Raw genomic sequence first — 144,179 nt, forward strand, 5'->3', positions numbered from 1 at the left:
TACAATTTGCAGTTCCTCAGTAATATTTCCAAGTGCTATAGCTGTCTGATTGGTAACAGCTTCTACAACCCTTAATCGTCTCAATTTCCTACTATTTAATGCAGCACCTACAAAAGAGAACAAACCTAGATTAAAATCGACATATTGTTGTAGACTAGTGTCTGTTTGGTCTATCTCATCAGTACTTATTGTCCTCTTGTATCTGTTTTTAGTAATATCATTAAACAGTTTAAAATCTCGATGATATGATGCAGGTGCCAGAAACACAGGAGGTAATGGAAAAGATACATAACATATACCCGACCATCCAACTGGTAGTCGATAATATCCATAATTGCCGCACACAAAATAGGTCCTGTGTGAAGCTACAAAAGAACTAACATTTACACCTTCAATATCTAAAATCATAATACAATCACTTATTCTAACTGGAATTCGTCCAATACTTTGTACACATAAATCTGCTTTAGTCTTTGTAACAGTAATCATAAATTGTTCATTTTCTGCAGAGTCTCTTGTGTTGGTGAAGACATATGGCGTGGAAATATGGTCCGGTCAGTATTCCTCCCATTCCCATTTAGTTCCATTAGCTTGGGGATACCCATCTTTGTCTTAATGCAAACAAAAGCGTATACCAGGCTTGGCAAGAACTATTATGTGAGAAAGGAAGAGGAATAAAAGGTGTTCCTCCTTTCTTTTGATGCGCAGGTATCATTCCACATACCCAACAGTTGGTAGTGTTTGTGGCATTATGAGTATGATGCACAGCTTGTAATTGTTTTTAACTGTGTGTTACGTGCTACTTGCTTTTTTAAATTGTGTAATATTTTGCTCTGCTCAAAGTACGTGGTGTGTGGAGATCGCGCACTTCATCCTTTGCTGCTCCAGGATATAGGCGCTCACTCACTAACCTTGTTCTTTCTCAGCCCGACCCATGATCCTAGCGCAGCCGACTAAGTGTTGACGCCGGATCGGAGAGGGGTAAGCCGCCATCTTGGGGGGGACATTGAGGGTGCGGACTAGCTGTTTTCCATCTTCCCGCCCTCCTCACGCCCTATAAAATGTGCATCGGCCCTCGCCCGCGCAGCGGGCGGGCGCACCGAAGGCGTGCCAAAGGCAGGCCCGTCTGCACCCGTCCGCGGCCGACCGGGGCTAGGGGCTCGAATCCCTGCCAGTTTCCTTCCAAAAAAACATTACAGTTCCCAGGAGCTCTTAGCTCTATGTCCTCCAACACGTAACAGATGCCTACACAGCATGAGCCTCGAGAACAATGATAAAAAATGTGCACACTGCCCCTTCGCCGTAAATCGTCTACTTAGGACGAGGTGCAGGGGACAGATACTTAATCTAGCCCACATCAATTGTCGCTCGCTAGGGAAGCATAAAACGGAAGTTCATGATTATTTGTTGGATGGACAGGTGGATGTCCTTTTTCTCACGGAGACATGGCTTAACGCCACCTCGGCGCCAGAAGTGCTGAGTGCCCTCCCGTCAGGATATGGCATTAACAGAATAGATAGGAAAAAGGGGAGAGGGGGAGGGATAGCCATAATCCATAAACATGAGCTGGCCTGTACCCTGGAGGAGGCGGATATTTCGGATAGTGAGACTGGGTTCTTCTCTATCTCGGCATCCCATGTTCACGCCCTCAAGGGATTTCTGACCTACCGCCCCCCTGGGCCAGGAGCTCGGTTTGCGGCACAGCTAGTAGAAAGTCTTATACAACCAGCTTTGAAATATGAGAGGCTCCTCCTCTTAGGGGATCTGAATCTCCACTTTGACGACCTCTCGAAGGCGGAAGCACAGGAAATCAGACAGGAATTAGCGGGTATACAACTGCAACTGAAATCTGAACTGCCCACCCATTGCCAAGGCCACCTCCTCGATCCGATCTTTGCTAACTGGGAAGCACTGACCGTAGCACCTCCCACTCCAGTGGTCTGGTTGGATCATTTCTTAGTTGCATTTAGAGCAGCAGTTCCTGAAACCATGGTACAGAAAGGGACTAGTACCGGAATTAGACGCAGGAAATGGGCAAAGTTTTCAACGGAAGCATTCAATAAGGCAATAGAACAGGGAGGCCCCTCTGGGGGTGTGGGAATTGAGTTAGCCTGTGAGGCACTAGACACGCGTATCCTAGAAGCGCTAGACTGCACAGCGGCATGGACGCAGAATACACCCCTGAGAAAATCCAAATCAGCCCCATGGTTCAACGTTGAACTGCGGGAAAAGAAAGCATAGATATAAAAGGGGCCTGAGAGAATACCACGCTCTCATCCGGAAAGCCCGCAAAGCCTACTACTGCACCAGAATTGAAGGTGCGGATAACTCCATGAAGGAGCTGTTTCTAGTATATAAGAAACTGTCAGATCTCGCCAGGACAGCAGCCCCCATGAGTGGATCAGTTAAATCATGCAATCAGGTAGCAGAGTTCTTTGCTAGTAAGGTAGACAGGATCTACTCCGCCTTTCCAGATTCAGCCAGGATGGGTGATGGCAAGACTTAAACCCCCATTATCCAAGACAAGAACTGCCTTACTGCATTTGTGGTACCCTCTCGAGAAGCTTTATGCCAGATTGTAGGAAGCATTACATCTGGCTCCCCCAGAGACCCAGCACCCCCCAAAATACCTCATGGCAGTATAGAAACTCTTGAGCCCTACATCGGACATTTACTTGAACTCTCCTTCAACTCAGGACATGTACCTAAAACCTGGAAGAAAGCTGTGGTCCTTCCTCTGAGGAAGAAGCCCAATATTAGTATGGAGAAATTAGAAAATCTACGTCCCATCTCGCTGCTCCCATATTTCGCTAAGATCGCGCCCTACTACTCTCTACTGAAATCTTACGCAAATATGCGGACGAAGGTCAAACAGCGACTTTGATCTTGCTCGATCTCAGTGCCGCATTCGACAGTGTAGCTCATCACACTCTGCTACAGGTTCTGAAAAAGGGAGGAGTGGTGGGCAATGCATGGAAATGGTTGGAGTCATTCTTAACTGACCGTAGCTTCCAGGTAGCACAGGGGCCTTTTCGGTCTAAGGAATTAAGTCTCAAACAGGGAGTACCACAGGGGTCCAGCCTCAGCCCCACACTATTTAATCTATACGTGGTACCAGTGGCAGGTATCACAGACAGATTTGGGGTTGAGGTAGTGTCGTATGCTGACGACACTCAACTGATCGTGACCTTGTCACAACCCAAGGAACAATGTGCCGCCAATTTTTCTGCATGTATGCAGGAGCTTGCCACATGGATGGCTGACAACTGTCTCCAATTAAATGGTTACAAGACGGAGGTACTGATTGTGGGCAGAACCCCTTCAGTCTGGACCTCGGCTTGGTGGCCGGATAGGGTGGGTGTACTTCCCACTCCCAGCAACCCAGTGAAGAACTTAGGATCTGGATAGACAATAAAATATCGTTGGAACACCAGACCAAACAGGTGGCGGGCACTTGTTTTGGAATGCTACGGGTCCTCAGGAAAACACTGGATCTCGTGCCTCTGCCGCTCAGACAAACCCTGACTGGACTATGGGAATGTCCTGTACTTGGTGGCCAGTGCAAAAATGTCTCCAGAGACTACAGCGAATAAAAAATGCGGCTGCCCGCCTGATCTTGCTGCTGCCCAGAAGAGCATCAGCAAAAACACACTCAGGACCTTGCATTGTGGACCGGTTCGGGAGGGGGTGAGATTCAAGGCCCTCTGTGTAGGTCACCGTATCCTTCAGGGAAGGGGCCCTAAATACTTACATAGTTTTCTTAGTCGGTATGAGCCTACCAGACAGTTAAGGTCAAAGAGGACGGGGCAAGTTCATGTCCCTAGGTTCAACAGAGTGAGAATGGGAGGACGCTCTTTCAGGGTCCTGACTGCTACGGAGTGGAACAAACTGCCACAGAGGCTACGTCTTGAAACGTCAGAGTCCATCTTCAGGAGAGAACTTAAAACCACTCTGTTCCCCAAAGACTAAGTCAGTTCAGAGGAAACTTGTATCTCACCGGCACCGACCCAGGAGAGTGTTCAGGAGGGAGCAGCGCGGGGATGCACTACTCAGTGCAACCAGGCGCTTTATAAGCTGTATAAATAAATAAACGTAACATCTGAACAAAAGTGTTATTAAGATAAGATTGACGATGCTTCTGCTCATGATAAGGAAGGGTGAAATAGTGGTGATCCTCCGGGACTGGAGTAGTAGCAATAAAAAGCTCGCGAGCAGGGGCCATCTTCTCGATAGACCAAATGATTGCTGCCATAATCATCAACACAGCAACAAACCCTATAGCACCGATGATCATTTTCTTATTCATCTTAGCAGCAATGAAAATCAATTATTTCCAGAAACTAAAAAAACCCACAGTTGGAGCTCTTATCCCGTGGGCAGCCTCTGATTTCTTCACCGAAGATCAAGACGGGTATCACTACACTACGCAGGCCTGATCCCCCCCCCTTGTCATATCGGCATTCCGTTACCGCTAACCCAGGGCGTCAACCTGTCTTTTTCAAAACTGCAGATTCTTTTCTTGGTCTCAAGTCGTATCGCGATGCTCCAGGAATTGTTTGGTCCGGGAAGAACTCCACAGATTCGTCAGGTGATACAGCTTGGCCTTTTTCCATAGTTAGGATCTCTGGATGATCGGTCAGCACAGCAGGTTCCACCAAGGCAGGCAATACTTTCTTGCAGTGGGTGCTATGCACCCAATTTTTTTGGTTTGTCACTCGAACTGCTGTTCTCGTGGCCAAGAGCACTTGCTCTGGCCCTCGCCACCTCGGTTCCAGGCTGCTCGATCTTTCAAACGACTTAACCATTACATGGTCGCCAGGTCGAAGTTCATGGCCTTCACCTGTAGATCTGTCAGGAAGTGCTTCTCAAACCTGTTGATGAATAGAAACCAAGCTATCAGTTAACTGTGCCAAATCATCAGGACACAAGGTACATCATATACAGAACTCGGTTTCGGAACTCTCCAAATATTCATTGGCTCCCCAAACACAACCTCATAGGGAGTAAGACCTGTTCGAGAATGTGGTACTGATCTAATGGACAACAATGCCAGTGGCAGCGCATCTGGCCAAGTCAAAGATGTGGAAGCCTGGATTTTCGCTATTTTCAGCTTCAGAGTAGCGTTATACCTTTCTGCCAATCCTGCTGATTGTGGGTGGAACACCGCATGGAACTTCTGTTTAATCCCTAATCCTTTCAGGACATATTTAATAACTTCCCCAACAAAATGAGGTCCGTTATCATTCCATAAATGTTTGCAAACTCCAAATCTCCTTCAACAACACCTTTGCTGTAGTAATAGCAGTATTGTCCTTTGTGGGGTACGCCTCAATCCATTTACTAAAGGCACAGACCACCACCAAGACATACTTTAAGTTATTGCAACACTCAAACTGAATATAATCCATTTGCAAAACTTCAAAAGGTGCGATTGGTGTAGCAAACCCTCCTGCAGGAGTTTGTGTCTCTTTTCCAGGATTATATTGTAAACAGATTAAACAAGACTGTTCTACCTTCTTAGCTGTGCTAACAATTTCTGGATGCTCCCAAACTTGCGTAAGCAATTTTGTTATTGCTGAAGCTCCAACATGTGCTAGCCCATGTGCCATCTGAACCATAGGTTTTACAAAGGCTGTAGGCAGTTTCCACCTATTCATCTGCTTATTCCGCCAACAACCCTCAACATCCAACTCTCCTTCTTCAGACCACTGTTCATGTTCTTTTACAGAAGCAGATTTCTATATCTCTAGTACTTCTTGTCTAGCATCATGCCAACGTTCACCTTGTGACTTCACTACATACATGGAAGTAGTGCTTCGCTGCATCGCAGTCTCACGTGCTACGTGGTCTGCAAAGGCATTACCTTGTCCAACTTTATCAGTCACTTTCTTGTGTGCACTACACTTCACAATAGCTATTTTCTTTGGGTATGTCAGTGCAGTCAAAAGATTATGCACTAGTGCATTATTTGCATCCCGTGGGATGTAATAAAGCCTCTTTCCTTCCAGAACAGGCCAAAATCATGCGCCACTCCAAAAGCATAGCGGCTATCTGTGAATATGTTCACACATAAGTCAGTACTAAGCTCACATGCTCATGTCAAAGCTATCAATTCAGCTGCTTGAGCCGATTTCTGTGGTATGCGAGCAGTCTCCACTATCGTGTGAATCGTAGTAATTGCATATGCAGCCGAAGTTGTACCATCTGGCAATTTCAAACAAGACCCATCAACCCACAATTCCCCGTCTACATCTGGAAGGGGCGTATCCTGCAAATCAATGCGACCCTTTGTCTGTTCTTCAGTGAGGAATATACAATCATGTGTTTCTTGTGACTGAGGCTGAGTCACCGGATACGGCAACAAAGTAGCTGGGTTTAGGGTTGCGCATCTCTTCAATGTAATGTGAGGAGCCAGCAATGTCAATTCATATCCTGTCAGGCGAGCGCTAGTTAAGTGCTGCGTCTTTGTTCGATTTAAACGGCCATCAACCGCATGGGATACCAGCACCAACAGCTTATGTGACAAAACTATCCCTTCACTCTAACGTATTGACACAGCTGTTGCCGCAACTGAACGAAAAGACCCAGGCAACGCTCGGGCAACAGGATCAAGTACTGCTGAAAAATATGCACAGGGACGTTGCTTATCGCCATGTGTCTGGACTAAAACTGACAATGCACATCCATCTTTCTCATCCATATAGAGTGTAAATGGCTTCGTATAATCTGGAGTACCTAACACTGGTGCTGAACAAGGCTTGTCGTAACTGCCGAAAAGCAGTCTCACATTCATCTGTCCATGGAAGGTGTATTGGAGTATCTTTTGTCAAAAGTTCTAGCAAAGGTTTATCAATGTATGAAAACCCCAATATCCATTGCCTATAAAAAGAAGTAAGACCAAGAAATGCACGCACCTCTTTCTGTGTAGAAGGTCATGGTGTGTCCATCATTGCTTGTATGCGATCTGATGTTAGTGCACGTCCCTTTTTAGACAAAAGGTGACCTAAATAGGTTACCTTTGGTCTACAATATTGCAGTTTCTTTCGTGATTCTTTATGATGGTGTGAAGCAAGAAAAGAAAGCAAGGACAAAGTGCATTTTTCACATTGTTCAGGGGTATCGGCTGACAACAAGATGTCATCGACATATTATATGAGAGCCACACTTTCAGGCAAAACAAAAGAATCAAGTTGTCTTTTCAATGCTTGGCTGTAAATACTTGAACTCTCAGTATAGCCTTGAGGAACTCTGCAAAATCTATACGATTGATTATTCAAAGTGAAACCGAACAAATATCGGCTATCAGGATGAATAGGGATCGAATAGAAAGCTTTCTTCAAGTCTATCACAGAGAACGTGGTTGCAGTCGGGGGAACCAAAGTAAGAAGTGTCGTAATGTCAGAAACCACAGGATACTGCGGTACTACAATCTTGTTTACCTCTCTCAGGTCTATGATAAACCTAAAGACCCTAGTGTCAGGATCTTTTTTCAGAATAGGAAGAATCGGGCTGTTACAAACATTAAATAGAACTTCCTCAACAACCCCAACTTGAATGAGATCATGTACAATTCGTATGAGTGCTTCTTCACCCTCCTGTGAAATTCTATATTGAGGCAACCGTGGCAACACAGCTCCCTCCTTGACACTGATATGTACCGGTGGGATTACCATTTGACCCACATCAGTATCTGAGGTAGCCCACAAAGTTTTAGGAAGTGAAGACAATGCAATATCCTCTTTAACAAGACAAGCTCTTTCAATCCCAGGATGATTATCATTCAGAATAACACGCACTCCTTCAGGAGAACATCGTATTGTAGCCCTGAAATGCTTAAGCATATCGAGACCCACAATATTGTCTGGTGTGTTTGGGGAAAGCAAAAACGGACATGGAGCACTGAAATTATCAACATGGAATGCAAGTGGTTGTGACAATGGGCTAAGGGAAGGTGTTCCATCGAACCCTATTGATGTAATAGTTATGCCAGACATGGGAGCTCTAGGAACCAATTGTTTAGACAAGGCGCTACGAGTAGCTCCTGTATCAACCAGAAACTGATCAGTAGAACCCAAAACATGTGCTGTAACATAGGGACCCGTCTGATCTACTGGAACTTCAACTGATACCTTACCCCATCCTAGGCAATCCTATGCATAAGCAGAATCGTGAAAATCAGTCTACACATAATCAGACATCTGGTATTGGTTTCGTCTATCAAAAGTGTTGAACCCATCCTGCGCTCGCACATTAGTATCAAACCTAGCGCGATCGTTCGTATTTCCCCTAGGCCCTGAATGTCCTGAGCGATTTCTCATTTGTCCCCGACCTCGTGAATACTGTTCGGAACGTAATACTGGACAGTCGGCCGCCCAATGCCCAAATTTCTTACAATACGCACATTGATTAATAGACAAATTCGAACGAGTGTAAGAAGAACTATAAGATCCACGTCCGCCTCTATCATAATCTCTAGAAGGCAGACCATAAGCTTGAGCGAACATAACCTTTGTTTTTAATTCCTTAGACTTCTTGTCCTCATTACCCTTTGCTTCTAATTCCTGACGTTCATAATATTGAGCCATAGTCAAAATAGATACTGGAGAAGATGTAGTTCAAGATCTTTCACTGGCTTTTAAATGGTTAGCTATCCCTGGTAACAGATTCGTAACATATTTATCAACAAAGAGATGTCTGCCCGTATCATCTGTCAATGACTGACCACTAAACTCATGAAATGCTTCCTCAAAGGGTGTAAAGAAATCAGAAACCGATTCATCTAACTTTTGCTTACATGACTCTAGAACGGTCCAATCTATCTTTTTAGGGGGAATAATCGTTTTTAACTTAACTAATATAGCTGCGGGAAGATCTAATATCAACTGACATGGCTTTTGAACAGGCTCCCTTTCCTCATCCATTTACTCTAAATCTTTCCATTCCACGCCAAAAGCTACACGATCATTAACTTTACAAACGGTCCTCCACATATCCGGCGGTAATATCAATCCGACAAATGAATCAATATCACACAAGGTCATAGTACAAGAGCTAATGGCTCCCTCAACTTCCTCATAGAAAGCTACTGGATTTTTCCGCGGGTCAGGTAATGCTGCTTTAAGTGCCATCACATCTGCCCTATTCCAGGGAGTATACACCCAATTATAGATAAAATAACCTTTAGCATCAATAGAACTTTTATCATCACCCGCTCCTTTAGAAGGAACATACAAAGGCGCGGCTTCACACATAGGTTTCGCATGAACTATCATTGTCTTATCTGTTCTGAAGATAGAAGCTTGCGACCCTCCGGTCTGAGATCTCCGTGAAGTTGCATCTGCAGTCTTTTTCTCCTCTTTCAAGCGAGCCGCATCAGTTCGTAATTTAACCAAACGCCTGATCGCATCAGTCACCTGGGAGAGAACAAAAAAAGACCATCATGCATGTTTTTATAATCAGCAGCTACATCATCAGGTTCTAAGTCTGTAGAATATTTCCGAAAAAATTCAATAACTTCCGAGGCAAACGTCTCAGTAAAATATAACTGCTCCCTTTCCTGCCACCCTTTTATGCTATGTAAAAGATCGGAAGCAGGAGCAGAACTAAGACGTGCTTTACGAGCAGCTTGTCTGAGTTCGGACGAACGCTCAATGAACAGCATAGAACGGGTGTCTCGCGTCTTTTGTTGATCTGACCCGGAATCCTCATCGTCATCAGATGGAGCATACGGGACAGCATATGGAGGTAGAGGGCGATCTAGTAACAAAAAATCATCTTGCGGTTTATTAAGGACAGGATAGAGAGTTGTCGAACAGCGTATTGGCCAGATACCTGCAATCCGTGTTCTTTCTCCTCTCTCTCTTTTAGTTCTTTCACTTATTTCTTTCTCAACTCCAATGCTTTCTCATACACATTCTTCCGTTGCTCTTTCTCAATCAAAGCTTGCTCACGCTTCGCTCGTTCACTCACTTCTTTCTCCCACATACGCACACAATCAAAACATATCATGTCTAGACTTTCGCTCAAACATACATTGTTCCACATACTCAATCTTTCGCATATCAAATAACCCATGTATAGGCCAACGTAACTCGGGATCCTTGCGAGTGTATTTATTCCACAATGTGCTGTACATTATGGAAGTAAGACCGTGTTTAACATACATATCTCTATTAGGCGTCCCCTCTGGGGGAGCCGGTTGCAATTCCTCAAGTCTCAAACTGGTACCACTACAAAAGCAACACATCCTACGAAGTGCGCTAAAAACAGGCATGCCAAAAATAGTGCAGAATATGCAGTATTATAGTCAAAGTAGCACTTACGGTACTTCTAGTACGATGCACCGTTCAAATCTAAATCAGATTGGAGAAAAGTCTCCACATTACCTGCCTATATGAATTGCAACTCATATATCACATACAAAGGATACAAATCTGACTAGTCTTTCCAAACAAACATGCCACGGTAAGTGTTCCTAAAACTACCTTACCAAACAAGGGCATCCAAAACCCAGAGCAAGTGCCGAAAAAACAGCTCTTACCACTCACAGGGAGTCCAGATTCCAACTGGCAAGTTCTAAATTCGACGAAACGGTCACTGCATGGCGAATCAACAGAAGAGATCTCAGTCGAGGACCGGCGCCACCTGGATGGTCAGATCAGAAAGAAGGGAAAAACGCCTTGGTTTGCCAAGACTCGGGTCTCCGCGGCGAGATCCCAAACCTTCATCGCGACCACTCCTTCGGGCATCTGAGTCATTGATGAGCCCCACGTGTCGGGCGCCAATTTGTGATAGCAAGCCTCCGCAAGGCCCACTAGTGCAAGGGGTTTGCCCTTCTCTGCACAATGTCCTCAGACCAATAGGAAGAAGTTGGCACAGAAACTGAAATAGAAAAGATAACATTTATTACACCTCATGAGGTGGTGCTACGGTTCAGACAGTACCCTTCGGTATTGCAAGAAGTAGCACCACGAACTAAAAGAGCATGGTCCATTTATACCCATACAGGGGCTTAAAAGAAGGTGGTACAAACACAGAAGCAAGTTTTATGTACATATAAGGTAATATAGAAAGGCACAATCGATCAGTGGGAGGAGCTAACGGTTTTGGGAACTGGTAAACACATTCCTGTCTGATACTAATCACTTCACCTCTCTCTTTTTGTTGAAGTACATTTAACCGGGGACTGAGAGAGTGTCCTCGATTCTCCCTACCTCTCCCTTTGTTGATACACATGATACTAATCACTAACAGCTGTAGACCCTACTGGGCATGCGCGAAAGTGGAGGATGCTAAATATAACTCGTTGCCGGGAAGATTTCAAACGCAGTTAACAGGAAGATAGGACAAAGCACATGGTCGACACGCGGCAGCATGTAGAAATCAAAATGGCTGCCATGAATACAAAATGGAGTCCACTAAATGTCACGATAATGGATGTATGTCATTACAACGCATGCTTTCACAACGCATGCCTTTACCACTTAAGTTTTACAACGCAAGTCGTTACAACGACTTGCGTTGGGGGGTGCTGGATAGTGAGTAGTTTAATTTACTACTCCAACTCCAGGCCCCGTGGATAGTAGGGAAGGTGTTGGATAGTAAATTAAACTATTCTCTATCCTAGAGCGCCCCCCAGCGCAAGTCGTTGTAATGACTTGCGTTGTAATAGTTGCGTGGTAATGGTATGTCATTGTAATAGTTGCGTTGTAATGGTTGTTCACCACGATAATAGCTAAAACTAAGATGTCTTCTGCTAATGCTTAATCTAATCGCTGTCAATTTACAACATGATGAATTTAAAAAACAGGTTCTTACAAGATAAACTTATCAGTAAATGGGAACCCTACTGTCATCATTCAGAAAAGCATGGACTTCCTACATTCAAATTTCTGGCTTACTCAGTATTTGCAAAAAAAATAATGATGGTCTGCACTTACATAGACCCAAGCACCTCAGGGCAGGGCTTAGGAAGTTGGGCCCCTCTGGGGCGATTTTCCTTGGATACACTTCTAGAAGAGGGTCAATATGCTTCTTTCCTATTGTCCAGTCCAGGTTGAGCACAAGCACAAAGTCCACTAAGTTTAAAAAACAGCAACAGCAACTAGATCTGATTGTCATTAACCTTAAATATTGATTGTAGAAGCACAGGTATTTATTTAGCAGACAAATACCTTGAGGCAGTCCTAAAGTTACATAATGTAGTCAAAAATCTATTTTCTCTCTAACCATGGGAGGAAAAGTGAAGAAAACCAGTTTGTCTAGGAGTGTGTATAATGCAGCAGCATGTGATAGGGGTAGTTTTGAAACATCCTTGGCCTGTGTCCAGACAGCCTTTGCCAGTGTCAGCGTTACCTCCTTCTCATCCTGTGTTATGCTATAAATCCCATACATCGGTGCAGAAGGGATTCAGAAATTACTTCCCACACCATAATGAAGACTCTAGGTGTCATCCTGTTACTTGTCTTTCTCCTTGGGCTCTGTGAGGCTTCTGAAGGTGCGTACACAGGGATCAAGACTTTAGCATCTGACAGCACAATTCATTTGAGGTGGTCGAGGTTGTGTCTCTTTCTGGAGAACAACTACAGAAATACCAATAGTCTTTTATTGTGTGAGAGACGCACTACAGAGACAGTCACGTCTGTATAAAATTGATCTGGGAAATGTGTGTTTTTCTAAATTGTTGAGAAGGGTTTGAGTTGAGAGAGTGGGCCTAAATTGCAAGTGGGTGTAAATTACATCCATTCAAGTGTTTTTTCTCAGGGGCGTAAAGTCCCTATTTTACTGGGGGAGGAGTCTCTCTTCCTAAGGTCTTTGTATGTCGACTATTTGCAAGATCTCAGGGGGGGCCTCTTCACATTTTGTAGTGGTGGAACAGTAGCTAATGCTTTAATTCATGCCACGGACATATGTGTTTTATTACATAAAGCATTGAATTGGTGGAGCAATGCATAGAAGGTGTCCGACAGGGTCTCGTGGCATTCAAGAACTGAGATCACTGGTGCAGGAAATGCAATAGATTCTGCAGAAAAATAGCAGCAGAGATTGACGGGTCTTTCATGACTAGCTGTTCCACTAAACCATGTCCCTTTGCATTCTGGGAGTTGTAGTCTTAGTTTTATAAAAGAATAGGCAAGACTATAAGCCCCGTAGGTCATTGACTTGGTAAAATTGGCAAGTGTGTGGAAGGAAGTTACACCCCCTGCAGTAGGAGTATCACGTGTTCTATGCCAAAGTAGTCCAGGTAAACCAATCCTGGATTTCCAATTGGAAACCAGTGTTTTCAGATGGTTTAGTCCCACTGAAGTGTACCAAGAATACCACTCCCAGACTGGATTAGGTTGTTAAACACAAGCCCAGGACATAGATATGTGGCTTCTGATAGTGCCATGTGTAAGGTACAGTGTCAATGTTCAGGAACTGCCTGATGAGCTTGAAATGAGCACTTCATCCATAACTCTCAAAAGACTGCAAGAAACAGGTTTTAGGAAGCCAGGGCTGCAAGATGGCCTCTCTCTGCTTCAAACAGACCTGGCAAGTGTGACAATTTCCTTCATGAATATTGAGTTAACCAATGGGGCTTTATGGAGCATGTAATACACTGCATTGTGAAATTATTTGGTCTGAAAGCCATTCATTTTGGTGGGCTGTTCTGAAAAGAATCTCCCAAAATACTCTAATAATTCAGGTTCTGACACAGTACCCAGGAGCATTATTTCTCCACAGAGAATGTGTCCTACGTTATGTGGCATGTCTAATGCATTGCTCTATGTGTTTATAATGTCTGTTTAAGAGTTACGGGTCTTCTAGTTTGACAGGCATGTCCACTGATGATGTGTGCATGGCATTTTTTGGGGGCTTATGATGTTTCCTGGTGGTGCGTGCTGTTGGATACTGTAGTAGGTGGATACACCCAGTGTACCCTTCTACATGCTAGTGCATGAACTATAATGGCATGCCATGATATTGTGAACATGGTGATAGCCAACTGTTGCACACATGTGCTTTGCTGCATACAATGTGCTCTGTCTAACCTGCTTGGATGTACATTTTGCAAGTTAAACAAATTTCACCTTCAGAATATGACGCAGCCAGAGATTGGACTCACATGTTTAATCCCTAACATTTAATCTATAGTTATTGTTGCCCATTCAGTGCTGCCTCGGATGCACCGCTAGGTGTGAATGAATGGTACTATCTCTGAGTTTTATACAGTAGTTATTGTTCCATGCCCATTCACTGTCATCTCTGACGCACAGCAAGGTGTGGAGTAAGGTGATATCTCTAAGTGGGACCCTGCACTTAATGTTGCATGTCCATTCACTGTCGCCTCTGATGCATTGCTAGGTGTGGAGGAAAGTGCTATCTCTGAGTGTGACCCTGTAGTTATTGTTGAATGTCCATTCACTGTCACCTTTGACACAATGTTAGATCGCTGTAACCTTTGTTTTTTTAAGGGAATTCATGAGGGTTTTTAATTTTATTTTCTCACAATAACCACTAACCTTTGACACCGAGTGTGTGACTGAGTGCATAAGTGTCTCAGTGGGTGTACAACTGTCTGAGTGGGTTTGTAAGAGGGTATGAAAGAGTATGAGTGGGGCTGTAAGTGGGTATATGAGTGTCTGAGTTGGGCTGTGAGTGGGTGTGTGAGTCTCTTAGTAAATCTGTGAGTGGGTGAGAGAGAGTATGCATGATTATGTAAGAGGGTGCAAAAGTATCTCACTGTGTTTGTAACTGTGTGTATATGTCTGAGTTCGTATGTGAATGGGTAAAGTCGCCTTGGCTGCTGCGAGTCGTTGGGGCCAAGAACCCCTGTGTTGCCACAAGTAAATACCTCACTGCAGGATTGCTGAGAGCTCATCAAAAGCCTCACCACCTTTTTCAATCACTCTGCAAACATACCTCCTGGTGTACTACTGGTTGGGGTATGAAGTCCCCTTGGCTGCTGAGAGTCATTGGGGACCAAGAAGCCCTATTGTTACCACAAGTAAGTCCTGCACAGTGGGATTGATGAGATCTCATTCGAGGCCCCAATCCCTTTCTCACCTACTCTGCAAAGGGGCCTCCTGGCACACTGCTGGTTGGGGGATGAAGTCCCTTGACTGCTGAGGTTCATTTGGGGCCAAATCCCCTATTGTTGCAACAAGTAGGTCCCCCACAATGGGATTGCTGAGACCTCGTGGGAGGCTCTTTTCCCTTTTTCAAGCACTCTGCAAAGGGCCTCCTGGCACACTGCTGGTTGGGGGATGAAGTCCCTTGACTGCTGAGGTTCATTTGGGGCCAAAACCCCTATTGTTGTCACAAGTAAGTCCCCCACAGCAGGATTGCTGAGACCTTATTGGATGCCCTGCCCCTTTCTCAACCACTCTGCAAACGCTCCTCCTGGTGTACTACTGGTTAGGGAATTAAGTCACCTTGGCTGTTAGAGGTCGCTGTGGGCCAAGAACTGCTATTGTTGCAACAAGAAAGTCCCCCTTAGCAGGATTACTAACACCTCATTGGCAGCCCGTCCCCTTCTTAACGACAAATGTAAGTTATTGGTGAAAGAAGTACTCCTTCAACATAAATATTTAATTTCAATTGAGTCACAAATAGAATGTAATATTAGCTCATAAGTTTGTACCAAACAAAAGAAAAAGGAAAAACTTTGTTGTATTTTACAAGACAAAACAACAGAGATTATATGGTCTCATTTTTAAAGACTTATTCTGTATTTTCTTGTTTCATGTAAAGCAACAACCACAGCCTACACGTTTCATCCTGCAAACAAAGAGACTTCTTCAGTGTTGTTAAAAAACATGAGAGACAATTCTTAAGATTAACACTCAACATAAGACGACATAACAAGTAAAAACACAAAACACTAAATGATTTAAGTGACCCTAAAATTATATAATACATAGTTAAAACCAAATCTTACGAAGAAGCAATTCAACTGAGACAAATGTTAATAAAATGCAATATAGCACATGTTTCTCCAAGCTAACATTGATAATGGACAAATACCGTCTTTAGTTTATGATACATCCTATTATAATAATCCCAAAACAGCATGGAGACAAGAGTAATTATTTATAAATGAATCTATATCATTATGTGATGTCATGTACATAATCAATTTATAGCAATCTTATGTTTGTAAGCTAGAGTTTGGTTAAACTTATCTCTAAGTAGCCAACATAATTTTTCTAAACATTTTAAGGATAGGTAGGAAGTTAAACAAAAAGGAACCCTACAACAAACATCCAAAGAACAAAACCCAAACATGGAGTATGATATTTCCTCTTACCAAAATAGTATTGCATCCATGTGTGCCTTATCCAGTCAAGAGAAGTCTCATAATTTCTGTATACGTAATCCAGTTGGTATCTATATTGTTATTATGATATAGAACAACTATAGTTTATATCATTGCCTGTACATCCTCACTTCAAAGCCACCACACATTATGGGTGCTTAATTGGAGTGGAAGGCGGGTGCTCTCAAGAATCCCAAGGAAAAGAGAAAATACAGTTCTTTACAAAGTTGTTATTGGTAATTCGTTAATGAATGAGAAAGAGTTTAGTATTCCCAAAAATAAAAATATAGGGGAGTGATATCTATGATATTCAGGTGAATAAAACATGTCAACAAATATCCAGTTGTAAGAAGTAAGAAAATATATACGTCACATCATCCCAAATGTTATTTGAGCCGTACCGTATTTAGAGTTCTCATAAATGTGACAAAAACATACATTGTGTTTGATCCTCACCTATATTACCTAGCAAGGTAGCGGGTCATCTGAAATACTCTTACCTTGTCATACATCAATGCCTATGAAAATTGTTTCCCAAAACAAGGCCCCAAGTAATAGGAAATACCACTAAGTAGTGTGTCCCTAGTCAAAGATTGACAATACTAGTGCTACTCCCAAAGAGGCTTTGAATAAGCAATTTCCTAAGGTATATAACCCACAAACTAATAGTGGTCTGAAACACCCATTATTTATAAGTATAGCACATGTAATGGCACATCGCACGTTTAAGCTCTTTAGAACATACTGGCCATATACTAGAAAATCAATTACTTCACAATCTACTTGAAGGTTGAGAGATTTACTTAAATATTGTTTTCATACCTCACCCCAAGATTCGTGTGTACTCTCCAATTGTTCGAACATCAAATGGAACACTGCACTGGCAAAACAAGGTCAATTATTTCTGACTGAGTTTAAATAGTCACTTGATTTCCCTAAAGGAAGAGGCTGGGAGGGGCGTCTACTTCTGTCCATTAAAACCCCAATGGTAAAAAGGATAGAGAAATAGTTGTGAAAGCTGCAGCCATTTTGTAACGTCCCATATACATAGTTGGTGGATACATATTCTGAAAGTTATCCAATTGATCTCGTTTTTATGAAAATGTAGGAACTGTTTCAAGATGTACAGGCAGTTGTGTACAAAGAGCTTGTAATTTATTGAATCTATTCCTAATGCGCACTAAGCACATCGGACAGATCGATGACTCCAAAAAAAGTGCAGCCATCTTTTAGTATTGTGGCTATTAAGTCAAATAAGCGTATCCAAGCTCCGCCGTAGGTAATGCGATTAAGACCGGAATCTACTTCAAAGATTGTTAACGGTTTATTAATTAAACTATACCCTCATCTATACTAATGAATTGTCTTGCCGTTGAAAAGCAGATGTACGCAAGAAATGTGTAATTTAACGGGTCAACCCGTTGTGCACGTTATTCACACCAGTCAGGCGGCCATCTCAGGTAGAGCTGCGGCCATCTTTTAATGTCACTGCTCTATTCAGATATTATGAGACTTCTCTTGACTGGATAAGGCACACATTGGTGCAATACCTATTTGGTAAGATGAAATATCATACTTCATGTTGGGGATTTGCTATTCGGATGTTTATTGTAGTGTTCCTTTTTGTTTAAATTCATATCTATCCATCACGCGAAAAGAATTTTTTTGGGCTACTTAGCCATACGTTTAACCAAACTCTAGGTTAAAAACATATGATTGCTATGAGTTGATTATATACAAGACACCACGTAATAATATAGATTAATTTATAAATGATTACTCTTGCCCCCATGCTGCTCTGAGTTTATTACAATACAAAGTATAGTAAACGGAGCATAGTATTTGTGTATTATCAATATTAGACACAGGTGCTATCTTGCATTTTATTAACGTTTGTGTCAGCTGAATTGCTTCTTTGCAAAATGTAGTTTTCACTTTGTATCATATAATTTTAGGGTCACTTAAATCATTTAGTCTTTAGTGTTTTTAATTGTTATATCGGCTTATGTTGAGTGTTAATCTTAAAAATTTCAACAGCTCCAGGAAGTTCCTTTGTTTGTGGGATGACATGTGTTAGCTGTGGTTGTTGCTTTACATGAAACAAGAAAATAAAGAATAAGTCTTTCAAAATTCGATCACCTATTCTGTGTTGTTTTGTCTTGCAAAATACAACAATGTTTTTCCTTTTTCTTATTGTTGGTATGAACGTTTGAGCTCATATTACTTTCTATTTGTGACTCAATTGAAATTAAAATGTATGTTTAAGGAGTGCTTCTTCCACTAATAAATAAATTCATGCTTGTGTGGGTATCTTTTAAGACAGTTGGCCCAGGGAGTGAGCACACTTTAGAATTTTGGTTACTATACAAAGTGCGGGAATATATACCACAACCATTCTTGCTTCTTCTTGTGAACCCTTTTTCAGCCGCCATGCAAATGCATATCCTGACACACTACTAGTTAGGGTATGATGTCTTGGGGTGCGCGCATCAGTAAACTCTACTCCGCAGGCGGTTGACGGAGTATTGGCCAAACTCCACATTCCAAGTAGTGTGCGGAGTGGAAAACTCTTGGTAGGGACATGAACTATTGGTTCAACGATGCATTCGGAGGTCATCAGTCGGCCGAGCTGTCTGAACTCTTATCTAATCTCAATTTAGTCCAACAAGTTCTCACCCCCACGCATGTAGGGGGATACATTTTGGACCACATATGGACCCATAATATCTCATTTCCTACCCCAGACATCCTGCCCTGCATCTGGTCAGATCATTACCTGATACAATTCACCATCCCCTTCAATATCTGCAAAAAACCCACGACGCTAGCGGGGGGAGAATCCAGGAAGTGGAACTCCTTAAATAAACCTGACTTTATTAAAACTCTGGAGAATTCAGCCCCCTCCTTTTGTTGCGATGTCAACTCCATGGAGGGAAAAATCGCTGATTGGCTTATATCTGCAAGTAACACTCACGCCCACATAGTGAATTTTGCTCGCGCCCGCCGCTCGGAGGCACATAGATGGTTCTCCCAGGACCTGAAGCAACAAAAACTTGAACTGCGCCACTCCGAGAGGAAATGGAGATCCAGCTATTCCACCAAAGACAGGGAACTCTTTGTCACCTCCCGTAGAGAGTACAAAACTGCTATCTCTTTCACTAAAGCAGCCTATTTTTCCTCTAAATTACTCAATGCTCCCAATAATTCTAAAGTGATTTTTAAAATTGTTAACGATTTGTGCGACGACACCAGAACCACGCTGACACAGACTCCCACTCAAGAGCTCTGTATCTCTTTAAATCACTTCTTTCTCGATAAAATGTCTGCTATTAAAGCCACTCTCCCCATCACCTCTAACTGGGAACCTCCGGAAGACATTGCATGTAACCAAAGTACCCCAGATACTCTTCAACCCATCTGTACTAAAACCTTAGCAGCACTCATGACCCCTGTTAAATCAGGCTCCCCCGACGACTGCTGTCCCCCGTATGTCTCTAAAGGCATATTTACCACCCTGCCCCAGAGCGTGCTTCCTTTTCTTAATCAGTCTCTGTCCCAGGGTATGGTGCCTACTGCTTTTAAGCACGCCACGGTCGTCCCCTTCTAAAAAAGCCTGGGGCGGATCCTAGTAAACTTATCAACTACCGTCCCATTTCCCTCTTACCCTTCCTCGCTAGTCTTGGAAGCCCATGTGGCCAGCTGTGTGTCCAACTTCATTGAACGTTCGGATTACCTAGAACCAAACCAAGCTGGTTTCCGCCCATCACACTCTACGGAGGCTGTGATCCTAGCGGTAATGGACACTCTGAGGATCAACGCAGACAGGGGTGAACATCAAGCGTTGGTGCTCCTGGAATTTGTCGGCCGCGTTCGACACGATTGACCATGCCATCCTTTTAAACCGTGTCAAGCAGGCCGGCCTGCGAGGAGCTGCCTTAGAATGGGTCCAATCTTTTCTTGCAGACCGCACCCAGGCAGTCAGGCTTGGAGAATTTACTGCTCCCAAACTCCCTTCTACATGCGGGGTCCCACAGGGCTCCTCTCTGTCCCCGCTGCTTTTCAATATCTACCTCAGACCTCTTATTCACTCACTGAAAAATAGAAACATCACATTATTCAACTACTCCGACGACCTCCAGATCATCTTCTCCCTCAGCTCCCCCAACGCCGCAAGTGAGTTCCAGGCCACCTTACTCCACATTCAGCGCTGGATGGATATAAACCATTTGAAACTCAACCCAGGCAAGACAGAGCTGGTCCTGCCTGGTAATCGTAATTCTAGCTGGGCCCGCATTTTTGGCCGCCAAACTCGGCCCCCCCTCGGTCCCCTCCTCCTCCGTGAAAAGCTTGGGATCACCATTGACGCCGACCTATCGTTTCGCGGGCAGGTGGGCGCCGTGATCTCTTCCAGCGTCTATCAGCTACAGAAAATAAGGAAGATCGCTCACCTGCTTACCCACTCTGCTCTGATTCAGGTGGTAATAGCATTAATACTTTCATGGCTCGATTTCTCCCACTCCATCTATCTTGGCCTTCCTGCTGGTCTGCTAAAAAGGCTTCAAATGGTCCAAAATCAAGCTGCCAGACTGATATTCAAACTTCCTAAGCGGTCTTCAGCCAGTCCTTGCCTTGCACAACTCCATTGGCTCCCGATAGCCCACAGAGTGGCCTTCAAGACTGGTTGTCTGGCCTTCAAAGCTGTGCACGGCAACTACCCCAAATGTATCAGCAGCAGACTCACCAAATACATCCCGCGGCGCAGCCTCTGCTCAGCCCACCATCTTCTGCTTACCACTTCGTCTTTCAGACGGAAACGTCTGGGTGGCTGTAGCTTCTCCATTCTGGCGCCAAAACTCTGGAACTCTCTGCCTCTGGCACTCTGAAGCTGCAAAGACCATATCAGCTTCAGAAAATCCTTGAAAACATGGCTATTCATGCAAGCCGTTGGCTTAGTGTTCTGGCCACATCAGCCTTCTGTCCTCAGCGCCATGAAACCCAAGGGTGTACGTGCGCTTAATAAATACCTGTTAACATAACATAACATAACTCGTCAAACTCCGCTGGAACAGAAAAGTTTTCTTCCTTTATTCTACTCACTTCTAAGCTATATTTTGCCTCTTTCTGCTCGTTGCTGACCTTTATTTTACCTCTTTCTGCTTCTTTCAGACCTGTATTTTGGCTCTTGCTGCTCGTTTCTGACATTTAGTTTGCCTGTTTCTGCTCATTTCTGACCTTTATCTTGCCTCTTTCAGCTCGTTTCTGCCTTTTATTTTGCCTCGGTCTGCTTGTTTCTGACCTTTATTTGTTCTCTTTCTGCTTGTTTCTGTTCTCTATTTTACCTCCTGTCTCTCTGTGCTTGTTTCTGACCTCTATTCTGCCTCTTCTGCTCATTTCTCACCTTTCGATTTGCCTCCTTCTGCACGTTGCTGACCTTTACTGTGCCTCTTTCTGCTAATTTCTTACCTTTATTTTGCTTCTTTCTGCTCATTTCTCCCCTTCATTTAACCACTTTCTGCTTATTTCACACCTTTATTTCTGCTCAGTGCTGACATTTCTTCTGATTCTTTCTGTTCCTTTCTGACCTTTATTTAGCCTCTATCTGCTTGTTTCTCACCTCTATTCTGCCTCTTTCTGCTTGTTTCTCACTTTTATTTTATCTCTTTCTCCTCTTTCCTGACCTTTATTCTGCCTCTTTCTTGTTTTTACCCCCCGACTGAGGAGAGAGCCTCAAGGCCCCCATGTTCCCAGCGAGCTTCCTGCCTCATATGGGAGCCAGCAGTGCTCTCACACACAAGGAGCTGCTAAACGAGCAGCTCCCTGTCTGTGAGAGCAATCATTTTGTCTGTTTCCCTGGCCATTTGACAACGGGCAAGGAATCACATGAAAGCTTCCGCTTCCAACAAGCGAGAGCATTTATCAGCTCTTGATTGCTGAAAGCTGCGGCCAAGTCAGATTAAACTAGCTATATCCCGGGGGTGGGCACACTGGGATGTAGCAGGAGCTGGCCCTGGGAAATGCTGTTCCCAAAGGATAATAATGGTTGCAGGAGAGGGGCAGCACCTCCCCCTCCTTTGATCTGCATGGATTGCCCCCAGGGAGGTAATGGTCCCTTGGGCTGCATATGGCTGGGAGGGGGCCGCGCTGCCCCTCTCCCAATTAAAAAATATATATTTGGCCTGAGGGGGTCTGCAGGCCCTCCATTAGGCTAATTTTACCCCATGGAGGTGGTGGTCGCCAGGGCTTGGGGGTCCTTGCGACCCACCGTCAATCTTTTTTGGGGAGATGGTGGTCCCTGGGCCTTATAGAGCACATGGAGAGGGACCCTGGATACCCCCTCCTTTTTTATCAATGAATCACCAAGGAGGTGATGGTCCCTGGCACTCAATGAGCCTTAGGGGGGACTCATGTGGGCCCCCTCCTTTTCTAAAACAATACACCCTGGACCTGGTCCACCCGAGGGCTGTATTCTAAACTAGCAAGGGATGCAGCGCTTTCCATGCACAAGACTCACAATGACACTTTTTTTTAATACTAAGAAACCTTTTGAAAACACTCACAATCACTGGATGATGTAATCAGTGATGTCATTTGATATGTTGTCAGTGATGTCACGAGTGATGTTACTGAACATGTCATGAGTGATGTAATATGTCAAGTCTTAAGCAGTGCATTGTGGGGGAGTAAGTTATAGTTAGCTCAGGTAACTATAACTGCTGAATTACACTGGTTTTGTATGAGTGAAATTTGAGCCTAACAATAACGTCTCTCTAAGCTTTCATGTTTTCAGTGAATTTCATAGGCTTTTTAAATGATATTTCCTAACTGTGTGAGTGGTGTTATGGATTTTGGGCATTTGCATACTTAGGGTATTTAAAAGGGAGAACCATGGACTCTGCTCTTACCAAGAGATGAAAAGAAAGAAACCATTTGTCACCCCTGGTCAGATTGTGCTCTAATAGATCAACAACTAATTCACCTTCATAAAGGATTTCCGATAATTTTTCAACTTGGAATGATTGGGCAAAGGCATTTACTTTACCTCCACCAAACCCAAGAAGTTAGCATTGTTTGCCCTTTATTCAAGTGGAGCTTCAGCTGGTGCACCTTATAAGTGCTTGCTGTTAAGGATTAATTTTAATAAGTTAGCATCATGGCCAGAATGAAACCTAATTTTAGCCAAGAAGAGTCCACAGTCTACCAACTTAGAGTACTCTATACTGGTAAATTAGTAAGTGCGTTCTCGTTGGCTAAATGTCTAGTGCATGTTCTACACTACAGCAGCACAAAGGACCACAAGGCAATGTCTCCAGTAAACTTTTGTGCATGCATTTTGGCAATGTGATTGTTCCTCCTGCATCTTTCATCCACAATTCCATGACAACATGAATCCTTGTCAAGAGAAAATGAGGAGGCTACAAGGAGGTGAATCTCCACGAAACTGGGGTATTTCCTCATAGCTATATGAAGTAAGTGCCTTTTTGTTTGATGGAGATGTCCTCTTATTCATCTGCAACAAGAACGTGCCACCAAACTTTGAGCAAAGTGCTCTTGGGGGACTTTTGGTTAGAATGTGGGAAAAGGCAGGAAGGCCTTAGCATACTACTAAGGAAAACAGGGCGGGCCAAATGAGCGGAGCTTGACAATTCACATTCCTAGGTTTACAAGATCCTTAAAATCAGGGAATGCATCTGTCACCAGCTAGGGGAATAAGAAAGGCTACGTCCTTCTTATATTGCAGGTTCGATTCTGCAAATAAACATCAACCGAACGTCAGGCAAACCACAGCAGAACAACGATCAGCCCGGACCTGCGCATCAGAGAGAGCAAGGAGACGGAGCTAATCAGTGCACAGGAGAAAGCGCCAGACGTGAGTGGCAATAGGTCAGAATAGAGAAGGAGAATGAGAGCAGAGAAGAGTCCCCCAGAGAACCAAGTGAGAAGGCCAGTGATGCATTGACACCCGAAGAGACACTGCCCGGTGTTGTGAACTCTGTGGACGGAGGGAGAGAGTCTACAGCTAGCATGGAACCGGAGACCCATCTGATAAACCGGCATAGCCTCACTACCTGCCAAGCTTCAGGAGAAGCGTAGCTACGCCAGGTGTGTAAATCTTTACTCAACCGTGGAAGGAAACAAAAGGGCCATTCAAAACAAAGGGAGGTAGTGGAAAAGGAAAGATTATAATTCCCTGAAACGAGTGTCATCAAACTAAAAGACAGAAGTCTGACAACTTGAAATATAGGTTTTTTTTGGTGAGAATTATACACTTTATATTTTTTGGAGTGCTGCTATTAGACTATAATCCTAATAAAAAGGCTTCACAGAACTAACCTCACAAGAAAGAGTTGACAAAAATAAGTATACAAATAGTGCCTTAGCTGAACCTGTGTTTCTCTCGAGGGTGCCGGTAGACAGGAGCTCCCTGAACCCTAAAGAGAATGAAAAGAATACAGAATGTTACTGGAGAAAATAAAACTGCAGCAAATGGGGGGCGTGGTCAGCCAGGATGGGCGTGTGGATGTAAACCACAATGGCTCCGCTGCCACAGAAGAAATTTGCAGGGAAAGAGCCACAAACACCAGCCTTTCATCAGCACACTGAGCAGGACCAACTCCCTGTAGTAAATTAAACAAATCCTGGAGTGTTTGGTAGAACTGTTGAAGCTTTTTTGGTGTCAGGTAGGCGCGGTGTAGCATGTGGAGTTGAATGTTTATGAAGCAGTGGTTGCAGAACACTTTTTTTGTGGAACTCCAGTGCCTGCAACTATTCTTTGTCGTGGAGTGGTCTCTGGATCTCAGTCTCCCATTTCTCATAGAGTGGAGTTAGAGAGATTGAGTTCAGTGCTCGCACCGCATTATATAGCCATGTCACCAGGTGTCGGCCGGGACCCATCTGCAGGATTGCGTGTATAATTGGGTGCATGGGTGGCTCCGTATTAACTGGGTGCCACACACAGGGGTAGTCTTTTAGTAGCTGCCTCTGTTACAGGAATTGTCCCCTTGGTAGGTCTGTGTCTATTGCAGGTTCTATTAATGTCTGTAGTTGCCCATTCACATAAAGGGAGCCCTCCTCCGTAATTGAGTGTTCCGCCCACTCACACAGCGCTCTCTCTGTGTAGTGAGCATAGCCTTTGGGGAATCCTACCAGTGGTTGGATGTTTCATTTTGTATACCCATTTCAAGTATGTGCTTGCCATTGTCACCTGGAGTGGGCACACCTATTTGGTCCAGCTCCGGGCTATAGCATGCGGTGTATGGTAGGGACTTGAATTGGCCCTGCATTTGTGAGGGTTTCCCCTAATTTGGGGCCCACTATCCACTGTGACACCCATTGAAATTGGGCTGTGAGGAAGCATGCCTCGAAGGAAGAGGCACTCAGGCGTCCTTGGTCCATGGGTAGCTGCAGGTTGGCAAGGAAATTCGGCATCCCGTTCCCCCAATAAGGGTTCTGAGAACGGTATCCAGCTCCCAAAATAAGGGACGGGGGGACCACTGGGATGTTAGTAGAATAATACAGTAGTCGCTGGACCAGTATCATCTTGGCCAGTGCAATTTTTCCGATGGGGCCAAGGGGTGATCCTTCCAGAAGTTCTTGGAGGATCTGATTCTGGCCAGTGCCCTTCGGTGATTTCCTTCATACATGTCTTGCAGCGTGTGGTACAATCGTATACCTAGGTATCGTACTGCTTGGGCTTTCCATGATACATCTATGCTGCCTACTTGTATTTTCTGAGGGGGGAAGCTGTCCGAGAGGTTATATATTGTGGACTTGGCCCAGTTTACCTTTAGGCCTGCTACCGCCTCAAAGTCTCTTAGTGTTAAATATTGGGGTGAGTTCTAACATGATGTCTCAAATTTAGACGAGTATGTCATCCGAGTACAAGGAGACCGTGTGGAAAGATTCTGCAATTTGGATGCCCTAATTCTCTCCCTCCTTGCAGAAGCGGATCACAAAATGGCTCCATCACCATTGCAAAGAGCAGAGGGGAGAGCGGGCAGGCCTGGCGCATGCCTTTGAGTATCGGGAATAAAGGTGACATGTGATGCCCAAGTTTCACCCTGGAGGTCGGCTTGGAGTATATGATTTTGGTGAATGCGAGCAGGCGGGGTCCCACCCCAATCCGCTGTATGACCTGCAGGGGGTAGGGCCATAGGAGGGTGTCAAAGGCTTTTGCCTGGTCCAGGACCAGGCATCCTACATGGGGGAAGTGATTCTGAATCTGATCCTGGACATGAAACAGGTACCTTATGTTATAGGAGGTGTTTCTCCCCGGCACAAACCCTCACTTATCTGAGTGTATAAGTGTTGGGAGGATTATGGAGTATCTGTCCCCCAATATTTTCCTGTATATTTTGTAGTCTGCTGGTAACAGGGCTATGGTCGATATGATCCAATGTTATGGGGGTCTCTGTCCGGTTTAAAGACTATAACCAACTCCCACATTCATTGCGGTAGCTCACCCTTATCTAGGGCTGCTTGGAACAGCTTCACCAGTTGGGGAACCAACTGTGTGGAGAAGGTGCAGAAAAATTCTAGTGGGAGGCTGTCTAGCCCAGGAGCCTTACATGTGGCCTGTAGTGCCTGTGTGACATCCGTCGCGTTAATAGGTTCATCTAGGGTGTGTCAGTCGCTTCGTGCTATGGGAGTGAGGAATGCACGTCGAAGAATCTATTGTGTCGATCCGCGTCTACTGGGTCAGAGGCTGCATAAAGCAGCATATAGTGTTGCAGGAATATGTCTAGGATGGAGGCTTGTGAATGAACTAGGGTGCCCACTGTGCTTCGTATCACCGTGATCGGTGGAAGGGTTGTGTACTGTTTTACTAGCCACGCCAGTAGTGCACCTGCTCTGTCGGTTTTAGCTTCCACTACTTGGACCGGCGTGGCCTCCTTTTTATCTGCTGCGTGTGCTAGCGTGGCCAGTGTGCGTTTGTTTTTGCTTATGCAGCGCTCTAGGGTTTTACACACCCCTGTGATGTGCTGTATGTATGTGCCTCTGATCATGACCTTGAATACATTCCATTCCATTGCACGGGTGGTGGCTGTGTGTGTTTTTCCTCACAAAATATTCAGTATGTGCTCTGCTTGTGTTTGACTAAATTCAGGGTCGCCATGCGTTGTGATCTGACATGATCCGGCCTAGGTATTCGGACTCCCTATCTTGGTCAGTATGGGGGAACAGAGGAAGCTATCTAGGCGGACCTTGAGATCATGTGGTATCGAGTGGAATGAGTAAAGCTGTGTGTCCGTGTATTTGGAGTGCGAGGCATTTGTTAGGACCCACGGTGTGTTCCATGCTGCAAATCATTTGGCCTGTGCTACTATTGGGGAGGCTGGGTGGGGGATAGGATCTGTCTAGGAGCGTATTTCATACCCAATTGTAATCTCCTCCCAGGATCAATGGTGCTTGAGTGTGTAAGCTCAATGAGAGTGAAAGCACGTCCCAGAATTTACTATGGCCTGTATTAGGTGCATAAATGCTTCCCAGGACTACTAGCTGACCATCTAGGAGCCCCTGTAAGAGCGTAGTGACCAGAGGAGTTGATTTTTCTGGATAGTTCCTGGTAAGTGACCCCTTGTCAGATCCAGATAAAGGTTCCTTGTGCATAGACTGAGTATGTTGTGGCACAGAATATCCAGCGCTTGTGCAGTTTTTCTAACTCTCCTGCTACCAGGTGGGTTTCCTGTACTAGTGTGATCTGCTTGTTCTGTCGCTTTATGTATACATAAATTAAGTATTTCTTGCATGCAATGTGCATGCCTTGCACGTTTAGTGTTAAGATGGTGAGGTTTCCCTTATGTGCCATATGGTATTGGGGGAGTCTGGGGAGGAGTATGGTCGGGCACGGCGTCAAGTCTTAAGCCACCTCCCTTCCTTAGGCTGCCCTTGCTTTCCTTGTTCAGCTGCTGCCTCTTAATAATGTACACATAGGAATACAGTGTGGTGTTGTGGGACATCATGGGGGAAGACAACAGGGGTGGGGCACAATCTCAATACTGGGGACCTATTGCAACAAGCGATACCTCCAAACTTGCTCTTGTAAGAAGAGTACTTAAACATAGTGTGGGGATGGCGGTGCATGTCAGCGTGGTGGCTCTCCTTAGGGGCATTTGCAGGATCGTTTCACCCTAGCTGGCCTGATGAAGGAGCATTTGGTCGCTGTGCCAGCGGCGCAAGTAATTATATATACCTCAAGTTACATTATAATGCGACTTTCAGGGGTACCCTGCTTACATAGACTACTGATGCTCATTCATATCAGGGTGTCCGCAATCTGTGGTGTGACCAGTGGCGGGGTCACTGAGTCCACCCTTGAGATTGAGCCTTCACTGCCGCTTCCTCCCCTGGTGAGAAGATATGAGGGCCTCTATCCAGGTCCTTTGTGGGGTAGGAGGGTCTGAGCTCTGCTGTGGCGTGTATGGCTTTTCGTCTTTCCTGTTTAATTTGTTCTAGGTCAGTTGAGCCTATGGAATGGGTGTGCATGTCAGAGTCTTTCTTCTGCTTTGTTGTTTTGCTCAGTGCCTGCTGGTGCGTTGTGTCTTTGGGAGTCTTGCAAATTTGGGGTGTTTTTTGCAATGTTGGTCTGCCCCATCATGGCTTCTTCTGCATCCATAAAAAATGTGGTGGAACCTTCGTGCACTTTTTTGAGACGTGATGGAAACATCAGGGAGTATTGTATTCCTGTCAGCCAGAGACGACGTTGTACCTCAAGAAACGAGGTCCATTGGCGTTGCACTGCTCAGGAGTAGTCCGGGAAGAGCATTATCTGTTTGTTTTTGACGTGGATAGGGCCATCCTGTCTGGCTGCTCTAAGTACCACATCGGTCGAAGGGGGGTGCCGGGCGGGTGTCTACATGCCGGCACCTTGTGAGCTCTTTCAATGGAGAAGAATGCTGTATGCTCAATGGTCGGGGTGAATGATTTGGTCCATGTCTCCATGTATGCAATGGGGTTCGTGCCTTCAATACCCCTTACTTCTAATGGTGCCACATCTCCTGCCCAGTCTACCGCCGGATGGCTTCCACATCTTGATGCTGCTTCTGGGGCCCCTCTCTTCGGCTGCTGCCGTACGTGCCAGGCTCTGGAAGATTGTCAGTAGCGCTTGCCGGCTGCCATCTTGGGGGTCAGGCATACCTGGCCGCAGTACTCAGAGTGCTTCTCCAGTTGTCCCGCTTCCTCCACAGGTCTCTGCTGTTCAGCGGGGCAATGGCGGAAGATCTTTGCATCTCGGTGTGCATCCTCCTGAGGTATGTCCGGTTCTTGGCTGCCTCCGTTGTTTTCCGATGTGGAGGGAGGGGACTGAGTGATAGGCCGGTTCTGGTTTGTGCCTGCCCTGCTCTTGGCTGCCTTTTCTGGGCTTCCAACATTTCACCGCAGTATTTGTTCCATCAGTGCTCACCCTGGACACATCTGTGAGGTTCGACACTGGGTCACGGAGCCATCTTGTCTACAGGTCGCAACCTCTTGGGACTCGTTTTAGCTAAAACACCTGGAGTTTGCGGAATGGGGAGCCTTGTGTCAGCCTCCTGCGGTGTTCCAATACCTGTGGGCTCATATTTGGCCACCTAGGTGCAGTGTGGATTGCGAGATTCATGCTCGATATCGGAGCCTCCGCTTGGCCACACCCTCAGAAAATATCCAATATAGATGGTCATACCCCTTCGGGTTGGCCTGTGAATTTCAAAAAAGAGCACATCACATTATGGAACTAGACAAAACTATGACACTCCTGGGCCTGGAGGACATCTCGGGGGCGCCGAGAGCAAGGTGAGGGGGGCATTGATAGCTCTTCCTGGCTCTCCCAGTGGCCCCCTAAACAATCAATTAATCAATCTGTGAACTTGTAAAGCGCACTACTCACCCGTGAGGGTCTCAAGGCACTGAAGGGAGGGGGTGCTGCTACTGCTCGAAGAGCCAGGTCTTGAGGAGTCTTGTGAAGGTGAGCAGGTTTTGGGTCTGTCGCAGGTGAGTAGGGAGGGTGTTCCAGGTCTTGGCGCCGAGGAGGGAGAAGGATCTGCTGCCGGAGGTTGTTTGTTGGATGCGTGGGACGGCGGCGAGGGCGAGGCTGGGGGAGCAAAGCTGGCGGGCGGGGGTATAGAAGTTGAGTCTGTTTTTCAGGTAGGCTGGTCCGGTGTTGTGGAGTGCTTTGTGTGCATGGGTGAGGAGCTTGAAGGTGATCCTATTGTTGACGGGGAGCCAGTGCAGGTCTCTTAGGTGGGAGGTGATGTGGCTGCATCGAGGGATGTTGAGGATCAGGCGGGCGGAGGCGTTCTGGATTCGTTGCAGCCATCGTAGGTGTCTGCCCGGAATTCCTGCTTAGAGTGTGTTGCCGAAGTCCAGCCTGCTGCTGACGAGGGCTTGGGTCACTGTTCTTCTGGTTTCAGTCGGGATCCACTTGTAGATCCTGCGAAGCATGAGGAGGGTGTTGTAGCAGGAGGAGGAGATGGCGTTGACCTGCTTTGACATGGAGAGGGAGGAGTTGAGGATGAATCCTAGGTTGCGTGCGTGGTCTGTGGGTGTTGGTGCTGTTCCCAGTGTGGTCGGCCACCAGGAGTCGTCCCAGGCAGAGGGGGTGGGGCCGAGGATGAGGACTTCCGTCTTGTCCAAGTTCAGTTTCAGGCGGCTGCCCCTCATCCAATCGGCGACGGCCGTCATTCCCTCATGGAGGTTGGTTTTGGTAGTTTGCGGGTCCTTGGTGAGGGAGAGGATGAGCTAGGTGTCGTCGGCGTAGTAGTAATTAGGTCCTGAGACAGTTGATGTAGTTAAGTGGTTTATTACAAGTTAGGTAGATATGATGGTATAAACCAATAGGACCCCAACAGGAACATCCTGCAAGATGCTCAGCCCCAAGCCAACTGTCAGCCTAAGCCCACAGACTGCCAACATTCCACAGAGCATCATAGCTAGAACATCCTATAGTAAAGGGGAAAATACAAGGATACTACATTATCCTCTCCCTTTATAACGGAACACAATAAAGTTAAAGGGAAAAGCAAAGAACAGAAACATAAAACAAATACAAAGAAATCTGTAACCCAGGGATGGTATAAAATAACATCGCGAGAGGGAAAACAGAAATGCAACAGCTGATAAAGAGGAAAGAAGGAAAGTGAACAGATAGAATAAACCTCACCATCCTCCTCCTCCTCTAATAATGAACACTTTTAAAATATGTAAATTCCTGAGCTCAAATGAAACAACCAACATCTCAATAAAAAAAAACAGAGAAGAGCTCACTAAACCTCAAAAAAAGTACTTCAGACAAAGCAAGAAAAAAAAAATGCAAAACTTTGTATAAAGGACACAATAGGACTACAACCCACGTGTAATAGAAATAGAGCGATAGAATGAGATTTCTAAAGTAAACCGTCTAATAGAATTGAAACAGTGAACAAGATAAAGGGACTAAAACCCATAACTTGCACAAAAAACAAAAGACTAAGAGTGTCCCAAAAACAAGAAAAATGGGACCAAACCCAAAACCTACCAGTCAATCAAAAGACCGTGAAAGCAAATGTAACTATAAAGGGACTGTAACCCTAAACCTGTCCCAAAAACAAAGGACCAAGGGCCAGATGTAGGTAGGCTTTTACCGGGTGGTAACGGCCGAATTCGGCCGTTACCACCCGGTAAAAGCAATTTGACATGTAGGTCCCTGTAATTTACAGACTCGGTAAATTTACCGAGTATGTAAAATACCGAGTCGGTATCATTACTGATTCCGGACAATTGGTATGTAGGTGGGACTCTTCTGAGTCCCACAAGCAGTACCACATCGGTATTTTACCATCAAATACTACTTGATGGTAAAATACCGTTTCTGGTGTGCATGCACATGTGTGCATGCACACCTATGCCATAAGACAGGCAGACCTGCCCTTAGGGCAGGTATGCCTGCCACATGGCACCCGAGCCTCTTTTGGGGGTGCCAGAGGGTGTCAAAGTGACACCCCCTGCACCCTTGTGACAGTCGGTATTTTCCGATGTGGTAAATACCGACCGGTATATGCCCAATCAATCCTATGGGCTTCAAAGCCCATAGGAATGCATGGGCATTAACTGGTCGGTATTTACCACATCGGAAATTACCGACTGTTTCCGATTCGGTAATTGCACATCTGCAATTACCTACATCTCGGTATTTTTATTTTCCGACCTCTTAAATACCGAGTCGGTATGACTCGGTATTTAAGAGGTCGGTAAATAAAAATTACCTACATCTGGCCCCAAGCATGTTAAACAAGAGGTAAACAAACCAAAGACTTGAGTAATGGGACTAGAAACCCACACCGAAGTGCTTCTCTCATGAGAAGACTGTGACGTAGCCAAGAAAAACGTCACCCCTGTGTGAAGGGACACTAATGGGACTCAAACCCTAGTGTAACATACCCCTGTCATAAGGGACACTAATGGGACTCAAACCCTAGTGTAACAAGGGACACTAATGGGACTCAAACCCTAGTGTAACACTACTTAGGTGGGAATGACACCCCCTAAAAACACAGAGGTGGGACTAACACCCCCTCAAACAGGAATTTTTAAATTTCAATTTTTAAAAGATAGCGTGTTGCAGGGTAATGGGACTAAAACCCATTCCTAAGGATCACGGGACTAAAACCCGCTCCTATACTAAGTGTGTGTAAAACTACATTGAAATACAAACGCTACTAATTCGTGTCATACTAACAGGCTACAACCCAAAGCGCTACTAATTAATATCACAGCCAGTCATAAACTCAAAAAAAAATTATATAGAAACACAAACACGCCATGACCAAAACGCCAATACTTAATATCTCAGTCAGTCACACACACAATACCGCAACATAATACTTTCTCCACTATAAAATGGGCAGCAAAATATAACAAGAGTAAGTCTATGCTCCGGTGAGCGATCTCTCACCTGAGGTCTCCAAAGCCGATTGTCAATCTCAAGTGGGTTGTGGCTGTAACATATCCGACTTATTCTGTAAGTTTTCTTCTTTTATTTAGTAAGATCACTGGCAAGCAGGATATGCATTACGCCACATTCACAAGTCTTTTACTGTCTTACATTCACAAGTCTTTTACTGACCTAGTTGACAGATTAACCTTAAAAAAAAATGACGTGCCTCTCCTTGAAGTGTAAGTGTAGTTGCCATGGTGAAGATTGGAAAAGGAAATCCAGCACGGAAAATGGTGTCACGTATCCCACGTTACACCGAGTGGCTCTCCGCACAGCGCTGCTCCAAAACGTGAAGAGGAAGCATTCTGATGGCGTCACAAAGTGCCAGGAGCCAAGGTAAGCTTTGCGTGTTGCTCGCGCTCACTAACAAGATTAAAAAATGACGGTTGAAATCTTGAGCACAATGTAAGACGCAGTTAATAAAAAATAATGTTCAAGTAGGAAATGATGTTTCCATTAAAGAAAAAAAAAAAATAACGATGTTAAATAACACTTCCAAATCCTCAGTCCCGACTCATGTTCCTTCTCTTGAGACAATTAATTAGAAAGCTTTAGACACCCTTTAAGCGCTAAGTGACTAGCTGGACAGCTTAAAAGATTGATCGTTCGTTTCTCTGCCAGTTCCCAGCTGAAAATTAGCTTCTAACATGAACTCGGAATATAAACAGTGCCAAATGTAAACAGTGCTTCCGCTTGGAGTAAGCTGGGAATTAATGTCTTTTAAGGCATTTGAAACTCAAACGATGAAAGCCCAAGCGATGAATGTCAAGAACTAGCGCTGGTGAAAGTACCGGTTTAACCATGTACACGAACAATCAAAAAAATGATTAATTAAATTCTGAGTAGAAAGTGCACTACATGTTCTAATAGGCACGAATTAAATTTTTTTAAATGTCAAATTGCAAGTCGCACTGAATTTAAAGAGCCAAAACAAGAAAGAAAATAACATCATGCTTACTTCTGCTTGAAATGATGACCATATTTACAAGGAAACCACTCACAGCACATTTTGGCAAAGGCTGTCCGATGTGAAGGACACTGATGGGGTCCTTTATTCTTGATGCGCTGATGTTTCTTTAGTGGCTCCTTACTGTGAAGTTTGTATCTTTCTAGGTGTTTCTCTTGTCTTGTACTGAATGTAGTGGCTCTTGTTCCAATTGTGTTGATCAGCTTGTTGGCGCTAGTCATTTTCTCTTTAGTGAAGGAGGAATATCTTGACTTATTTCTTTTGAAGACAACTTGTGGGTAATATTCTGTTGAAAATTTGCTTCGCTGCTTTGCCCATTGCGTGGGAAGGTCACCTCGTCGCCATAAATATCGTAGTAATTAGGTCCTGAGACAGTTGATGTAGTTAAGTGGTTTATTACAAGTTAGGTAGATATGATGGTATAAACCAATAGGACCCCAACAGGAACATCCTGCAAGATGCTCAGCCCCAAGCCAACTGTCAGCCTAAGCCCACAGACTGCCAACATTCCACAGAGCATCATAGCTAGAACATTCTATAGTAAAGGGGAAAATACAAGGATACTACAGAGATGATGTTCAGGTCGTGTTGGCGGACTACTTGTGCGAGGGGGGCCATGTAAACTTTGAACAGGGTCGGGCTGAGGGATGAGCCCTGGGGTACACCGCAGATGATGTCAGTGGCTTCGGATCGGAAGGGTGGGAGGCGGACTCTCTGGGTTCTGCCAGAGAGGAAGGACGTGGTCCAGTCCGGGGCCTTCTTCTGGATTCCGGCTTCTTGGAGGCGTGTTCTTAGTGTACGGTGGCAGATTGTGTTAAAGGCGGCTGACAAGTCCAGGAGGATGAGGGCTGAGGTTTCGCCATTGTCTAGTTGGCATCGGATGTCGTCTGTGGCGGTGATGAAGGCTGTCTCAGTGCTGTGGTTTCGTCTGAATCCGGACTGGGATGGGTCTAGGATGTTGTTGTCCTCGAGGTGGCAGGTCAGCTGTGTGTTGGCGATTTTCTCGATGACCTTCGCCTGGAAGGGGAGCAGGGAGATGGGCCGGAAGTTCTTGAGGTCCTTGGGGTCCACCTTGGGCGTCTTGAGGAGGGCGTTTATTTCAGCGTACTTCCAACTTTCTGGGAATGTCTCTGCGTCAAAGGAGATGTTGATGACCTTCCGTAGTTGGGGTGCGATGGTTGCGACTGCTTTGTTGAAGACGTGGTGTAGGCAGGGGTCTGACCGGGAGCCGGAGTGGATGGGGTTCATGACCTTGTGTGTCTCATCGTTGGTGACGCAGGACTAGGAGGTCAGCTGGTTGGTGCAGGTGGCGTTCGGTATGGGGTCTGTTGTTGTCGGGCGGATAAGGTGCTGAAGCTGTCGTGGGTGTCAGTGATCTTGCGATGGAAGAAGGTGGCCAGTGAGTCGCACAGATCTTGCGAGGGCGGGATGTCGTTGGTGTTGGCGCTGGGGTTGGAAAGTTCCTTCACTATGTTGAAAAGTTCTTTGCTGTTGTGTGCGTTGTTGTCCAGGCGGGTTTTAAAGGAAGATCTCTTGGCTGTTCTGATGAGGTGGTGATGTCTGCGGATGGCATCCTTGTGGGCTGCGTGGCTGTCTGGTGTGCGGTTGCGGAGCCATTTCTTCTCCAACTTCCAGCATGTACGTTTGGAGGTCTGGAGTTCTTCGGTGAACCAGGCGGCTTTCTTGCTGGAGTGGTTGATGGAGGGTTTTTTGAGCGGGGCGAGAGTGTTGGCGCAGTCGTCGATCCACTGCCTGAAGTTACGGGCAGCGGCGTCTGGATCGGTGGGGTCGGTGGGTGGGTTTTGGGCAAGGGTGGAGGTCAGCTGGTCTTCGGTGATTTTGCTCCAGCAGCGACGAGGCAGCTGTTGGGTGCGGTGGTTCGTGGTTGGTTTCTTGTAGGTGAAGTGGATGCAACAGTTGTCGGTCCAGTGGAGTTCAGTGGTGTGGTTGAAGGTGACGTGGGAGCTTGTGGAGAAGACGGGGTCGAGCGAGTGCAGGCGGCGTGGGTGGGTTCGGTGACGAGTTGTTGGAGGCAGAGGTTGACGAAGTTGGCGATCCAGGTGGTGGAGTTGGCATCGTTGTTGTTCTCGAGGTGGAAGTTCAGGTCCCCGAGGAGGATGTAGTCCGTGGAGGCGAGTGCGTAGGTGCTGGCGAGGTCAGCGATGGAGTCGCTAAAAAGGGCCCCAGGTCCGGGAGGTCTGTAGGCGAGTGTTCCTCTGAGGGTGGTATTGGGGTCGGTGTGGATCCGGAAGTGAAGGTGTTCGGCGGAGGTAACTGAAGAAAAAAGTGGGGGAAGGGGGAACGAGGCAGATGACAAGGTGAAAGGCAAGGGCAGCAGAAACAGAACAGTACAGTAAAATTAAGAAACACAGCTAATAGGCACAACAACTGAGACACCTTACCACAGAAAACAGTACAGTAAGATATAAGTAGCGCAGCTCACAGGGGTAAGATCGGAGATACCTCGCCACTGGGCAGTGGGAGGGCACAAACTCACAGCCAGGGAGGCGCAGGCAGCGTCAGAGGCACTTGGCGCACAGGTGGAGCTGTGCGGCAGCAGGGGAGCGACCTGGCCTGCGAGCAGGGTCAGGGGTCTCTCCAGAGGTGGCGTTGAATGACCGGCAGCTGGATTCCCGCTCCCTGGTTTATTGGGTGCTCATGGTGATTGGATATACAGAGCAAACACAAGGAGATGTTATACGGAGCGCTGAAACTTTTCAGACATTCACCACCATCACAGATCTGGGTTGAATCCATCATCATTCTTAGCTCACTTCACCACCCCAGTTCAGACACAGCTAGGACCGCTTTCGGGGTAACACCCCTCTTCAGCCAGGCTAGTTTGAATCCAGTGGCAAAGTGAGCAAGGTACCCATGTCTGGTCCTACCCTACCCTCTTAGGGCAAACAAAGCAAACACAAGGAGATGATGACACTTTTCAGACACTCACCCTCAATCACAGATCTGAGTTGAATCCATCATCATTCTTTAGCTCACTTCTCCACCCAAGTTCAGACACAGCTATATGCAAATCAGTCTTGATCCTTTGCCTCATGGGAACAGTCTAGCCCAAACTGCCATGCCATGTCTTCCCTGGACCGGAAGCACGCATCCTGGGACACAATTTGGGGTCAGGAACAAGGTCAGAGGGGTTAGGGATAGCTCTCCCTGGCTCTTCCAGTGACCCCTAAACAACAGAGGAGGCGTTGAACGACCGGGCGCTGGATGTCCGCTCCCAGGTTTATTGGGTGTTCATGGCGATTGGATCTATGGGCCTGGTGGATGGGACATTAAGAGGCTTGGCGGGCAATGGCACCAAAGGAACACTGTGTAGCATAGTCGGCAACAGCTACAGGGGTGGTCTGATGACTTTCTCAACTGCATAGACAACGGACAAGGTACGGGGCGATTCCTACACTGAACATGGCCAACTAAGACACTGATCCCTGCAAAAAAGTCACAGTATTATAGCCACGGCAGCGATGGTGGACCGACTCATGCTGGTTCTTTGTACATGCTATACTACGAGATAGACTAGCAATGATGAACTGCGTAAAGCTAGAAATTATTACTTTCAGATGAACAAGTCCCAGGATACGTTTCCCTTTAGCCAGTGGGATGTGTTTAAAGCAGTCTTGGGGGGTCAGTGCATGGTGGTAAAAACAGCGCTCAATAAACAATGGAGCACTGAATGCTTGAAATTAGAAGCAGAGCTCCAGACACTGGAACAAGCACACACGATTACCCCAACCCTAGCCCTCCCGAGCAAAGTCACAGCTGTGAAGGGGAAACTAAATGCAATCTACACAAACAGAGCCAAACTGACACTTTTAAGAATCAAGCAAACATCCTACACACAAGTCAACAAGGTGGGAGCACATTTGGCATGTCAACTCAGGGTATGAAGGGAAAATTAGTACATTGGTGATATCTATCGCCCCAAAAGTGACCTGGATAAATCAGAACAGGATAAATCTGTCATCTTCGGACAGTTCTATAATTTACTATATTCTAATGAACCCACTTTCTCACTGTCTCAACTAGATTACCTTAGCAAGGTAGATCTACTGCAAATTACACCCACGCAGAATGAGCAGCTGAAAGAACCAACTAGTGAGGAAGGGGTACCGCAAGCCATAGGCTCCCTAAAACTTTTTAAATTCCCTGGTCCAGATGGGGTGACAACACATTTCTATAAAACATTTAGTGTGGAACTTGTTCCACATTTGACCTGCCTCTTTAACCGTATAGCCGAAGTTGGCAGGAATAACGACATGAGTGACGTCCTCTTCATGGTTTTTCCCAAGGCCGGAAAGGATCTGAAACTCTGTAGCTCCTCCCACCCCATAGATTTCCTCAATCTCGATGCAAAACTTTACTCTAAAATTTTTGCCTCGTGGCTCGAGGACCTGATGCCTGATTTGACCCATCCGGACAACTGAGGCTTTATCAAGGGGAAACAGACCCACAATAATGTGCGGAGACTTATAGAGGAAGTGGTCGTGCTTGGCCTGGACGCTGAGAAAGTGTTTGACCAAGTGGATTGGTAATTTTTATTCTCCACACTGGGACGGTTTGGCTTCTGCAAGAACTTCATTACCATGATCTGAGTGCCATGTTTTAGAGTATTGGTCAATGAAATGAGTGCAGAGCCATTTCGGTTGGAAAGTGTAACTAAACAGGGATGCTCACTCTCCCCCCTCCTCGCCTCCCTGAGTATTGAACCCCTTGTAGCAATGATAAGGGCCAAACCATCTGATCAAGGGGATTGATTTCGGAGCAGAGGAGCACAAGATCTCCTTATTTGCTGATGACATCCTACTACCCACGACCGATCCACAACACGCATTGGCCGCCCTTCATAGTGAACTCTGACTATTTGAAGGAGTGTTGGGTTTATGTGTAAACCTGTCTGAGTCCTTCCTATTCAACCTAACTCTTCCAGATGCAGAGATGGAGGCAATAATGCCAACAACGCCATTCCAATGGGAAAAGAAATATCTCACATATTTAGGCATCGCTCTGATGCCCAGGGCCTTGCAGTGGTTCCAGGCTACCCACCACTCTAACACAGTTTGAAAGTCAACCTAAAGAAATGGGCTCCTCTTTATCTATCATGGCGCAGCAGGATTCATGCGGTCAATATGGTGCGGCTGCCTATGTTCCTCCATCTATTCTGAAGTCTACCCATTGACCGAGAGACAGACTACCTGAGGGTACTTAAGACAACACTCAATGCATTCATCTGGTAAAACAAGAGAGCTCATCTTCCCTTCAAATTGCTCCAAAGGCCAGGTTGGAGGGAGGTGTGACCCGCCCGGATTTTAATCCCTACCCAGGCGGCCCAACTTAGGGTCATCACTGGATGGTCCCAGAGGGAGTTTGACAAGCACTGGCTCCACATGGACAGGGCAATCGCAGAGAGGATTATCTGGGACCTACTATGGAAACTAAAGGTGGACAACCCTCCTAACTCCAACCTTAGCACACCAACAGGGGCCACAGTACTAGGAATAGGAAACTGGGATACAGTACTTAGGAAAACGACAAGGAGAATACTTCTCTCTCCCTTCACCCAAATTCACTACAACCTGGTGGTCCCTCCAACAGTGCAAACCAGGACCTTTTGATGGATGGAGGTTGCCTGATACTATCACACCTCTTTCACAACACAGATATCCTCAACTTTGAACACTGCCAACGGTATTATAATCTTACAGGGGGGAATACTTTTGCTATTGACAACTGCATTGTTATGGGCATTATAACAACCAGATACATGGGAAGCAGCTATGAGGGAGCTCACCCCACTGGAGCATTTTGTGAAGGTGGCTAGGGGTACTAAAGGCACCATTGCCTTTCTGTACGATTTACTACTCCGCACAATGTTCAAGCAGCCACCTCAACATATTGCTTTTTAGGAACACACTCTGGGTCATGACATTTCAGTGGGAAACTGGAGAGCATTATGGAGAGTTATACACAGACATAACCATTCTCTAGGCCTATGGGAAGCCCATTACAAAATGTTATATGACTGGTACCTATCCGAAACTAAAAAGACACATTTTCCAAACACATCAGATTTGTGCCAGAGGGACTGCAGCCTTTTGGGTGACTTTTGCCACATCTTGTGGGACTGCCCTACCATCCGACCATTCTGGTCAGAAACTTTAACACAGATTAAAGACATTCAGGGGTATCCAGTACCAGACACACTGATGTTTGCACTGCTGGGGCTTAGAACCGACTCCCTGAAATACCAAGCAAATGCAGACAAAGGTACATTGTGACTGTGTCTGGGTGCGGCAAAGATGGCGGTGGCACCCGCCTGGAAGAAGCCGGAAACCCCAACTCTGACCCAATGGCATTCCCGACTCTGGAAAGTGGTCAAGATGGAACAAATGTGTAATATATTCAGGGACGATTTCAAAAACTTTGAGTACTCATGGGTTTTCTTTAATTAGCTATCTCTCGAAAGGACTTCCGCTCATAGCATGCCCATCAAGAAAACGGGCATTACATCTTTTCAAGTTTTAAATAGTCCCTCACAAAGAACCTGAATTAACTTCGGGGGTTCCCCGATCCTCTTGCACATAACTGTGTTAAGCAGTCACTATAGACTTCGGATATCACATTAAAGTACCTTATTTTATTCCTGTTTACCTGTTGTTTTTCTTCTGTTCGTATAAGTGGGGGGGTAAGGAGGGAGGAACAGCACTTGTTGAGGAAGATTGATGATTAATATGTATAAGAGACAATCAGAAAAGTATTTGAAAACTGTTTCTAGATATAGTGATGCTGGATGAAAGTCCTGTTGAAGAAATTCAAATAATTTTTTTTACAAAAACTGCTGCAAATTATATTACAACAATGAAATATATTTCAGATTAATAACTTAATTCAAATCCTCCAATTCGATTGCCAAGCGACACGTGGTGGAGAATGCGGGCAATTGTCTTCCATTGATACAAAATGGATGCCTTAATTCAACAATCAGTATAAAGACAGCGTAAATTGGAATGGAGCCTTGAATGCCAAATGTCTTCCGCCTTCATCCAAGGCTGATAAAGAAATATTTCAAGTTGCATTAAAGACCCAAACTGAACATCTCAATAAACTCGCCCAAAAACAGTTACAAGTCATGACAGGCCTGGTGATCAAAAGGTGACCCATAACAACTGGTCCTATAATAACCTTACAGAAATTATTACCAGGTGAAGATCTTGATTTTTTTTTTTGTTTTATCAAATTTTGAACAAACAGCCAGAGCTAGTTTCTTGACCCTTGGAATTCTGACCTATCTATTTGGCTCCTTTACTGACAGGTGAGTCCCAGGCCACCTACTAGATGGCACATACTAGAGACGAATACACCTATGAAGACATTTAAAAAGTGATATTAGATAGGGCTGGACTTAATAAAGAGGCATATGACTTAAAATTTGACAGAGAGGAGAAAGCCTAGAGATATGCTGAAAACCCTCTACTTCAAGGAAACAAACAGTTGCAGAAAAATGGTTCAACCCACAAGAAAGTAGTAAAGAGGCAATTATGGCCAAAATATGTCTAAAACAATTCTTAGAAGGATTACCACGACATACTCAGAAATGGTTACGCCAGCACCCAGCCCTTACCATTGATCAATCCGTGGATATGACTACCACTTGTTCACGGGTTCAACTACATTTGCAACCAGCAGTAGCTGAAAAGAGTACTAAGACTCCAGCTAAGTAAGGATCTCTCCTAGTGAAAGGAAACATCTAAAAACCTCCACTGTGACAAAAATAAACCATCCACACAAACCTGAACGTCAAACCACACACAGTCCACACTGTTTTGAAAATGGTGAGTGGGACCATATAGTCCACTTTTGCTTTGTGGGTGATTCTTGGTCTTCACAATGCCTTTGTGTTCAGCATGTAGAATATGAGATACTAGGCAGCTATGTATCACTAGAGGATGGTTTCTCAGTAGATTTCCCTTGCCAAAATGACAATGGGGCATATTAACAAGGGCCGGCGATAAATATTGCAAATAGCTTAGCGCTTGCATATTTATCGCCGGCTATCTCTGGAATTTATCGCTTGGTTAGCGCGTTATCAATAACGCGCATCGCGCGGCGATAAAAATTCCAGAGAGTGTGTGGATATCGCCGTTTTCCATGGTGGATAACATCAATATCCTAGATGATAGGGCCTGTGGTCTAAGCTACAGAATCCACCCCCTATGTTATGTATGCCTTAGTTAGGAATTTAACAGACGTTAAATTCCTGCATTAAGGCATACTTAACGCGATTTAAATAATCGCTACCCTTCCTTGTTAATATTGCAAAGCTGCTTTTGCGATATTTTCCCTGGTTGGTTTCACAGCCACGCCTACTTTGCATATCATTATCAATGCAAAGTTAGGCGTGGTGAAAACAGGAGCTAAGTCAGTAAAACACTTGATAGCGTGTCTTTGCTGACAAGGTGATAACATTATTGCCGCTTTTCACCCACAAACGGCCGCAAAAGCGGGGATAATTTTACAGCGCCGCCTTGTTAATATGCCCCAATATCATCAAGGAACAGAGATTGAGGTCTCATCCCCTTCACTACATACCTCACATATTCTTCAGACTCTTGGACTTCCCTCTCCTCTTGCCGGGATGCTGCTCTGTAGTACTTGGAGTGATAGTCGTCAGGGTTCTGAGACGATGGTTGGGTCTTGATGACAGAATAGCATTCTTGCAGCTGAAGGCCCCATTTCTCAATTCTCAATGGGAGTTTTGAAGCCTAGCCTTGAAAAAGCAAGATGAGTGGCTTGTGATCAGTTCGGACAATGTAGAGGTGTCCACATACAAACAAATGGAAGTGACTACATCCCCAGTGTATTGCAATGCCCTCTCTCTCAATCTGGGAGTACCTCCGGTCCATGGGAGTGAGGGCTCATCGGTCATAGGTCAGGTGCCAATTCAGCTTTTTTGATGACAAAGTAGACAGGAATCATGTCCTCGGAGAGCGTGGCTTTGGTGTTCTGAAAGGCTTTGTCTCCCACACCCAGGATGTGTTGACTTCCACATTGGCTGGGTGAGGGCCCACAGTATTTCACCATGCTTAGAAAGCTGCATACTTCTGATATACAGAATGGGGCTGGGCTACTCTTCAAGTCACATACTTTGCTGGATCCAATGATGCCCCTACAACTGAGAATTGATACCTAAAGAAGCATATTGAGTTCCACATGAACTCACATTTTTCTTTGTGCAGGGTGAGATCATTTTCTTGCAACCTCCACAGGATAGCCTGCAGCCTCATGTGACATTTGTACACAGGATTAGTGTCACTGACTTTGATCACTCCTGACAACCCTGATAGCACCTCATCTATCAAGTTCTGAAAAACCAGAGCCGCACTTGAGATCCCGAAGTTCAGGCACTTGTATTATCAGAGTCGCAGGTGTGTGGAGAACATAGTTATGTATCGTGAGTCTGGGTGGAGGCAAATCTGATGATACCCTGAGTGGAGATACAGCTTAGAAAACAACCCTGCTCCCCAGATTAAACAGGCATGTTTTTAAAATGTTTAGAGAAACTCACAAACTCTTGTTCTAGGTTATTTGTGATTTCACTAAAGATGCCAAAACTTATTACATATACCTAAAATGCACTACACTCCCAAAAAAGAGGGCAGGTGGCACACAAGATGTCCCAAAAGTGCTGAAGGCTCCCCACATCAGTACATGATCAGAACCCAGCGTGCGCCACTGGAAAATGAGGATGTTGGGTACAAAGTTCTCAATTCTCACCCTTCAAGAAGTTTGCAAAGCTTCTGCATATAATAAGATTGTAAAGGAGATGAACCTGTTTTATGTGAAATAAATGCAATGCAGAAACCTTTGGCTGGTGTGAAATAAGGATACATTAAACGTAAATCCAGAAACTCAAAATATTTACGCCAATGACGAACAACTTGAAACCAGGAACTTGTGAAGATGTTCTATTGAACGAAGCAAAGGTGCCAAAAATAACTTTGATCCTAGCTACAAATAGCTTTGGGGCAGATTTACACGGTTTCAAACGGGGATTTGGCCCGTTTGCGACCGTAAAATTGGTCAACACCATATACAAACCATATTTTGTGAGTCGCTAACATATTAGTAAAATATGGTTTTGCGACTAGCTATTAGGAAGAGCCGTGCCAAGGGCGTTCCTTCCTACTAGCGAGTCTGACTGCAATGTACTATTGTTTTGCAACCGCATTTGTGGTCGCAAAACACTTGTAGTTTACCACCTACTTCAAGTAGGTTGTAAACCATTTGCAAATGGGTTGCTAGGGGGCTACTTCCCCTTTGTGAATGGGTGTGCAAATATTTTTTAAGAGCAGCCAGTGGTCCCAGGGACCACTGCCTGCCCTTAAAAATTGAAACTGAAAAGTTAATTTTTTTTTTAAATGCATCCTGTTTTCCTTTAAGGAAAACTGGCTGCATTAAAAAAAAATGCTTTATTAAAAAAGCAGTCACAGACATGGTGGTCTGCTGACCCCAGCGGGTCACTATCCCTGTGAGTGCTAGCCATTCCCAATAATGTCACAAATTGCGCTTGCCTCAAGAAGGTCATATATCTGGCTCCTTAACTGGTGCATTGCTGTGTCTCCGTGGAGATTAAGGGGGCTAGAAGAGGTCGAGTAAAAAGTCCACTTATTTACCAACAGTAGCATCTCAATACAATGGGTTCTAAAAGGAAGAAGGCAGGCTGGGTTAGAAAAGAACTGAGGGAGAGAGTGATAAAGAGGGAAGGAAGGAAGAGAATATGAATGCAGAGGGATGGGAGCTAGAGAGAAGAGTAATAACAACAATAGGCAGAAGGAATTGGGGGGAGGCGGTAAGAGGTAAAACGGTGAGCCAAAGTAGAGAGAGGTAGAAAAGGGACAGAAAGAATAAAGAACAAGAAAATAAGGCAGAGAGGAGAGACAGAATTTTAAAGGCAAGTGGAAGGAAAAGCAAATGGAAAGGTAGGGGGGCAAGAAAATACAAAAGGAAGGATAGAAAGGGAAATAAAAGAGGTAGAAAGAGGAGAGACATTAAAAAGAAAGAAAAACATACATAGCCTGTCAGTAGAGAGGCAGCAAGAAAAGACAAATGGAGAACTTGGACACATTTAAAAGATGAAAACTTAATATCAACAAATTACTATAAGTTGGAAGAACTTTTCAAAATTTCTTACGGAGCCTGGTGGTACGCCGTTTGCCACAATCATAGGTTAGACACAGCTTTTGTTTACCTCATAACATTGGCAACAAAATGTTTGAACTTGTGGCGCCTGTTTTTTTCTTGATGTATGTGCCAAAAATTCCCCTCAGTTACGACCATCACAACAAGAAGTTCTTGAACCCCCCTGATTCCCTAGACGTTCTTAATATTCTTCATAATGAGATTTTCTTTGCATTATTTGTACTCTGTATGTTGTTTTTTATACAAGTCTGTTCCGTATTTTCTACACAAGGTATATTATGAATGTATTATCCTGAGGTTATTATTTTGTATTTTTCACAGACACCTTTATACCTATCAATAACATTTTCTTGAACTTAAAAAAGATGAAAACTGAAGGGAGTTTGAGTGGAAAAACTCAGAGAGTAGAGAAGTAAATAGATTAGGGACTGAAAAACAAAACGATTATAAGAGTACAGAGAGGGCTTGCTGAGAGATGTGCAAAAGAAATTCATAGAGGCAGGGAGGAGTGACAAAGTGGCGAGCAGCAGAACAGAAGTGGAGAGTCTGATAGAATGGAAGCTGACCAAAGACGGGAAAGGGAAGTGAGAGCAAAAAAAGAGAACCAGGGAGAAAGCAAGGCAATTAGAAGAAATGGTAGGGAAGAAGGGTCTAGTCTCACACATGAGTGGGCTAACAAAAATGGTTTAATCCTACATTTAGTTATCCATGACATTTGGTTTAACATGTGAAGAGATTGTACTTTGAATAAAAATAGCGATTCAATGCCTTAACGCATTTCAGAGCCATCGTTACCAATGCCATTGTGTCAGCGTGCTTACTTCCCCTCTTCCCTAGACCTTGCGTGTCGTCACATGTCACTAGATTGGCGACGAGGCCCGGCTGACCTGCATCTGCAATCAAATGCTGTTTCTTCTGCCTGAACCTGCTGCCGACCGCAGAGACAGTCAATGTGCCAACCAGCTGCATCCTGTCGAGAGTGCCTTTGCAGATACCTGCAGCAGAAGCCTTGTGGCTCAGCCCCTGGTATCGGCAGCAGTCACTCATGCTGCAAGAGGAGCTGTGCTCACAAGTCTCAAGTCACAGTGGAATCATTAAAATACTCTGCCTCCATGTGCGCTGTGACACAGGAAGTGAGGAAAAATTGCTGAACACAGGTTCACCAAACTGGTACTATCCGTCACGATTGTGATGCAGTAATCCACTCTGCCAAGCTCGAAATCAGGTCCATTGTCAGAACTGTGTAAGTGATTGCAAAAATTGGATAACTGCACAGAAAGATGCTTCATCCTTCGAGTGCACTGGTTCATCCTTCGAGTGCACTTGTTCATCCGTCGCGTGCACTGGATCATCCTTCGAGTGTACTGGGTTCATCCTTCGAGTGCACTGGTTCATCCTTCGAGTGCACTGGTTCATCCTCCGAGTGCACTGGTTCATCCTTTGAGTGCACTGGTGCAGCTTGGCGTGCACTGGTTGATCCTTCCAGTGCACTGGTTCATCCTTCGAGTATACTGGTTCATCCTTCTAGTGCACTGGTTCATCCTTCGAGTGCACTGGTTCATCCTCCGAGTGCACTGGTTCATCCTTTGAGTGCACTGGTGCAGCTTTGCATGCACTGGTTCATCCTTCCAGTGCACTGGTTCATCCTTAGAGTACACTGGTTCATCCTTCGAGTGCACTGGTTCATCCATCGCGTGCACTGGATCATCCTTCGAATGCACTGGGTTCATCCTTCGAGTGCACTGGTTCATCCTTCGAGTGCACTGGATCATCCTTCGAGTGCACTGGTTCATCCTTTGCGTGCACTGGTTCATCCTTCGAGTGCACTGGTTCATCCTTCGACTTCACTGGTTCATCCGTCTAGTGCACTGGTTCATCCTTCGAGTGCATTGGTTCATCCTTCGCGTGCACTGGTTCATCCTTCGCATGCACTGGATCATCCTTCGAGTGCACTGGGTTCATCCTTCGAGTGCACTGGTTCATCCGTCTAGTGCACTGGTTCATCCTTCGAGTGCATTGGTTCATCCTTCGCATGCACTGGTTCATCCTTAGCGTGCACTGGTTCATCCTTTGAGTGCACTGGTTCATCCTTTGAGTGCACTGGGTTCATCCTTCGAGTGCACTGGTTCATCCTTCTATCCTTCGAGTGCACTGGTTCATCCTTCGCGTGCACTGGTTCATCCTTTCGAGTGCACTGGTTCATCCTTCGAGTACACTGGTTCATCCGTCTAGTGCACTGGTTCATCCTTCGAGTGCATTGGTTCATCCTTCGCGTGCACTGGTTCATCCTTCGCATGCACTGGATAATCATTCGAGTGCACTGGGTTCATCCTTCGAGTGCATTGGTTCATCCTTCGCATGCACTGGTTCATCCTTAGCGTGCACTGGTTCATCCTTTGAGTGCACTGGTTCATCCTTTAAGTGCACTGGGTTCATCCTTCGAGTGCACTGGTTCATCCTTCTATCCTTCGAGTGCACTAGTTCATCCTTTGCGTGCACTGGTTCATCCTTCACGTGCACTGGTTCATCCTTTGAGTGCACTGGGTTCATCCTTCGAGTGCACTAGTTCATCCTTCGAGTGTGCTCGTTCATTTTTGTTATCCTTTGAGTGCACTGGTTCATCCATTGAGTGCACTGGTTCATCCTCTAAGTGCACTCGTTCATCCTTCTATCCTTTGAGTGCACTGGTTCATCTTCCGAGTGCACTGATTCATCCTTTTTATCCTTTGAGTGCACTGGTTCATCCTTCTAGTGCAGTGGTTCATCATTCGAGTGCGCAAGTTCATCCTTTGAGTGCACTGGTTGATCCTTCGAGTGCACTGGTTCATCCTTTGACTGCACTGGTTCATCCTTCGAGTGCACTGGTTCATCCTTCTATCCTTTGATTCCACTGGTTCATCCTTCTAGTGCACTGGGTTCATCCTTCAAGTTCACTGGTTCATCCGTCTAGTGCACTGGTTCATCCTTCGAGTGCATTGGTTCATCCTTCGCATGCACTGGTTCATCCTTAGCGTGCACTGGTTCATCCTCTGAGTGCACTGGTTCATCCTTTGAGTGCACTGGGTTCATCCTTCGAGTGCACTGGTTCATCCTTCTATCCTTCGAGTGCACTGGTTCATCCTTTGCGTGCACTGGTTCATCCTTCGCGTGCACTGGTTCATCCTTTGAGTGCACTGGGTTCATCCTTCGAGTGCACTAGTTCATCCTTCAAGTGTGCTCGTTCATTTTTGTTATCCTTTGAGTGCACTGGTTCATCCATTGAGTGCACTGGTTCATCCTCTAAGTGCACTCGTTCATCCTTCTATCCTTTGAGTGCACTGGTTCATCTTCGGAGTGCACTGATTCATCCTTTTTATCCTTTGAGTGCACTGGTTCATCCGTCTAGTGCAGTGGTTCATCATTCGAGTGCGCTAGTTCATCCTTTGAGTGCACTGGTTGATCCTTCGAGTGCACTGGTTCATCCTTTGACTGCACTGGTTCATCCTTCGAGTGCACTGGTACATCCTTCGAGTGCACTGGTTCATCCTTCTATCCTTTGATTCCACTGCTTCATCCTTCGAGTGCACTGGTTCATCCTTCTATCCTTCGATTCCACTGGTTCATCCTTCGATTGCACTGGTTCATCCTTCTATCCTTTGATTCCACTGGTTCATCCTTCGATTGCACTGGTTCATCCTTCGAGTGCACTGGTTCCTCCGTCTATCCTTTGATTGCACTGGTTCATCCTTTGAGTGCACTAGTTCATCCTTTGAGTGCACTGGTTCATCCTTTAGGTGCACTGGTTCATACTTCTGGTGCACTAAAAGCCACTATTTCTGTAGCCTGGTTTTCTAATAAGCCACTGACGTGGGCAAAAAACATACATATAAGCTATCCCAGCCATCAGTTATATTTGAAATCTTAGGCACATCCTCCTCTCAGGCCCCCAAGTGGGTAGATTGCCTTGAAATATAAATTGCAGCCAGTGATGTCACCGAGGATATAAAGAGGCCCATGCTGTTGCTATTACCTGGAGAAAGCATCTTCAAACTCTCACATGTGATGGTTGAAGCAGTGTCAGTTCACAAGGAAGAATGATACACTCCCCAACCTGGATTATGAGAGATTCCTCCAGGTTCAAGCTGAGCAGGGATTGGCTGAATCCATCATTCCATTGCACGCACTACTCTAAGCACTGGTGAGCATGAGCCCTCACCAAATAAGACAGAAGAGAGCAGGAAGCAGTTTATTAAAATCTTAAGTTAGATCTTACGAAAACGGGCAAGCCTTTGTCCAACATAACTTTTGTAGGCTCTAGAATTTTCCCACATCATGCTGCCATATATGAAGTTAGCCCTCAATTAAAGTGTGAAGGGCAAACCTGTTAACCAAATCACCAACACTGCAACAAGCCCAAACCCACTCCTGCATCAAAAGTAGAAGACTTGTAAGGCATTGTTGGATCACTTTACTCCATTTGATCGAATGTCCCGCTCAAGGGACGAAGTGTCCAGCATGAGACAAAAGTCTGCAGCTTGTCCTACTGCACCAAAGTTTCTTCAACTAAAGCAGTAAACATCTTTCTCATATGTAACATCGACCTGCGAACTGAAGACATGGGTCACAATCAAGAGGATGATGGAGCAGTGAGTGTTGTCCACACCATGGAATGAGGAACGCACCACGGTTGACCTCAGGCCCGAAGACAATCGTAAATAGGTACGCAGATAATAACCGCTTGAATTGATTCTGGCCCATCAGTAAATGTTATGACAAAAGATTACTTCAGTTCCCTCAAACCGTTAACCACACTAAAACCTACAAAACTCAAGATCTATGCCTGCGGCAACAAAATAGCTTTACCTTTGTGGCATCTTTACAACCAAACTGACTCACAATGGCCAGTTTGTAGCAAAAACAATGTACATCCCTCGAGAAGGATCAGGCACCCTGATAAGCTGCCAAACAGCAGTCTGATAAGCAAATGATTTAAACAACCCATTAACAGAAATCAACAATCTATTCCAAGACATAGGGCCAGTAGAAGACCAAACTGTAGGGCTAGCCATTTACCAAACCCTCCCACCAACGGCACTGAACCAGTGACAACTAGCATTTTACTTAAGTCCCAAAGTAGAGGTTAAATATATGAAACCTGGAAAAGTTGTCATCATTGTTGATCGGCCGATCCTGGGGATTTCATAAATCATTGCTGCAAAAAAAATCACACATCTATACATCGGCACACTAGTTTGATGAAGTGTGCAAAGGTGTAGATCTGTGCCTCCCAAATGTTGCAAATAATAGGGGACACAGTCCAACTTCAGCAACACATGACCTGCTTTTCATAGTAAATGGGACTCGTTGGCTTCTTAAAGTCAATTTAAATTCTGGTTATCACCAGCTCCTTGGGGATCAATGTTCCAGACACATCATAATTGGTCTTACTCACCGTGGTCTTTACTGTATCAAAAGACTGCACCTCAGCAAATCCAGCACAGCCACATTAATACAGAACACAATTAGAGAATCACTGACTGGACTTAACATACAACATTAATGTCAGTGATGACATTATGGTACGTGCCAAAACACTACAAGAAGATTACACTTATCTCATGTTTGTTTTTCAGAGACTAAATTAATGTGGGCTCACACTGAACTAAAAGAAATGTGAAGTCCTAAAGTAGAACATCAATGTATATGTCTACTAGTGTTCAGCAGATGGAGTTGCCCATGACCTGGTGAAAGTGCAAACTATCAAGTTAGCGAGCACCCCCTCCCATCTGAGGTTAGAAGCTTTCCTGGTGTGGTAGCATTCTGTGGAAGGTTCCTGACAGAAACTAACAAAGTCACCAGCATCAGGACCTGGAGTGGAACTCAGCAAGCAGCATTCCAAAACATAAAGGATGAGGATGCTCTATCAAGTGAGACAACTCTCAAGTATGTTAACCCATCCATAGATATAGGGTTATCAGTCAACTGCAATTCAAGGAGTGCGGTCTGGGAGGCACTTCTATGGAGCGTTTCCACCAGCCATCTGTGCAACCTGTCTAAACTCCGATTGAACACAGTTATTCCTTTATTGAAAGGAGGAGATTGTGATACACTAGTGGTGTTACCACTTCCATCGGTATCTTAATGGACATTCTTTTAGTGTCAACGTAGACTACAAGTCGCTAATTCCCCTGTTCCGTGGGTTATTCTCTCAACCACCATCTCAAAATGGATTCTTGTGTTTCAAGAATATTCTAGTTCTGTAATCAACCAACTGGGACTCAGAACCCCATAGACTACTTGTTGAGACATCCTTGGCCAGTAACAATACATGAGATGAAAGATGCTGCAGAAATGAACGAATATGTCAGTCAAGTGTCTCACATGTCAATATTGATTAAAGATTTCCAAGTCACTAACAAGATGATTGTTTGCAGTTTGCCATCCATGCAACTAAAAGGGAACTGGAGACTTCCAGTATCTGGCCTATAAACCTGAAAGCCAGAAGCACACAGCAGACTCACTTGTCCCACGTAAAACATAAGCTATCTGTTTTGTCCTATGACTGTCTTTTGTAAGGCATGTACCTCCACATTCCCTGATCCAGTGAATTGTGAAAAGCAAGAGCAAAGAAGTCTGGTTTCCGAGCTTAGACTAAATTGTAGAGAACACAGTGGGGCTTTTGCCTTCATTGTCAAACATCGAGGGGCAGATTTATGTTGGGAATGCGCCACGTTTGCGTCACGCAACTGCTGCGTAAACGTGGCGCATCCCTACGACCCATTTACAACGTGACGCATCTAGGCAGATGCGTCACGTTGTAAAGCCCTGCGCCACTTGTGGGCGTTCCGGCGCAGGGTGGGCGTTCCGGGGCAGGTGCGCCTCGCAAAAGTGGCTGAGTGAAATCTACAAGATTTCACTCAGTCACTTTCAGGCCAATGCTGCGTCAAAACACTGCGCCTGCTTGAAGCAGGCGTAGGTCTTGACGCAGCATTGTGAAGATGGGGCACCCCCGAGCCTTGCTGGAGCTGCGTCGCGCTTGCGACGCAACTCCAGCAATGCGCCACCTTTACGGCACAGATGCGTCACGCATCTGTACCGTTTTTGCCCCATGGTGCGCCGCATTGTAAATGCGGCGCACCATGGGTGGCGGAGCAGCGGCGCAAAATAACTGGCGCATCCCTGGGGATGCGCCAGTTATCATAAATCTGCCCCCTAGTGTTCCCCATTTGCCAGTTCCCATCATTACTGAATAAATCCCACTTTATCCATGGGCAATACCCCATGCAGTTTTTGAGACCCTTTTGGATGGACATCGTCTTCTTGTTATCATTGGCTACTATTCAAAGTATTTTGAGGTTGAGATTGTAAGAGCCGTATCAGCAGAAGAGCGGATTCCGTTAAACTGGAGAACATCATAGCTACCCACAAGTGATGAAATAAGTAGTTTTGCAATCAGGAGAGGGGTGGGAAGGATTAGATGAGATGGGAGAACAATGATTAATGTTATATTGAAAAGATTTCTATAACATGCAATATCACTTGAGACAATGGAAAAATGAGGAGTATCGTCAACTCTTCGGACTGAAAAGAAGTGAGAAATGAATTGTTGAGTTGACAAAAAGTATGCAATAAAAAGGTGGTGAATATGTAAGGCATTCCATGAATACAATATTGTATTGTACTGTTTAACCATGCCACAGGGGTGTGTCTAACTGAGACTGCGATGAGTGCGTGTTGTGATGTACACATCTCTTCAATTACTATGTTAGTAATTTCAACCAGGGGAGGAAACAAGTACGTCCTTCTCGTTCTCTAAGGTATTCTGAAATTTATAGGATGCTTTTGCTACTGAAAGTCAATGTGTGAAGACATCGTGCAGCTCTCAAGTGAAGTTCACAGTTGGTGATTTTGTTTTTAATGGTGATTATTAATTTGCATCATCGACTCATTTGAGATGTTGTATATGTATTTTACTGACAGAGAAGCCTGGTGTGTGCCCTGAAAAGGATTCCCCCTGCGAAATCATCTGGGGTCCACCTTACGGATGCAAAACTGACAGCAACTGCCCAGGGAACCAGAAGTGCTGCCCGGTGCGCTGTATCAACAAGTGTAGCGCCCCCTTGAGCACAGGTACAGTAGTGATCCTGTAGTATGGTTTAGGGCTTATTAAATGTTACCTTTTGCTGCTTTTGAACACACCACTGGATAGCTGTTTTTGCAAGTTAGCCTTCACGAAGGTCTACACATTAGAAAAGGTTTCTTTTTCGACATCTCTAGACACACATCGTGCTCCTAGCCTGCACAGTGAGCGCTGAGCCGTCAAGGTTATAATAACATGTGAGCCTGTTTATCGACATGTCCATGTAATACATTCTAGACAAAACATTTTGACTGCTGCGAGCCAAGTAAGATTCTGGCGCCTTTATCATAGCACACTTGCCATCATTTCACACACTTGGAAGATTCCAGAGATGCAGAGAGCCTTGCTGATCCAGATGTAATTTACACTTTCTGAGCGGAAAGGTAATGGGGTCCCCAAAACAAGCCCAAGGGACCTTCTTTAGTTTATAATACATACCCCCAGACTCATCATGCTCCTCTTTTGCGAGTCCTTAATAGCGATTATTAAGGAATCGCTATTAAAGACTCGCAAAACGGGATGCATGTAGAAATCGCAGAATTTATAGCGATTTCTACATCTTCCTTGTTTGCGATTCGCTAATTGCTAATCGCAAATAAGGAATAACTCCCCATTCATTCTTATGGGGAGTCAATCCTTATTTGCGATTTGCAATTAGCGAATCGCAAATAAGGAAACGATTTGGTGATTTACACTGGTGCTGCACACACACATGTCCTTTGTAACATCCAACTTAGAAAAATGTAATAAAGTGCATTTTTCTAAGTTTTCGCTATTTACCACGAAGTCAGACTTCGCGGTAAATAGCGGCCAAAAATTACGATTTCGCAATTCTAAAATGGTTCATGAATTGCATTTAAGGAATCTCAAATAGAGATTCCTTAAATGCAATTCTTCGCAATTTAGCGATTTCAGAATTTGCGAATTTTGCATTTGGGATGATGAATCCCAAATGCAAAAAAGCGCTCGCAAAGGGCCAGATTCTCAGAATCTGGCCCTTTGCGAGCCGTTTTCAGCTTGATGAATCTGGCTTATAGTTCCTATATAGGGAGGGTGTTAAAACTAAGCACTATATAACCTGTTTGCACTATCATTATAATATGATTCCTCCTTTTGTATTTTATGGAATTGTAACCATGCTGACCATATTATTCTTAATCATATGTCTGCTTATGTTGACTAAAATACTGCGCATGAGATCACGCCGTCAAAATAAATATTTTAACCTTACCGTGTCTCTTTTTAGGCCTCGTCCTACGCACCGCACATGCGTTGCATACGAGGGGACCTAATGCCATGGGCAGAGCTTTTACAGCAAAAAAGTGTACGCGTTGAATTGCTTGCAATGCAGCACGTGCACATCTTGATGATTTCCTTTCGGGAGCGCGCGGCGCCATATGGTCGCACGCTCCCAAAAGGAAATCGCCCATGCCCCCTCCACCTGCTGCCAGCCTGCCACTTTCACTGCCGGGTGGCGCAGCCAATGTCTGCCGTGCGAGGCACGCACGCCTATCCTCCTGCTGCCGACAGACCTGCCGTGCTTGTTTTGCCTAGCGCCTGCTCTTTTACAACAGTGCCTCGTATCTCACATTGTAAAGAGCCCGCGATACTTCAAGCTTTCGAAATCGGGTTTGGGGGGAGGGGGTGTTGTTGCAAAAATGGGAAGGACTTCTCCACAAGCTAAAACTCACATTACGATACTTTTCTGAATAATACGTGTAAGAAACCGCAAGGCAAACTAAATCGACGTCACAAGCCCAGTTTCCACGTACAGTTCCCTTGGAGTCTGGGCGGCTCGAGGCTCTTCTGTTTCAAGGCGCTGTAATCCAGTCCACACAGTTAGGCGAACCCACGGATTCCTTGAGACTGAAATCTCCCTGCGCACTTCTGTGTCCTAATAAATGTGTCAATATTCATCTTAGCAGAGGGTATATTAGCCCCCCACTCCCCAATAATCGTCTTTCCTATATTTATTGTGTATCTTTATTTTCCATGCAACGTTCCAATTGTGTGTAGCACACAGCGTGAATGGCATACCCTCTAGGCGTACGGGTGAATTCAGGGGTTCGTGAAACAAATGGAGGTTCAAACTCAGCAGTCTCCCTGCACATCCCCCCTTCCCCCACCCAGCCCTCCCCACTCCACCCTCCTCCTCTTAGAGCAATGTTCTCACATTACAAGCCGGCTACAAGGCATTTCAGAGTCTCCGTGTCCATGCATTCTTTGGCCTCTCTGCAAAGACTGCTTGAGGAGATGAGTGTGACATGTCTACTCATGTCCAGTGTGAAGAGCCAGTAATGAAGATGATGAGAGAATGTGGCAATAAGGTCACAGCTGGGAAACCTAGTTGGAGTGCCGGCCTCGGCTCAATAACCTGTGATTCTAGACAAATAATTTAAGCTCCCCGTGAATCTGACCTAGTTTAATGTAACGGGTGCTCATACAAAGCGCCCCAAAGCCGCTGGGTCCAATTCACACTATCTAAAACTGCAAAATAACTTGCAGATGGAGGAAGCGTCTAAAGGGATGAGGGTAGAAAAGATGTGAGTGCAGAGGGGGAGGTGAATTTTCTTTTGCAGTTTCATGTAGCGCAAACTCAACCCAAAGGTATCGGAGCGCTTTACATGAACCCCAGCTGAATTACAGACGGACACATTCATTTTCAGACTAATTTGCCCAGGATCACAGGATGTTGGGCTGAAGCGAACACTGAACGCGATTCCCCAGCTTCAGTGACAGCAGCTCTGGACGTTACGCCACATCCTCTCCCCAATGTAGGGAAAAAGTGCGAAAAGACTAGAAGACAGGGGCGTGGCTACCGGAGGCAGGGCTAGCCAACAGATGAACAGAGCAGCCCAGCTAGAGGCGACATGGCTCTGAGAGCCTGTGCACGAGCCCGGCCATAAAAACGATTGCTATGCAATTTATAAAACAAATCACGTAAAAATGATGATAGCACTTCAAAATTAAACAAGCATTGGCATAGCCAATAGGTCTCGCCTTTGGGACCTTATAAGTGTTTAGCTATGCAACAGTTGATGTTGTTGCACCAAGGATATTGTGATGTATAACTAAATACTTATAAGGTCCCAAAAACGAGACCTATTGGCTATGCCAATGCTTATTTACTCCTGTTGTGGACTAGTATGAGAGTATAACAAAAGAAGGTTCTCACTTCCCACCATTCCTTAGATGGTCCTAAGTCGCATGTTCTAGGTTGTCTAATCATTGGTTACTTTGCTATAGGACGAAGAGCTAATTTGACACTGATGTTAGCTGGTTGGGGTTTTCTAGGTACTGAGGTGAGTTTCTGGTACACCACAGTTCACTAATGTCCTAGATCTCAGTGCTCAGTTCTGTTTATGAGCAGAAATCCTTGCAACAATCCAGCGGGGAATCAGCAACAGGTACTCCAATACCATATTCTCACCTGGGCCCATAAACACACTTACTCACACAGCCTGGTAACAACCGCTGGAGTCTAAGTTTATTTATGTCTGTTTACTGAAATTTCTAGATTAGTTACCTCTTATTCTCAACTAATCTTTCACTGATCAAAAAGTTCTTTCCTCTGGTCGATGGACCATTAGTTGAACTAGTTGATGGTGAAATGACATAAAATAATCTTCTCATATATATTGAAATGACCACAGACTAGGGAAAGTTTTTAATCTTTATCTAAATTAATTTTATGTGAACCACTAACAAAGTACAGTACAGCCTCTATTACTCATAGGAAGGAAGATTTAATTAATCAATCACAAGACACATATATTATCTTTTGCAATGACATGCTCAGAAAGGAGAGGATAGCGAGAAAAGTACATCTGCTCATTCACTAAGATATATTTACCCAGGTTGGTGTCAAAACCAACCCCGTGGCCAAGGAGTTAGGAAGGGTGCCCCAGGAAAGATCCGGCGATAAAGGCTTTAGGACAGAAATCAGGACAGGATAGATGACCTCTCTAGCAATGACGCTTGCGTAGCACTCCTCTCCGACACTCTCTTCCTCCTCGAGAATCTTTGGCGATCTTCTTCTGAATTAATTTGTTAAAGTTGATAGTTCTGCAATCACTCCAACAGCATCCCGTGCTCTGCAGCATTCAGCAAATCTCCGTCTCACTAACTAACTAAGACTACCTCAATTATACCCTTCTCTGTTCATGTACCACCCATTAATGTTTCAATATCGTGAAAATACTAACTCTGATTGGACAGGAAAGGGCGGGGGTAGATCCTCAAACCAAGCAGAGAAGTATACAACCTCAAATATGGACCTATATTTCTTTTAGCATTGAATAAATCTTAAAATATTAGAAGCGGATGCCAAAGAGGAAAGTTTCACAATATTATGAAAACATATATGTTTATTATTTTTTTAGAAAAATATTTCATTAAAAGAACTTACATGCATCTGTACAACTTAACATTTTATCGTCAGTCAGAAATACATCACTTTTATATACATATTTTTTCTCCACAAAAAACGATGAGATTCTGAAGCTGAAAGTGTGCCCTCTAATAGTAGCTATTTTTACCACTCATACTTGCATACTTGTAAATCAATCATACCATTCCTATTTGTAAGAAAAACAACCTATCAACACATACTCAAATACTAACTGAAGCACAACATAGAACAAACATAAGTGACAGCTCTAAGGTGTGTTAAGTTGGGAACTCAAAGAACCAGATGATAAAGTTCTGATGGTGTTGGTGGAGTTGACCAGAAAGTATCCACAACAAGTAGATGTTAGGCCGACGTACGTTTCGGTGAATGTCACCTTCCTCAGGGCCAAGAACAGTGTGAGCAAAAAAACATAAATATTTATAGAATTACAAATGGAGGGCAAAGTGCAATTTTCTATGATTAGGGTACTGCAAGTACCGGTTTGGGTAAGTAATATCTTTAGGGTATGAGCTCAGTTTCCAGATTGGACATCCCTTTAAGAATATTAATTGCGGTTCCTGTCGGGTGATGGAGTCAGGAGACTGTTGCACGTGCGAAGTGAATTCTGATGGTTACTGATTTCAGAGGTGTTATTTTCTGCGGTATTACTTTTTTGACATTTTGTTTATCTTTTTCAAATATGCCGTCGTCGAGACTGGGGGTTCCTGGATTGCAGCCCAACAACAGGGGTCCGTAGGACCAACAACAGAAGCTTTGCAACTAGCCTGGCTCTCACAGATCTACACTCTCGACCGGGGGTTCTGGGGACGTGTCCCACCTGCAGGGGGTAGATCCTCAAACCATACTTTATTTTCAGCTTAGTCTATCAGTCCATTGTTCAAAGATCCCACCCCTTAATCTTTATTCACAAATCATTATTCCCACCCATATTCACATCTTTATTGGAAACAGAAGTATATGTTATGATATTTTCTTTTCATTCAGAGGGCTATGATGCTGATTCTCAGGGTATGTATCTCCTGTGTCCTTGGACTGTATTCAAGAGTTGCGTCACTCTTCCTTCCCAGTCTCATCGGGCATGCGCTGAGGTCAGTTGGTTAATAGACTCTGGATTCATATGAAAGGCCCAAATGTCTACTAATAGAAAAGTCAGAAAGACAAATATTAATTTAAAAAATAAATGGTTTCGCTGTGTACCACCTATCTCTACACTATTCCCCTTTAATCATTATTACTCCTCCCACGTTAGTTAGTAAATAGCTTAGTTTAGTTTCGGCAAAGCAGATGCAAAGCATGTGAGCTTCAAAGGAGCCATTTTAATAGCGTCTGCTCATGCACCAGAAATTCCCTCCAAGCGACACCTCGTCATACTGCGTAGATGCCGTGGACGTATGCGCAATACATATTCCCCATAAGAGGCCATTTTAGAATTTCGCTCAAGTTACTTATTAGTAAGACACGTAGGCAAGCTTCTCTGTCTTTTATGTCAAATGTGGTGCGTATTAATTTACACAATACATAGTTAAAACAATGTTACATGAGAGGATTGCTTCCGAGCAGGTCTCTTTTCCACGAGTCCTTGCTCCATCAATCCCCTCTCTGATGGCATTTTTGAGTCATCACAAAAATTACCCATCCCAATCAGATGCCAACTTTAGCACATCTCAATTCCCTTTCCACTCTTTTCATTCTTGTCCTTATCCTTGTTTTTCAAACATTTCATTCTTTTATATAGTTCTCCGTTCATTTATTCTAGCTGAATCTCTTCATATTTTCTCTTCTTTACTTTTCCTTTTACTTCATATATCTTTAATTTTCTACAACATTTGCACCATATTATTATTGATAAGACTATTATTGCTATACCAATTAATGCGAGGAATATTTGACCTATGAGACCTTTTCCCACAGTAGTAAACCAAGTCCCTATTAAAGAAATACTTTTTTGTTATTTTCTCCATTATACTATCAACCTCCAGTGGTTGCAATTCTTCTTGACGTTTTGTAATAATCTTTATATACCCTCTGATTTCTGTGCTTTTATCCGGTATGTAAGTGCAACAATTTTGTACTTTCAACATTTTACCGTCTGCCTTATTTTGCCAATAATATAAGTACAAGTCAATTTTGTAAAACCATTGACCTAATTGCAACTACTTCTGTATTAATCAAGAAGATCAACTACTGTTGACAATTGACAGATTGTTTGTGAATTAAGAATGATTCTCACTGAAGGTATCAATGCACCAAATATGTCACCTATTATTTCTGAAAAACTATCTCTCCTTCTTCGTGTTAGTTCATAAGTGTTTTCATTGCTTCCAGTGATTCTTTTTACAAGATATATCTTTGGAAATACTATTCCGAAGTAGCAACTCCCGTACCACCGTGCAGGCAGCTTGTAATAAGCATTATTCCCACACATGTAGTAAACACCAGGAAATACTGGATCTGTTCCCCGTTTTAGTTTCCAACCTCCCAGAATCAGGAAGTTATGTTCACATTCGTTGAAACCAATAAATACATTGTTATAGTCTGTTTTTAATCCATGGGGGCAGGTTTTCCCTGTCTTTACAAAGTCTAGGGACATCGCAGCATGAGTTCTGCCAGCTGTATAAATTACCTCTTTCTCAGCCCATAGTGGTATATAGGTTTTCTGTTCTGCAGCCTTTCTTAGGAAATCCTGTCTCCTTTCTTCAACTAAATTCAAAAACACATTCTCTTCCGCACGTAATGAGCATGTTGGGTTATTTTTGTGTGCCTTTGCTATATCCATTGACTTCATGGCTAAGAAAAATTCAGCATCTGGACTACTAAGGCCTGGATTCATATTCTATTGAATAGTAATTTCTGAAAATATTACATCTAAGTTTGGATAATAATACTGAAGTTTTCCGGTTCTATAAAATAAACTTGTCAATATGCTCCAGGAAATAGCATAAATTAATGGTACATGATGATATGTGACTTCCTCTGCTACTGAAGCTGGTATTTTCATACAAACATAACAATCACTAATCTCCATAGTGTCTACATATTGGAACAACAACTTTGTGAATACATTTAAAGATGTGTCGTTATCTGTTACTGTGTGATGTAAATCTATCTCATCTGCCGCTTCTAATTATACTCTCCTTTCATGTTAGATGTCTTTTTATTAGTGTTTGTGTCATTCTACTTGTCTAATATCATGGGATAAGGAACTTCTATTGTTAGAAATGGACATACTATGAGTACTAATAGAATGCTACATAAACAAATTCTAGAGAACTTCTTTATACAATTCAGCAACTCTGTCCTCAGCCATTTTTGTCTAAGAAGATTCCTCTTCTTTCTTTTCTTTTATTTACAAATTCAATTCTTTTTTACTTTAAGGCGGCCTCACTTTTTCTTCATCAATCTTTTCTGCATTTACTTCTTTGTCTGTTTCTTCATTCAAATCTAAATTTTCAAATTCATCAAATATTACGTAGGTCCACTCAGGACCCTTGAACTTATTATTCAGTATTCTCAGTCTTTGGCTTCTTCGAATGTTTTTCATAATTGACTGCTCAGACTGACAAGTAACCTCATTCACTTGTTCTGGGTTTTGTCTCGTTTTTCTTAAATGATATTTAAGTCTTTTGACTCCACCTGGCCAGTTATCACCTTTTCTGATCCTTTTAATTTGTACTGCACTTTCACCTTCTTTGTCTCTTTCGAGAACTTGTTTATTTTTGTTATGTTGTGTCACAATCTGATTTTTGCTTTATTTAGAGTCAGTCTCTATCTGTCCTTGTTCAGGTCTTGTTTTTGTGGTTTCATCTGCCTGAACTCCTTTTTCTTCTTCTACCTGTACCTGTTCGCGTCTTTTCTCAAACTGTCCGTCTCCCACCCGAACTTGTTCTTTATCTACTAACTGGTCCGGTTCAGGTCTTACTACAATTGGTTCTTCTGCTGCCTGAATGTGTTCTTCTATACCTGTCTGTCCCTGCTCAGGTCTATTGATTGATCTGCTTACCTGACTATGTTCTTCTTTCCCTTTCTGGTCCTGCTCAGAATCTCCAGTAGCTTTGTTCTCCTCTTCCTGAGCCTGTTCTTCTACAGCTATCTGGTCCTCACTATTTTCTTGTCTTTCTAATCTTGTTTTGCTTCTTGTTTGAATAAACACCTCAGGTATATTGACCACTGGGATCCAGTCCTGCGGACTTGTGCTCGGTTGTTCTTTGTTAGCCACTTCAGAATCTATTACTCTAGATTCTTTGACTCACAACCTTCAACAGTCCCCACTGATTCAGTCAGTTGTGGTCTCTCTTCAGCAGGAGCTGGAAGCCTTTTGGTGTGGCTGGCATGTATCCAATTGGGCAAACCAGCACACTTCACTGCTGTGGTAGTGACCAGTATGACTTGCTGTGGATCATCCCACCTGGGTTCTAGGCACGATTTTCTGGTGTGCTTCTTCACTAGCACCCAGTCTCCAGGATTCAAATCAGGTGCCTGATGCGGCTACCTGGCAACTGCGTCTTCTCCATCCTGGTGAGAAACAAAACACACTAGGTCAGCCAATCCTTTGCAATAGTCCAATACCAGATCATCAGATATATTTAGCAGTTTATGTCTTGGTATAAATGCTTGTCTCATTGCTCTTCCCATGAGAATCTCATGTAGACTCAAAGCTGTTTTCCTGTCAGGAATACTCCTGAGTCCCATCAACACATGGGGCAATGCATCTGGCCAACTCAGTGATGTGGATGCACACACTTTCGCCAGTCTCAACTTGATTGTGCCATTTATTTGTTCTACCACTCCAGAGGCCACTGAGCAGTTTCTGTTCAATTTTGAATGCTTCACAGATTCATTGAATTACTTCATTATTAAAAAGGTCCTCTATCTGATTCCAAAGTTACTGGAAAACCAAAACGTGGTATTACCTCTCTCAATAATGGTTTGGCCACTGTAATAGTGTCATTTCTCTTAGAGGGATAGGCTTCCACCCATTGTGAAAACAAACACACTATGACAAGGACGTACTTCATTCCCTGCATGGTGGTAACTCTATATAATCAAGTTGTAGTCTTGTGATTGGTCCTTCTGCCTTTCCGATTTTTCCCCAACTGACCACTGTCTTCCTGCCTGGATTTATCTGCTGACAAACTAAACATGACAAAGACTCTCTGCGACTACCCTGAGCTTTGGGTTTTACCAATTTTGTCTAAATAGTCTGATCATAGCGTCCCTGCCTATAAGAGTGTCTCCATGAAACATTCAGCCATCAGGGTATACCCATACGTCATCTTTTGCCCTTCTTTCACACCCTAATTATATCCATTTTTCCTTTTCGCCTACTTCTACTTCATCCTGCAACTGTCTCACCTCATCCCATGTGTAACACGCTTAGAATAACTTAAGTTGGCAGCTGATCTCACATGTTTCGATTTTCTTGTTTAGTGCCATCATTTTTCTCGCACGGTATTGACAATCTGGTCACTTCCTGTCATTTCCTGACTGGTGAGCAGCATACTTGACAGCTGCTATTTCTTTTGGTAATTATATGGTTTCCAATAGTTCTTTCACAAATTTTCCATTTCTTATAGGAGATCCTGAGGAAGTCAGAAATCCCCTCTGCGTCCAGAGCTGGCCAAAGTCATGCACAACCCCGTAACCATATTGGCTATCAGTAAATACGGTCGCTTTCCAATTATTCCCAATTTTGCATGCTTTTATTAAAACTATCAATTCGGTTGCTTCTGCAGACTTGACTCCCGGTAAACAGGATGCTTCAATGACCCCAGATATTTTACATACAGCATAAGTTGTATTCAGTCCTCCTCCTTCAATTCTTAAGCAAGAGTCATCGACAAATAGTTCATGGTCAGGCTCCTTCAGAGGCTCTTCCTGTATATCTGGAGGGGCTTACTACACATTTCAGTCACATCTAGGCAGTCATAATCTACTACATCTTTCCCTTCTTCACACCGTGAATCTGGCAACAATGTAGCTGGGTTCAGCATTGTACACCTAATTTCTGTCACATTTTCTGCTCCCAGAATTATTCTTTCAACTTAGTCATTCGACTAGGGGTAAGATGCTGTGTTCGAGTTCTGGTTCTGATTAAAAGAATCTCGACTGAATGTGGAACATAGACTTTCACTGGATGTCCAATCACAATTGACTCAACTTGCTCCAGACTCATACAAGTAGTAGCTACTGCTTTTAAGCAGGCAGATAATGCTGAAGCCATAGGATCCAAAGTAGCAGAGCAGTATGCAACTGGACGTCAACCTAATCCATGTCTCTGGTTTAGGACTGAAGTGCACAACCTTCTCTTTCACAACAGTGTAGTTCAAAATATTTCGTATAATCAGGCATACCTAGAGCAGGGACCTCGTATGGACAATTTCTCAATTTTACAACTGCTTCCACGCTTTCATCATCCCAAACTATTTGATCTTTCGCTCTCTAAATGTGGCTTACACCAGATTGGTATATCTAATTTAAAAGTCTCTAATAAAGTGGTATACTATATTTCCAGGGCCAATTAAATTAAATGCTACCAGTGGGACTGCAGCACTTATAGTGCGACACACTTAAGTAGCCATCTAAAACGTCTCCGGCCTGCCATTGCAGCTTGTGTGCAGTTTTAAACTGCCAATTGGACTTGGCAAAAAAATCATTTTGTCATAAAGCTCAGTTTTGAATATGTATGTCACTTCTTGGGTAGGCCCTCAACAGCCCATAGGGCAGGTTCTAATGTATTTAGAATAATTTACATATCCTTTTAAGTTTTACATGTCCTGGTAGTGAAAAACTCACAGGGGCATGTTTGCAAAGAAATGACGCAGTGCGGCAAGCAATTTAGCAGTTCCAAGCAATTTAAAAATCACAGGGATGCGCCGTATTCACAAGAATACCGTGCACCCCTGTGTTTCCCTTGAGAACGTGCTAAAAAAAATCTACCAGCAATGACACAGACACCCATGCGCCATGGTGCCTGGGTGCGGGCATCGCGTAGATTATTGTTTATGTGCAGGAAGGTCCCGGTACTAGTCTTCCAGACCCTGACAGCACAAAATGGTTGCTGCCAACCAGAGGCACATTTCTACCCTCCTGCTGCTGAGCCAAGCTCGAGCAGAGGAAGACAGAACAACAGGTATCCTGGCACAGGGAGGTGTGACCACCCCCTGACAGGTTTCTGAGTATTAGGACTGGGTGGGGGTGCTTGCCAGCACCAAAAAGTCTGCATGAGGGGCACATTTGTTGTCCCCTCTGCGTAGTCTAGTTCAAACCAGTCTTGGGAGCCATTGGCTGCCACTATGGCACAAAACTGGACAAAGGACATGGGAGTAACCTCTCCCCTGTCCAGACCCTCCCCTGGGAGGGTCCCCTGAATCATTCCAACCCTTTCCCTAGAGCACTTAAGGGCTTACATGAGTGTAGGTTCCTAGATTTGTTGTGGGACAAGATTTGTATCCAATACCACTTCACTTCTACCGTCTGGTCACTCTGGCCTTTACTGGACTTTGTAAGGGTCTGACTTCATCCCTCTGCTCGTCTACTGCAACATCCTTGGCTGTGCTTCATACAGAGTCCCTCCAAGAATGTGGAGGATCAAAGACACATGAAGGAATCTCCATTGAAGTTAAGGAGTAACTTCCCTGCATTTGCAGGTACCGCAACACTGGTGACTGGTCTGTTGATCTCAAGCTCCTGCAGACTTTAAAGGGGTGGTCAACACAGGTCATGGTTCTCTACAACCCTTGAGGCCTGCATTATCCTCTCACCAAGTTTGAGGCCAGTATCTCTCGTGGGGGCTGCAATAACTGAAACCCTGTGCACTGTGTTTATTTGCAAGTGCAAGTGCTTGTTTGCAACTTTTCAACAAGTGCATAGGGCTCCAAGTAGCCCCAACCCCTGGCAACATCTTCCACCAAGATCTTCAGCCACATCACTTCGTGGGCACCGTGGCCTGCTTCCTTTGTTGAGCTGCTCAAGGTCCTCCCGCGACTCCAGTGCCTTCGGCCTGTGGGTTCTCTTGAGGGTCATCTCTTGATTTCTTGGGCTCCCCTGATGTCTCAGGGCCTGCCCTGATTCTCCTGCTTTTGGTGAGTCCCCAGGACTTTGCTGGTCACCACTTTGCTCCATCTTGATTCTGCACGTCGTTTGCATCTGCCAAGGCATGTTGGTGCTCCCGGTGGACACCGACCCTTCTAGACACGACATCGTATATGGGACCGCTTGTGGATGGCTCCTGGATTTTGACATCATTGTCTTGGCCACACAGCTGCATTGTCAAGCTCATCATCTTCCCTACTAAAGTACCCTACATAGATGGGCATTCGCCTGCCAGCCTCTTGGTCACTCCTGAGTGACATAGAATCTGTCCCCTCTGCTTTCAGGTACTACTCTTCAAGTATCCACATTTGGTTTGCCATGGACACTTTTACCTTTTCCAGCCGCAGCACTTAACTGGAGTCCCTCATTAATGTAGGGGGTCACTGCCTGGATTTGGTATACTCTAACTTTAACATTTCAATCGACCCACCCCTCCCTATCACCTGGTCAGACCACTTTCCAGTACATCTCTCCTGGGACATTAACAACACTCGTGTGCTGCCTAAATTCAAGCCTGAGGAACACCCAAGAAGAATTATTATTCCAGACTTGGTGGAGGCCCTTATGCACTCTGCTCCAGTGAAAGCACAAAATTTGGATGAAGCCGTTGATAATTTTACATCCTGGATAGACTCTTCCATTAGATCACTACCAGAGTGTAAAGGGAAAAATAACCGTAGGGCCACCCCCACATCCCCTTGGTATACTGAACAATTAAAGATTTTAAAATTAGGATGTAAGGTGCGAGAGGGAGTATGGAGAAGAAATTACTGTCCCATAGCAAAATCTGAACTCCGAGCAGCTCAACATAATTACTATGCGGCGATTAAGACGGCCAAGGGGGAATTCTACGCGGCTAGAATTCTTAAAGCTAAGAACAATAGTCGAGAAATTTTCTCCATTGTTAAGAGCTTCACAGCCCCGGTGGCAGAGAAGATGTCAGCCCCGATCTCTACAGATTGGTGCGAACAACTATCCACCTTTTTTATTGATAAAATACAAAAAATTCAAGATAGTCTCAAACCCTCTGACCAGCCACCCCCTATGCAAGCCGAACAACCTCTACTTGACCGACTACCCTCATCCTCACTATGCCAAGTAATAGAGGTTAAAGCCGAGATGTCTAAATTTACTTATGTTGAGGAGATTGATGTGATGACCATACTAAAAGCTCTGAAGTCAGGGTCTCCAGCAGATCCATGCCCTGCGAGGTTTCTGAGTGGAATGGCCGAAGTAATTAACCCTATGGTTACTGCTCTGGTCAATGAGTCACTAGCTTTGGGAACGGTGCCCGCCCAGTGGAAACAAGCCAAACTCCTCCCTCTGATTAAAAAACCCACTGCCGATCCACTGATTACATCAAACTATCGGCCCATATCCCTTCTCCCAGCGCTTGCCAAAGTATGCGAGAAGGCCGCATTTCGGCAGCTGGAGAGGTTAGTGGAATCCTCAGGGGCACTTCATCCGGCCCAATCGGGGTTCCGTACCTCTTTTAGCACCGAGACTGCACTTGTGGAGATGGCAGAGGCCATCAGGGAATGCCTGGACGGAGGCGGCAGAGCGGCTCTAATTTTATTGGACCTCTCTGCCGCATTCGATACGGTGCCTCACCTCCAGCTTTTGTCTAGGCTGGAGGATATTGGCATCTCGGGCATGGTCCTTGGGTGGATCAGGTCTTTCCTGTCTGACCGGTCCCAACAAATCTGGTTACCTCTTTCATTCTTCTAACCGCAGAGTTGAGACTGGAGTACCACAGAGGTCAACCTTGAGCCCCCTTTTATTTAATGTCTATTTAACACCTTTGATTCTGCTGGCAGAGAACTTGGGTGCAAAGATAATGGCTTACGCTGACGACACCCAACTTCTCTTTACCTGGAATAAGGAGAATATCTGCACTTCAGGAGCTCGCCAATGCCTATCCTCTGTATCTGCTTGGCTAGCAAGAGCCTGCCTCAAGTGCAATGAGGACAAATCAGAAATCTTGCTCTACGGCCAATTTTCAACTGACTTTAAGGAGTCCATTTGGCCCAGTGGATTACCTTGCCCTAAGGGAGAGGGTGGGATAGCTAAGAACCTTGGAGTCTGGTTTGGTGCCGATCTGTGTTTCCGTGACCAGATTTCTAGACTGGCTGGGACTTGCTTTGGAACTCTGACCACCCTTCGAAGATTCTTTCCCCTTCTCCCCCAAGCGGCCAAAGAAACAGTAGCCAGTGCACTTGTACTCTCCCGCCTGGACTACGCGAATGCCCTTTACATCGGGGCACCTGACTTTCTGATTAGAAAGCTACAAGTAGTCCAGAATTCGACGGTGAGACTCCTCTATAACATCCTGAGGAGACTCAGCGTTCGTAAGCAATTGAGGGAGCTCCACTGGCTTCCAGTGGCCCAAAGAGTGTGTTTTAAAGCTCTGGTACTCGTTTATAAAGCCCTGCATGGACCATGTCCACCCTACCTTGCAAAAAGATTTGCTTTTTATCTACCGACCCGTCAGCTGCAATCTGCCTCCCAAAAGCAGGTAGTCGTTCCCAGATTTAAGAGAGTTCGCCTGGGGGGGCAATCTCTGACGGTTAGGGGAGCTCAGATGTGGAACGCCCTTCCTGATGCTCTAAGACATTCTCCCAACCTGATAAATTTAAAACAATTGTTAAAAACTCACCTTTTTACACATCATGAATAGCTGTTCCCTGATTACTCTGATTCAGTTTCCTCTCCGCGCCAGGATAGTCCCGACTAATAGAGCGCGTTATAAATCAACATATATAACATAACATATAACATATATATATATATATATATATATATATATATATAACATATATATATAACATATATATATATATATATATATTTATATGTATATATTACCTACTGGCGGTCGCCAGTAGGTATATATAGTTAGGATTTTTTCCCTATGGGATTTTTGAAAATTCTATGTCTAATAACTTTGGCGTTTGTGGACGGAATTGGCTGAAATTTTCTGGAAAATAGAACATTTTGTTTCTGAGCAGCCACTGGAAATTTGGGGGGAGTTGGTCCAGGGGGGGCCGAGAAAAAAGGGGGGTCCCAAAACGTGTTTTTAACATTGAGTTTTCCATAGGGCGGTTAGCCTCACTTTTAGCCCGAACGGCTGAATGGATTTGCACGAAACTTGGCAAAATATTAGGGACTGATAGCCCGATGTGCCTTTTGTAGGTCTCAATATATGTGCTCCAGTGGATTTTGAGAAATTAACGTTTAAAAAAAGATATATATCTGTAAGCGCGCTCTGGGCAGCGCTCCGGTCCGCGGACCTTAAGCGTACCGGAACTTCGCGTAGCTAAGCTGATTGGCTCTCCGGTGTCTGTCAACATTCTAAACAGTCCGGAGCGGCCGCCATCTTGTCTCTCGGTAGGATTGAGAGACAAGAGGAGGCCAAAACAAAGGGGGAAATAACTATAAGGGGGCCTAGTAGATCCTCCCTGACCCCCTAGGTTTGATGTGGAGGCTTTAAAGGGGCCCCGCGAAGCAAAAAAAAATTATTTTTTTTTTGTTTTTTTTCGTGGTTAGCGCCCGGTACGCGAACCGGGAAGCGTTCTGGGGAGCGTATCACAATGAAAAATGAATGATAGACTTTTCAAATGCTGTATGTTAATTGATTGTTGGTTTTGTTGATTATTTTTTTTTTTAAAGTTTTTTTTATTGTGTTTCATAATTTAATAAACTTTCTAACATTTCATTGTCAGAAATTTCATAATCATGGAATATAGATTGTAGTCTCTGAGGTTGTAAAATGTCCTCATTTGCAAGGAGGTTATCTACTGCTTGTACACATTGCAGTAGTTCTTGGTCCCAAGATTCATCCATAAATTCAATCTCATTTGGATCAATGATTTCTGTGTTGGACTCTGGAAGGACAATTTCAAATGAAATGTTTTGTTCACTTTCCATTTTTCCTGAAATTTGCATAAAAAAAATATATATTAGTAGAGGTAGGGCACTGTTGGGATTAATTTTAGATAGGCAGTTTTTAACAGAGAATTTATCTTTGGGCAGTGTATAGTATCAGAGTGGAAGTAGGAATATAAAAAAGTGTATCTAAATTTATAAGTACTACAGAGGGATAGTATATAACTAACAGAAAAAGTTTGCCATATTAACTTAAAGTGCTCAATATACTTCAGTTTTAAAAATAACAACTTACCTTTAAAAAGAAGTTGAAGTTATTAATGAAAATTCTAATAGAAATGTACACCAGGAAGTAGTAGTCAAAATGGCTGTGTTTCCTTCTCTTCCTTTATATATATTCGGGTACATAACCAATCAAATGTCAGGTAAAAAAAGTAGAAAATGAAAGTAACATTTTAATTGGTTGTCAATTCCAACACTTCAGATGTGTTTTGTGAAGTAATTTACCTCACGGTATTTAGTGAGTTCTATAGGCTAAACGGCTAAATGGAATTCCAATCAAATTTGTGAAAATGGTAGGGATTGGTATGTAGTATGAGCTAATCTATATTTGGTGAAATTGTCTCCAGTGGCTTTTCTGTGAACTACTTTCCCACCTTTTTTGATGGTGCGCTTCCCAGGAAGCGACCCGGTACGCGAACCGGTGAGCGCCCTGGTACGCGAACCTTAAGCGTAACGGGAGTCCACCATTTTGTGTTTCGGTCGAATTATGATACAAGATGGAGGGCAAATAATGTTCAGAATAGGTAGAAGGGGGCATGGTAGACTTATCTTGACCCCCTAGGTTTTGTGAGGGTGGCTGAGGAGGCCCATATGTGCGAAAAAAAAACATTTTTTTTTAAAATTTCGCGAGGTTAGCTCCCGGTACGCGTACCGGGTAGCGCCCCAGGGAGCGTACTTTGTTGAAAATTAGTAAAAAAAGTTAGAGTAAAATAATAATTGTGAGTGATTAGATGTAGGGTAGCTCTGAGAAGAGCTTTTGGGTTTATGGTACATTTTGGTACTTATAAGTAGGTACCAATGCACATTTTTAAATTCAGAGTGAAAACTCTGTTGCCCTCATCTGAGAAGTGAACTCCATCTCCTCTGTAGATATCTTGCATGTAGTAACGCAAGTTATTGTTGTACAGGGAGCCCATTCCATGGTCTCTCATGTAAGCTGAAACAGATTTGTTTACATGCTTCCTCGACTTCTCAATTTGTGGACAAAATTGGTTTGACCACCTCCATTTCTGTCTTTGGCATATATTTGAATATACCAAGGCAGTCTGAGGAAAAAGTGCCATCAATTGCTCAAAGGTGTCCTTTAAAAGCATTTCCAGACCTACACCAGTCAAAGTGCCCAAGTCATTACCTCCACAGTGCACAATTAACAGGTCAGGTTTGGGCAAATGCATAAAGGTTTTCACCAATGGTATCAATTGGTGACATTTTAATCCTCTGTGGCCAAACCACTTAATTTCCACATCTTGTAAATTGAGGTTAGGTAAATTCCTGCTTTCAACGTACCTTTGAGCCCAGTGAATATAACTATGACCAACAATCCAGACAGAAAACATGGTGAGAGAAGGTTCTCCTGCAGTCAGATGAAGTGTGGCAATGAAATGGCAGTTGAAAAAATGTGAGTTTGAAATGAAAAAAACTGTGGAGTTTCTGTGTTCATGAAGTAGTAACAGTGATTGGTGGATTTTGATTGATGAAAACAGAAAGTTAGGGTGTAGAGATGTGTTCTTTGAAAGATGTATTTTGAGTGGTCAATAAAAAATCATTAAATGAAAGAAAGCACTGGATATGCAGGTGCACTGAGAGTTCAGAGTTCAATTGCAACATTGTTGTGTGAATTTGCAAACACCAGAGTTTCTCCAAGAGGTGGTTGCTATGGAAAATAGGCAGAAAGGGCAGAGGGGGAAGGGTTTTCATTTGAAAAAAAGTGAGGGAAGAGTTTTGATTGGGTGACATGAGAAATATGTGTGAAGAATTACACCATTTCTGTGCTTTTGATAGCTGCAGACTCTGGAGTGCATACCTTTTGCTCTGCTGAAGACAAATTGGTGTGTTTCTGAGACTGTTTTCAAACTCAAAGTATTTGCTAAGGTGAGAAAATATTTCTTTACTTTAGATAGAGAATAGTGTGCTTTAAGGAGAAAATTATGATTTATGTGGCGCAAATTGCTTGTAAATATGCTCTCACATGTGCATGGAAAATTTAGATTTTGAATGTTTTTGTTATATAGCCATGTTAAAAGTGACGCAACCATGCTGGAAAGCCAATCAAAAAATGATTTCATGTGTTTTAATGACATTTTAAGTCATTTTCTGATGTGCAGTGTTTAGAAATTATGATTTGAAAATCGTTTTTGTGGAAAAGGAATTGTTTTTAAATTCATGACAAGGATATAATGGTGTATGGTTATTTATAAGGCAATTGACTGTCCTTGATGTTATTTTTCTCATTTTAGTGTAAGACCTTTCTCTGTGGCGCAAATTGCTTGTAAATATGCTCTTACATGTGCATGAAAATTTTAATTATCAATGTTTGTGTTACATAGCCATGATAAAAGTGAACCAACCATGCAGGAAAGCCAAAAAAAAAACGCTTTCATGTGTTTCAATGACATTTTAAGTCATTTTCTCATGTGCAGTTTTTTGAAATTATGATCTGAAAATCGTTTTTGGGAAAAAGGAATTGTTTTTAAATTCATGAGAAGGACATAATGGTGTATGGTTCTTTATAAGGCAATTGACTGTCCCTGATGTTATTTTTCCCATTTTAATGTCAGACCTTTCTTTGTGGCGCAAATTGCTTGTAAATATGCTCCCACCTGTACATTGAAAATTTTGATTTTGAATGTTTATGTTACATAGCCATGTTAAAAGTGACCCTACCATGCAGGAAAGCCAATCAAAAAACGCTTTTATGTGTCTTAAGGACAATTTAAGTAATTTTCCCATGTGTAGTGTTTTGAAGTTATGATTTGAAAATCGTTTTTGAGGTAAAGGAATGTTGTTAAAATTTATGTTCGCCATATGCCCCCAAATTTCTTTTTCAGGGTTGCAGCAGGGTGTTCTTGAGACACCCCTGCACTTTTGGAATAAATTCCTAATTTGTGATGAGCAAATTGTTAATCGCAAATTGCACCTTCATTTATATGAGCCTCCTAGCCCATGGAAATGAATGGGTAATTTGCAATTAGCAATTTTCTCAAACAAATTTGGAATGGTAAAGAATCGCTATTTATTCCTTAAAATTCGCTTTTTTGGAAATGCAAAATAGTTATATGATACATATGGCGGTTGATGTCTAACAAGATAAGAAGCTTATGGATACATTTATGATGACTGGTGCAATGAAGTAGAAATCACTTACTTCATTGGTAGGCCTTTACAATAAATTATCTCCTCTGTATTCTTCATCAAGCATAACTTTAATCTGCAATCCTGAGTAGGCCTCACCTTAAACAAACCTCTGGATAGGCCACATCTTATTGTCATCCTGATTTAATCATTTATAATGCTAGGGACAGATTTATGATATGTGTATACCTCTTTTGTGCCACTTAGAAAACATTGTCCATGGGGAAATGACTTAAAATGTCATTAAGACACATGAATGTTTTTTTTTAAAACGTTTGCAATTTTTTTGGGTCACTTTCAACATGGCTATGTGTCTGAAACAGTCAAAATCTAAATTTGCAATGCACTGGTGGGAGCATATTTACAAGGAATGTGCTTCATGGGGAAAGGTCTTATAATGTAATATGGGAAAAATGACATTAGAGATACTGAAATGCCTTATAGAGAAGCATACACCATTATGTCCTTGTCATAAATTTGCAAACCATTACTTTTCCCCAAAAACGATTTTCAAATTATATTTAGAAAACAGTGCACATGTGGAAATTACTTAAAATGTCAATAATTCAAAATTTGTGATTCCTTAAATGCAATGTATCAAAAAAAAATATGTAAAAAATGATATTAAGGATTTGGAAACTACCACCAACTTCTAGTTTGTGGTAATTTGCGAATTCTTTTCAAAAAGCATTTTTTTAAAAAAAAAAAAAAAAGGTCCCATATGACGCCCATACATGCCATTAGGGCATGTAGATGTAACATGTGCTCCCAAATTTCTTTTTCAGGGGTGCAGCAGGGTGTTCTTGAGATACCCCTGCACGCTTGAAAAAAATCCTATTTTGTGATGAGCTAATTGCTAATCACAACTTGCAACATTAATTCCTATGAGCCTCCTAGCCTATGGAAATGAATGGGTAATTTGCAATTAGCAATTTGCTCATTGCAAATTAGGAATAGTAAAGAATCGCTATTTATTCCTTAAAATTTGCTATTTATAATATGTAAAATATTTTGATGATACATATGGCAGTTCATCTGTAACAAGATAAGAAGCTTAGGGATAGATTTATGATGAGTGGCGCATCCCCAGGGATGTGACAGTCATCCTGCGCCACTGTTCCGCCACCCATGGTGTGCTGCATTTACAATGCGGCGCAGCATGGGGCAAAAAAGGCACAGATGCGTGACGCATCTGTGCTGTAAAGGTGGCACATTGCTGGAGTTGTATCGTAAGTGCGATGCAGCTCCAGCAAGGATCAGGGGTGCCCCATCTATACAATGCTGCGTCAAGACCTATGCCAGCTTCAAGCAGGCGCAGGGTTTTGAAGCAGCTTTCTCCTATCTGATTGTAAATGCGGCACACCATGGGTGGTAAAGCAGTGGTGCACATTAACTGGTGCATGCCTGGGGATGTGCCATTTAATATAAATCTGCACTTTAACATTTGAGTATGTGCAGGGGACACAGAGTCGTTGAGGCTTATCCAAGGTTAAGAACAGATGAGTCCTGTTCAGTGAAAAATTAGACATAGGCTTCACCTGCTCAGCATCGCTGGACATGGCTAAATAATAGCTGCAAAATGTTACTCTTGTTAAATAATTTTACTATTATAATCTGTGAGATTTGTCTCTTACTCTGCAACATCTCATTGTTGTTGTCTTTCTTTAAAGATAAAGACAACCTCAACATGAGCGACAATCTGCAATCAGTTGATTTTGACCTCATCATTGAACTTGTAATTGAAACATCAGTGGATGTTGATCCATTGGATGATTTAAATCCTGAGGATGAAGAAGAGCGTGATGAGGATGCAGATTTGTCCGAATTATATGATATAGGATGGGAAGCTGACCTGCTTGAGCCTTTGGAATTATAAACATTTATTTTTAAAATTTATAATCAATAAAAAGTAAAAAGGTAAACCGTTTAATTTAAAAATAAAGACACCTTCAAAAACAGGTTATGTGTAGTGTCTTCAATAAAATATTAAAATATGCTCATAAAATTAGATCAGATTCACATATAAAATAGCATAGGTAACATAAATATAAATCTCATTTCTTTTCTGCTATTTCTGTATTGTAAATTTGCAAGGACTAAAAAATCTTCTATTTAAAATGTCAAGTAGTGTGTTATGTTTTTGATCACTATTACTGATTTACTGTTTGATAATAATGTTTAATAACATTTTTATTATATTTTTCCTCAGATTCAACTATGCCTACAAAAATAAGAGAGATGAAGGCTGCAAAACGTCAAAGACAGCAGGAGAAAAAAAAAATGCAGCAGTCCTCTAACAAAAAGATTTCTCAAGCGATGAAGAAAGCACCGGGTAAGAGCTCTAAATATTTCATAAGAAATATTTATAATAAAAAAAATATTAGTACAGAAAATGTTTCAATCCATAACAACACAAGTAAATCAAATGGAAAGAAAAGGACAAATGAAAATGTTACTGCTAGAGCAAGAGATAAATCTGTGCATGATAGTAGAAGGAAACAACAGTTTACGGAGATTCGTAAACGAATGTTCCGTAACAGGATAATTGGCAATTTGTTAAAAAATATTAAGAAAGGTCAACAGAAATTAGTTTTTTATAGGAGAAAAAAAAAAGTTGAGAAAGTTATTGATCAGGCTTTTGAAATTAAACGTAAGTTATTTATTTTGATAATCAATAGAATTAGGAAGCTAAACAAGGCAATTTTTGATTTCAAAAGAAATAGTAGATGGAAGAGAATAGTTAATCGTAGTAATTTTTGTGAAGTTTTTTCTGGAGAATGGATACATAGTTCAAGCTGTGAGGCATTTTTTAATGAAGAGAGTTATTTCCAGGATAATGATTTGGTGCATGCAGTTGACATCAGTGGTCGTGCTTATGAAGTGAAAGATGGTTGTCCAGTTGAAAAAGAAAAACTTGTGACAACAGAGGCAGAAGAGTTGTTAGGTAATGAGGTTTTAGGAAGACGTGGTAAGGGTCCTGTGTACACCTGGAAGTGTAGTAGTATTTGCAGTGTGCGACAGGATTCCATCAATTTGCTTTGTGATTTTGTACGGTCATTTAACAAGAAAAGTTTGAAGCAGAAAATAAGGTTGTTGCAAGAATTAGATCCTTGCAGAGTGAGAGAAGTGACAGGTTTGCATGGTCATTCACTGGCTTGTCTTTCCAGGAGAGTATGCCAGAGTGTTTTTCATCATTTCAGGATGCTAGCAGTGCATCATAACAAAGTGAGGAAGTTAGTTAGACTGTTGTATTATGCTAAGAGTCCAGCAATTATGCTGAAACAATTATGCGCTGCTCTTTTGCATGGTTCTGAAATAGATGTGAAGAATATATGTGAAGAAATTGAGTTTTGTTACTTTGGAAGTAAAGAGGAGAATGTTGAAATTGAGCAAGAAGTAGAGGGTCATTTGGAAGATAGTGTACAGGTTTCCAGTACAGATAATTTCCAGAGGGAAATTGCGACGTTTGACATGAAATCAAGTGAGAGGCCTAATTTCACTTGTGTGTGTTGTAGACGCACTTATTATAAGAATCAGACTAAGTTAGTGGATTTATATGCAAAAAGTGAAAGGGAAAATAATAGTGAATGGAAGGATTTTGCAACATACTTGATGGTAGAAAATTGTTTTGATTTGGGATTGGATCAACGTGTGTGTACTTATTGTTGTAACAAATTAAAACAAAACCAGATGCCTGCTAGAGCAGTTCATAATAATCTGGAATTGGCTGAGATTCCTTCTGAATTGAAGGATTTAAATACCTATTTTGATTCAAAGTATCCATCCCTTTCAGGCTATTGTAAGAATGGAGCCAAAGACAGGGAAATTGCCTCCATCAGATTTACAGAGAGGATTAAAGGGAAGAGTTGTTTATTTGCCTCTAGATTTGAAGAAAAACATTAACACAATTGGAGTAGAAAAAGTGGAAGAGGAACCTCTGGTTATCTTAGTTAATGGGGTTCCGACAAAGAATAAGAAAATATGGCAAGATTTAGTAGATGTTAGGAAAGTTAAAAAGGCAACATTGTATTTGAAAAAAAATAATAAATACTATAAGAATGTATATGTTGCAGAAGAGGAAGTAAGTGAGGAAGAGGATAGCGATTTGTGTGCTGGTCAAATTGAGAAAGTAGACCCCTCTACTAGTGAGGAAATATATGAACATTATAGTGTTCATCCTTTGCATTCAAAGGAAGTCATGGGGAATGCTATTGAGTTGTTTCAAATGAAACAAGCCAAAGGGAGTCCCATTAGTGTTTGGGAGGAAAGTTTGGAAGCTCGGTGTTTCCCACAGCTTTTTCCAACAGGTCAGGGAGGAAGATATGATGAGCGACCTCATCAAATTCCTGCTTCTGAATACCGGACTTTGCGATTGTATGCAGGAGATGCTAGGTTTCGACAATGCATTCCTTATTTGTTTCATCTCCTGTTTGAAAGCGATCTGTCTGGACTGTCATATGCAGTGAACCACATCTTGAAAAGTGGTATACACATGCAAAACATCTCGGCACGTGATTTTATGGATAAAGTGAATGTCCAAGATAGTATTTTGGAATCTCACCTGATTAATCTCATGGCGTGTCAGCGTGGTACTAATGAGTACTGGTACCGTCGTCATGGTGATTTAAAATGTATGCTGAGGAACTTAGGTACTCCCACATGGTTCCTCACTCTGAGTTGTGCCGAGTATGGCTGGGAAGACTTACTTCAATTTCTACGAGAGGCAAATGCTAACGTAGAAAACATCGAATTCAAGACACCCGGAGAACTGTGCTCTTTGGATCCAGTCAATGTATGTAGGTACTTCAATCATAGATTTGAAGCTATGATGTCTTTCATCATGAATAAGAAGAATCCACCTCTTGGAGAGGTGTTGGATTTCTTCTGGAGAAAGGAGTACCAAGCAAGAGGAGCTCCTCATATACATATGTTGCTGTGGATCAAGGATGCACCTAAATTTGGAACGGATCCAGAAGACTCAGTGATGAGTTTCATCCAACAGTATTCTACGTGTGCTGTTCCAAACGCAAAGGAGAAGAAAAGCCTAAGAGAAAAAGTTCTGCGTTTCCAAAGCCATCGATGTGGAAAGTACTGCCGTCGTAAATTCCGAAACAAAGACAAGTTCTACACCAAATGTCGTTTCGGCTTCCCACGACCGGTGATTTCTAAAGGAAGAGTAAACAGTTTGATGTCTTCGCTGCGACATAATGTGATGAAGAAATCACCTAAAAACACTTACAATTTGAAGAGGAACGAAGAGTCCAAGTATATCAACGACTACAACCCGGTGATTTTGTCCATGTGGAATGCTAACATGGATATACAGTTTGTGGCTGATAACTGTATGGCTGTGGCTCGGTATGTGACGTCGTATATCACCAAAAAAGAGAAGACAGAATTGAAGGATATGTGGGAGGACATTTCCCATGAAAAGAGCCTCAGCAAGAAGTTGTACAGTTTCAGTCTGAAGATGTTGTCGCATCGAGAAATCGGAGCGTACGAATGTTCTGACCGGTTGTCTTCAGCAAGTCTCTATGCCAAGTCCAGGAGTATCGTTTGGGCGAGTCTTGGTCTTGCTGCAACGCGTAATCGAGTTCTCAAACCTGTGCGGGAAATTGAGTATTTGGCGGAAAAGGAGCCAAACAGTACCGACATTTTGAAGACAAACATGTTGGATACATATTATCCAAATCGAAGCAGTCACCTAGAGAATGTTTGTCTGTATGAGGTTCTGCAAAATTACATGTTCAAGAGGAACATCAAAGAAGATACTGAGAAAGGAGTGTATGCTGTAATAGGAAGTGAGGGATGTCTGGTCAAGCAAAGAAAATGCCACTTGATAAACCATCGAAAATTGAGTGGCGAATCTCCTGAAAAAAAGGAGTTTTTCTATTTAGCACTTTTGCAACTTTTCAAGCCTTGGCGTGCAGAAGAGGAACTGCTTGGAGATTTCCTCTGTTACGAAGACTCTTTCAATGCCGCCAAGGAGACCATAGAATGTCCTGCTTTTCCCAAATATGTAGAAATGTTGAATGCGGAAATTGAGCAGGAAGCAACGATTGCAGCCGAGATTGCCAGAGACAGTTCTCAGGACAGTCAGAGTTCTGCTTCATTGAGTCAGGATCCACTAGGAGGACCTCTTATTGAAAATGAAGCTGCCACTGCTATGAATGAGGTGGAAAGAGCCATGGCACATGCTCAAGAGGATGCGGTTAACTTAGAAGAGTTGGAAAGGCAACTCAACGTTGAGCAGAGGAAAATATATGACGAAGTTACCATGCAAATTGATCATGGATTAAGTCATGATAAGAAAGAATGCTCATGTACGTCGTTGAAGCCTGTCCGACTGTACGTGAGTGGAGAAGCGGGAACTGGAAAAAATTTCCTCATTAAAGCAATTTCATGCTATTTGCAGGAAAGGACAGAGTCATCACTGTCTTGTGTTGTCACTGCTCCAACTGGACTGGCAGCACATAATATTAAAGGGATTACTTTACATCGTTTACTGATGCTGCCAGTGGAGCATGACAACAAATTAGAATATCACAAGCTATCTGGAGATGCTTGTTTTGAAGTTTCAAGAATCTTGAGGAAAATGAAACTTCTTATCATTGACGAAGTAAGCATGGTTTCCAATGTCATGCTTGCCTTTGTGCATTTGAGGATGCAAGAAGTTCTCAAAACAGAGTATGATGTGTTATTCGGTGGCAAACACATCATTGTTTTTGGAGATCTTCTGCAGCTGACACCAGTGAAAGGGCAACCTGTGTTCAAAATGCTCACGCATGAAGATACCAGGAAGTGCCTAGGCAGCATTGGCAACGTCAATATATGGTTAAACTTCAATTATGCTGAACTGCATGAAAATATGCGTCAGGCAAAGGATGAAGTTTACAAGACTATTCTACAAGATGTTAGAATTGGAAAAGTGACCGAGCATGGGAAAGAAGCTTTACATGCACGATTACTGTCAAATTTATATCCAGAACAAGATGTTGTGCCTGAGAATATTTTTCAGAAAATTACTGATAAGAAATCTGGAATATGTTTGATGCCAACTCTTGCAGAATGTGCAAAATTTAACAACAAAATGTTGCATTTAGAAAAGCAAGAGATTGTGAAAGTGGAAGCTATTGATAGAGTAGAGCATATGGGATCAACAATTATTTTGTCTGAGAATCTGAAAACAAAATTGGATTCATTAGAGAAGAGTATATCTAAAACTGCAGGTTTTGAAAAGACTCTGAATGTGTGCTTGAACTGCCGTATAATTTTAAGAAGGAATTTACATGTTGAAAGAGGTCTGGTAAATGGATCAATGGGTAATGTTGTTGATTTTGTGAAATACAGAAATAGAGATGGAATTGAATTTTTAAAAATTAAATTTGATGGCATTGAGGAAGTACAGCTAATTGCTCGTTGTTCTGCTAGATTTTTGCTTGTAAAAGACTTATATGTTCGCCGTAAGCAGTTCCCTGTTTGCTTGGCATATGCGGTGACAATTCATAAATCGCAAGGTTTAAGTGTAGACACTGCATTGGTGAATATTGGCAGTTCTGTGTTCAAGGAGGGTATGGCATATGTGGCATTGTCACGAGTTAGAACTTTATCGGGATTGTACTTGATTGACTGTGATGTCAGAAACATTTGTGCAGATCTAGATTGTGTTAAGGAATACAATAGGTTAAGAAGAGAGTATGCGCCACATTTGCCTCAGTTTCCTTTGTTTGAGAAACGTCTGGTAGGCCGGAAACGAAGAAATGAGAACAATACTGGGCAGGTTGTAGCAAAAAGAAAAAAAGTGAATGAACCTAAAATTACAAGCAGAAACAAAGAGGATTCTGTTGAAGATGTTGTTGGTTTTCAGTTTGAAAACAGTTCTGGTGTCAACTGCTATGCTAATGTAGTAATGAATGTTTTGTTTTCTCTAAAAAATGTAAAAGAAGAGATTGTGGTCAATTCTGATCAAAGATTTTGCAGTTTGTTAAATTCTGTGTTAGAGAAATGTACCACTGATAGAAGAAACATAGAAAGTGTGTCTGAAATTAGAAATCTGTTAGATAGATGTTCAGGCCAAACACAATTCTCTCAAAATATTCAGCAAGATTGTCAGGAGTTTTTAATGTATATGCTTCATGTATTACATGCTGAAGGTGTAGATGTAGATCAGCTGTTTGGGCTTTCTTATCAATGGCAGCATGACTGCGAGAACTGTATGGTATCAAGTACTACTAGTGTAGACTCAGAAAGATTTGTATATTTAACTTTGCCAGACAGTAAATCAGTCTCCTTTAATAAGCTAGTAAAAGCTGCTAATCACAACATGGAGTGTAGCCAATGTAAATCTGAAATGATGTCCACATTATTTATACGAACATATGGCCAGTACATCATTTTAATGTTCCAACGATGTAGGCCTGATGGAACAAAATTGACAACTTTAATAAAAAATTTTGTAGCTTCGCAGTTGTCAATATCAGGAAGGACTTTTGTAACTACAGCAATTATATATCATGACGGCCCTTCAATATCATCAGGACATTACACAGCTTATTTAAAGTCTAGAAATGGCTGGTCATTCTGTAATGATTCTGTTGTAATTTTCAAAAAAAAAATTGCCGTATGACCTTAAAAACTCTTACCTGGTGTTTTTAAAACCAAAATTTTAGGAAAATAATCTCGGGATATGATCTGTGGAATTTCAAGAAGTTCTAATGGCTCCTACACAATTTGGCCTTGAGGATAAGTGTAGTTCAGAGACATAACTTCTAATCATAGGATTGGACATCATGGACATGTATGTGCAGTTTAAATGAGTTCAGAAAAACTGTTTCTTTTCATAAGCTAATTAAAGCAGCCAATCAAAACATGGAGTAGAGGGAATGTAAGTCTGCAATGCTGTCTACTGTTTTACATTACTTTGTGATTAAAAGTGATGTAGAGAATTAAATAATTGTAGTACTCATAGAGGTAGTGTAAGTCTGCTTCATATTAAGCAGTATCAGTGTCATACGAAATGTAGAACATGACTGAGCAAGAAGGGGAAGATATTACTATTCCAGGATTGTGAAAATGATCTTCAACATTTTAATTCTGAAAGTTGCGGGAATGCCAAATGATGGGATTGGTTAACAAGAAATCCAAGAGTTATACATGGCTCTGACAAAATTTGGCCTTGTGGAATCTTGTGGTAGAGAGCAAGAAGTCATTTATTGTATGTAACATGTTTTTAAAAACGATGGAGATTTTCTTTCAGAAACTGGTGGGCTGAAAGTAATAACAGCACAAAAGAGTATAAGCTATTCATAGGACATCCTTGGACGTCATGGAAAGTAAGTTAACTTTAAGGAGTTCTGATTTTTGATTTCTGATCTTGTATGGGTTTTTTAAACACAATCATTTTGATTGTGTTTTTTTTTCCCCGCTGTTACATGATGAATACCTTCAAGTCACTGTTTTTAGTGAATTTTGATACATTCTGAGAACAGCAAAAATAAACCATTTAACATGTATAATTAATTCTGTAATGTTTCCATTTATGATGTATATGTAGAACTGTGTAGAAGGCATGGAGAAGGTGAGGCTTCTGTAAGTGTCAAAGTTGTTGCATGCAGTGCTGCACTTCTGCGTATTCTTTGATATGCTAGACTACATCTGCACAATGAGATACCTAAGCAAAGGAAACAGAAGTGATGTGATTGTGAAATGAGCAAAATAAATTGCATGTATTTCAATTACATCACCTGTGTTTCCTATCATTACGAATCACATTGTGCAGATCAAGTTTAGGTCTGTCCAGGGAAACATAGGAGGTTTGGACTTGTTGAAGATTGCAGTGGACATGACTCACTTCATTGGTAGACCTTCACATGTATTATGTCTTCTATTCTCTTCAACAACTTGAAATTTCATCTGCAACCCTGAGTAGGCCTCACCTGAAACAAAACTCTGGATAGTAGACATCTTATTGGCATCCTGAAGCAATTATTTTAAATTTTAGTGTCTTGCGACACTTTTCTGAGAGAACAGCAATGCAAAAGATGCACTATGTTTTAAGATAGGCCTCACTTCATCTGCATCAAGATAGTGTTACTTTAAAATGTATATCTTTAGGACTGTGTAGCTTCTGTAAGTGTCAAAGTTATTGAAAAACTGTTTGTCCTTCAATCTTTGCCCTTGTCTTTTGTAATTTTTCAATACATGTTTTTATATTTTTCAAATGTTTGTTCTCTCTTTCACAGATTGAAAGTATAAAAATAAAAAGTGAGGAATTTAACGACAATTATAAGGTAAGTATTTTGTACTCTTTTCGTTACATTTCTATCACATTGAACTACTATTAGTTCCACTGCTTCATTTCTTTAATCCTCAGTTTCCTGCCTTTGCTACTTCCCTCATTCCTTTCTCTATTACCTACTTACTCAACTCCTTCCACTTTTTTTCTCAGTCCCTCTCTTTTCATAGTTCCTCACTCTTGTTCACTCACTCCGTCTCTATTACTCTTAGTGTCTTTGACTGATCACTGTATCACTATTTGTTCATAATGCTTTCTCTGTGTAGTTGAAGCACACTAAGGGGCATATTATGAATGCAGCCAATAAAATTATTGCTCTTTTTATTGGCAGAAAACTGGTGCAAAAGCGGCTTTAGCGGCAGTTTTCTGCCGCAAAAGCAGCTTTAGCGACACATTTCTGCCTATAAAAGCTGCAAAACTTTTATTGCCTATGTTGATAATATGCCCCTATGTTATTTACATTAGGGCTATATTGTCCAGTATAACAATCAAAATTGCTCTCCAAAGACACCAGGCAAAGCAGACGCTCCCTCAAACAGATCACCAAGCGCAATTTACCCTACTTACAATCTAGCCTGTTCTCTGTCGAGACTTTAGCAATCTTTAGAGCACAAGATAAGATTTTTTTACATGGAAGAGCCATACGTATTGCAATTCTACTTAAGAAACAAGCATTGGCATAGACAATAGGTCTCGCCTTTGGGACCTTATACGTGTTTAGCCATGCAACAGTTGATGTTGCTGCACCAAGGATATTATGCTGCATAACTAAAGACTTAGAAGGTCCAAAAGTCGATACCTATTGGCTATGCCAATGCTTGTTTTTCTTTCACTTCGTTATCTATTTTGTTTTTCACAATTATACCATCTTCTGTCTGTTTTTTGGTAAATAGATCTATTAAATAGTATCTCTTCTTTACTACCTATAGCTGTCTTTCTTGAAACATCACTCTCTGTTTACTTTCCTTATACTTACTCTTTTTTTTTTAAAAGTTTTTTTTTTGGTTAGCTCCCGGTACGCGTACCGGGAAGCTAAACCGGAAGCGAACCAAAAGAAATAGAGCTTGCCAGAGTGCTAAACATTCTAGCAATTTTTTTGGAAAGGGAAGGTAGTTCTGAAAAGAACTTTTTTTTAAATATTTTTGTTGTTTTATATTTTTTTTGTATTTTTTGAACATTTTTTGTTTTTTTTGTATTTTTTGAACGATTTTATATTTTTTTTTGGTTTTTTTTGGGGGGGGGAACAACAAAAAACAGGCGTTGAAAAGGGCTCAACAGGAGCAAAAAAAAATTACTGGGGGCGGTTAGGGCAATTATGATTGTCATAAGCCAGGTTGATGGCATTAATACTCATGTTACCACATGATATCAACGCACCACAGTGCATACAAGTATGTTTCATGTGCCCAAAATTCTCTTGGATGTTTGGCACAGTTTCCCGTGCCTCTGCTGGTGTCAATGATATTGACGATGTTGACCTGGCCACAGGAGTTGCTGTTGGGTTTTGTTCCATATCCCGTATTTCCGCCCGGCTGTAATTAAGTGGATGCTTCCTGGTCATGTGCCGATGCATGGTATAGTTCCCATAGCTATACTTTTTATCAGTCCCTCTTGATAATTTCTCTTTGCAGATGAGGCAGGTCACATACCTCGCATTCACTTTCTTTTGCCCTGGAGGGATTGAATAAAACTGCCAGATGAAACTGGCTTTCCTATGGGAAACCCGGGGCACCTCTTCCAAGAACTGTGGTTCTTCTCCCTCCTCTTCCTCCATTTCTTCCTCTTCCTCCTCAGTGTTGGTGATGACCTGGGGAGGTGGTCCTCTCTTCCCATGAGGAGGTGGAGGTGGTGGTGGGGGTGCACCAGCTGAAGCAAGTACTGAAGCCATTGCTCTACTATGAATAAAGGTCTTCCTCTCACAATGATGAAAGTCAGAGTGAGGAAAGAAGGAGGGGTTTTCATCATTTGGGAAAAACAATAGTTCTCAACCAATGAAAAGTGTTATTTTTAGGTCACCTGACCTAGCCTTCCATAATTATGAAACTAAAAGTGAAATGAACCAATGAAAAGCTTTATTAACAAGTCACATGACTCTAACTTTCATGTTACGCGCTGCGGAACGCTCCCCGGTTAGCTTCCGGTTCGCTGCGCTTCGCGCCTCGGTCCGCGCCCGGGGACACTTCCGGGTGCGCTAACGCAGTACGTCACAAGACGCATTTCGCGGCAACGCGATACGTCGCGCTTTCGCGCCGCGGATCGCTTCCGGGGAGTTGCGTTTCGCGCCTCGGTCCGCGCCCCGGGGCACTTCCGGGTGCGCTAACGCAGTACGTCATAAGACGCATTACGCGGCAACGCGATACCGTAACTATGTTGATTTGTTACCGGTTCGCGGACCGGATCGCGGAATCGAATTGAGCTAACGGGAAGCTTCCTGGTTCGCGGACCGGGAGCGAAACAAAAAAAATATTTAAAAAAAATTATTAATAAACATATAAAATATATTTTTGGATTTAAAGAAGAATACATTTTACAGCTGTAGATATTAGCTTTTAAAAAACCAATGAAATTCACTGAAAAAACCATAGGTTATAGACCATATATAGTTAGGAATTAGCATTTACAAAACCTTGAAAATTCACTGAAAAAACCATAGGTTATACACCATATATAGTTAGGAATTAGCATTTAAAAAACCTTATTTTACTCACACAAAACCATTGAAATTCCATATATAGTTAGTTGCACTAACTATATATCGCGCACCCGCAATCCACTGCTGATCATGTCACATATTACATCATTCATGACATGGTCAGTGACATCACTGATGACATCACTGATGACATCTCAAATGACATCACTGATGACATCACTGATGACATCTCAAATGACATCACTGATGACATCACTGATGACATCTCATTTGACATTACTGATCACATCACTGATGACATCATTCATGTGATAATACGATGAACCTCTTCAGACTCTAATATAACCTTAGATACACTCAGTGTAAACAGACACTCATAGACTGTCACTCATCCATGAAGTTACACACACACCTAGTCAGTCATGCAAACAATCAATCACACCTCCATTTCCTTAACTATACAGTTAAACACACCTTACTTATTCAAACATATACTAAAACATATTTACTCACTTATACAATCCTGGATACAAGTTCACAATGATCCATACAGCCACTCACACATTCACTGGCTCTTATGCACAGTTATTTATATATGTCAACTCTCACATGTACTGTATTTTACATATGTACTTACTTTGACATGTAGCACTGAGATATCTATTCACTCACCAATACAGTCATGCACACAGTCAACCGCCCATACAGCTGTTTCCACATGCACTTTTGAACCCATACATCTATGCAGAGAGTCGTACACCTCCCAGCCACCCATACACACTCTCAGTCTCCCATACAAATACTTGGGCAACCAATCAATAACCCATATAGTTAATCATATAGCTACTGATCAACACATGCAGCAGTTTACAGAACAACAGACATAATGATGCACAAATTAAGACAGTTTAGTCACTAACCCATGCACTCAGTGAGACACATTTAATCACTCACTCATACAGTCAGTCACGCACCTACTAAATCCTTTGTTCAGACACTTCTACATCCACTCATTCTTCAATATGTAAGACATATTTTAACTTTACAGAAACATACAGTCACTGGATGTTGTCATCAGTGATGTCATCAGTGATGTCATTTGAGATGTCATCAGTGATGTCATCAGTGATGTCATTTGAGATGTCATCAGTGATGTCATCAGTGATGTCACTGACCATGTCATGAATGATGTAATATGTGACATGATCAGCAGTGGATTGCGGGTGCGCGATATATAGTTAGTGCAACTAACTATATATGGAATTTCAATGGTTTTGTGTGAGTAAAATAAGGTTTTTTAAATGCTAATTCCTAACTATATATGGTGTATAACCTATGGTTTTTTCAGTGAATATATATATATATAACATTAAGTTCGACAGTAGTTTCTGACATCACTTCACTCCTATACACACGGCTTCCCTGGAGAAGGTAGAGTGGGTACTAGGATATCCATGGGTGGGGTGGCTGTCCAACTTGCTGTCTTTCGCAGGGTATCTTCAGTGTCCTTTGCGAAGGGTCCTTTTCCTTTAAAACTCCCAACGCAACACACACTTAGAACTGTACGGAGCCCACGGTTGTGTACTCACACTGCACACGCTCTCAGTGGGGTCCATATCTACTTACCTTGAGTGGGTCACCAGCAATTCTACGTCCTCTCGACATTGTCTTGACGCGAGTCGTGGTTCTTATACCACTTATTTAGTATATGGTTTGGTACCCTCCCTGGAGTCCACTGCATTTTCTGTGCTATTTACTGACTTTCTTTGCAACGCATTGTGTCTATTGTGAATTGCCCAAGTAGGAAATATCATTGTGTGTTAGAGAGTATTATATAATAAATACATATTCTTATAAATATCTTGTGTGGTTCTTCTTCACTTTATCTCCACTATAAGAATGCATTCTGGTAAAAACAAGCTGCTTTACACTCCTTCAAGACTAAGCCTGAAAGCTGCTCTCCACAGCTACCACTTAAAGAGCTTTTTAAGGGTGTCTAAGACCTCTTAAATCACCATAAGGATTTTGTGGACTTTTGCGAGGTGTCCACGTACATAAGTTTACATCATATACCAGGCCAGCTTTTCATCTTATAAATAATCAGCGTAATGTGCTAAAGTTTTGAGAATCGAGTTACACCCAGAAATGATAGGACGTCCAGGGGGATTAGTCAAATGTGTATGTACTTTTGGCAAGGAGTATATAGCCGTTAACATGGGATTACTGTTGATTAGAAAAGTTTAAGGTAAGGGATCACATCATCTTCCACCAGCTCTCTGCATGCGAAGCACCATCAAGTGTGTGTATTCTCTGTGCGTTGCAATATTAAAACGCGCCCAAAGCCAGAATTTGGCCAAAACTGACCCTTTCTCACTTAGCCATACTTCTTCAAAGCCTGATTTGCTTAGAGTATAAATCGTTTTACTAAGTTCTGCCATAGGATTTTTTTAGAGTGGTTTATAGTGCTCAGCAACACTTCACTGTTCAAGTACTGTCACAGGGATTCCGTTCTCATACAGAACTGTGCATAGAGACTAGGAACCTCAGTGAATTATGGTGTGCCAGAACTCACCTTAGTACCCAAAATCCCCTACCAGACTAGATACTGTGTCTCATTGGTTCTTACAAACTCCCAATGTTTAGACAAACCAGAACATGGACTTAGAACACCTCAGGTAACGTGGAACACATGAACACTCTTTCGTTATACAATCATTTCAATCCAGAACAAGGAGTAAATGAGGACGTTGTAATGATGAGGCTGAAGCAGGAAGTTATGATGCAGGATTTATTCAAGAGAAGAGAGCCGTCCAGCCTGAGGGAAGGACACAGCAGCTGCAACTGCCAAACAGGGAACACTGGGGAGGAATCATCAGCATATAGAACTACTAGAGATGACATCACGTAGAATGCTGACAGTGCAGATCACCACACACCTCCCCCCTTTTTTTTTTTTAAGCAAAAAAAACAATCAGATAAAATCACGATATTTGTTAGGCCTAACAGTAGCTCTTAAACTTTTCCTAGGACCACTGTTATCATTCACATCAGAACTTTTCATTAAATCATCATTAACATTGACATTGGATGGAAAAACAGTTGCACGAGAAGGATCTCTGGCTACACGAGAAGTGCTCCACCAGTTGCCATTAGACAGTTTGACCGCATTCTTGCGAACTTCTATAACTTGTTGCGAATCAAGGAATTTTGAAAAACCTTTCTTGACAGTAACAGGATTTTTTATTGTGACCCAATCACCAGCACGAATACTTTGAAAGGACTTTTTGCTTAAATCCTCATTGTAAGGTAGTAAACTGGAAGATTTTTTGTTGGCACATTCCCAGACTTTTTCCAAATCACAGCCTCGGTGAAGACTTTTGACCATCCAAAATGGGAAAGCTTGGGAACAAGCTTTCCTCCCTCTCATCAACTCAAAGGGAGAGAAACCTGTGGCAACATGGGGAGAAATTCGATAAGACCATATAAGATCTTTCACAGCTTGAAAAATACAATTGTTTGATCTGAAAGCAGCTTGTACACATTCAACAATAACTCTATTAAACCTCTCGGTTTTGCCATTACTCTGGGGATGATACAATGGGGTTCTGGTATGTTTAATACAGCAATTATACAGAAAAACCCCCATTTCTTTTGAAATAAATTGCACTCCGTTGTCCACTAGCTTACGGTAAAGAATTTACTGTAGGATTTGCTTCTTGTGAATACGTTTTTTGATGGCATCATTATTAAAATCAGATTCTGATTAAATTCACAGTATTACTGTTGAATCTGATTTTAATAATGATGCCATCAAAAAACGTATTCACAAGAAGCAAATCCTACAGTAAATTCTTTACCGTAAGCTAGTTGTGAGAGAACGGCCCCTAAGCCGTATTCACAGGCATCAACCGTGACTACAGTTTCTCTGTTGCCATTAAAAGGTTGAAGAGCAGGAGCATTGGTGATATGTTCTTTAATAAGCTGAAAACCTTTTTCACACTCATCAGACCAGCTGAAGGTGGCACCCTTTTAAGGAAGAGTCTAAAACATTCGGTAGTCTTGGCATAGTCTCTCATGAATTTTGAGTAAAATTCACAGAGACCAAGGAAAGATAAAAGTTGTTCCTTATTGGAGGGAGCAGGAGCTTCTATAATGCTTTTGACCAGACCTGATCTAGGTTTGATGCCACTTTCAGAAATGCTATGACCAAGATACTCTACTTCTCTGGTTTTGAAAACGCATTTACTCTTTTGTAGAGTTACACCTCTTTGTTGTAGAATGTCAAAAACTTGGTCAATGACTTTATCATGTTCACTCTCAGTTTGGGTAAATATAAGAATATCGTCTTGAAAGACGACTACATTGGCAAGTTCCTTAAACATTTCAGACATGATACGCTGAAAAACAGCAGCGGCAGAAGCCAACCCAAAAGGAAGGCGTCGAAATTGGAATACACCATCTGGTGTTACAAAGGCAGTGAGATGTCGTGAGTGGGGATGTAACTCAATTTGGTGGTATGCTGCTTTTAAATCGAGTTTGGAAAACCAAGTGGATGATCCAACCTTTGCTATTAAATCCTCAATGCGAGGAAGGGGAAATCCATCAACCCAGATAGCTCCATTAAGACTGCGTAAATCCACACACATGCGAAGATCACCGGACCTTTTTCTAGCAAGAACAATAGGAGAAAGCCACAATGTGGATTCTACTTTTTCAATTATTCCTTGTTCGCATAATGACATTAGGTGTTTGGATAAGTCTTCTCTGATACTAAGTGGAACATTTCTAAGTTTGTGCTTGACAGGGGAAATGCCATCTTTAATTTTGATAAAATGTTGAAAATTGGTGATTTTGCCAAGACGATCTTCAAAGACTTTTCTATATTTGTGCTCAAACAATTTGTTATCTACAATGTTGCATACTGGGACAGAAGATGAAGACATAGAACAGGGAAGATTGCTTTCTTCTATAAAAACAGGATTGGGTAAACCAGGTTTAATGGTGATACCAAATTCTGCTTGATGTATAAGGCCTAGAACATTGATGCCACGTTTGGCAACATAAACTTTCCCTTTGATAGATTTGCCAAAAATAGAAATTTCAGCCCAGAAATAGCCTAAAAGATTAATTTTGCTGCCTTCAAACGCTACAGTGAGAACATCAGGAGGAAGTAGACATTTATCATGCCAAAAATGAGAATATTTGTCATGGGAAACAATAGTAATACGAGCACCAGTGTCTACTAGTAGTTGAACATGATGTTTTTCAATGATGGTATCAACCTCTGGATCAGGAATATGAAAGGTGCGACTAACATCATCATTATCTCTCACAACAACTACATACTCTTGAGTGGTAACATCACTTTCAGGATATTCAGTTGACTGCTCAAGAGGGTTCGAATCAAAAGAGGGATCATATTCATTCAAGACACAACGTACACTGCCTCTTCTACCTCTCATGCAGACTCTTGAAAAATGACCATGTTTACCACACTGAGTGCATTGTTGATTGGCAGCTGGACAGTTCTTAAAATTAGATACATGGTAAGAAGAACCACATCTAAAACAAAAAGTATTTTGGCTGATTTGTCTACTGGGCATGAAAGGTCTTCTGGTACTAGTGTTTCCCATCCTTCTAAAATAACCACGTGAGTCACGAGGAATAAAATTGGGAGTCTTAATAGGTGCGGTTGCTGCACTAGAAATAGAAGTATTAGAGAGAGAAATTTCTAATTGTTTGGAATCCTCCAAGGATGTCTCTATACTTTTGGCTATATCAATAGCCTTATCTAAAGAAGGATCTTTGCAGGACAATAGTTTCCCTTGAATTTGTTTACAAGAGCAACGAGCAATAAGTTGATCTCTGATAAGTTGAGAGGTGAAGTTGTCAAATTCGCATTTGGAAGCAAGTATTTTTAATGCAGTAACAAAAGTGTCAATACTCTCTTCAGGTTTTTGAACTCTGGTGAAGAATTTGTAACGATGTACGACCATGTTTTTGGTTTTGACAAAGTACTTGTCTAATTTTGCAATGGCTATGTCAAATTCATCTGGAGTCTCACCAGTAGGTGGAATATAAGGGGGTAAATGATCGAATACGTTCTGGCCCTCTACACCGAGATGGTAGTACATCAGATTTTTTTTTCTTTCTGCACGAAATCTGAGTCCATCAATTGCTCCTAGGTAGGCCATGAAAGATCTCAACCAAAGTTTCCACTCGAGGGGAGGATCTCCAGGAGTCTGAAGAAATGGAGCTGGAGGAGTAACACTTTGCATTGTGATATTATCAATTTTTACTTTTTGTAATGAAGTATATGTTAATATAATAAGAGTAAAAGAAACTGTTGTAAATATGACTTCAAACTAAAAAATTTTACACATAAACATGTAATTGTTGTACATTTCGGTGTGTAAATGCTGTGCACATTAGCGTACAAATGTTGTGCACATCGGCGTGCAAATGCTGTGCACGTCAGCGTGCAAATGCTGTGCACGTCAGCGTTGATAACCAGGTAATAAGGTATTGGCTGTGCGCATCAGCGCGAAAACATGGTTTTGTATTTATACTTTTTTTTGTGTAAATATTGGCTGTGCGCATCAGCGCGAAAACATAGTTTATATTTATGTAATGGTTTGTTGTATATTAGTGGAATAAAAGGTATAAGTTCAACTGGAAGGCTGTGTGCATCAGCGGAGATAAATTGGCTGTGCACTTTTGAAAAAAAAAAACGAAGTCTTGGGGCTTTCGTGACGCGCTACAGCTGTGGCTTGCAGCAATGAGAATCTGACGCTGATAGATAAATCCTCTGTGACGTTGCAGAGCAGGAAGACAACAACGATTGGTTGAGCGTGCTGCCTGTTGCTGGGGTGACTTGCAAGGCTGGCGCGCGTGAGGCAGATGACGTGTGGTTGAGAGAATTCTACCACGTCATCATTCTGTGGCACAGCTTGGGAGAGAAGGAACAAGCTGGGAATGCGCGCAGCGTCGAAGAAACACACCCGCTGGAGGCACACGCAGCGCTGGTCTAAGCAGAGGTGAGGTTAGAATTTTGTAGAAAAGCGTTAGATTCTTGAAAGTCAGACTGTCATACTGTGAAGCCGAGCATGGGGAATAGATATGATAGTACAAGGCAGGGCTCGCAGTTTGTTAGCGCGTGGGGACGCTTAATGCTAGAGAAAGTCAATTAAAAGAGTGTTGTGGCTGCGACGGCTCTCGAGTACAGTGGCAAAAGTAATTTGTAGATGTACTCCCACGAAGTGGAAGGCAGGATATCTTGAATTTCACAGCGCTTGGTGAAATGAAGTTGAAGTGATGTCTTGAATTTTACAGCGCTTTGTAAAATTAAGTTGAAGTGACAGCTGATACATGGCTGACCATCCTCTGTCACCAGTGTAATGATGAGGCTGAAGCAGGAAGTTATGATGCAGGATTTATTCAAGAGAAGAGAGCCGTCCAGCCTGAGGGAAGGACACAGCAGCTGCAACTGCCAAACAGGGAACACTGGGGAGGAATCATCAGCATATAGAACTACTAGAGATGACATCACGTAGAATGCTGACAGTGCAGATCACCACAGACGTTTATTTTCTAATGCAGTGTTCTCAAGCGCAGTATCTTAGCTAATACAAGCAAACATATTATAAGAAACAAAGTAATCAGCATAGTTACTAGTCCATATAATACAAAGGGTGAAAGCATGTTAAAATGCTAGAGGGAAGAAGGCTAAAAGACACCTAATTCTCACCCTCCCTTGCTAGTATATTATATTATATCTAAGAAGGTCTCTTTGGGTTTTAGCAGGGCGGCCCATACCTCAGATCCTAGTGGTAAGGGATCACATCATCTTCCACCAGCTCTCTGCATGCGAAGCACCATCAAGTGTGTGTATTCTCTGTGCGTTGCAATATTAAAACGCGCCCAAAGCCAGAATTTGGCCACAACTGCATGTATGTTATGTCTAGAAAGTGCAAAGATCAGACCTCACAACAACCACTGTGTTGAGATATCCTTGAAGGCCTCGGCACTCACTGTACAGACACAGCTCACCAAGCAAAGCTGATATCAGAGCAACAACATATTATTCTCGTGTGAAGCAAAACATTCTACTAGGCTCAAAGCTAAAATAACAAGTATGTGCCGTGTGCAGAAGCAGCAGAAAGGTAAAATGGCATTTAAACTCCTAATACGCTCATGCTAACTTAACACATTGTGTAGGCAAATCATATCTATATGACAGTACTTTTTCCCTGTTGCTAATTCTGTCCATCAGAACAATGCCCTCATCTTTTTCATCTGGTTTTATAATTACATTAGACAGAGTTTTTAGATTCTGGAGAACTTTCTGTTGATCTTTCAATAGATTGAATTTTATCCTATAGAGTTTATTAAAAAGATTTTCATTCGCAGTTAAGATTGTGTTTTTGAAGGTAACAATTTATTTTGGTATCATGTTATTCATAGCACAAAAGGTTTGTAGTCCAGTGGTGTCTTGTCTATAGGTGGAGTCCTGCATCGAAAATAAACTTTTTAATTATACCAATCTAACAAATCTATAAAGTTCTATTTTGTTCTGGAATATATCAGTTCTATTTGTCGGCACAAAAGATAATCCTGTCACAAGGACAGAGGATTCATAATCAGGAAGTGTGTGTGAACAGAGGTTGAAAATGGGTACTGTCAAGTTATCATTCACCATTCGTAAAAAAAAATCTGGGTTTGCCCATGTCCCGGAGTGTACTGTTTGTGAAACCGTTCCTCGTCTGGCCCTCCGTGTTCTCCTCCGGGGACTCAATGAGTCAATCTTAAAAAACCCTGATGGGAGGTTGATGTTGATTATCATACTCTGTTGGATAGAATCTATTTCTGGTCACTCTCTGTGTCAGAACTCATATCAGAAAAAGTAGTTATTTTAATGGGGTTGGTATTAGCACTAGACATTTGATCAAAATATTATCTCAAATAAGGTTAAGTTTGCTCTTTATTGTACTTCTTTATATCCTTCTGTAGTTTGTCTGCCTTTTTGCTTTAATTAAATTGTTCAAATTCTTTTATGGTCGAAGTGATCTTTTCTAACACATCCTTAGAGTTAGAGATTGTTGAATCGGAACAGATTTTCTTTTCAAGGTCTTCTACTTCTATTGCAGGGACTCTCCTGCAAGGGCGTAACACAGGCCCCCGCAGCCCACGCATTGCGGGGGGGGGCCCACGCTCCAGGGGCCCCATCAGCCGTGCCAGCCCAGCAAGGACTACATATCCGTCACAGTATATGTTGGTGATTAAATGGTTACTGCATCGCCTTCGTTCATTGCAGCAGCACCTCGCCGTGGCCTGTGCATATTAGTGCAAGGTACCCAGAAGGCTGTGCGTTCTTCTCTCTCAGGGTGGGGCGGGTCTGGGGTCAGGGACCATTATCATGCGCAATTAAAAGGGCGCGTGTGAGGCAAGGCTTCACAGAGGCCAGAGATGACAGAGAGGGACCGTGAGGCCCGCAGGCCATAATTTTATTATTTCTAGCTCCTGGCTGGCTTTGCCCTGCAGTGTTGCCCTGTCTTCTGCTGCCAGCAGGTGAGTATGTCCGTCTGTCCACGTCAGTCCATGTCAGAGAGTGGCCCAGGGTGGAATGAGATGCATCGTGGCGCGGGTGGCCGAGATTAAAAGTAAAAGGTAATATAGGCCTAAAGGTTTGTCTCGGACTTTCTTCCACCTCGTGACGTTTCCCTGGTAACCGTCACATCAGTTCACCACACTCGGTAACTGCCACCATGCCGAGGCCTCAAGAAAAATGTATGGGCTGCACTGAATATTTATTGAGCTTTAAACGGAGGCCGCCACTACTTGCATTCTTTTGAGCGCTGCAGTTTCCATCATGATCTGAAATTAGCAGCCCTCCTAATCGAATCCTGACGTTACACAGATGTAAAATATTTACCAATTTATCAAAACACTGCTGTATTGCAAAATATTACAGCTATGCAAGGTAAGCAGTTGGTAGTTCATTGCCTTCCCTTCTTAAGTTCTTTTTTTCCTTGCTGCTTCCTGTTTTAATCCATTCCATAAGGCTCTGTTTGGTATTTGTTGAGTTGGGTCCTGGTGCAAGAGAACTAGCCAGGGAGAGACAGGTGGTTGTCTGCGAACGTGTTAAGTGTGTAACTTGTTTTTTTAAAACTTGATGGTCACTAATGTTGTGGTTGCTTAGGTTCTGCGGCAATAGGCATAGCAGGTCACTCCTAACGACTGTCATATTTGTGGAGAGCACTTCAAAGTGATTCTTGGTGCTATTGACAGTTAACAGATGTTTATTGTGGTTCCATGTTTAAATATCGATTACAAAAATATAGTTTACAAAAATATAGATGTAAAAATATTGATTACAAAAATATCGACTCCCTATACTTAACCAGGTAAGTACAATAATATCGACTCAAAAATATAGATGTAAAAAATATAGATAAAAAATATCGACTTTTTAAAAAATATTATATTATAACTTAAATTATATTAAATAGTTAATTATTATTAATATTATTAACAAAATAAATGACATTACATTTATATTTTAACTATTTATAACAAATAACAAATAAACTTAATTTAATCATTATAAACTTGATAAATGTGTACATATACATATATTTTCTTAAATACATTTTATTATTTTTTTTATTTAATTAATCAACTTTAATAATTATATAAAATTAACATAAAACATATAAAACATTTTGAATAAAATAACATTTTCTATATTTAATTAACACATAAAAGTATTTACAAATATTAATACATACATTTAATAATAAAATTTAAATATGAGTAGTTAAAACATTTGATAGCGAAAGGGTAAAAATTACTTTTCCCACTCCAAAGGGTGCAACAGTAGGGAAAGCGCTGGATAGCGTAGGGGTAAAAAGTACTATTCCCACACCAGAGGGTGCAACAGTAGGGAAAGCGCTGGATAGCGTAGGGGTAAAACTTACTATTCACACTCCAGAGGGTGCAACAGTAGGGAAAGCATTGGATAGCGTAGGGGTAAAAATTACTATTCCCACTCCAGAGGGTGCAACAGTAGGGAAAGCATTGGATAGCGTAGGGGTAAAAATTACTATTTCCACTCCAAAGGGTGCAATAGTAGGGAAAGCGCTGGATAGCGTAGGGGTAAAAATTACTATTCCCACTCCAGAGGGTGCAACAGTAGGAAAAGCGTTGGATAGCGTTGGGGTAAAAATTACTATTCCAACTCCAGTGAGTGCAACAGTAGGGAAAGCACTGGATAGCGTAGACGTAAAAATTACTATTCCCACTCTAAAGGGTACAACAGTAGGGAAAGCGCTGGATAGCCTAGGGGTAAAAATGACTATTCCCACTCCAGAGGGTGCAACAGTAGGGAAAGCGTTGGATAGCGTAGGAGTACAAATTACTATTCCCACTCCAGAGGGTGCAACAGTAGGGAAACCATTGGATAGCGTAGGTGTAAAAATTACTATTTCCACTCCAAAGGGTGCAACTGTAGGGAAAGCATTGGATAGCATAGGGGTAAAAATTACTATTCCCACTCCAGAGGGTGCAACAGTAGGAAAAGCGTTGGATAGCGTAGGGGTAAAAATTACTATTTCAACTCCAGTGAGTGCAACAGTAGGGAAAGCGCTGGATAGCGTAGAGGTAAAAATTACTATTCCCACTCCAAAGGGTGCAACAGTAGGGAAAGCGCTGGATAGCGTAGGGGTAAAAATTACTATTCCCACTCTAGAGTGTGCAACAGTAGGGAAAGCGTTGGATAGCGTAGGAGTACAAATTACTATTCCCACTCCAGAGGGTGCAACAGTAGGGAAAGCATTGGATAGCGTAGGGGTAAAAATTACTATTCCCACTCCAAAGGTTGCAACAGTAGGGAAAGCGTTGGATAGCGTAGGGGTAAAAATTACTATTCCCACTCCAGAGGGTGCAACAGTAGGTAAAGCGTTGGATAGCGTAGGGGTAAAAATTACTATTCCCACTCCAAAGGGTGCAACAGTAGGGAAAGTGCTGGATAGCGTAGGGGTAAAAATTACTATTCCCACTCCAGAGGGTGCAACAGTACGGAAAGCGTTGGATAGCGTAGGAGTAAAAATGACTATTCCCAATCCAGAGAGTGCAACAGTAGGGAAAGCATTGGATAGTGTAGGGGTAAACATTACTATTCCCACTCCAAAGGGTGCAACAGTAGGGAAAGCGTTGGATAGCGTAGGGGTAAAAATTACTATTCCCACTCCAGAGGGTGCAACAGTAGAGAAAGCGTTGGATAGCGTCGGGGTAAAAATTACTATTCCAACTCCAGTGAGTGCAACAGTAGGGAAAGCGTTGGATAGCGTAGAGATAAAAATTACTATTCCCAATCCAAAGGGTGCAATAGTAGGGAAAGCGCTGGATAGCGTAGGGGTAAAAATTACTATTCCCACTCCAGAGGGTGCAACAGTAGGGAAAGCGTTGGATAGCAGAGGAGTAAAAATTACTATTCCCACTCCAGAGGGTGCAACAGTAGGGAAAGCATTGGATAGCGTAGGGGTAAAAATGACTATTCCCACTCCAAAGGGTGCAACAGTAGGGAAAGCATTGGATCGCGTAGGGGTAAAAATTACTATTCCCACTCCAAAGGGTGCAACAGTAGGGAAAGCGTTGGATAGCGTAGGGGTAAAAATTACTACTGAAATTAATTAACTAATAACTATTAAATTAACACATTAAATAATCAATTAATTTTATATATTTAAATTACTTCCCACCCTATTCCCCTATAAACCCACAACCCGCTACGGAACTAATAACACAAAATTCAACATAATATACATTAATAACTATTAAAATTCAACAACATATATTAAAATGACAAACAATTCTCATTAAAACACTAAAATACATGACATTATTAAAAAATCTATATTTTTGTAAACTATATTTTTGTAAACGATATTTATTACAACTATATTATTGTTATCGATATTACTTACCTGTCTGTCGATATTCTGGTCAAACTATATTTTTGTTATCGATATTTCTTCAATTCGATATTTCTGCGGGGATATTTATGTCAGACGATATTTCTCTGACGATATTCCTGCTCTGCACCGTTTATTATTACCCAGCCCAATGATACTCAGTTTATCATCCTCGGAAAGATGAAAGCTTGTGTGGACCCAGCAGGGATTGAACATATAAACATGGGCTCAATTGTAGTTCACTTTAGCGGAAGAATTATCCACTGAACAACCAGACCCACAGTCTTGAAGCACAAATTCTTAAATAGATCAATATTTTAAGCAACACAGGGATGACCGACTGCGACCGACTGCGACACCTGACCTACTCTTCGCACTCCAGCGACGACCATCCCCGATATTGTCCTTACTCCAAACGGCCTCTTCCACCGCAAACTGGACTCTTTATGCTAGACTTTAGAGGGTAACTTTTTCAGCGGGGCTAACGTGGTCCCTGTATCCGTCGTGCGCTCCAGCAGGGTCTCCTTAAACTTGGGATTTTCACCCGGTCTTGCACGACCAGATAACTGCAAGAGGTGCTTTTTGCTTTTTGCTTTCAAGCTCAATGCTTAATCTAAATATTTAAAATTGCATGTCAATTCTATTAATTGGATTTTAGTCATTTTGGTGCCAAATAATATTAAATTTTACTCAACTTTTCTAAATATGTGTGGTATTTTTTTTTGTGTTCTGTCCACACTTTTCTGTTTAAGCGCTGCATAAATACTTTACATATTTCCTCTACGTTAAGCCTGACTGCTTTTGTGCTAAGCTACAGGAGGATTAAGCACAGGTTAATTGATTGACTTTTGTGGTCCACCCGAACAAGGATTAAGGTGGTTGCTTTTGTCCTCATCTAACACCCAATTATGAGAGCTATTTTACTTTCTGCCATTAACTGTCACAACCTTACTTTTTTGCTCGTTGATCTTAGGTAAATGTTTACTTGCAATATGTGCATTTTAGCAAATGATGTCTCAGACCAAGAGGAATAAGTCTAACAAAATCAACTCGTCAGCATGCATCAAGGTGATTGGGATGAGATCCCATTACTTTAATAAATATTCCAGGTAAATCATGTAGGTATAGTGAAAATAGAAGGGGAGCTATTAGATATGTCTATCTTAGACAATTCAGAGTTTTTATGTATACAGAGATTCCACTATCTCCGCGCATAACTACTGTACACCACATGGAAGAGGCTAAAGCAGTTATTCATTTCAGAAGGGTATCTCGAGGGCAGATCGTTTTTCCCAAAGAGTTGGTTGATCAACTTGACCACAAGCTGTAGAGAAGTTGATAAAAGCAGTAAAAACAGGCTTACCCTAGTGGTGCAACACAGGCCCCCGCAGCCCCCTCTCTGCGGGCCCCCGAGCTGCAGGAGACCTCCTCAGCAGTACTCAGGCCTGAGAGCTCTGGATTAAATCTGGAGAGGGGGCCCCTCCATTGTACTTTGCAGGGGGGGCCCCTCATCTTTCGTTACGCCACTGCTCTCCTGCTGTGCCAGGGAGAGCTGAAAAGAGGTTTGTCTTAATTTTTTCCCTATTCTGCTATCAATCAATCAATCAATCATAGCATTTGTATAGCGCGCTACTCACCCGGAAGGGTCTTAAGGCGCTTGGGGAAGGGGGTCCGCTACTGCTCGAACAGCCAGGTCTTGAGTTGTTTCCTGAAGGCGAGATGGTCCTGCGTCAGCCGGAGGTGGATGGGGAGGGAGTTCCATGTCTTGGCTGCCAGGTAGGAAAAGGATCTTCCTCCAGCGGTGGCTCTTCGGATGCGTGGTACGGCGGCGAGGGCGAGGCTTGTGGAACGTAGCTGGCGGGTGGGTGCGTAGAAGGTCAGGCGGTCGTTGAGGTACTTGGGGCCTAGGTCGTGGAGAGACTTGTGTTCGTGGGTAAGGAGCCTGAACGTGATCCTCTTGCTGACGGGGAGCCAGTGCAGGTCCCTCAGGTGGCCGGAGATGTGGCTGCATCGGTGGGTGTCCAGGATGAGTCGGGCGGAGGCGTTCTGTATGCGCTGGAGTCTTTTCTGAAGATTGGCTGTGGTTCCGGCGTAGAGGGTGTTTCCGTAGTCCAGTCGGCTGGTGACGAGTGCCTGGGTGACCGTCTTCCTGGTTTCGGTCGGGATCCAGCGGAAGATCTTTTGGAGCATGCGCAGGGTGTTGAAGCACGACGAGGAGACGGCGTTGACTTGTCTGGTCATCGAGAGGGAAGAGTTCAGGATGAAGCCCAGGTTGCGTGCGTGGTCTGTTGGCTTGGGAGCGGTGCCCAGGGCGGGAGGCCACCAGGAGTCATCCCAGGCAGAGGGCGATGATCCCAGGATGAGGACTTCCGTCTTGTCTGAGTTCAGTCTCAGGCGGCTGTTCTCCATCCACTCGGCGACGTCTTTCATCCCTTTGTGTAGGTTCGTTCTGGCGGTTGCGGGGTCTTTGGTGAGGGAGAGGATCAGCTGGGTGTCGTCGGCGTAGGAGACGATGTTGAGGTTGTGTTGGCGTGCGATGGCTGCGAGAGGGCTCATGTAGACGTAGAAGAGGGTTGGGCTGAGCGATGATCCTTGCGGTACGCCGCAGATGACTTCGGTGGCGTCGGATCGGAACGGGGGAGGCAGACTCTTTGTGTTCTTCCGGCGAGGAACGAGATGATCCACTCCAGTGCCTTTTCTTGGATCCCGATGTTGGTGAGGCGTTGAACTAGGGTGTGGTGGCAGACAGTGTCGAACGCTGCAGAGAGGTCCAGGAGGATGAGGGCCGTTGTTTCCCCGTTGTCGAGCAGGACTCGGATGTCGTCGGTGGCTGCAATGAGGGCGGTCTCGGTGCTGTGGTTGGCTCGGAAACCGGACTGCGAGGGATCGAGGGATCCGTTCTTCTCGAGGGAGGCTGCAAGCTGTCTGTTGACGGTCTTCTCGATGACTTTGGCAGGAAAAGGGAGGAGCGAGATGGGGCGGAAGTTCTTGAGGTCGGTGCGGTCCGCTGTTGGTTTCTTCAGTAGGGCGTTGAGTTCGGCATGCTTCCAGCTCTCCGGGAAGGTGGCGGTGTTGAAGGAGGAGTTGATGACGTCCCGGAGTTGGGGTGCGATGATGGAGTCGGCCTTGTTGAAGACGTGGTGGGGGCAGGGGTCGGTCGGCGATCCGGAGTGGATGGTGTTCATCGTGCGGGCTGTGTCTTCGGTGGTCACCGTGGTCCAGGTGCGGAGGGTGGCAGTGGGGGGCGTTGGTTCGACAGTCGGGTGCGTGGAAGGTGCTACGGCTTCACACCTTGCTTTTATTTTTGTTTGTAGTGTTTCAACAATGTTTGTTATGTTATGTTATGTTAGTGATTCTTGTATCGCGCGTGAATCACCCAGGGGCATCTCAGCGCTTTACCTGAAGGAGGAACCAGCCAAGTCTTTAGTTGTTTTCTGAAGGACATGTAGTTTGTGGATTCCCGCAGTGTCAATGGAAGCGAGTTCCAGTATTTTGGGGCTACGAACGAGAATGCTCTGCCACCTGTGCGGGCAAGTCGAGTCCTGGAGACATTCAAAAGGGCTAAGGAGTTGGATCTAAGGTTACGTTCATTTGAGTGCTTAGTGAGTTTATTTGTAAGGTAGGCTGGGCCCTCACCTCTGAGCGCTTTGAAGGTTAGACAGCAGATTTTGAATAAGGAGTGCCGGGGGGGCTGTCTAAGACCATTCTGGCGGCCGTGTTTTGTATTACTTGTAATTTGGAAAGAGCTGTATTTCCAACCTCTGCCAGCAGGGCATTGCCATAGTCTAGCCTGCTTCCTATCATCGCCTGCACTACCGTTCTGCGGTGTTCCAGGGGTAAGTATGGAATAATTCTATGCAGTAACCGTAGGTTGTAATAGCATGAGCCTGTAGTATTTTTTATATTTTCCTTCATGTTTAGCTTGGCGTCTAATTGTATTCCCAAGTTTTTTACAGAGGAAGATGGTGTTGGTGCTTCACCCAATTTGGGAGGCCACCAATCGGCAGTCCAAAGGTGTGTGGATTTCCCTAAGAGCATTAGCTCTGTTTTTCCCGGGTTGAGTTGTAGGCATTGTTCCCTCATCCAATCTGCGACCGCTAGCATACGTCCGTGAAACGTTGTTTCTCATCCAGGGGGTTGTTACCTATTGGAAACAGCAGCTGCGTGTCGTCGGCGTAAGAGATTGTTTCAAAGCCAAAGGATTGGATGAGTTTAGCCAAGGGGGACAGATAGACTTTAAACAGGGTGGGACTGAGGCACGATCCCTGTGGCAGCCCTTTATCTAGCAAGAATTTGTTTTTAGACATAAATGGTCCAAGCGTGGTGGTTTGCCATCTGCCCCTTAGGAAGTCTTTCAACCATTGTAGGGCGGTGCCTCCAATGCCACATTCACCTAGTCTCTCCGCTAGCCTTCGATGAGATATCGTATCAAAGGCCGCGGAGAGATCTAGGAGGACTAGGATTGCTAAACCCCCGGAATCAAGGGTGCATCTTAGAGAGTCGGTAACGGCCATCATTGCAGTTTCGGTACTAAACCCTGGGCGGAAGCCCGACTGGGAAGGGTCTAGTAAATTATTTGTTTCCAAATATTGACTTAGCTGGGTATTTATATTAGATTCCAGCAATTTCCCCAGTGGAGGTAGCAGGGATATTGGCCGGTAGTTACTCAACTGCAATGGGTCTGCGGTAGGCTTCTTCAGGATAGGCCGGACAGACGCCTCTTTCCAGGCCCCTGGAATGAGGCCTGTTTCAATTGATATATTGAAAATTCGTTTGACGGCTGGGGCACAGACCGAAGATACAAGAGCCATTGTACTGGGCGGGCAGATGTCCTGTGGGGTTCCTGATTTAGCTGCTGATAGCAGTTTTGTCGTCTCCAGGAGAGAGATGCGCTTAAAATGGTTAAGCGAGGCTCCGCTGGGAACAAAAGAGATGCCTAACTTTTTTTCCTGTATCACATCTGTATCTTGATCCAAGAAATTTGAATAGATTTTTTCAATTTTTTCATGAAAAAAGTGTGCAATGGAATCGCATAGATCCTGTGATTCAACTGGTACTTGTTTACATACTAAGGGTGAAGAAAAGTTTCTAACAATATTAAAAAGGGCTTTGGACGAGTTCTTAGAGTTTTCTATCTGATTTTGGATATGGACGCATCGAGCCTTTTTTATTTCAAGATAATAATGGGCTAGTGCACCCTTGTATATGGTCCTGTCTCCTTGTAGTTTTCCCTTCCTCCACTTTCTTTCGAGAGCTCTACATGTTGTTCTTAGGTACCTGAGTTCCTCTGTGTACCAAGGGGCCGAGGGTCCCCTTGGCAGTAATGCGGCCTTTTTTTGTGGGATCACTAAGTCCAAGGTTTTAGTTAGGGCTGAGTTGAAACTGTCTAGCATGGCTGAGGGATCTTTATCCACAAGTTCCATTTTTATGACTAGATCTATATAAGGTTTGGTAAAACTATCTATCTTCAGTTTGTGCCAAGGTCTTTTATACTGTCCTTGCGGGTATGGGGGATTGACCTTATTTCTTGGCCCTACTTGAAATTGGTGGGAAAATTGGACTAGATAATGGTCTGACCAAATAAGCGGCTGTGGCTGCTGTACTTCCAGCAGTTGTGAATTGGTGAATATGAGGTCTAAGGTGTGGCCTGCCGAATGTGTAGGACCTATTACCATCTGTCTAAGTCCCATATTGTTCAGATAACTTCTGGGTTGTCTTTCATTTCACCATGAAAGTTAAAATCGCCCAATAACATGAAATTATTGGAGGTAATGGCCTGCATGGCAATAATTTCTGTCAGGGCCGTGGTAAAGTTGAGTTTCGATTTGGGGCCTGGTGGTCGATAGAGCAGGGCCCCATCACATGAGACTGTCGGGGACACTTGTACCCTGAACATACCTAGTTCCATCGTATCATTGTTTATAGACGATGTCCATTGGACTTTGAGTTTCTTTTTGAAAGCAATACCTAGGCCGCCTCCCACTTTTTTCTTTCTATCAAGTTGGATAAAATTATAATCTGCGGGGATGGCTAGATTAACCGCGGGTATGTTAGTGAGGTTGAGCCATGTCTCTGTGAGGAAGCATAGGTCCGGTGAGAGAGTGTTAATCAAATCCCATATCTCTATCGCGTGCTTCGCGAGAGACCAAACATTGCACAGAATATGGGTAAGGGTCAACTGGCAGACCGTGGAGTCCACTCTGGGAAACATCCTACTTGGGGGTTCCCCTTGCATGCTTTGGAAGTGACAAGAGTTGCACGACAATGGTCCCTCCAACAGGATAGGGAAGGTACAACAGCTTGTCTCCTCCTTAGTCGAACTGTTTGGCATATTTCGCCCAATGGATCGGAGAGTGTCTCCTGAATACGAATGGGATTCTAAAACATTCAGCATAGGTGATGGTATCTTTGCATCATCACCCGCCTCCCGTCGCGATCTGGCGCGGACGGGCGCAGACGGGCTTGCCTTTGGCGCGCCTTCGGCACGCCGCCGGCGCGCCCGCTGCACCCGTCCACTTCGCGTCCGGTCAGGTGTCATCCTTATATAGGGCCGACTGGTGGGGTCCCGAGCAACTAGTGCGCCGACCCTGCACCCTCCCTAAGATGGCGTCTCCCTTTTGCCCGGTCCTTCCTAGTCTCCCTCCGGCACCTGAATCGGCAGAGACGGGGAAACGGGAGGATGGGGGCTAACAGGGGCACACAAGTAATACAGGTAGGACAAATATTAAGATCGTGACAAGCTGGGGAGCAGTACAATTTTTTTAAAAGAGAAACGGCGAATCAAGTAATCTGATTCCCTAAAACACAGAATATTTTTAAAATTTCACGCAGTAATACGGGTCCCGGCTTTCCGCCTCAGGTTACCCTTCAAGCACTGGCATGGTTCGAACTGGCTCTTTTATAGCCTAAACCGAGGGGGTCCCGAGCATCTAGTGCGCCGACCCTGCACCCTCCCTAAGATGGCGTCTCCCTTTTGCCCAGTCCTTCCTAGTCTCCCTCCGGCGCCTGAATTGGCAGAGATGGGGAAACGGGAGGATGGGGGCTAACAGGGGCACACAAGTAATACAGGTAGGACAAATATTAAGATCGTGACAAGCTGGGGAGCAGTAAAAAATTTTAAAAGAGAAATGGCGAATCACGTAATCTGATTCCCTAAAACACAGAATATTATTAAAATTTCACGCAGTAATACGGGTCCCGGCTTTCCGCCTAAGGTTACCCTTCAAGCACTGGCATGGTTCGAACTGCCTCTTTTATAGCCTAAACCAAGTGGGGTCCCGAGCAACTAGTTCGCCGACCCTGCACCCTCCCTAAGATGGCGTCTCCCTTTTGCCCGGTCCTTCCTAGTCTCCCTCCGGCGCCTGAATCGGCAGAGACGGAGAAACGGGAGGATGGGGGCTAACAGGGGTACACAAGTAATACAGGTAGGACAAATATTAAGATCGTGACAAGCTGGGGAGCAGTACAATTTCTTTAAAAGAGAAACGGCGAATCACGTAATCTGATTCCCTAAAACACAGAATATTATTAAAATTTCACGCAGTAATACGGGTCCCGGCTTTACGCCTAAGGTTACCCTTCAAGCACTGGCATGGTTCGAACTGCCTCTTTTATAGCCTAAACCAAGTGGGGTCCCGAGCAACTAGTTCGCCGACCCTGCACCCTCCCTAAGATGGCGTCTCCCTTTTGCCCGGTCCTTCCTAGTCTCCCTCCGGCGCCTGAATCGGCAGAGACGGAGAAACGGGAGGATGGGGGCTAACAGGGGCACACAAGTAATACAGGTAGGACAAATATTAAGATCGTGACAAGCTGGGGAGCAGTACAATTTCTTTAAAAGAGAAACGGCGAATCACGTAATCTGATTCCCTAAAACACAGAATATTATTAAAATTTCACGCAGTAATACGGGTCCCGGCTTTCCGCCTCAGGTTACCCTTCAAGAAAGGATTGCAGATTAAGTGATTTGCCCAGAATCACAGGATGTTGAGCTGACGCTACAACTCAAACCTGGTTCCGGTGCACAAAAGTCAGCAATGCTGGCCGTATGACACATCCTTTCCCCTATAAAATATATAAAACTCAAATGCTGGGAAATGCAATGAAAAGAGGAGAAGCAAAGAAAGAGCCATCCAAGAAATGGCGTTTACCTGTGTGTGTCCATCGATGCAACGCCGCTGCGATGAATCGTGTCATGTTGTATTAGTCACGCCGTGGGGCAGAGTATAACAGTTCATGATTGATACCAGTCAACATACAAGGTTCATGGAGATTCCTTTGCTTGGGTTTCTGGAGAGAAGGTGAGCCAACATTTTTAATAGCTGCACTCAGCTATAAGGGCCACACAGAGAGCAGAAAACACAACCATGCTAGTATTGAATATCAGAGTATCGAAGCACACATGTCCTATCACACCATTTACAACATGCTGTACAATGTCGGCGTCATAAATACGTTGTTTTTCTTTGTGAAAATTTCCATAATACACAGTTTCCATACATATGCATGGCGTTCCAGAATTTATTTTAAATTAGTCCACGCTTGAGAACATGAGTAGCCCCGCATGCACTGAAAGTGAAAGGGAGAGCGCGTCAGAACTCCAGGGTGGCGCATGAGTGCAGCACTGCCGCATATAGACTGGTGCTCATGAATGTAAACAAATAGGCTAAACAAAGCAGACGGAGTGGAGCTCAATGTGAAGTATTTTAACATGAGATGCAGCACTGAAGCAGCATAACTAAAAATAAAGAGCAGCATGCCAAGTTGCAAGAATGATAATGATACCACAAACAATGTAGCCCCTTGTACACAATACCATCATGTATTTAAAAAAAAATCCTCCCAACCAGCGCAAAAGCAATAAAAGCGTGAAGAAACTGTACTTAGTTGGAGCTTATGAACGAAAAAAGGGCTGTAGAATCAATTAGGAAGCAGCAAAGAAGACTGACACTGGAATCAGGCTATTGCAAGCAGCAGGCAGGATTTTACTCCTTATAGTCAATACAACATGTCTTCCAGATAGCGCATGGACGCTGCCAGGCTCGACCTAAAAATTGGGCCAAGCCAGTGGTTTTTCCACTCACCTCTGTCACAGATGAATTTTGTGGTATTTCCCCTGAAATGGGTCATGGGACTTGTGAAATACTAGCTGTGCTCTTGACTCCTTCTTGCGTGAAAACTATGTTAGAGTGATAACTTGGCTGGAGGCGTGACTGCCGACATGAAAAAGACTCCCTTTGCTGCTATAGGTAAAATGGCTGTGCTTCCCAAATTGTTTATATTTATTTGGCAACATCCATATCCCGCAAAATTGGCAATCCCTTAAGGGACTACAATCCAGTCTGATCAGACCGGCATAAGGGGAGTAGGGAGACAGCTGAGAGTGGTATGTTATGCAGATTTGTAGAGTGCACTTTTACCCGTTGGTGTATCCTGGTGCTGATCAATGGCCCAGTGGGACAGTACCAATACCAGGTCTTCAGCTGCTTGAGGAATTAAAGAAGTGATGAGAAGGGTCTTATGTGTAGCAGCAGGTACCTTGCTTTAGAAGTGATGCAGGAGAAGGCTTGACTACCGGAACTAGCTTTCTGTAAGGAAGTGATTTGTCCAAGTAGGAGCCTGGATGAGCGGAGGTGTCTCAAATGTGTTTATTTGTGTTTTATAGAGTGCAAACTTGACCCATTAGGGTATCAGAGCACTTTACAGGATTCATAAGATGTATACAAGAGACTTCGAGGGGGGTGGGGGATACATTTGGGGGTAACATCAAAGTGACCTTGGCCCGAAGGATATCAGAGAGCTTTACAGTATTCACAAATTGTAAACAAGAGGATTAGTGGGAGTGGGGGGGGGGACATTTGGGATAAACACAGGAAAAACAGTTTACGAGAAACAAAGATCCGAGGGTGGGGTGCTCGGAGGTACCGGGTTGATGGCAACAGGGTAGACCAGTGAGAGGTAGTAGTCGAAAGTAACTGGAACCGGGACAAGGTCACTGAGGTGATTTCAAGTCAATATGTAGGAGAGGAATTTGCCCATCAGGAAAGTTTTTGCATCCTTTTTTAAACGAGCCAGAGATGGAGTTCTTCTAATGGCGGGCAGGAGTGAGTTCCATATTCTTGGTGCAGCCCCAGAGAAGGCCCGATTGTAAGCTTTTTTTTCGCAAGCATGCTGGTTGGAGCAAAAGGTCTCTGGCGGAATGGGAGTATCTGGCTCCTCCGGATATCACAAGATTTCTGGGCAAGAAATGCCAGGGAGTTTGAGTAAAGGGCCTTGTGCGTGATGAATGCAAATTTAAGTTGCATTCTGACCTGAAAGAGGAAGCTAGTTCAGAGCTTTCAGGTGTGAAGAAATGTGGTTGAATTTCCTTGAGCCTGTTAGGATTCTGGCGGCCGCATTGAAGCATGCTTTCAGAGGGGCCAGAGAGGTCTTGGGTTAACCTGAGAGGGTAGAGCAGCCATGTTCCAGTCTCGAAATGGCAAGAGCCTAGACTGCCATTTTCAGGTCGGGAGTGTCGAGGAAAGGTTTCAGTTTCCTTAGGTAGTTCAGGTGAAATCTGGCTGATTTGGCCATCGAGTTGAAGTGGTCACACATGTTCAAACTGCAGTCATCGGTTATTCCAAGGGATCTGGTAGAATCCACTATGGTTGCTGGGCAGTTTAAAGGTTAATCAAAGCAGTTTGTGTGGTTTATGAGAGAAGAGTGCAATGGGAGGAGCCCACTCCATTGACCAGGGTGATATGTGTGCATCCAATCTTTAACAATTTTGTTAATGTGCTTAAGTGCAATATTCACATATTTGCTCCCTTTCAACTACATGTGACGACTGAAGAAGACAATGCTACCCCCTGTCCTTCCAACACTCATGTGTGCTTGAATGCCAGACATTGACAGAATTAAACTAATAATAGACGAAATAGGCACAACATCAAATAAGTATGAAGATATGCAGCAATGCCTGGTTTCTCTGTTTTCTCAGCTATACAAAGAGGAGGTGGTCCCTGACATTGATTGCATTCAAGAGTGGCTGAAAAGTAAAAATTTGCCGAGATTGACTAATGATAGTCAAGAGACACTAGGAAGACCTATTAGAGAGGAAGAGATTAAGCTGCATCTTACTAAGATCAAAAACAATAAGGCTGCGGGGACGGATGCACTTCCTGGGGAAGTCTATAAAATCCTTGATGAAGCAATCATATCGAGACTCCTTGAGCTTTTTAATTATATCTACGTAGAGAGGGGGAAATACCCCCATCTTGGAAAGAAGCAACAATTGTTCTTATATTAAAACATGGTAAGAACCCACTGAAGGCAGACTCCTACAGGCCAATTTCCCTGCTAAACGCAGATTATAAGATCTTTACTAGTGTTTTGGCAGGGAGATTGGTCAAGGTGATCCCCCAGGTAATAGGAGAGAATCAGAAGGGGTTTATACCAGGTAGGCACATACAGGAACAGACATTACAATTAATAGGGTGTATAGACTTGGCGGTTGCAAGGGCAGAACCGCTCGCAGTAGCAGCATATGATGCAGCTAAGGCGTTTGACCGCGTCAGTTGGACTTTCATCTGGGAAACCCTTAGAGCTATGGGATTCGGTCCACTGCTTATAAGATCATTAGTAAAATGCTACGATGGTGCATCAGCTACTATTCTCCTAAATGGGATATCAACTCCTAGGTTTGCAATAAGGAGGGGCACACGACAAGGGTGCCCCATTTCACCCCTATTATTTAACATATATATTGAACCGCTGGCGCAAATGCTCAGGTTGGATAATCAAATAACCCCCTTTCGGGTTCAAGATCTAAATATTAAACTCTCTCTTTATGCGGATGATTTGTTAGTATACACTAGCAATCCTACAGAGGTCTTCCCGAAAGTTGAACACTCTTTAAGTGAGTTTGGAAGACTCTCTGGATACGCAGTTAACACTCTTAAGACTGAGATAATGTGCTGGGGGGTTGAAGGATGGGAGAGGCGAGGTGGACCGGGTTTTAAATACTTGGGAATCAATATAGAGCAAGACCTGGGGAATATCCCCTTGATCAATCTGAATAGAGTAGCAAAGGAAATCGATCACCTCTTTCTTAGATGGAGAAACCTCCAACTAACAATATATGGTCCAATTAATATAGTCAAGATGGTAATCTTACCAAAACTAACATATCTTTTTAGTGCTATCCCTCTCGAGTTTCCTTCTAAACTTCTTGGGAAAATTCAAAGTAAGATCGGTAGTTTTATATGGGCCAATAAGAGCGCCAGATTATCCTGGAAGAAGTTGAAGAGGAGGTTACTTAAAGGGGGACTTGCACTACCGGATAATTTTTGTTACTGCCTTACTTTTCAATTTAAAAACATCCGTAGTCTGTTGTCTAGCCTTATCGATAATAATTGGGGAGGATCTTGAAGGCTATGGCAACTTACGAGGGGGCGGAGCTGGGTTCCTGTACAAATTTGGAGCTACAAGGTTCTTTAAGAAAGTTCGCCTAAAGGTGATTCGGGCTGCACTTAATTCATGGCATAATCTGAAAACTAAGTGGGGGATAAAATATTACTCAGACTTTGCCCCAATCTGGGATTCCCCTGGATTACCTGATTGTCTGAAGGATAGTCTGGCGGTCCCGATAGAACGTGCAGGCATGCGTATATGGTCTGAAATAATATCTGCAGATGGAGTCCTCCCCTGGGAGGTTCTGAAAGCAAGGATTGGGGATTCCTTCTCACGATTTAAATTTTTACAATTATGTTCCTGGTATACTGCAGAAAAGAACAACATTGGAGGGAACTGGGAAATAGAGCTCAAACTTCAAAACCCCACCCTATTTAAAAAGGAGGTCGAGATATGGTACAGGAGCCTATTAGATAGAGAAGACATTGAACTTCCCCTACCTCATCTGGTGTGGAGGACATCAATATTAGCAAATGACGCCGCAGACTTTTACCTTCCATCTATTGTAAACCTCTGTAAGTTTGTTAAGTCAGCCTCTTTGAAGAAAAACCATTTCTTTACTATTATTAGGCTATATTATCCCCCTTGTAGAGTCGCTAAGTGTGTTAGTAATCCACCCCCTAGGTGCCCTTAATGTGGTATGCTTAAGGCAGATGATCTGCATATGTTTTTTGAATGTGTCCAACTTAAAAGTTACTGGCAGAATATAGAGTTGGCATTAACGGGTATATTTGGCCGCAAGGTCAATTTAGACCCAGCACTGATTATTTTTGGTTTAAATCCCTCACTGGATAACTATATACCTAGAGCACATATTGGACTTTTTCTAAATTTGATCTTGTTGGCCCGTAGGGAGTTATGCATATTATGGAAAGATCCAGGTGCCCCGACGTATAAGAAGTGGCTCCGGGGCGCATTCGCAATGGCAAGGCTTGACCGAGTAGAAGGCAAAATTTGGGCGCCCTTGGTGTGCTGGGTAAAGACACTAAGGTTGGTTTAAGATCGTCCAAGGATTACACCAAGCCTCGTACAAAGAAGCAGGCCTGGCGGCTGGTAGCGAATGCAGGAACATGGACCCAGGGTGCCCAGGATCAATGGGGTCTAGTATGTTGCGATTGCAGACGCTTACGGTGATATGAGGACGAAAAAAAGAAAAGAATTAAGTTAATGGGCGTCCACCTTGTAGTCCCATAAAGACATTACCATAGAGGAAGGGCTGCCGCCTGATTATCCACATTATACACGATCTATGAAGTTCGTTGTTGTTTCATGCAGTGTGGGACGCTCCTGGGCGGAGAACGGGACTAGACAGGGCCCGTCTTCACCCACCATAGCCCAGAGGAGCCTGGGCTGGGCTACCCTCCTTGGCCCCAGTTTTGTGTAACATATTACTGGATAGTGATTGTTTACTGGAGTCAGAATCTGTGAATACAATGAGTACGTGGAAAATGCAAGGGCTAAGAATGTGGCCTCTTGGAATCCATGAAGCTCCACTCTCCACTCTTTTTTGATACAAGCTCTGGGAGTGCTGGTCAAAGAGATATCATTGGCCGAACAACCGTTATCTGTGGATTTGAGTGATTTTGCTCAGAGTCATTAAGGGCCCATTGGTGATTCTGAGGGAATAGCTGCAGGAGGAATCGAGATTGAAATAGTGCAGAATAGCACACCAACTGAGGCTGTAACCAGTGAGGTATGCCTATCAGCTCACCATGTTAAGACTAACAAAATCAAACAACCTGCTTCAAACATTTTAAAAACAGCAGGGCTGCAAAGGCGTCAGCTCCAGTTAACAAACGCCCCACCAGAGCGTGGCTTAGCGAATCTAGACAGCCTGGTGCCGGGCCTGGCCCTGCAAGTGCTGCTATCACTTCTGGTCCGAGATGGGATCATGTATTTGTTCAAATCCAGCACGCTCTGTCAACAAGCCTCTGCCCAATTCTGGATAGGCCTGGTAAATTGGAAGCTGTTGTGATCAAACTTTTTAATATTCATGCTAAGACAAGTAGTCATCTCTGCCCAAACCAAGCATTGGTAGAGACTGCTACCAGGCCACAAGTTTGGACCTTGAATTCCATTAATTCATCAGGTATGGTACAGGAGAATCTATCTTAGCCTTGCTTTGGTGCACACCATCTCAATGTTCCATCAAAATAAGGAATAATGATCTGCCTAGTGGCCAGTCACCCCGAGGAGAGTTATAACCAGAGAAACAGCCGAGCCAGCAGTACGTCAGCCTACTCGCCCTTCCAAACCTAATATAGCACTACCTCCAGATTGTTGTCCATATGTGGCTATGTTGACAGATGTTCCCCATCTGAACAACAACAAAGATGAATCGACTTTTGAACTAAAGAATAAAGTTTGTCATTGGTTATCTCAATATACAGATTTTATGCCACATAAATACAAGGATATCCTCTTGGTAAGAAGGGTTGGATGGATTGGTCCACCTGTTAAAACCAAGAGCAGGGAGTGTGTTGTAATTAAATGTAGACATCTGAGGCTTGCAGAGAGACAATTTTATTGTGGTACTACTGAAGAAATAGTGGCAGTTAGGTAGGCTCTATCACTGCACCACCTAATATAGTTACATATATGTTTCTTAGCACCAGTATTGCCCTCCTCAAATGACCATCTGCCAAATGGGCATGAACCATACATGAAGGAACATAAGAGATGAGAGGCAGCACATAAACAAGGAAAATCAATTTAACATCACTTTAACTGTTGAAATAATTTCCAAAATTATCCATAGTGTCCAATGTTGCTTGAATGCTTCTTTTTTATTTCTTCTCTTTTAATCTTGAAAGTGTGACACAACCAACGCGTTTGCGCCTCAGACACGGGCTTCTTCAGGGCACAAACAGAGTCTTGTGCTGATAACAATATAGTTTTAAGCAGCAAGGTCATATCAGAGTCCCAGATCCTTCACTGCCCACTTCTTGCATTTAAACCAATATTGTATATGCAGCATTTAGCGAACCAACGTTTAACTCGGTTCGCACAAGCGGATAATAAATTCTGGAAGCAGTAATCCCAGCCTGATAATTACTTGAGAAAGAGTGTTCGAGAGAGTCAGAATCCTTGTTTATCAGCAGCGGAGGATCTGGGACTCTGATATGACCTTGTCTATTACCATAGAAAATTATTCGGAAAATATCACCACATACTCTATCAGTGAAGTTGTTCTCCTATTAGTAAATGTGCTTTTAGCAGGGCACTCACTAAAGGACCTCCCATTTATAACTGACAGATTAAGTCCATTTAAGGCACAGCCTAATTTCTTACCAAAAAAGGTGGTTTTCCCTTTACAAAATACTTGACCAGGAATACCCAGAAGTCTTTTCAAATCAAGCTACTTCTCGTCGTGGTTTGCTGATGTTGGGATTTTTGTATTAAAATCTTCTTAAAGTTTAATGGAGGCCTGCGGATATCTAAATCTGATTGCCTCAACTCAGTGAATCGGTTTGAATCATTCTTGTCCTTGCATCTTGTTGGGCAAGAGCTGTACATTTACAATAACTAGCATTGTCCTCCAACTTTGAAGGTTCTTTACTATTAGGCACAACGATTGTTAGGAAGGTGGACAACTCCTTGAACACTCCATAGCTTTTATGACAATCTGGGCTGTGAATAGAGTTAGTACGCCACCCCTTGGATGGCAGTGTACGGCATGAGGGCTACAATCCTTTGGTGCAACCATCACATTCTTGGTGTAATTATGATGTGTAGAGGTCAATGCTATAAATATGTTCCCCATCAGTTGGGCTACAGACCCTCGCCGGCCTCATCTCTGCTTCCGCAGTCCCACATTCCAAGTGGATTTAAGCTGCTACTGGGTGTTACTGGTGAGGAGCCGCCCTGCCAACCAATCTCATTTCAGCCAGTGACGTGTTGAATGCAGTGGCACAACAAAACTTGAGGGCCCCCCTGCAAAGTACAAGGAGGGGGATGCCCAGGATGCTGGGGTTCTCAGATGCCACCCGTGCACAGTGCAGGAGGGGCCCCCCTGGTCCTCACCCCCCACCCCCAGGGGCTGCGAGGGCTTTTGTTACCACACTGGTTATATACAAGAAAATAGTAGAATGCCTACAAGGACTCTATCACGAAAATCCGCAGTGCCTGTTCTAGCAAATAAGTAATCAGCAGTGGTCTTGACTCTTTTGCACTGGATCGCCATTTTGTGTCCCGTGTGTTGTGTCCTTGCACAGGACGCTATTCAGTAACCACAGTGCAGCAATGTATACTGCAAATGTATCGTCTTTGTTAAGGAAGATTCATGGAACCACTACTCACTCTCCACTATGTGGTTAGGACACTTTATGTTAGTTTCTAGACAGTTTAGTTAGCAAATCTGTTCAGCAGACATTATCAGTGTCCTGATCATTTGATACATATAGATGTGAATTCTTGATGAATGTGAAAGGGAGGCTGCCTGACAGAAAGAGGCAACTGAACTGGGACACATGAGTCAGAAACATTCCTCTAGACCGTTTTAAGAAATATGGTAAATGGCATGAAATATAAAGGCAAGCGACAATAATGAGTTTCCGATAAATTGTATACGTTTTTGGTATCATTGAAATACCTCTGAGTATGCTAAATGTTTGTAAGTGAGGTTTTTTATTCTCTTCATGCTCTGTATCAGAACTTGTTCTGATGTCTTATCATAAAAAAGGTGCTGTCATCGACACCTGTGTCACCACGTTTGTCTCATTATATTTCATTCCTTTACTTAATCCCTTACACAGTATAATTAGTTACCACATTTTCATTATTTAAATTTCTCAAATAAAATTCAGCTTTATGCTGTTGGTTCACATTTTACGTGAGTCTAATAAAGCATTTTGATTTTACTCTCCTTGGGCCATATGTATCAAGCAAATTCGCATTCGCAAAGGCCGAAATTCGCAGAATTTCAGCCTTTGCGAATGCGAATTTGCTAAATGGAATGTATTAAGCAAAATGTGGCGCAAAATAAGGAATCGCTAAATTTGCGATTCCTTATTTTGCGATTGCATTTAAGGAATCACAAAATTTGTGATTCCTTAAATGCAATGTATGAAGCAAAAAACAATTGCTAATTGTCCCTAAGGAATCGCAAATTACCACCAACTTCATTAGCAAATTTCTTGAAAAATGCCAATTTTGGCATTTTTCAAAGTGCCATGTGATGCACATACATGCCCTTAGGGCATGTATGTGCACCACATGTGCACCCATGCTTATTTCAGGGGTGCAACAGGGTGTCCTTTGGACACCCCTGCACCCTTGAAATTATTCTCAATTTGCGATTAGCAAATTGAGAATTGCAAATTCAGAATAATTTCACATTCATTCCTATGGGCCTCCTGGCCCATAGAAATGAATGGGAAATTATTCCTTAATTAAGGAATTTTAAGAATTCGCTAAAAAATATCGAATTTCTACATACATACCATTTTGCGATTTCTAAATAGTGATTCCTTAAAAATCGCTATTAAGAAATCACAAAAGGGTATGTTGATACATATGGCCCCTTATCTCCTTATCCTGCGCACTTTACATTTTTTTTAGACATACTTCCTTACCACATTCCTCCATAGGTTTCTTCTCCCAGCTCACCTTCCCTCCTTCCTAGTTGTATAGGTGCCTTCATGACTGCATAATCATACCCTTTCATACCTTCCCCCTTCGTCGGAGTGCCCGGTAAAACTCTCTTCTAATTCACAACTCAAGACCAAAATAGGACACCTGGGAACCCATATAATTCTGCTTGCGGGGACAACCTCTTGCCTGATATACTGTATAGCACCTATCTTTAGAGTCCCTTGTATCACTCACACCTCCTCTAAGGTGCTGGGAATTACCTCATGCTGCTTGCTGCTGTCACTACTTTTTCCATCAGTGCTCCTATCCTACAACAGACTCATACTCTTTCTTTTAATTTCTAAACTCTCCTGAAAATATTACACCTAACTTGCTATCCTTGAACCCTCCTATGCAAACACCTTTATGTAAATGATGTGCCCTGTTCGAAAAAAGAATGTAAAAGTATGGATGGGGAGTTACATCTCCGCTTGAATATATTAGAACTTTTATCCCATTCACAAACATTCCCAGGAGTCCACCTGGAAAGCTGTGGCAGGAAAGCCATGTGGCATCACCTTGGGGCTCCTATTACCTCAGAGGGGCATTCTACATAGCCTTACTCTCTGCCCTGGGTGAAAGGTGTCTCCTCTGCCTTCACACACGTTTGCCTGTGGAGAAACCCCTTTCCCTACACCTGCACCATATTTGGGGATGGTCCATTCCCCTTCCCATCCTGGAAGAGGATTTCCTATAGGCTTTTACTGAAATACATTTTTGACCACTTCCACGGTGGGAATGGGTCAGATCATACTTTGGGAATGCCCACAAATGTACGTGTTTGTGGACGTTTCCAAACTTGCAACTAGGACTTGGGAGGCCCCCTTCATCTCTTTTTGCTTAATTAAGAAAATTACTTAATGCATGTTATTTTATTTTTCCTAAATTAAGAGTTTATTTGGTTTGTGACACAGCCTTAAATAACCCTCTGCAAATACCCAACTTTGCATGTGTTCTTATTATACCTCTTCTTTTAAAGCCGGCCACTAGTGTGTTGATCATTCCAATGTGTAAGTGTCTGTGCATGAAGAGTTTTATACTGGGGCCTCGTTTACAAGCCCATTGCACCGCTTTTTTAGACGCGGCGCAAAGAGCCTGCCCATATTTACAGGCCACGTAAGGTCACCATGCATGACTTTTCATGGCCTTGTAAATATGCACCCCTCTTGTGTATTACTCTGCGTGAAAGGGGCATTCCATGAGTGTTGCTGTGGGTGTTCCATGCAGCATCCATGGAACCTGACACACTCCTAGATTTACAAATTGTCATAAACCTGGGAATTCCGAGGCATAGGAGTGGCGAGGCATAGGAGTGGTGAGGCATAGGAGTGGCGAGGCATAGGAGTGGCGAGGCATAGGAGTGGCGAGGCATAGGAGTGGCGAGGCATAGGAGTGGCGAGGCATAGGAGTGGCGCAAAAAGGAGAAATACTTTTATTTCTCCTAATTTGTTCCTCTTTCTATGCGTGCTGCATGTGATGACAAAAGGAAGTTTTTTGTGTAGCCACTGACTGTTCGTTGATCAAATATCACCATTGTTATGTTATATAATATCACTTCAGAGTTGAGTGATTTTCCTCTTCAATGTTTTTCTGTCTATTTCTTGTTTGTCCACTTTGCTATTAGCATGTGGTTGAATTGAGTGTGACTGTAGACATTATTGGAGTATGTGTGTGAATTGATATGTACTATTTTTGGGATTGTATGGCTTTGAATAATATATCTGAATAAATGCTTTTGTACCCAATTTTCAGATTTGTGTTGCCCCTCTATATTTGTGTACGTTTTACTATGTTGAAGATTAATAAATGTGAGTGGCCCTAGGTTCTCTACATTTAGAAAAAAGGTAAATACCACCAATGATTGTTTTTGTGCAGGAAGATTTCCTTCCTGCGCAAAAACAATCGTCCCCACAGCGCAGTCACCCTTGTAACATGACGCAAGGGTACCTGCGCTAGTGCATGCAGCCAATTGTGTGCCAGCACTGGGGCAAGCACACCTGTGCTTTTAAAATGATGTATCTCTGAGCAGCTAAATGGCTTGTGGTGCAGCGCTGCATCACTTTGTTGTAAATGAGACCCTGGGATTCTACTGTGGTTTGTGTTGTCTGTGCACATATAGTGATTTGTGTCACTCACTGTGTTCTTGTTTGTTTCCCTATTTACCATTGCAGCCTGAATCCAGTCTGACATGAAGCTCCTGCTCTACCCCTGGCATCTGAAGGAATGTGGTCCCTCGCCTCCTGCTCCTCCATCACTATGACAACAGAGTCTCCTTCCTTAGTGTGTTACCCTTGGGATATTGAGGCTGGCTCTGTTTTACTCTCCGCTTGCACTGCTTCATAGATTGAAACTCTGGAGGAATGATGATACATTTAGTATCAAATATTATCCTTTGGTTCACTGTATCAAACATATAGCAAACTTCATTGATAAATATTGTCTTATGCAAACATCCACGTGAGTTGAAATGCTATACAATCCATACCATTATTATTATACATTGTTATTATTGAACATCAAGAAAGTTTGTCATTCTAGTGAATCTTCCATCCACTTCAGTGTCTTGTTTCCCTCTGACTTTATTACTTAGTGTAGAAGCAATGCCTTGATGGAGGTGTTCACCCAGCACTATAAATGGATGAATATTGCAATGCACCATAAATAAAGCTCTTAAAACATTACAACTTGTTTGGCTTTAGTTCATGAAATCCACTGCACTTTGATTCACAGTCAATGTCATCATCCTTTGATTAAGTAAAACATTATTTTTATATGTTTTGTTTACACAACCTCAGGTCTGTTGTAGTAAAGGATTATTCACTTCCCAAAGCCTGTGGTGTGTAAACTCACAGCCTTTCCAAAGAGAAAACCCAGAAAGGAATGCACTGAAGTGGCCAAAGTTTCACCCACAGCAGAAATAGTGTAATTCCCTGAAGAACAGTGAGCCATAGATAAGACTTGCAGTAATAACATTTATTGTGCAGCATGTTGTTATGGTTACAGTTTCCATTACATTTCCTCAATAACGTAGGTACATCATGTATCTATCAGACATTGTACAATTTATAACGCATAAACCATTTCTTTATTACTCATCCTCGTCTGAGACCGGACCCATTGTTGGAGGGGTGCATATACCTTCCCTAAAGGTAATCCATTTACCCCACATTCTCTCCCATTTTTTAGGGAATCCTCTGTGGAAATACGTAGCTGTTTTGGCCCCCATGGCCATATCCATATCTCTACACCAGTCTTTAATAACTGGAGAGTCCGCCGCCCCACAATGTGTTGCCCAGGCTTGAGCTGCGTGATTCATGTCTGTTGATTCCCAGATGTTCAAGAGACATCGTTTAGGCTCAGGTGAGACGGGGCTGGCGCTAACTTCAGTGATAGTGTTCATTGCTGCTGTCCAGAACAGCCAATAGCAGGGCGTTCCCAAAGTGTATGGTAAAAGGTGCCTATTTCACCACATTGGACTAAGCAGTACTGATCAATGATTTTCCCTATCTTGCATAATGTCACTCCAGTAAAGTAAGTTCTGTGGAACACTTTGAGTTGTAAAAGGCGTAACCTAGAGGAAACCTCTACCACCTTAGGTGATTCTATTGCCTCCGAGAACTGATACTTTTGAAATATGAGTTAAAAGCAATTAAAGAAAGATTATCTAAATTAACAATTTTCGGTAAAGCAGCAAGGATTGAATTTTCTGGCCATCCAGTGTTTGTACAGAATATGTGTCTGCAGTTTTAGATTACCTCATCAAGCGGTTGTATTCCCCCCTGCACAGATGAAAGGATTCGATTTTTACCAACAGCTGTGGCTCATTTGCAACAATAGTGTCGCACAGTTAGGATGGCTCCCAGTGTTACGCTATTAGTACTAATAGCTGGAAGCCCTATGTGCTCTGTCCAGTGTGTTCTACAATGCAAGGGAGAAGTCAGAAATGTAAACAGCACTTAGCGAATGACTGAGGCAAGCTTACCTGGCAGCATTTGGGAGATTGCTCCCCAAACATTGGGACCGATTACGATGGCGGACGGACTGAAGGCCGTTTGCCATCGTGGTGGAGACCGGTAGCGTCCACAATACATGCAACAATTCCGCACACCAAATTAGGATGCGACCGTCACCGTGGCGGTCGCATCTTGCATTTTTACATTGCGGTGGGTGCTGCAGAAAGCAGCACTGGCCGTGATGTTAAAAGTGCGTGTTGTGCATTTTACTGCACTACGTGACAGGCACCACACAGTGCCTGCCACTTAGTGCAGTAAATGTAGGGGAGTACCATGACCTGGTTTACATCCTTTTTGCATGGCCGTAACCAACAGTTCCTGACACACACCTTCACCTCGCCCGCTAAACCTCTCAAATGGGGGGTACCCCAGGGTTCAACCCTGAGCACGCTTCTCTTTAATGTCTACTTAACACCTTTGACGGAGCTTATCTCCAAAATGGGGATAAAGGTGACATCCTACACTGATGACACTCAGCAGCTGTTCACCTTCAGCGGAGTGTCAGACTCCACCTTTGACCCACTAAAAGAGTGCCCCTAAAACATTGCTGACTGAATGAACTGCAATTTCTCAAAGCTTAATGCGGACAAGACAGAGGTCCTGTTTTATAACCAACCCGCCCCCCGTCCAATGCATGATGGCCATCGGAATTGGGTGACATGCCCACTCCGAAGGACTCGGTCAAAAATCTGGGTGTGAGATGGGACAAAGATCTGTCCCTCGCGAACCATGTACAATTGGTTTCTGCGGCTTGTTTTGGAAAAATTAAAACCATCAGAAAATGTATACATTTTCTGCCTGACTCAACCCGAAAAACCATAGACCAGGCTCTAATCACCTTCCACCTCGATTATGCAAACGGCCTGTACATGGGTCTGTGGCTTGGTCTGATCCATACACTCCAGATTATTCAAAATGTGGCAGCCCGATTGGTTTGCGGGGCCTCGATTTGATACCGCATCTTTCCTTACCTCAGGCAACTGCACTGGCTGCCGATAACCAAACGGATTGAATTTAAGGCCCTGACGTTTGCCTTTCAAACAGATAAAGGGAGAGGGCGTATCTACCAGAGGATGAGAGTCCACCCATATCAACAAGATAGACCTTTAAGGTCAAATCACAAACGATGTCTCTCCATACTGCGCTTTGCGAAAGCAAGACTGGGAGGTAGAACATTCGAAGTGGGGACCACCTAATGTTGGAATAACCTCCCTCCCCACCTAGCATGATGCAGTCCAAACAGGAATTAAGGAAGGCCTTGAAAACCTGGCTTTTTAATAGGAATGACTAGTATTGCGCTGTCCTCTACCTTGATCACTGTCTGCCATAGCACCGGGACACCCCATCTGGGGTAGCTGCGAGCTCTACAAATGCCTTTTATTAATATTTTATAATTACCCCCCCAGTGCACCCAAAACCAATCTCCGCTGGCCTTTCAATGGCGGTTTACCCTGCCATGGAAAGGCTGGCTGAATCTCGCATTGTAATTTGGCAGACGGTGCCTGCTAGGCACCACCACCATTTTACCTAATGTGGACCATCTACCAGGCAATCAGATCAATTGCCTGTGGCAGTTCTGTGGCGGACGGTCTGGGTGACCGCCAAGGCCGTGGTCGGATTCCCCCCACCATCCTAATTTTGCAGGGGGAAATCGCAGTCCGATGGTGGAAGGACCGCCACCACATGGCTGGCGGTGGCAGTCCTTCCGCCATTGTAATCGGCCCCATAATTTGGAAATTCTTATCCACAATCCCAGCTAGAGGTGGGCAAGCCAGTAAACTCCTAGAGCCAAGCCAAGGGTCTTATTTGACTATAGGTTTGACTCCAGGGTCCAGACCACAAGCCACACAAATATTTGGCATTTAAATGAAGCAAAAACATCCTCTAAAAATAGGATAAAGAATCTTACAAGTTTATTCCTTGTCAAAGTGTTTCATTTTTTGGTACTAAATTATATCACTTCTTTGAGTGGCAATTATTAGAAGTGAAAAGCTCTAACCATGAACTTAGAAACGCTCATGAACTGCCCACATGTCAAGAGTGATCCATGAGTGAGCCAAGAGACAAATCAGCTCTTACGAGTCCTCTCTATATGGCCTATGTTGTACATTGAACTGTTTATTTAGCATATGATAGCCTATTAAATTATATATGTAGCAAATGCTTTTTGTCCATTTAGTCTCTCAGGATTTTTCACGTTTGACTACCTGGATTTTTGACTTTACTATCTGTGAATCTCACTATCTGAGTCAACCTCAGGGTAAATTCATGGCAATAGGATGAGCGTATTAAATGCTACTTTCCCCCTTTTAAGATACGGCTGCAGCTGTGCAGTTAAGAGGATCTGGGCTGGCTCCATGGGCATAGCCAGTATCTGTGCACAGGTAGCCTGTCACAGAAGGGACTCTTCATGGATTGGCACTGACCTAGATAAGGCTTTTAATGTGGTGTTAACACTGAAATCTGTCTTGAAGTGCAATTAGGCCGACATGGTCCATGGAGGTACCCTTCTGGGTTTGGGAAGAAATCAGTATCTGATAATTAGCTTGTCACACTGCACCTGGGCTGACACAGCTCAGGCTAGATGGTAGAAAGGAGGAGGGCCAGAACTTAGGAACCAGCAAAGGACGAGCTCGCGTTGGAAGTTTTGGAGGGAAGGGATCAGGCAGACACAGCTGACTCTTTCAGGCTGTCAGTGCAGGTTTTTCTACAGACAACTTAAAGTCACCATATTGGTTTGGTGCAGAATGCTGCGCAGGAGGGTTGGGGCAGGAGTGGATTGTTGATGTGGCATCCTAGGATTGGCCAGGGATGCCTGGCTCCTGGAAATGTCCACCCCTATTTAAAAGCCCTTGCACATGGGAGAGACACTGGAGAAGACACTGGACTTGGGAGAAACAGCAGCAAAGTGATACCCAGCTGGAAGAAGAAGTCCCTTATGCGCTGCAAAGATGGACTGAAGAACCTGGGCCCCATTTTGCCCCCTGAAGTATAGTTCAGGAAAATGGAAATGCTGGGGGGCCCTGGGTTGTTCACCTGGAGAATGTGATGGACTGGTCATGGGCTCTGCTGACTGACAGGTGCTCTTCAAAAAGGGAGAGGACTCTGGGACCTGCAAAGTCTGACAGGGAAGGTGTTTTGTTAGCTAGCTTTTAAGGGGCTGCTCAAGGTGACCCCAACATCAAGATAAAAGACAGCAAACCAAGGAAAAAACAGGTCTGGTGCAGGGAACCATTAACAAGCCAGTTACCCACAAAGAGCACCTTTAGAGGGCAGAAGGCCTGAGGAAAATACTCTTGGTGGCTAGGGCTTGCCATCAGGAACACACAGTTGCCCCAATTTGCCATACTTGGCCCAACTAGGCAACACACATAGGCCTGAGAAGTCTGCCCCTGGAGTACTTAACTGCAAAGAAAATAGGTGCAGAACGCTCAACTGTATCCCTGAAAACTGGAGTGGCCCAGGGATCAGTGTAGTATTAACTACTTTATTCCCCAAACGTGGGGGCATGTGTCAGGCCTGCTCCCTGCAATAATTTTATGCCCTGGGGTCCCCCATGGCCAGGATGTCGGCGCAGTAATAGTGGATCCCTGGGACCCGATCTTCTGGCCTGTGAGTGATTCCTGGGTTGGACATGTAGCCTGCCCCCCATACTGTGGAGTGAGTCTGGCTAGGAGCTGAGTAGAAAGACTGTTCCTGACCTTTATGATTATGGAATGATGCTGATAAGCTCTTGTGCGGCCCCCGAGGATGGGAGCTGTGCACCAGGAGTCAGCAGGGTCTTGGGTTCCAGCCTCAGTCGTCTGGTTTCAACCCCCAATGATCCCTGCAGCCGTGGATACCCTGATTGGGACCGGGGCACCTCTAAAAGAATAAGTCTTCTTGCTCAGTACTGTGTTTTGGTCTAATATTAGACGTACTATCTTACGGGGCAGCAGATTCGAGTAGCTCTAAAGGAAATGCCACTGGGCAAAACAAAGGCATGAGGGGGCCTTGATTTAAAGAGGGGACAGAAAGACTCTTTGGTAAAAAAAAGCACATCCATAAGGAGGATTGACTTAGTAAGTCTGTGGGTAGTTTTTCTATCGACCCCACAGAAGATTATCTGACTTCCAGTACGGTAGGGGATGAACAGGTGATAGGCGCCTCTGCAAACCCTAAGGAAGATTCGAGTGTGAAACATTTGGGACATCAGTAAAAGACTTTGTTGGGAAATACTTTAAAATGAAACCCAATGTTCGAGAGAACTTTTTTTGTTGGGACGCTTTCAAGACAGAGAGGGGTTGATAAGAACACAACAAGTGACTCTCTCAGGGGCAGATTTACAAGCCTCTTGCACCATCGGGGTGTCACTTTTTGTGTTGTACCCGTGGTGCATTTTACTGCTCCATATATACAAGGACAGGAAAAGCCACCCTGCATGACTATTCTTGTCCGTGTAAATATGGCCTCTTTGCACGTAGCACTTTGCGTGAAAGGGGTGTTCCATGGGTGTTGCTGTAGGCGATCCCACGCAACACTCATGGAACCAGACACATTTCCAAATTTAGAAGGGATCGTGAATCTGGAAATAAGTGTGAATGCTACACCTCCCAGGGAAGGCATAAGGAGGCGCAACACAGAGAAATGTATTAATTTTTCCCCGTTTTCTTTCCTCTTTCTATGCTTGCTGCTTTCTGCAGCACACACAGAAAGACTAAATCACCTCTGTAAGGAGAGATAACCATTTCAAATGAAATAACTAAATCTAACATCATCTTTAACTGCCACCTCTATACTGCAGCTCCCAAACTCACCCATGGGTTCCTGGGGCCTGCATTCTCGGCAGTCGGTTATATCCCGCTAATCCCCCAAGATCTCCTGGCCCAGGAATTGAGCAGATGGATGGATGCGTTTCTGCAGTCTCCGCAGCTTGCTGCAGAACACAGCTGCTTGCATTCAACAACGGGAGTGCGGGGGAGAGAAGGCATGGATAGCGGGAGGTGGGGGAGAAGGCACAGGAAGAAAAAAGTGCTCATGCAACACTCAAAGTAAAGGGGCCAGTAGCTATGGAAGGATACAAATGACGACATGGCCGTCATAAGGAGGGACTAACACGCCTATCAACCAATCGGAATGCAGCATTTAGAAAGGACAAAGACACAAGTCAATGAAAAAGATAGGTGGGGGAGTGGGCGTGGCTTCTCTCCCGTACTCTACTACCACAGATCAACCACAGACCAGCGCTTGTGCGCTGGCTCAGGGTTCGACCTAAAAATGGGAAAGTAAAGAAGACATCCAAATAGAAAGGGGGTGCGGAAAGATATAGGGGAAAATAACAGTATATGTCCACAGATAAGATATAGTGAGTCAGCGAAAGTGTGAAATAGGAAGAAAAAAGAAGTCTTGAGGGACTCTGAAAAGAGTTGGAGTAAAAGGTCCAGGGAACACCAAGGCAGTGTTTGGAAGCACGCATCTCTGAAGGCCTGTAAAAGAGAGGGGAAGGGGTATAGTTGGTATTGTAACAGAGGGTGAGTTGCTGAGTAAAATTAAAGGGGTGAGACATCTTCAGAGCAACCTGAGAAAAGTGAATGTCTAAAGCCGGTTAGTGATTCCAGAGATTGGAGAACTGAAGAAAGCACAAAAGAAGGGATAGTGTGTGGGTATTCTAAAGACCATGGGGAAGAGAGACAAGGAGGAAGTGGCAGAGGAAATTAAAACCCCTGAACCGCTCACATTTATTACATGTGTTGACTAAATGCCCTAGTCTTTGTGAGATCACAACTGGTGATATAAGGCAAATAGGATTTATAACAACTTTGGAAGGAAAAGAAGTGAAAAGGGCCATTTTTTACTCGAAATGTGTAAAACAGATGGTGGTGAGAGCTGGTGATGAATTAGAAAAAGAGCGTATAAGATTGGTACAAGTGGAGTAACTGGGGATGGAGGGGAGGAGTCTTAGGAGCTCTGACCCACCATGCAGGATTATGCCCTGATCAAGTACAGTATGGATTTTCAGGCAACCAGCATAAAAGAACATTTATCGATAAAGGTGGCTTATGTGTAACAATGGGAAATACTGGACCACTGGTGAGGAATCGATTAGAGCCCCTTTCTGATTCAATGATAAGTTCGGAGCATAGCAGAGTGGGAAGGATGAGTGATTTGGACTAGGGTTCAGAGTACTTACCCAGCCTGTGGGTATTGACATGGAATCTAGAGGGATATAGGAGGCGGCTGAACCAAGACACCTTTAAAGAGGCGCTGGCACAATATGAAATATTGTGCTTCCAAGAATCTTGGTGTGTGAAGTACCTGTGCCAGTGAATGGGTTCTTAATGCTGACCAAAGATGTTGTGCAGAATAGAATAGCCTGTAAAATATTCAAGTTAAATGCTAATAGTTGATGGATCTTGATTAGTCAGATAGAGCTCTATAATGGATCCCGGGAAGAAAGGCAAATAATAGTAGTTAACATATATATTTAGCCAGAGTACATGAACGTTATGATGATAAACTGAGTTTGTTAAAAGAAGACCTGGAATTACTGTGTACTACAAAGGCAACACAGTTGGTAATGATTCTAGGGGATTTTAACCATAAATTGGATCCCTCCTCTAGCGATAAGATTTTCAAAGAATTGTTAGCCGCTGCACCCGTGCCCCAAGCTATTTTCCGTATAGCTGGTGGCACTGGATGAGATGAAACCCTACTGAACTTTCTAGGATCTAGAGCGATGTTCTGTGTAAATAGACCTGTAGATAGTGTTGCAAATTGAAGGCAGTGACCACTGACTGGTCTTTGAAGGTAACTCTCAGGATAGATCAAGGGGTGCAAAGAGATAGATTAGCCTACCTGCAGGTGGAGTATTCTCAACGTATTGGCACTTGCATAACTGAGGATAGTTTGAAACTGCTCCCCCCTTCCATGCGGCCTACCCCAACTTTGCCATCACATCCGACACAATAAATGTTGTCCCCCCCGCAACAATAACACAATCAGATTTTCCTTGTGTAGCATGATGTTTCCCATGATTCCAAATGTAGGTCTTCCTAGGGACAACAGCGCCATTACCAGCGCCAGTTTACCTATGTCAGCTCCGGCTAACACATTTTCTGGTCTCTAGTATTTGTCAATAATAATGTTTAATATCAGCCCACCCCCCTCTGCCATTGATATCAGAACATAGAACCAATACATCTTTCATAATGTACTGAATATTAGTGATTCTCAAAAAACTGCATGGCCTCCTACGGCTGCTCAAAAAAGTACATCTTTCCTTGCCAATCAATTCTTAACCTTCCATTCAGCTGTCTGGAAAGTTGTACTCTCTTTTGAGTAGCTATATCATAGTGAGGATAAAAGGAGATTCTATTATCATTGTAATCTATGCCGCCACCAGTATACCCACTTTGTCTATATATCATAACATGCGCACTATCATCATGCATGGGGGTGTACCAGGTTTAGGTCTACCAGCAGAAGTTCTATGAGCTCTGTGAGCTCTATCTACATGTAGCTCCCCTTCCACATTTAGGGGCCGATTATGATGGCGGACGGACCTGAGTCCGTCCGCCACCATAGAGTAGGAGGGACCGTCCGCAGGGGCAGCGGCGGTCCCTCCATACAGATTAGGATGTATCCGCCAGGGTGGCGGTCACATCCTCTATTTTTAACATTGCGGCGGGTGCAGCTTCAAGCTGCACCCGCCGCAATGTTAAAAATGCATGCACGGCATTTGCGTGCACAAAGCGGCAGGCACCGTGCGGTGCCTGCCGCTTTGTTCACGCAAATGCAGGGGGGTACCATAGGTACCCCCCATGTGCACCCCCCACGCCCCCTTCACCCAGGGGGCCCGCAACAGGCCCCCGAAGTGAAGGTCTGTATGCTTTTCCACGGCGGAAAAGCCGCCGTGGAAAAGCATACTTTTTACTCCATCATAATATGGCTGGCGGTGTCTGATAGACACCGCCAGCCATGTTAATGCTTTTCCGCCGCGGTCGGAATGGGACCGCGGCGGAAAAGCGGCGGACAGATTCTTAGACCCACGAGCCATCCTAATTTGGCGGTGGGTCGCATCCGCAGCGGTTTTCCCGCATCCTCCGGGCCGGCGGTGGCTTCCGCCGGCCCGGAGGATGCGGGAAATCCGCGATCCTAATGAGCCCCTTAGTCCTGGTAGTACTTTAGGGAGCCACTCCTCCAGAAATATCTCCATTGGCATTGTCTCCATTTCCTCTGGTAATCCAAGAATATGCTCATTATTGCTCCTAGATCGATTATCAATGCCCACAACCTTTGCTTCTTGCTGTTGTATGCATTATTCCTGAGGCCTCAGTTGACTTGCGTGTGTACCCAAGAGTGCCTCAACATTATCAGTCCTGAAGCCCAAATCTTTAACTCGCTCACGTCAGTCAGTCAGTCAAAATCTTTATTCGGATTTCAAAAAAAAATCCATAAAAGCACAGTTTTTAAAATACAATTCAACATATTTAAAATGGCAGGTACACTAGATGCAATAGATGTGTATAAAGTGCATATTAGTACAATTACAAAGTCACATATTTCCATTATCTAAAATGCAAAGGAGGTCAATAATCATAAGGAGTGCAAATAAATCAAGGGCATCCCATACTTCTATGAACATTAAAAATAACTTCTAGGAAAGTGCTTGTGCGGAATATGGCTTTAAATTGCACAGTTAAAAAGATTAAGCATGCTTTACACAAACCTTTAGGCAACGTTGTAGGTAACAGTGTTCTAAAAGATCTAGTATTAACAATGCATAAAACTGTTATACGATGGTTTGAGACAATTAAAAACCACTGAAAAACTACTACCATTACTTAAATGGGGTCCTTTGCCCACTGGATTGTTGTCAATGCCCCGGGGACTAGAGGAAAGCATGTAGGACGTATTAGGATAAAAATCATGTAGATTCCAAGTAGAAATAAGTCCATCACCGTTTTGAGATAGCCATGTCTGCATGTATGGCACAATGTGTCTGCTCCTAAATCGTATCAAGATCAAATCGCCCAAGATGTCTTTTTTAAGGGGTCCAAGCCAGCCCACCCTCCGGACACTTATTATTCGGCCATCAAGATGGTAGGGCAAGGGTCTGTTTTTGGACAGCCAGAACTTGACCTTGTTCATAAGTTCATGTTGTCTCTCAGCTTTACCTTTCGCTAGTTCAGGAACTCCCGAGAGAACGATTACAAAAGGGGCAGCTTCTGGAGGTAGATGAATATGGGTGGTACGCACATGTTTAAATGGAATCTGACGTGCTGTTGACAATTTCGGGGGGCTTTGGGATTAATAGGCAACAAGGAGGTTGGAGTTGGCAATTGAATAGGCACCGCTTCATAAGGTGTGATCAGATTAGATGGGTTTGAAGGAGCAGTTGTCGGCAGGCATTGGGTTGTTGCAACATGGGTTGAGGGTTTCAGGAGACATTCAACAGAGTTCTCCAACCCCGTCAGCTTCTCCCCCAAAGTAGTGATTTTGTCCATCAAGGGGTGTATTAAAGATGTGATCAGGTGCTCGATCATAGTCAGAGAAGCCTGATGGGAGGATGGTGGTGAGTCGTCCAGGTTAACAACAGGTGGCGAAATAAAGGACAAATTAATTAAAGATGGTGTAGAACTTAAAGGAGGTTTATCAAGTTTGGGTGTTTTAGGAAGACTCCCATTCACTTTGCCCCCATCGAACTTCCTTTTGGCAGGTGTAGCCCTGGGAGGTATTTGTTGAGTATCAGGAAAGGATTCCAGCTCCCTTAGACGTGGTGATAAGCTGCGGCATTTTAACGTGGGGGAAAGTACTGCTGGAACGTACTTGACCTTACACAGGCTATTTAAGTCCTCCAGCCATGAAAAACTGGAAGGAGAATGTGCAAATATATCATACGGGATTTTATCGGACATATCCCCTGTTTTGGGCTTAAGCATAGTTGAAGAAAGTACAGTCGGAAAATTACCTCTAAGCTGACAAAGGGGGTGGCCCGTCCCCGTCCTCCTCAGTCCGATGAGGGCCGTAGAGGGCCCGCCCTTTGCCCGGGCTTCGCCCGGCGTCCCGCGAAGCGGAGCAGAGCGCAGCTTTGAAGCGCCTCCTGGCGCTCTGGTGACCTGTCAATGCAGCGCCGCCGCTGAGGCTGCCGGGAGATGTAGTCCCGGGGCGGCGGCGCTGTAGTCTGCAAGGAATGACTCCTGGCGGTGGCGGCTGCAGTGGGGGCCTCCTCGCCTCCCCCCTTCCTCCGATAAGTGAGCCTGGTTATGTCCCCCCGCTCCGCCGAGCAGAGCGCAGCTTTGAAGCGCCTCCTGACGCTCTGGTGACCTGTCAATGCAGCGCCGCCACTGAGGCTGCCGGGAGATGTAGTCCCGGGGCGGCGGCGCTGTAGTCTGCAAGGAATGACTCCTGGCGGTGGCGGCTGCAGTGGGGGCCTCCTCGCCTCCCCCCTTCCTCCGGTAAGTGAGCCTGGTTATGTCCCCCCAACTCGCTCACGTAATTTATCCATATCCTGCCGAATTAAAGTCACTGTAACTGCCACACCATCTATTTTTTCAGTAATAGTTTAATTTCCTTCCAAGATTAAAGTCTAAATTGGATGGTGAAAAACGTTATCCTTCCACACCAGCATCATGTGGACCTCCAGCCTGAGCCATCTTAGTTATGCTCTTCTAAATAGTGTTGCGAGTCTTTGAGGCTGCACCGAGCCCCCTTTACGTTTTGGAAGCATACAGACTTGGGAATTCTTCACCTACCACTCAGTCTGGGACTTAGCTCAGCTGAGGATTCTCCAGCCAGGAAGAGCACTATATTTCTCTGATCAGCCAATCAGAATTCAAACACTTTATGTAGATTCCACTGCAAGATTAAAGTCCCTCTATCACAAATCTGAAGGATATGGGTCAATCCTGATCATTGTGCACACTTTGTGCACTTTTTGATTTGGTGCACCAAAGAATTCTTTATTGCCAATCGCAGATCATGTACAGAATATGGTGTGATGCTTTCACCACAGTGCCTGTGACTCCTGGCACTCATACCCCACCAGATGAAAGCCCACTTCGGCTAAAGGGTACGGAAGGCCGACCGTCCCATTCTTCACCATTGCGGTTCGCAGCCAGGTGCGCTGCCTCTTCATCTCTCGGACAGCTTCTTCAACTGTGGTCTGCCTCACTGCCTCACACGTTGGACAATTCAGCTAGGTAGGCCTCTCTAGGCCACACTCCATAGTCTTCTGCTGTCGCACCGAACGACCCCCACCAGCCTTCCGGGTAGGGACCACTGCCAACGGCACACTGTTATGCCTAAACCGAGAGGGGGTCCCACTGGCTTTAGAGGAGGGTGGTGTGTCTTGCAGCAAGATCAACGGAACTGCAGAACTGTACTGCCAGAGGTAAAACCTGGGATGTCCCGATTATTAGGGCGTAATAGATTATTGGGGTTACTATCATCACATTAACGTCATATATGAAAGCAATTACAGATTAGATGTTAGTAAATATGTTACACTCACACAAGACAGAAGTTCTCAACTTGGGTGCTCCCCTTATATCTGGACTCCAGTCAGGTGGCTTCAGAATTTGTATCTAGCCTTCTCCTGGTCAGTGTAAAAGCTACACATTTTCTTCTGCCACTTAAATTTAAGAAAGTATTAACTTTTCTTCACCTTGAAAGTTTTGGGCTTGTCATTCAAGCCATTATTTTGCACAGACTGGGTTTTAGGAATTCAATTTATTTGTGTTTTCTGAGCTATCTTATTAAAAGATTTCAATTTTCCCAGCACTCTGCTTCATTTTAGGTGTATGGAAACATTTTACACCTCAGCTAAACAAATTGCATTATCTGCTGCTCCCCAAAATAAATTCTGTTAATGCCCTCAATGTAATACACCAGATCATTTTCCACCCAAACCTCATATCCGCTTCCAAAGTGACTCTGCGGTTTCCCTGCTTTAGGTGAGTTCATCTGGGTGGCTTTTCCTTTTCGTAGACTAAACAATGTGGACAAACCCACTACATGTATGTGTTACAATCACTTATATGGTAAGTACATGAACCTATTAGGTGTACTGAAAAGACCCCTCACACATCAACCTGGTTGGTGTCCTGCTTCATCATTGGGGTCTCAACCGGGTGGCCGAGTGCCCCCCGGTTGTGCTACAAAGCCTGATTACAGCTAAGCTGGTGTGGAGTGAATATGTGATGGTTCGTGAATTTTATTCAACATATCTGAAAATCCTTGCCTGTAAAATGTATTAATGGCGGCTCAGGATATGGGTAAAAATATGAGGTGCATCTGCCAGGAGGTTATTACCCTTACTTGACTATGTGATGTGGTCTACATGTTTCAGCCAATAAAAGAATGTATGGAAGGGGTTTCTTCAGGACCGGGTTAGTGAGACTTATGTGTGGCAAAGGTAAAAATAGCCACGTGAAAAAAGTGAAGTGCCTACGCACTTGCTAAGGTGTGTGGTCTGAGTGTGGGCGTACTTACAGACACTTATAAAAAAAACACTATATTAAGGTTTTGGACAGCTAATCGAGGCTCGGGAGAGGTTTCATCTGGTGTGCCAATTTGGTCTCGGTGAGTAACCTGCTTCGAACCTGCTGTGGTCTCCCGTAGTCCCGGCTGGTGTGAATGCATTATTCCTGAGGCGACAAGGAAAAAGGCTAGAAACAAATTCTGAAGCCACATGACTGAAGTCCAGATATAATGGGAGCACCCAACACTCACATTAGTGCGTGTGTACTCACTTCACTTTTTTCACGTGGCTATTTTCACCTTTGCCACCCACTAGTCTCACTAACCCGGTTTATGGATTTTGTCAGAGTGTGTTGCTTTGAAGCATCACATTTGGAGCTGGCATGCTTCCCTCTACTCCCTTTCTAGAAGCCAGCAAACCATGCTGAAGCTCTTCTGGCATGGTTTGCTGCAGTTGAACCTACACTGTATGGTGGCTCCCACTCAGCCCAATGAGACAGCCACATGTGTTAGATAGAGATGAAATCCATCCTACTAGTCACCACAACTTCAAACTTATGCTGCCCATGAATTATAATATAATTGGCAATTCTAGCAGTTTGTGATCACCCATTGAAGCCCTAATGCGATAGGAATATGGGCTGACACTGAGAGATTGTTTATTGCATGTGCAGTTAAGTGAAATCCTGGCTCTGTCTGGAGCACACTTCTCACAGCCTCATCATTTCCTCTCTAAACCTGAGCATAACTGCTTTCTAGCACAGTCTCATCAGGTACCTCAAGCCCTTCTTCCTCTTGGACAAGTAGGAGTTCTCTGTGCCTTTGGGCTTGCACTTGCTTTGTTCTCTCTTTTTGTGAAGTAATGTCAAAACGGTATCAAATAACCCATTAGACACAGCGGTCGTGTTTATTGTCCTTTGTCTACCATAATTATTGCAAGCTTCATGTACATTAGACTTTTGCAAACTTTAGCCTAAACTTGCACCATTGGTTTACCAGTTCTGCACTTCATTATCACAGTCTGTGTTTCCCATGTTCCAGGTGTGTTTTGAACTTTGCAATCCGTTGAATTTAGCACGCAGTGCATTGTGAACCTTTTACAGTGTTTATCCAGGGAATCTGTTCGCATCAGCGTTGGGTCAGAAAAACCAGTGCTGCGTCACTTCCTTGCAACATGGATGCACCATATTTATGGCGTCACAAGTACTGAAGATGCGTAAAAAATTCTGATGCATTGGTGATAAGAATGACACAAAGCATAGTAACACAACTGCTCCCTACTTGACACATAACTGATTTGCATGTAGTGAAGCACTATTGCAATGCAAATCAGATTTGCGTCACATAGGATTGTGTTTCCTGGTGGAAAGCTTACAAGAACAACACATTTGACTCAACAGCATCTCTTAACACCAAAATAAGAGGGGAAAATAGAGGGCAACAACCCCATCCGTTGCCAAGATGAACAGCCAGCAGCCCATGGGACGAGGAAGAGCAATTTTAGTATCCATAGTGGATAAAATCAACAGTGTATGGCCAACAAAAAGGATAGTGCTGGAGTACAAGAAGAGGTAGCACTACTACAAGCGGAGGACTAAAGAAAAACTGGCCAGGAACCTTATGGCAGCCATGAGGACCAGAGGAGGACCTGATTTCCAGGAGGTGGTGTACCCATTAGAGGAGCAGGTGGCATCACTCATTCCAGCAGAGCTGGTGACAGGAGTCACAAGACAGGACAGTGCTGTGGTTGAGGACCAGAAAGAACTACAGGGAATCATCATCAGGACAATAGGGTAGCATGCCTGTATACAATAAACTGTATGTGGCTGAAGCGAAACTTGCAAACCCCAAATAACCCCCACCAAAAGCAAAGCAGGAGGTAATTCCCAGGGTCACAACTGAACAGCAGGGAGTAAGGAAGGTGGTTTGTTATTTACATCAACACTCCTAGGACCCTAGTATATCTTTCTCTCTGAAATAAATTTTTTGCTAATTCTGTTCTTCCTTCACTTTTTGACTTTTCATGTAATGAGTCCATTTACACCTTTTTGTCTAGAAGAGAGATCTGGGATGTTTCCAGTTTTCCTTTCTCGTCTAGACATTTGTTACAATTGTCCAGACTGCAATGGAAATAAATATGATCATGAACTATACTTGGTCTTGGTCTCATACTATTAAAGGTTGATAGGAGAGGGAGCCCTTAATATTCTATGGGGTCAAATAGGCCAACATACTCTATCGCACCACCTGCCTGTTCATGCTTCCATGAACAGGCTCTTTAACATTCCCAGATGAAATGATGAGATGTATGCCGTGTTGGAACTGATGGGACTTCGTCAGGGGATTGGACAGTTGAATGTTTATTGTTGTGGACTCGCCCCACAATTGAGTAGCTTGTTTATTTTGTGTGACTGGTCTCAGTCACTACATAGACCCAGCCACCCTAGTGGGTTAAGGAATCAGTCTTGTCTTCCTCTGTCTCTCGTAGCCCCATCAGCAGACCCAAGTAGGTAGGCATCAGCTTCTCACTGCAGCCTCTGCTTCTCTATTTCCGTAAACGGTCTTGCTGTTCTAACATCCAGGGACCCTCAGCTAAGGGTGGTAGAGGAGGAGAAGGGAGTCCACCTGTATGTATTTTCCTGTAAGGCTTTGGCTCAGAGGTTCAGCACCACCTACTGTAACCACAGGCCCATCCTATGCAACTCACCGCACATCACCTCATTAACGCACAAACATGGAAACTACCCGCCTCCCACTGCACATCAAATCGAAGCAACTGCATTCACTATTCTAGTCCTCACATTAAACACTCTCTTTATCTTATCCTGAAAACTGCTCTCTTCACAGTCATGGATGTAGCAAGTGTCTCAGACCGTTTTACCAGGGAGGAAGTCAATTCCACCGTCTCCAATACCACTACTCACTCTCCAATACTCACTACTGTGTCCTGGTCCCTCCTCACTCAGCATTTCAAGCAGCAAATCAAGAAAAGGAGGAGGCCTCATGGTTGTCCACAGAGGACTGTGGCAATGTACGCCAAAGCAAAAGCCGCCACTAAGAAGCCTAAACTCCTTCCCTCTCACTTCTCAGTAACAGCAATACAGACCATAACCTTTCACCTCATCTACCAACACAGCCTTCAACAGCTACATATCAGCCATGATCAAGTCAATCTGGAAGCTATGTGAACATCATCGACCTAAGCGACATCAACACCCCAGGCAATGCTGGGTGCCCTCTTCAAAATGGCGGACACTGTCAATATCATTCAGCCTTTGACCCTGATAACATAAGTGAATGGGAGCACCCTGAATTACATCTACCCCACTATCATCAAGCTCGCTCGTCCTCTGCCGTGAAGTGCTGACTTTACTAACTAAGCCTCCCTGAGAAAGTCAATAAACTTTAATTAAATTAACCAAGTAAGAAAATATTCTTATGATTGCAAAATACAGCTTGCACAGGCATCATGTTTGTATAATACAAACATATGAGGTGCTTATGAGAAAAAAAGTTGACCCTGATAATTAAGCACATTTGAATGTGAAACAAACATGGGCTCGAGGTCTCAGAGAGGCACGCGCCTCTCCTGCCTCACAGCGGCTTGTGACGGAGCAGCTGACGTCACACGCACAGGTTGGTGAAGCAGATTTCAAATGATGCACATTGTAGCAAAATACATCTTAGCCAGACGTTCCTTGTTCTCATTAGCCAGGTTTAGAGGGATAAAGGAAATGTTTCAGTTATTTTGTTTATATCCAACACAAGACGATGCTGGTTAAGAAACATTGTATGTAAAGAGGAAGGCGCTCGTCAACCGACAGGCATGATGAGTGTTTTTTTCTCAAACGTTAAAAAGAAGCAGTTTTGAACACAGTGGTAGAGGTATTAGATAAGGAAATTAGTCACTTTTTTCTAATTTAACATATTTGCAGTAAAAAAGAATTCCAGCAAATTCTAAATGAAGCATTTCACACTTTGTAGGAAGAAAAAAGAGCATGAATAGCTTGTATGAGAAATTGTTACCTATATCATTTATGTTTTGTTACCAGGGTTAATCATACAACAAGGAGAGTGGTGAGGATGGTGCTCATCAATATGCTAACAATTACAGGGGACCAGCATAAGCAATTAGACACTGGGAGGCTCATTTATGAAATATTCATGCAGCGCAGCAAGCCCCCCTCTGCGCTGCATTAAAGTAAGAGGGGACCTTCCTGCAAAAAATAATCTCCAGAGGCGCTTGTCTCTTTCTAAGAGTGCTGCAGCGCGACACACACAGAAAGAGGAAGCAACCAGGAGAAATAGAGATATTTCTCCTTGTTTCGCCTGCCCTGAGGAGGCATAACATGTTGATGCATTCCCAGGTTTGCAAATGTTGGTAAATCTGGGAATCTGCCAAAATCCATGGGTGGATGTGATGGCGCGGGATTACCAGTCCAGTTAATCATACTCACCTGGCCCCATAAGCATTCACACTTTGAACCGGTAATCCAGCTTAACTTCCTGCCTATCAGAAATGTGTTTCTCTTTAGGACTTATACCTATACACCATGACTTACTAAATCCTTGTCACTTATGTTTTAAGTCCTAAAATCTAAGGATCAAGGGAGTTAGAATAATAGGTAATAATCTAACATTTATTTTTCATAAATAACCACAGACTTGGGAACATATTTAAATTCTTTATCTATACAATATTCTGTGAGTCAGAGTGAGATTAAAGATTTTGCAAGTAAGAAAATAACTATTAAAACATAAATCTTGCAGGACTTTAAAGAAATGGCTTTAGACATTGGTACTTGGGAAGGGTGAAAATGGAAAACGGTACTAGGACATACCACGCAGATTACATTTCCTAGAATGGTGCGAGGACCAACCCTGGCCACGGGCTAGGACAAGAGAAGGGCTCCCGACTAATCAGGTGCCAGCAGGACAGGACAGGTACATAATAGGACAGGTAGCCTCCGCTAAGTGCAACACCAGCGTTACACCCCTCTCTACAGCTACTCTCGGACTCGGCTTCTTCCTCAGCGAACTCCTGAATCTTCTGTCAAAGTGCTCGACCAGCACTCTGATCTCGATTCTCCTTCAGCATACGTTGGGTCAGTGACAGGTATGTGACAAGTCAGACAATCTAACTGACCAAGCCTACCTTAGTTATACCATTTCAGTGTGTTTACCACCACCTTAATGTTGCAGATTCTATGCATTCCCTTCATTTGATTGGTCAGAAAGATGAGGAGAGGTCATCACACCATATTAAGATGAGATCATTTCAATTCTATATAGTTGATCAATATTCCCACCCATAATTTACTTTCCCATGATGTTATTCCACCCAGCAATATTATTTCATTTTAATATACAATGTTGAACACATTTTCAAGTTGGCTTCCTTTACCCAGGTCGTGGGGTGAGATTCCCAGGTGCATCGTGGATAAGACAGTCTTTGGCAAGGTTTCAATGTCACTGCTCGAGGTCTCGCAGTGTTCCCAGCACATACGCAGAGTGATTTCAATATGGCGATTCAAGTCACCCTTCAGGCCCAATTACGAGCTATTGAAGAAGTCAAAGGGAAACACATTAGAATACAAAAATAAATGAATGCACTGTATACCGCTTATTTGAACTCTAACCACATTACATTATTTTGACTGTAGCATTATTAGTTAAGCAAAACACACACGTTTTAGTTCAAGCAGGAGCATGTGCATTAGTATGTGAAGCATGAAGCAGCCATCTTTGGCACTAGTGCGCAGCTGCACGAAATTCCCACCAAAAGCATAGATACGTCACACCACGTACATGTGGCAGACGTATGCGCAGAAAAGTTCCTGCGTTTTCGGCGGCCATTTAGGAAACGCGGGTTACTGTTAGTAAAACACATACGCAAGCTTCCCCTACATACTAGAAATGTTGTGTTGTGCGGTTAGAGTACTCACAAAACGTGTTGGTTAATTCATTACATGTTATTTCGAGAGGATTGAATCCAAGCAAGTGTCTGTACGTGTGAAACCTAGCTCCATCAGATATGTGGGGACACCCACGCAACGCCCATGGAGTAATGCAATGCAGCAATTTGCGTAGAGTTGCGTTACTCCAGATTTATCAAGCCACGCAGGGCCAGGCAAGGTGGCCTTGCTTGGCTTGTAAATATTACTTCAGTGTTGCGTTGGCACATGGGCGACTGAACCCCTTTGATAAATATGCCCCCTGTCTACTTTCCCAGCTCCTTCCCCCCTCCCCTGAATCTTTCTCCTTGCCTGCTTTTCCCCTTATGTGCTTATTGTTTATCTTGACCTTACAAGTAACTATGTTGCTATAACCTTTGTAACGATGTAACCTGTAACTATGATCTGATGGTCATGTAAAGCGCTCTGATACCTCCGGGTCTAGCCAGCGCTATATAAAACCTTTTACATAAAATTTAAATAAATAAAATAAATATACACCATCACTCACATAAACTGCCTTTTACATATGTACCTCCTTACATGTACCACTGAGACCTCCATCCACTCACCAACACACCCATACACACACTCACCCAGTCATAGAGCTGTTTCCACATTACCCCCAATTTGGCAGGGAGAAGGGTATTGGTCTAGAAAGCACACTTTTGTTTATTTGGTGTCAATCCATTCAGTAGTTTTTGAGAAATATCAAAATTTACAGATATCGATATTTGGGAATTCTACCATCTGATTGGCTGAGGCGTTACAAGCATGAGCTTGCTGCTTATTGGTTGAGAGCGGTTGCAACTAGGAAGTGTTGGCGGCCATTTTGTGATTCCGTTGAACTGAGTAAGGGGAAAAAAGGGAAAAAAAAGTAGGAAAGGAGGGTAGGAGCACTGTAAGCTCTGTGGGGGAGTGTAAAGTGAAGTAATCACTCCTACCGGTCTGAAAGTGCGGTGTTGCTCAGAATGACATGGTGCTGAGATGATATGCTGCTACACTCAGGTATGAAACCAGAGCCTAAACCGTGAGCTCATTGTTGTAAAGTGATGTGCTCTGGTCTTTGTAGCATATGTGTGCAAGTAGTGTTAGCATGCGTTTATACCATACAGGGAGTGGGAAGCGATCATGCGTTATCATGGGTTTATACTATATCGGAAGTGGGAAGCGAAGTACTCACGCCTACCGGTGTGAAGACTTGGCGAACAAACTGAGGTGATTGCTGTAAATGGATGGGCTCTGGGCGCTGTAGTATACATGTCCAAGTAGTGTTAGTAGATGTTTTTACTATACAGGGCGTGGGAAGTGAACTACTGAGCACCACCTTGTGTTTATACTATACCGGATCGAAGTACTCACGCCTACCGGTGTGAAGACTCTGGGATAAAATCGAGCTGATTGCTGTAAAGTGATGGGCTTTGGGCACTGTAGAATACTAGCCCCTGAGGTATAACTGTGTAAGTAGGGTTAGTATGAATTTATAGTATATAGGGAGTGGGTAGCAAACTACTTTCTCCTACTGGTCTGAAGACTCGGGGATTAAACTGTGAGCCTAAATCGGGAACTCATTGCTGTAAAGGGCTGTGCTCTGGATGCTGTAGTATACCTGTGGAAGTAGTGTTAGTTTGCATTTATATAATACAGGGAGTGGGAATCAAACTACTTACCCCTATGGGTTTTAAGACTCCTGCTGTAAAGTCATGTGCCCTGTGTAGTATTCCAATGTAAGACATAGTAGAATGTTAGGGGCATATTTACAAGGACGGCGTTAAAGTGATCGTCGCTGTAGCGGCAGTAAACTGCAGCTAAAGTGGCAATAATGGGTTTGATAATAGGCTCTGGAGAAGGTAAAAAGAAGGCAGCACTCACCAATACTTCAAAGTTGCTTGCGTTGTGCTGAAGACCCAATTTCTTCGTGTAGCTGTTTCTACTCATCCCAGCGTCGTTGGCTCATTGAACTATGTCATCTGACCTCTGGTAGGATTTATATTTTTATATTTTGTGCTTCCTCTGCCTCTTCACTACACTCTGGTTGCTCTACTACACATGTGTAAGTAGTGTTAGTTTGCGTTTATACTAACCAATGTATAATGGTCCTAGGAAGCGCAACCTCTCAGACGCCGCTCATACAATGTCCCGGGGTGTGCATCCGCAGGACTTTTATGTTTGCTGTTGGAGGGCGGTGCATGGCTTCCACCCTGTGATAGCAAATCCTTGTTTGACTAGTTGAAGTGAGAGGAGGAAAACCTTGTATTGCTTTAATAGAGTGGATCCGGATGGTAAAAATGGAGAAAAAGTAAAAGCGGGGTCTCACTCGTTGATTTAAATTAGGCTCCTGGTGGGTAATGTTCCGTGGCTAATCCTAATATTATATTGCGGGGTCTCTATAGGACCGGGATCTTAATGTCACATGTAAATTTGGCACAGAAGGGCACAAAGACGTTTCGTAGCCTAGGGGATCGCCACCTTCTAGGGTATTGTTTACTAATTATTCGGGGGGGGGCTTCGAGGCCAACTAAAGTTCAGGGATTGCCACCCTCCGGGGCTTTACTTAAATATGCAGGGGGTCCCTGAAGTTGTGATGCTCCTAGGCAGTGCCTTCAATCAATCAATCAATCAATAGATTTGTAGAGTGTGCTTCTCACCCGTGAGGGTCTCAAGGCGCTGAAGGGATGGGGTGCCGCTATTACTCAAAAAACCAGGTCTTGAGGTGTTTCCTGAAGGTGAGATGGTCCTGGGTCAGTCGTAGGTGTGCGGGGAGGGAGCTCCATGTTTTGGCTGCCCGGTAGGAGAATGATCTTCCTCTGGTGGTGGTTCTGCGAATCCGTGGGACGGTGGCGAGGGCGAGGCTGGTGGAGCGGAGCTGGCGGGTGGGTGTGTAGAACGAGAGGCGGTTGTTGAGGTATTTGGGGCCCATGTCGTGGAGCGCTTTGTGTGCGTGGGTGAGCAGCCTGAACGTGATCCTCTTGCTGATGGGGTGCCAGTGCAGGTTTCTCAGGTGGGCGGATATGTGGCTGTGGCGAGGGGTGTCGAGGATGAGTCGTGCGGAGGCGTTCTGTACGTGTTGAAGGCGTTTCTGAAGTTTGGCTGTGGTTCCTGCGTATAGGGCGTTCCTGTAGTCCAGTCGGCTGGTGACGAGGGCCTGGGTGACCGTATTTCTGGTTTCGGTGGGGTTCCACCGGAAGATCTTTCGGAGCATGCGCAGGGTTTTGAAACATGAGGACGAGACTGCGTTGACTTGCTTGGTCATCGTAAGGGAGGAGTCCAGGATGAATCCCAGGTTGCGTGCATGGTCCGTGGGTGTCGGTGCAGTGCCTAGTGTCGTGGGACACCAGGAGTCCTCACAGGCGGATGGGGATTGTCCGAGGATGAGGACCTCCGTCTTGTCCGAGTTGAGCTTCAGACGGCTGTGCTTCATCCATTTTGCGACATCTTTCATTCCGTCCTGGAAGTTGGCTTTGGCGGTGAGAGCGTCTTTGCTGAGGGAGAGTATCAGTTGGGTGTCGTCGGCATAGGAGATGATGTTGATGTTGTGTTTGCGTGCGATGGCGACGAGGGGGCTCATGTAGATATTGAAGAGGGATGGGCTGAGTGAGGAGCCCTGGGGTACGTCGCAGATGATTTTGGTGGCCTCTGAGCGGAAGGGAGCGAGGCGGACTATCTGGGTTCTGTCGGAGAGAAACGATGTGATCCAGTCCAGGGCCTTTCCTTGGATCCCAGTGTTGTAGAGGCGCGTTATTAGGGTGCAGTGGCAGAAGGTATCAAAGGCTGCTGAGAGGTCCAGGAGGATGAGAGCGGCTTTCTCTCCATTGTACATCAGGGTCCTGATGTCCTGATGTCATCGGTGGGTGTGATGAGGGCGGTCTCGGTGCTGTGGTTGGCTCAAAATCCAGACTGGGATGAGTCGAGCGAGTTGTTTTCTTCGAGGAATGCACTCAGCTGTTTATTGACGGTCTTCTCGATGACTTTGGCCGGGAAGGGGCGCAGAGAGATGGGGCGGAAGTTCTTGAGGTCTTTGGGGTCCCCTGTAGGTTTCTTCAGAAGGGCGTTTATTTCTGCGTGTTTCCAGCTTCCAGTGAAGGTGGCTGCCATGAAGGAGCTGTTAATGACGTTCCGGAGGTGGGGTGCAATGATGGTGTTGGCTTTGTTGAAGATATGCTGAGGGCATGGGTCGGATGGGGAGCCGGAGTGGAAGGTGTTCATGACGCGGGTGGTGTCTTCAGTGGTGATGGGGGTCCATGAGCTGAGGCTGATGGTGACGGTCATTGGTTTGGTGGCTGGAGGCGGAGTCTGGGGTCCGAAGCTGTCGTGTATATCTGCGATCTTGCGGTGGAAGAATGTGGCGAGGGAGTTGCAGAGGTCTTGCGACGGTGTGATGTCGTTGCTGGCGCTGGGGTTGAAGAGCTCT

The 144,179-nt window shown here is 43.6% G+C and overlaps 1 long non-coding RNA gene across 1 annotated transcript; it reads left to right on the forward strand.

The window, feature by feature from the left end:
- The first annotated feature begins 12,386 nt into the window (after positions 1–12,386).
- On the forward strand, positions 12,387–120,020 carry LOC144764013 (uncharacterized). Its single transcript, XR_013596294.1, has 3 exons — positions 12,387–12,496; positions 53,386–53,535; positions 119,514–120,020. It is a non-coding gene; the product is annotated as an uncharacterized LOC144764013 (long non-coding RNA).
- Positions 120,021–144,179: the final 24,159 nt, after the last annotated feature.

The sequence above is a fragment of the Lissotriton helveticus genome, chromosome 6, assembly GCF_964261635.1.
Source record: "Lissotriton helveticus chromosome 6, aLisHel1.1, whole genome shotgun sequence".
Taxonomy (NCBI): Eukaryota; Metazoa; Chordata; class Amphibia; order Caudata; family Salamandridae; genus Lissotriton; species Lissotriton helveticus.